This window comes from Drosophila sechellia, chromosome 2R (assembly GCF_004382195.2).
Source record: "Drosophila sechellia strain sech25 chromosome 2R, ASM438219v1, whole genome shotgun sequence".
NCBI lineage: Eukaryota > Metazoa > Arthropoda > Insecta > Diptera > Drosophilidae > Drosophila > Drosophila sechellia.
The window spans coordinates 16,235,856-16,359,646 of NC_045950.1; the positions used below are offsets into that span (position 1 = coordinate 16,235,856).

General features: G+C 44.9%; 24 protein-coding genes and 2 non-coding genes across 28 annotated transcripts; 13 read left to right on the forward strand and 13 right to left on the reverse strand.

Annotated features, from left to right (window-relative positions):
• Window positions 1-26,364: 26,364 nt before the first annotated feature.
• LOC6610028 (protein crossbronx-like) lies at window positions 26,365-27,387 on the reverse strand. Its single transcript, XM_002034610.2, has one exon. It carries the CDS (start codon window positions 27,232-27,234, stop codon window positions 26,434-26,436), a length of 801 nt encoding a protein of 266 aa, XP_002034646.2. The 5' UTR covers window positions 27,235-27,387; the 3' UTR covers window positions 26,365-26,433.
• A 21,013-nt stretch (window positions 27,388-48,400) lies between these two features.
• Trnag-gcc lies at window positions 48,401-48,471 on the forward strand. The gene has a single exon. It is a non-coding gene; the product is annotated as a tRNA-Gly (tRNA).
• A 4,084-nt stretch (window positions 48,472-52,555) lies between these two features.
• On the forward strand, window positions 52,556-55,204 carry LOC6621650 (F-box only protein 39). The gene is made up of 6 exons (XM_032716319.1): window positions 52,556-52,643; window positions 52,708-52,847; window positions 53,496-53,744; window positions 53,802-54,146; window positions 54,208-54,642; window positions 54,830-55,204. Exons 1-6 carry the CDS (start codon window positions 52,556-52,558, stop codon window positions 55,106-55,108), a joined length of 1,536 nt encoding a protein of 511 aa, XP_032572210.1. The 3' UTR covers window positions 55,109-55,204.
• Window positions 53,078-53,148, forward strand: Trnag-gcc. The gene has a single exon. It is a non-coding gene; the product is annotated as a tRNA-Gly (tRNA).
• A 143-nt stretch (window positions 55,205-55,347) lies between the features above and the next one.
• On the forward strand, window positions 55,348-55,545 carry LOC6621649. The gene has a single exon (XM_002045719.2). The coding sequence runs from the start codon at window positions 55,354-55,356 to the stop codon at window positions 55,543-55,545; it is 192 nt and encodes a 63-aa protein (XP_002045755.1). The 5' UTR covers window positions 55,348-55,353.
• Window positions 55,546-55,894: 349 nt separating this feature from the next.
• Window positions 55,895-56,384, forward strand: LOC6621648 (prisilkin-39). Its single transcript, XM_002045720.2, has one exon. It carries the CDS (start codon window positions 55,909-55,911, stop codon window positions 56,149-56,151), a length of 243 nt encoding a protein of 80 aa, XP_002045756.1. The 5' UTR covers window positions 55,895-55,908; the 3' UTR covers window positions 56,152-56,384.
• A 204-nt stretch (window positions 56,385-56,588) lies between these two features.
• On the forward strand, window positions 56,589-58,816 carry LOC6621698 (leucine-rich repeat-containing protein 18). The gene is made up of 5 exons (XM_032717206.1): window positions 56,589-57,326; window positions 57,385-57,567; window positions 57,647-57,794; window positions 58,054-58,365; window positions 58,626-58,816. Exons 1-5 carry the CDS (start codon window positions 56,996-56,998, stop codon window positions 58,786-58,788), a joined length of 1,137 nt encoding a protein of 378 aa, XP_032573097.1. The 5' UTR covers window positions 56,589-56,995; the 3' UTR covers window positions 58,789-58,816.
• LOC6610036 lies at window positions 58,800-59,922 on the reverse strand. Of its 2 annotated transcripts, XM_032717208.1 has the most exons (4): window positions 59,760-59,804; window positions 59,570-59,696; window positions 59,151-59,506; window positions 58,800-59,090 (listed from the first exon to the last, which is right to left on the reverse strand). In XM_032717208.1, exons 1-4 carry the CDS (start codon window positions 59,768-59,770, stop codon window positions 58,937-58,939), a joined length of 648 nt encoding a protein of 215 aa, XP_032573099.1. In that variant the 5' UTR covers window positions 59,771-59,804; the 3' UTR covers window positions 58,800-58,936. The 2 variants fall into 2 exon arrangements, with proteins under 2 accessions (XP_032573099.1, XP_032573098.1); XM_032717207.1 differs by having other exon boundaries at window positions 59,570-59,922.
• A 53-nt stretch (window positions 59,923-59,975) lies between these two features.
• LOC6610037 (EF-hand domain-containing family member C2) lies at window positions 59,976-63,191 on the forward strand. The gene is made up of 6 exons (XM_002034617.2): window positions 59,976-60,136; window positions 60,219-60,483; window positions 60,539-61,092; window positions 61,213-61,732; window positions 61,800-62,321; window positions 62,453-63,191. The coding sequence occupies exons 2-6, from the start codon at window positions 60,433-60,435 to the stop codon at window positions 63,101-63,103; spliced, it is 2,298 nt and encodes a 765-aa protein (XP_002034653.1). The 5' UTR covers window positions 59,976-60,136; window positions 60,219-60,432; the 3' UTR covers window positions 63,104-63,191.
• Window positions 63,119-65,693, reverse strand: LOC6610038 (2-hydroxyacyl-CoA lyase 1). Its single transcript, XM_002034618.2, has 4 exons — window positions 65,518-65,693; window positions 64,803-64,998; window positions 63,496-64,735; window positions 63,119-63,432 (listed from the first exon to the last, which is right to left on the reverse strand). Exons 1-4 carry the CDS (start codon window positions 65,566-65,568, stop codon window positions 63,213-63,215), a joined length of 1,707 nt encoding a protein of 568 aa, XP_002034654.1. The 5' UTR covers window positions 65,569-65,693; the 3' UTR covers window positions 63,119-63,212.
• Window positions 65,694-66,071: 378 nt separating this feature from the next.
• LOC6621008 (sodium channel protein Nach) lies at window positions 66,072-68,327 on the reverse strand. Its single transcript, XM_002045165.2, has 5 exons — window positions 67,448-68,327; window positions 66,654-67,390; window positions 66,459-66,576; window positions 66,295-66,404; window positions 66,072-66,240 (listed from the first exon to the last, which is right to left on the reverse strand). The coding sequence occupies exons 1-5, from the start codon at window positions 67,807-67,809 to the stop codon at window positions 66,101-66,103; spliced, it is 1,467 nt and encodes a 488-aa protein (XP_002045201.1). The 5' UTR covers window positions 67,810-68,327; the 3' UTR covers window positions 66,072-66,100.
• A 97-nt stretch (window positions 68,328-68,424) lies between these two features.
• LOC6621007 (sialin) lies at window positions 68,425-74,116 on the reverse strand. Its single transcript, XM_032717205.1, has 7 exons — window positions 74,022-74,116; window positions 70,510-70,574; window positions 70,045-70,199; window positions 69,413-69,955; window positions 69,073-69,352; window positions 68,767-69,008; window positions 68,425-68,699 (listed from the first exon to the last, which is right to left on the reverse strand). The coding sequence occupies exons 2-7, from the start codon at window positions 70,526-70,528 to the stop codon at window positions 68,541-68,543; spliced, it is 1,398 nt and encodes a 465-aa protein (XP_032573096.1). The 5' UTR covers window positions 70,529-70,574; window positions 74,022-74,116; the 3' UTR covers window positions 68,425-68,540.
• Window positions 74,117-75,039: 923 nt separating this feature from the next.
• On the reverse strand, window positions 75,040-77,666 carry LOC6610041 (arginyl-tRNA--protein transferase 1). Of its 2 annotated transcripts, none has more exons than XM_032717203.1 (8): window positions 77,476-77,666; window positions 76,968-77,402; window positions 76,512-76,684; window positions 76,159-76,311; window positions 75,705-75,886; window positions 75,485-75,648; window positions 75,279-75,430; window positions 75,040-75,221 (listed from the first exon to the last, which is right to left on the reverse strand). In XM_032717203.1, exons 1-8 carry the CDS (start codon window positions 77,558-77,560, stop codon window positions 75,129-75,131), a joined length of 1,437 nt encoding a protein of 478 aa, XP_032573094.1. In that variant the 5' UTR covers window positions 77,561-77,666; the 3' UTR covers window positions 75,040-75,128. The 2 variants fall into 2 exon arrangements, with proteins under 2 accessions (XP_032573094.1, XP_032573095.1); XM_032717204.1 differs by lacking the exon at window positions 76,159-76,311 and adding an exon at window positions 75,963-76,112 and having other exon boundaries at window positions 77,476-77,664.
• A 225-nt stretch (window positions 77,667-77,891) lies between these two features.
• Window positions 77,892-81,976, forward strand: LOC6610042 (hormone-sensitive lipase). Its single transcript, XM_002034622.2, has 4 exons — window positions 77,892-77,998; window positions 78,427-80,799; window positions 80,861-80,986; window positions 81,047-81,976. The coding sequence occupies exons 2-4, from the start codon at window positions 78,433-78,435 to the stop codon at window positions 81,200-81,202; spliced, it is 2,649 nt and encodes an 882-aa protein (XP_002034658.1). The 5' UTR covers window positions 77,892-77,998; window positions 78,427-78,432; the 3' UTR covers window positions 81,203-81,976.
• A 14-nt stretch (window positions 81,977-81,990) lies between these two features.
• On the reverse strand, window positions 81,991-83,104 carry LOC6610043 (proliferating cell nuclear antigen). Its single transcript, XM_002034623.2, has 2 exons — window positions 82,850-83,104; window positions 81,991-82,790 (listed from the first exon to the last, which is right to left on the reverse strand). Exons 1-2 carry the CDS (start codon window positions 82,955-82,957, stop codon window positions 82,116-82,118), a joined length of 783 nt encoding a protein of 260 aa, XP_002034659.1. The 5' UTR covers window positions 82,958-83,104; the 3' UTR covers window positions 81,991-82,115.
• Window positions 83,105-83,209: 105 nt separating this feature from the next.
• On the reverse strand, window positions 83,210-83,950 carry LOC6610044 (DNA replication inhibitor plutonium). Its single transcript, XM_002034624.2, has 3 exons — window positions 83,880-83,950; window positions 83,421-83,825; window positions 83,210-83,364 (listed from the first exon to the last, which is right to left on the reverse strand). Exons 1-3 carry the CDS (start codon window positions 83,893-83,895, stop codon window positions 83,261-83,263), a joined length of 525 nt encoding a protein of 174 aa, XP_002034660.1. The 5' UTR covers window positions 83,896-83,950; the 3' UTR covers window positions 83,210-83,260.
• A 62-nt stretch (window positions 83,951-84,012) lies between these two features.
• LOC6610045 (40S ribosomal protein S18) lies at window positions 84,013-85,119 on the forward strand. Its single transcript, XM_002034625.2, has 5 exons — window positions 84,013-84,066; window positions 84,179-84,239; window positions 84,308-84,342; window positions 84,479-84,664; window positions 84,725-85,119. The coding sequence occupies exons 1-5, from the start codon at window positions 84,013-84,015 to the stop codon at window positions 84,992-84,994; spliced, it is 606 nt and encodes a 201-aa protein (XP_002034661.2). The 3' UTR covers window positions 84,995-85,119.
• A 44-nt stretch (window positions 85,120-85,163) lies between these two features.
• LOC6610046 (phospholipid-transporting ATPase ABCA1) lies at window positions 85,164-91,170 on the forward strand. Its single transcript, XM_002034626.2, has 9 exons — window positions 85,164-85,390; window positions 85,451-85,952; window positions 86,005-87,147; window positions 87,197-87,749; window positions 87,814-88,770; window positions 88,827-89,055; window positions 89,116-89,301; window positions 89,355-90,245; window positions 90,749-91,170. The coding sequence occupies exons 1-9, from the start codon at window positions 85,164-85,166 to the stop codon at window positions 90,927-90,929; spliced, it is 4,869 nt and encodes a 1,622-aa protein (XP_002034662.2). The 3' UTR covers window positions 90,930-91,170.
• Window positions 91,171-91,797: 627 nt separating this feature from the next.
• On the reverse strand, window positions 91,798-94,607 carry LOC6621727 (putative sodium-dependent multivitamin transporter). Its single transcript, XM_032714938.1, has 2 exons — window positions 93,386-94,607; window positions 91,798-93,328 (listed from the first exon to the last, which is right to left on the reverse strand). The coding sequence occupies exons 1-2, from the start codon at window positions 94,365-94,367 to the stop codon at window positions 92,547-92,549; spliced, it is 1,764 nt and encodes a 587-aa protein (XP_032570829.1). The 5' UTR covers window positions 94,368-94,607; the 3' UTR covers window positions 91,798-92,546.
• A 211-nt stretch (window positions 94,608-94,818) lies between these two features.
• LOC6610049 (sister chromatid cohesion protein DCC1) lies at window positions 94,819-96,271 on the forward strand. Its single transcript, XM_002034629.2, has 3 exons — window positions 94,819-94,856; window positions 94,916-96,055; window positions 96,112-96,271. The coding sequence occupies exons 1-3, from the start codon at window positions 94,819-94,821 to the stop codon at window positions 96,209-96,211; spliced, it is 1,278 nt and encodes a 425-aa protein (XP_002034665.1). The 3' UTR covers window positions 96,212-96,271.
• LOC6621085 (ATP-dependent RNA helicase DDX24) lies at window positions 96,081-99,033 on the reverse strand. The gene is made up of 5 exons (XM_032715586.1): window positions 97,517-99,033; window positions 97,339-97,458; window positions 96,829-97,281; window positions 96,590-96,773; window positions 96,081-96,530 (listed from the first exon to the last, which is right to left on the reverse strand). Exons 1-5 carry the CDS (start codon window positions 98,943-98,945, stop codon window positions 96,272-96,274), a joined length of 2,445 nt encoding a protein of 814 aa, XP_032571477.1. The 5' UTR covers window positions 98,946-99,033; the 3' UTR covers window positions 96,081-96,271.
• Window positions 99,034-99,178: 145 nt separating this feature from the next.
• LOC6621089 (phosphate carrier protein, mitochondrial) lies at window positions 99,179-101,246 on the reverse strand. The gene is made up of 4 exons (XM_032714986.1): window positions 101,106-101,246; window positions 100,360-100,570; window positions 99,529-100,293; window positions 99,179-99,457 (listed from the first exon to the last, which is right to left on the reverse strand). Exons 2-4 carry the CDS (start codon window positions 100,550-100,552, stop codon window positions 99,291-99,293), a joined length of 1,125 nt encoding a protein of 374 aa, XP_032570877.1. The 5' UTR covers window positions 100,553-100,570; window positions 101,106-101,246; the 3' UTR covers window positions 99,179-99,290.
• Window positions 101,247-101,747: 501 nt separating this feature from the next.
• On the reverse strand, window positions 101,748-107,217 carry LOC6610052 (VWFA and cache domain-containing protein CG16868). The gene is made up of 6 exons (XM_032714985.1): window positions 106,981-107,217; window positions 106,595-106,923; window positions 105,775-106,534; window positions 105,045-105,719; window positions 104,407-104,988; window positions 101,748-104,340 (listed from the first exon to the last, which is right to left on the reverse strand). The coding sequence occupies exons 2-6, from the start codon at window positions 106,859-106,861 to the stop codon at window positions 102,278-102,280; spliced, it is 4,347 nt and encodes a 1,448-aa protein (XP_032570876.1). The 5' UTR covers window positions 106,862-106,923; window positions 106,981-107,217; the 3' UTR covers window positions 101,748-102,277.
• A 546-nt stretch (window positions 107,218-107,763) lies between these two features.
• Window positions 107,764-108,470, forward strand: LOC6610053. Its single transcript, XM_032716130.1, has 2 exons — window positions 107,764-107,787; window positions 107,846-108,470. Exons 1-2 carry the CDS (start codon window positions 107,776-107,778, stop codon window positions 108,404-108,406), a joined length of 573 nt encoding a protein of 190 aa, XP_032572021.1. The 5' UTR covers window positions 107,764-107,775; the 3' UTR covers window positions 108,407-108,470.
• Window positions 108,471-108,506: 36 nt separating this feature from the next.
• On the reverse strand, window positions 108,507-112,047 carry LOC6610054 (pro-resilin). The gene is made up of 2 exons (XM_032716129.1): window positions 111,942-112,047; window positions 108,507-109,649 (listed from the first exon to the last, which is right to left on the reverse strand). The coding sequence occupies exons 1-2, from the start codon at window positions 111,945-111,947 to the stop codon at window positions 109,008-109,010; spliced, it is 648 nt and encodes a 215-aa protein (XP_032572020.1). The 5' UTR covers window positions 111,948-112,047; the 3' UTR covers window positions 108,507-109,007.
• LOC6610055 (casein kinase II subunit beta') lies at window positions 109,704-110,635 on the forward strand. Its single transcript, XM_002034635.2, has 2 exons — window positions 109,704-110,367; window positions 110,441-110,635. The coding sequence occupies exons 1-2, from the start codon at window positions 109,817-109,819 to the stop codon at window positions 110,547-110,549; spliced, it is 660 nt and encodes a 219-aa protein (XP_002034671.1). The 5' UTR covers window positions 109,704-109,816; the 3' UTR covers window positions 110,550-110,635.
• Window positions 112,048-123,791: the final 11,744 nt, after the last annotated feature.

The following is a 123,791-nucleotide window of genomic DNA, read 5'->3' on the forward strand; positions in this document are numbered from 1 at the left end:
CTTGCCTGCCATACGTATTTTCATTAAAATATATATATATATAGCCCTTCGATCCCCCAAACCATTGGCGTTGTTTCCAGCTTGACATTTTGAACTCGACGACCGCTGCCCATGGAAAAGCTCCGAGCCACCCAACATCAATAAAAATTTGTTATCTCTCGTAAAAGCGAAAACATAATTTTGTAGTGGTCCGAAAACACATTGCAGCGTCACTCTATCGTAAATTTCCGGCGGAGAACTCTTTCGGGACTTGTTCTACATTTTTAGAGTGTAATTTGTAGGCCAAACCATCTAGTTGTTCCTATTCTTGCCGCCTTTTATTATCATTTGCCATTTGTTAGTGTCATTAATAGTCGAAATTCGCGGTGAAGGGGGAAAAATCGAGGGGTGTGTGGAAAAACGCATTTTCAGTTTTATTGATTTATATATGTTTTAAATGCCCAGCGATCTGATTGTGTTAAAAAATTTCACACCTCGTATAATTATTTTTGCGGTTTACAGAGTTGGTTTTGATTGAAAAACTTGAAGTGATGCATTCGCATTTGCGGTTGCCATAAGGAAATACTCTATAGTTTTGTGCCATGACATAAACGGATTACACTTTTCGAAACTTCTCCCAAAAAGTGCTTCAGATTTTAATTACAATAAATGTTCGGCAGCCGATTTCTTTCCATCGGGGTGGTCAGTTGAACAACTTTCATTTGGGAAAATAAGTATAACTATAAGTCCACAAAAGCACTACAATAAGTAAGCAAAAGCCAGCCTCCTTTACTAAAGTGGGTATTATGCAGCAATTGTACGTTATTAGTTCTTCTCAAACTGTACTTGAACTAATTATTATGAAGGATAACAAGCCAGAAGCGTACACATTCCCCTAATATGCCCATTTCCCACATACACGTGTAATGCCTGCTTGTTGAGATAAAACCAACTCTTCCAGCTCCCTGCCTTCCACATTCATGGCCACATCCCCGTCCATGTACATCCCATCCAGCCATCTGCACTTGTTGCCCAAGACAACAAGGCAAGACAGTGTCTCGACATTGAAATCTCCCCGAGAAGACACTGCCACCGCGGGGAAGAAGGAACCACTAAGCAGCTCGGAGACGAGACACAATAACCAATGCCTAAACAACACCCACTCGTCTCAGGCAAAAGTCACACCACAGAACACTGCGAGAAATACTTCGAGATGCAAATGCATTACACGCTCATAAATGTATTAGAATTCTGTGCAATTGACCGCAAACAAAAATGTAGTTCATTTGAAAATACCAAATTCATTGGCTACCTCAAATTAAAAAATTGCTCTGCAAAATCCATAGTTTTAGTTTAAACATAGTTCGGTTCAAACTTTTATGCAGCATTTTGTCAGCCACAAACATTTTAGGGTTAAAGTAGATTAATGCTTTTCCAACTATGCACGCTTAAATTTCGTTTTATTTTATGACAAAGAATTAGGTTTTTTGCACAGTGTGCAGAGTCATCTGTACGCCTTCTAGACGGCTCCTTGGGCAAATAAGCCTGCCACTGTTTGGCGCATTGTTTTGTGGCTCGTTTGTTTGTTTGCCGAGCTGCGTGTTGCAGTGAAAATTAGAAAGTACGCACTTGAAAAGTTTCTGTGCTCAAGTCTGGCAGCTGTTGCAAGTAAAAGCCGGCTCCAGGCCCACAGGCTGCTCCAATCCCTGGCCCGATCCCCGATCCGGATCCTCCTCCTGCCGAGAGCAACCGCATGAATAGTTTAATTAAAATTTTCCCTTTAAGCTCGAGCTGCTTGGAGCGGAAGAGACAAACAACACGAAAAAAAATTGTGAAATGCAACTTTGTGAGGCGGCTGAAAAACAAAGTGAAAAACTTGTTAAACTTTTGTGATTTCCAAGGCGACTGCAACCACGACGACTGCAAGATGACGACAAGTGTTCAGTTTTAGTTTCGTGGCCGAAAAAGAAAAGAAAACCCTTAAATTTGTTAACCTTTCATTTCGAGCATGGGTTGAAAGTGAGAAGGTAAAAGCAAAAACAGGCACAAAAGGACTGGAACGGACGACGGGCATTAGAAAGTTCAAAGAAAGTTATAGTCTTAGGATAATTCATTTTAAATGATACCAACAATACGTGCAAAGGCGCTTAGCAAAGGGTTGCAGATACTTTAAAAATCGAAAATATGATTGTGTAAATAATCTTTAGTTATTTTGAACATAAAACTAAGATTTCACCTGCTCAATAAATTCATTAAAAATATATAATTATAGCTGCAAATTAACTAGCTAGTCAGCGTTTATTTCTTTAGGCCCATCTTATCACCGAAGTTTTACAATCTCTGAAAACAATATTGTTATGCACGCTAAGTCCTGCTGAGTGGCAACACAATGTATAAGCCGCATCGCCGTCTACATATACATATTGTATCTGCTTCTACATATTCGCTATCAGCTCTATGCGATCGTCAAAACCTCCGGCGAATGAATGTCAGGCTTGGCTTCTTGCGAACTGACGCCAATGCGTCAGGGGGCGTGGCCCCGTCTGCCTCATAATACGTATACGCAGGGGGGGCTGAGGTTTTGGCGATGATGAGGATAGCTGCGGCTGATAATGAAGCTCGGGCCGGAACGTTCGCCGATTGGTATCAACGTCAGCAGCCGCGTCATCGCCATCGCCATCGCCACCGCCGCCAAGTGATTATTGTAATGATAATGAGACAAGTCGACTAACCCATGGTCACCTCCAAAGTTGTGTTGGCCCGTCCGCACTGCGCATTCTGGCGAAGTGTGCGCGGAAACATGTGTCGCGTGCATAATTACCAAGACGAAGCGAAGGAAACTCCTAAGAGATAGCTTTGATGCCTTGAAAGAAAAGCCCATAGAACACCGCTATGGTTCACGCCGATTTGACAAAACAATCTTTTGGCGATCTAACGCTGCAGTTTCTAATTAAGTCATAAAACTAATGCCGCGGCGGAAAGAGCAAATAAGCTGTTCAAGTTGGCGACCTGGAAAAATACTTGGTATCTTGCAACATACGTCGGTCTTCCATCAACAACAGCTCGTAACAATATTTTCCTCCTTTGGCTGTTAGCTGAATTTTTCTCTGTACTCCCTTTTTCTTTTTTTTTTCGCTATTGGGCGGGCGGTGGAATGTTTATGTCTGCTTTGTGACTTTTAATTGCTGCACATAACCGCACGTTAAACTAAACTTTGCAGTCTGCCATAAAAACCAGCCAGCAACAACTGAGCAGCGAGAAATGGCTATTTGGCCATTGTAAGAGCGAAAACAAAAACGACTCCCTTTTGGCCCAAACCCAAGCAGCAGACAATGTTCGAGAATCGCGTTTTTTGTTAGACTTAGCCATAAAAATTATTTGTCTGCGACTGTTAATTTTTTTTTCTTTTTGGCAATGCTCGCAGTGACCTGTTGCATATTTGGCCAACGGAGCAATGGAGTTAAATGAACTTTGGCAAAATAAATAGCTTGTAATTTACTCGGTTTTCATTGTTTTTCTAGCCAAGAACTGAATAATGTTACTGGGCTACTATTGATTACTTTAAGTTTTTGCAGCAGCAATGTTGCTAACTAATTTAACATTTAAAATACATATATATATATGCTATATTTTTTGCTTTAAGAGCGAGATGAAAACTTTAAAGAACATATTTAAAGGAAGCAATTGTTAAGTCTTTATTTGAGCTTCAGCTTTAAAGCATAAATAAATATTCTATAGAATGCAAGCATTTATTATGCACTTGTCAACTGTTCTTATTCAGTGCTAAAATATTAAAATTCATTTCGGCCTGCACGAGGCAAACAGGGAAAACAATTTGCCACGACCATCGGTAAATAACATAAAATATATAAAATAGTTATATGCATTGGCCAGACAAAACCGAAAACCAAGTCATAGCCGACTCACATGGATCAGACGGCTTAAAGAGGAATCCAAATGCAAGTGCATGTGTGTTGAAACATACGAGTATATGAATGGCAGCAGATAGCCCCCGGAACCATCTTCTCCAGCCACTTCCATCCAATCCATGCCCATCGCAATGCCAATGACTTCTTTTACAGAACTGAACAGAACAGCGCAGCAAAGTCGGTTGACTGGCAATAAAACTTTCATAACTCTGCAGCTAATGGAGTTCGAAATGCTGGCTCATAAAATATCTGCTGTTGACCGGTCCTGTTCTTTTTGCCATCGGTATAATTGCTCTCGGACTAGCTGGCTCAGACTGGATGTGGATGTGGTTGTGGATATGGATGAGGCTGTTGGCAACGGAAGCGCCAACCTGGCCAAGAGCCGAGAGAAATTGTCATAAAAAACACCACCGGTGCTTACAGAGAATAGACGCAGAAGACTAATCGTACATTGCCATTTGGATATTGGGCGGTTTTATGTAATTTCGGCCGAAAGGTGATCGCCAGGCGCGCTAGCCGGACATTTTAATTGAAATCACAAGCACAGGCCTTAGTCCGAGTGATAAATAACGTAAGGGGTGCAAAAAATGTATCCACTCGACTGCAATTATTTTCCAGGGAAAAAGTTATTGAACAGAAAGCCATACGATGGCCAACTTAATCACCGCCCGGAACTTCAACAAATGCCAAAAAGTAACAACTACTTAGGGTTACCCGAGGTAACCAAAACGGGATGAGACGGGTTTTACTTTTTTTTTTTGTGTTTGGAATTGGAATTGGGAATGGGAGCGACTTCTTCTGGCTCAATCCCCTTTGTTTTTGTAGGCGTCAACCTGCTCTTTAAGCCGCATTATTTATGCGGCTGTTCAGCGATAACGCGCTTGCAAAAACGCCACGACTTGCAGGCCTTCCTTCAACCTGCAACTTGGAACTTGCAACAGCCCAGCAGCAGCAGCAGCAAAGAAAAAAGCAAAAGCAGTCGCAACAGAAAAAGCAACAGCAGCAGCAGAAGCAGCAGGCTGCACTATTTTTTAGGGCTTACTTACTGCACTTAAGCGATGAAGAAGAAGGCCAGGCCACTCCACTCCACTCCACTTCACTTTAGTTGAGTTCAGTGCGGTCCAAAGGAACTGTAGGCAGTTGGCAGAAGTGAAACAAAAATATGAGATATTCCTTATCAGCTGGTATGCATCTGAGCACCTCGGGCGATTCTCCTCCTGCCTGCCGCCGCATTTGCTCCTCCCGGTTGCCTGGTGCTCCTCCAGCTCCTCCTGCTGTTTGCAGCATTCGCTTTCAAACATTTTCATTTGCCGCTGAAAAGAAGCTGCTGCAGATTTATTGTCTTTGCTTTTGTTGCTGCTGCCACGTTCTGGACTTGGCCGTAATAACAATCATAATATCAGTCGTAAGTGCATTTGTTGCTGCCGCTGCACTAAATACCGAGGAATTTCCCATTTGTGGCTGCCCTCCACTGGGAGCCTCTACGTAGAATATGAAGTCTATGCACTGCACTGCATCCATCGCCCGGAGGCTGCAAGGCGCACTGATTTCAGCCCCTCGCCGCATCCCCATGTGTTTTATTGTTGCCCGGTTTCGATTTCTTTACTTAGAAGTGGGCAATGAATGTCTGTGCCTGACTCGCTTTCCTCGGAACGTGGACAATGCCGTGGGTTGGAGTCCAGCAAATGTTACCATTGCTTCCATTCCACCGCGGACATTTCTCAGCGGAAGTATTTTCAGAGGAACAAGCTTACCAGACAATTTCGGTAATTCAATATCCACAAATTCTTGTAAAGCTTGCTGCTAAAAATTATTTTGTTGGTATAATTTACCATAAAGTAGAGTTTTATGAGGTAGAATTTTGAAAATATGAAAAAAAATTTAAAAAATATTATATATTTTTTGATATTCTGAATTATTGATAAATTAATTATTGAAATATTTTGATATTATCATTTACCAAAGGAGTAATGAAAGTATTCCTTAATATAACATCTAAAATAATATCATACCTTGTAGTTTAACTAATAGTTATCGATGTAATCCATTTTGCTTAGACTTCAGCCCACTGTACTTCGTGCCGAGAAGAAATTTTTGTTGGATGTTGCCAAGGTTGCATCCTAGTTACACAAATCCATAACTAAAGTAGTGCAATATTTGTATAATACGCACATCTATCTGTGTATACAAGATTCGTTAAGCGAATCTCCAGTTCAAGACCATAGACTATGGGCCAAAACAACGAGCCAGCAGAACCAGACCAAGAACAGAGCCTCATTTAAATGCTTATCAGTGAGATCTGGATGAACAAAAGCGGCTGCTGCTACCATTCGAGACTTCTGGCCAAAACTACTCACTCAAGTGCTGAGCAATGGGGAAAATATTCTGGGATGAGATGGAATGGAATGGCTGGGTGCGGATAGCACAAAAATGAGAAACCACCGAGATAAAGTGGCAGAGATTCGCAGCATTCAAAAGCTGATGCTGTTGGTGTTGCTGCTGCTGCTGTTGCTGCTGGAGATTTCAGCAATCCGCAGCTAGCTGGGTGTATTTGCAAATTTTGGATTATTCATCGAGGTGTTTGGTTTGGCTTGGCTTGGCTTGGTTTGGCTTGACTTGGCTTGGATACACCATCAACAGACATACTTGATGAGGAACAACAACGGCAGCAGCAGCTACTATTGCTATTTGCTCGGCATAAGTAGTGTGCAATGTGGCTGCTGCCGCATTTCTTACGCAGATTACCAGGGCCCTTATGTGAGCGAGTTTCCTTGAAAGTAGGCAAAACTAACTACGAAATGGTTTCTTATTCGCCTTATCAGCCATCTCCTGCGTTACAGTGTGCCCACGGTGCGCATACTTAACTCTCGCTGCGTGTGTCTAAGTCCCCCCAGTTGCCTCCAGTTGCTCCCTTCCTCCTGCACAGTGTGCACTGGATGTGATGCATCATTTTGGTCTAATCGCACCGCAAATCGTTGGCATTAAGCCCGGACCCCAAAGTTATGTTTATGTTATGTGCCTGCGACGGAGTCTCCGTCGTCCCCCGGAGATTCTGATTTGGACCAGGTTTTGTTCTTCTGCTGGTTTGCTGTTTGCTACTCGGCTGCCACTGCCTACTTCTGGCAATTTTGTGATATTTACTTGCATGTTTACATTGGTTTCTATTTGCTCTGCTGCCTTCGATGGGTCCACTGGTTAGATGCACAGATAAGGACTTGTGCAGGCACATAATGCAAGGCGTTTTAGTGACTAATTCCCCAAGTGCTGCAAGGGTTCAATTAATCTCCCCCATGCAGGAATCTCCCTCTTTAAAGGAAAATCAAACAAATCGAACTTTCTGAATTATTGAATTTTCACGAAATTTGTAGAGCTTCAATGGCAAAATTACCATTATTGTTATAAATCCACGTTCCAGCTTTTTAACAAAACACAAATACGTATGACAAAATTGTTTTGTTCAGTCCGAATTTCTATTGAAATTCAAGATTTATTAAAATTCCACAGCTCGTTGATATTGCACAGATTAATCTGTAAAATATCGAGGCCTGAGGTTCGAACCTCTTTTTCAGAGATGCATATCCATTTCTTTTCCATGTAGCGAACAAAGCGAAAGTCAGAAAAACATGGGATCAACAAATATATTTTCCGCCCGATTTCCACGCAACATGTTTCACTTGTCAACTGGGCTTATAAAAATAGACAACAAATATTGAATGGACTCGAAGCCAGCCAGCCAGCCAAATAGAAACGTAACAAATGCCCAGACACTCGCCGTTCGAGTTTACTTAGCGTCATATTAATACGCTTTCATTAAAAAACTGAATGCTCGATTAGTCAGGCCCGATTGGAAGTGGGAGGGGGAGTAGGTTTGGGTGGTATATGTGCCACCAGGGGCTCCGACAAATGGGAATCGCAGTGAACTGCCCACCTTTGACACGTGTGACCCCAAGCACCAGCGACGTGTGCCGTCAACTGGAGAAAATTCGCCTTTTGACAAATGCGGTTTCGGTTTCGAACAAGAAGAAATGTGTACGCGGAACGAAAAGAAAAGAAACTCACACATGCCATCATCATAATGCTCAAACAAATGTTTGTAAGTCTTCTGTTTACTCAGCGGACAATTCAATCAACGATGCGTAAAAAACGAGCCAAGAACACAATCGACTTTGGGTGGAAGGAAAAAAAAAACGCCAAAAAGAAAGTCAAACTGGAAAGCCTTTGAGCCAACTATCCGATTTTACAGACGATGGAGTGCAGTGTGCTAGAAATTTATAACCGCAAGCGTTGCGCTTTAATTACAAACGACACAGAATTCACTTCGAGTGTCTCAATTTTGACATTATTAATGTTTGCCATGCCACCCAATATGCGAGTGGATCGGAGTTGGGGGCTTGGGGATATATGGGATATAGTAGAGGGGGAAAGGGATCGGGCGAGCCGGTTTGCTGCACACGCTCGGGCCATACAAATCAGAACATGGCCATATGCGCAATAAGACCGCGCCTGATATACGATTTTGGCTTAATCTTTGTGGAGCATGTGCGTCTCCTCCGCTTCGGGATGTACGCAGCTTGAGGGGATTGAGGGAATTATGTGTACCGAGGCACGTTCGAGATTTGCAGTTATAGATACCAATGCAACGCACTGCACAAGTGCACCACCGCAAGGGAGAAGCCAACTGCCTGGCCTTCCAAAAATGCAAAAGCGAACGCAAAACGATAAGAAAAATCGAATCAAGTTTGGCCAGCCTAGGCAGTCGCAGTCTCAGTCGAAGTCTCAGTTCTATGTATACATCCCATACCCCGATAGAATACCGCCATCCCCTTCCTCAATTCCCCTCGTGCGTTGCTAAAAACCATAAACCGTTCCAAAATCGAGCCGAGCAGCGGGCCGCCAAAAGATACATCGCCCAGTCGCACAATCGAGGCAATCGCGAATGCATGGGGCCAAGTAACTGGAACACAGCAGGATGACATTTTCATTGAGCCCAGAGCACCGAGAGCTCTGAGGGACAAAGTCGCACTCGCAGTCGGATTTGGTCTTGGATTCGGATTCGGATTCAGAGTTGAAGCTGAAGCTGGAGCGGCAGCCTCGTCGTCTTGACTTTGGCTTCGACATTGAGTCAACGTCAGGAGATAAAACAAGTTGGAACTAGCTGGATGAGACACAGTTGTACGGACTTGGAAATACCCATTATGAAAGTTCGATTAAAGTTCCTAATTATCAAAAGATAGCTATAGTATATGGTACATAAAATTCCTACTTATAATTAAATGGTTTATCCACTAAGCAAGCAATATGTGACTATTAAGCATTTCGAGTAATAGCTGTTTCCTCTTTTATTAAACTGAAATGGTTTAGTGCATTTTGACGTACCTAGCTCGTATGCCACCGTTTCATGGACGCAGCCAACAGCACTCCGCTAATCCTAAAAAGCCAACCAGTGCACTGCAGTGGATAGATGCGGTGGTGGTGACTCCCCCTCCGTACCCAGTGCATATTTATGGGCCACAGTCGCAGTAAAATTTATGTCTTAGAAGTGCAAAATATATAACACAAAACACGAGGCTTAAAAAATGCACCGCCCCACAGCTCGAAGTTGGGGCACAGGAATGGTCGGTTGGTCGGAGATTGAGGGCCCTGAATGAATGGAGCATTTAGCCGAACGACTACGACAAATGGCCACGTTTACCCATAGGAAATTAAGACTTCCCCCCACCAAACATTGTGATGTGGACTCACCTTCGCACACACGAAAATTCATACGTTTGCGAGCCACATTTCCCATTTTCCGATATGCCGATGCGTTGTAGTTGTGGCACACAAAATGAAAAGCGTTTGATCGGCGCCGCCAAGAACACACACGCGTCTTTCAGTTCGGTACAGTTTGGATTTCCTGCAAGATGGACAAGTAATTTTTCTCAAGTAATTGATACTCTGCCGCGTCGCAGCATCACCTCCCATTCTCCGTTCTCCATTACCCATTCTCGATTCTCCGGGCAGAAGTACACCACCACATAGCTGTCCGGACAGCTGCTGTCCGGCTGTCTGACATTCCGTCCCTCAGTCCGTTACCGCCTGACAGTCTGGTGTTGCATATTAATGACTTTCTTTAATGTCTTTTCCTCATTTATTTTACACACGGACTCATTTCACGCAGTCGTTCGCCGAGGAACTTTAACTTTTCTAATGGCTATGGTTTTGTAAATACTTTAGCTATAGATCTTTAGCTCTGTTCAATTGAATACAACTTTAATTGGAGTAATTATACTATTAAGATAAAGATACAGAGTAAAGAGTCCTGTTTAATAGTATAATTAAACCTCATCTGATATGATATGAGCCAGCAAAAGCAAGAACATTACATTACATTTTAAGTCTCAAACTTTTTTATAGAGCATCTACAAGTCGACTGCTATCGATTTACGCTGTGCCTGCTTATTTTTAAGCAATGCCGTGTCGGCGATTCGCCTTTGGCTTTTGAAATACTCTCCGTGGGCCACCCAGATCCTCCCAGATCCACCCATCCTGGGCTCTTGCACTTAAACTGTGTGCTGCCACCGCACACGGCTACAGCAAATTGAGTTAGTATAATTAAATATGACATTGGCAAGCGTATATCCGGCAGAGTGTGGGTTGCCGCTTGACAATTGAAATTAAGTGTTGATGCTCTGTGTATCTGCTGTGTGGTGGTGCAAGGGAGCCAGCCAGTCAGTCAGTCAACCAGTCAAGTTGCCGGCGCAGCCAGGCGACAAATATCATATGCATATCATGTCAGGGCGGACGTGTAATGAGCGGGCAGAGCAGCCAACCAAACAGGCGGACAGATGCATTGCTGCATAAACGCCTCACAGGCGACGCGCGCAATTTTCAATTAATGCATCCACATTCATGGACTCCCTATCCCAATCCCAATCCCTAGCCCCATCCCAAAACCATCTTCAGCTGCTCGCTGGCAAAGTGTGTGCATCGCATTCCTCTCTACTCCAAAACTCACGCATTATGTCGCGTAACTAAATCAAAATTCAGCGACAACAACAGCAGCAGTCACTGCAAATGAAACTGCAATTGCAACTGCAAATGCAACTGCAACCAGCATCTGCAGTTGGTGTAGCGAATGCATCTGAAGCAGGCGATGCTCATGAAATTTGCGTGCAATTTATGTCCGTATGTGTGTGGCACATGCAAAGTGAATCAGGGGTACTCAAAGATCAAGGTTTAAATACGGATGATACTCAAAAATGTACTTTTCTTTATATATTACAAATCTTTGAGAAGAATTGTAGAACAAATATATTTTATATAAGACCTTATAATTTCAACTAATTGAGGTCTAAGGAGCTTCGGCTAGCATTGGCAATTTTCAGGAATGTCCTAATTAAGCGTCTGCCTCGAAAAGATGCCATTTCAGAGGTAAGCACCATCTATTGCCTGCACCCATGGCCACCATCTAATCCAATCCCAAGCGATTCCCGAGCGGAAAGAGCAGCAGCAACACCAATACCAGCGCCCATATAATCGTGGGCTTTTTACAGCGACAATTCCGCTGCAGCACTTGCCTCATTGCAACGGGGATGTCGAAGTGCCAGGGGCAGTGTCATCGGGATGGAAGCCTTCCCGCCGCATGGAGCTGGAGCATAGCACTCAGAATGGAGCGCCGAGAACGATGGACGACCCTATGATGGTGACGATGATGATGATGACGACGCCACCGGCGGCTGCGAAAAGTTTTGCTAGCCAAGCGACAGCTGTGAAATATGCCGTCAGGCATTTGAATTTCGCATAATGCAAGCCTGCCTGCCAAGTGGCCGCCGCACAGTGCGACAAATGATGATGATTTAGTGTACATCTATTCCCTGCACCCACTAAACTAAATAAAATATATATGCACAGGGAGATTACCTTATAGCTGCATAAGGGTATGGTATGAAAAAATATGTAGTCTTTAGTAGTATGAACAGTATTCCACATAATACTTGTTGGCAGCGTACTTTCTGCACTTTTGTAAGGAAGTTACATAATTTTGAATGGACAGTCTTTTTGATAAATTTACAAAAAATCAAGCTTATATCCTGTAAGCCACTGTGCAATGTCGTCTGATTTTTATGCAATCATATTTTCGGGAACCGTGCAAAACTTGTCTGGGGGTCGATCCGCTCTACTGTGTCGCGCTCGACTTGATGATACTGTTGGATTACATTTAGGATTGTTTATGTTGTCATCTCCTCCGCAATTGTTGCTGCCCGGCACGGCGAACATGCGACCAACAATTGTGCATGATATACGATGGCGACAACAGCAATGATGACGCCGAAATGGAGCTGGTTATGCGAATGGTTGTGCGGATGGAGATGGGCATGGAGAAGGGGATGGTTATGGAGCTGCGACTGCGGATAATCACGATGATGATGATTCTTAAAGGGGATTCTGGTGTTTCTGGGCATAATGTTAATGGCGATGATGATGCTCTGGCGACATCAAATGCGCGTACAACAACGCCATTTAGGCTGCCGCTGTTACTCGGCCCACATAAAGGCACAAGGAAGCGAATACATTTGGAAAATAGACCAATTTGCTGCCTACTGTGCATCGCTACCGTCTGTCGGTCCTACGAAACGGAAAAACGGAGTACTCCGCATCACGTGGGCGCAAGTTGCCAGTTGCCAGTTGCAAGTTGCCAGCTGCGAGTTGCAATTGCAATTGCTGCCGCTGCCTTCCCGTTGATCATCCGTTGCGTTTGCCGTTGCAATTGCAGTTGCCGGCAATTGTTATTCATAAATGCGAATTCAATTTGAAAATTGCTTTAATTTTACTAGGCTGTCGTCACCTCTGAATTGCAGAACAGACAAAGCTGCATCCCATCTCCATCTATACCCGGCAAATTAGAATTTCGTATAAGTTTCTAGCTACCCACAAAATGTCTGGCAAAAAGTCGAAGGGAAACTCGCTTGCAAGTCAGTTTTTTGCGCTCACTTTTTGACTTTGCCGAAAATAGTTTGGGTAAGATTTATAATATTTAAATTTATAAAAAATTTATTAGAAATACTTAAGTGAACTATTTAATTTATCTTAATTACATCAACATAATTATACAGAATGGGTTTGAAATATGATATTGATCATAGAAGGTACTAAAAATAGCATTTTTTCTAAATATTTGGGTAAGTTCTACGCATTTTTATGAAGATTTCTTCTTATTTTATGAGCTGAAAGTAATATCGATATTACCTACTTATTCGAAATGATAAATCATGTGAGTTTCATTTTCAAAAAAAAGGGTCGAATTTCCCGGGCATATTTATTTTTTAAAAGCTGCCGCCGAATCCGCAGTTGAAGCGTTAAAACAACAGTTGTCACATTGGTTTTAAATCAAATTTAATGCGTTAGTTGCGCTCAAATTAACGAAAACCGTTAGTCCGAGAAATGGCCAGTGGCATTTTTTACCTGCGAGCCACGGAACTTTTTTTACGGCTTGCATTTTGCGTATCTGACCGATTACAGATGAGTGCATTTAAAAAATCTGCATTAAGCGAGACTGGAGGATTCCGATTCGGAAGCACGATGGTGGGCTTTTTGGAATCTTTTCGCAGGGCACACGCTGTCGAAACAGACAAAACAAAATCATTTTTCAATTTCACGCTTCAAATAATTTACTAATTAGATTTGCATATAATTTTTTGGCAGCCCGCATGTCCCTTTTGCCACACAAAAAACCCGCCATGCTCGCTGACTTGGCAAGCTGGAGGGCAAAAGTGTATCCAGTGTATCCAGTATCCGGATGCAGAATCCTGCCGGGTGCAATAAAAGTCCTGCGAAAGTTTTGTTTGCTAAATAGTTGGTTACAAATTTTGTAAACTCCAGGCTTTTCACTGCTCCCAGCTGCTATTTTTTTTTTTGTAGCCAGCCAACATGTATCCAAACTAATTATTCCAAAAAAACACAGTGGGAGTTCAATTTCAGCAATTTAGCAGAGATCATCATAATTTGCATTTTGATTTGGCCAAACGGTAAGAGGAACGATAACAACAAGTTCAGGGATGGCAAAACACTTTAAGTGACTGTAATGGATAACAATATTAAGTTTTTTGTAAAAACTATAAGAAATATACCTAAACATATGATTTTATATGTTTTATTAAAGTTAAAGATCTTTGTGGTTTTAAATTATCTAGGACTTTAAAAGCAGCTCCATATCTTTGCATTACAAGTAATTCTAGTCCCATATTCTTGCATAGTAAAATCTTTAATTGAGAAACTGGAACTGCAATATACTATATCTTAAAGTCATTAGCTTTCCCATCCCTAGCAAAAGTAACCGACTAACAATTTTTAAGCCAATTTAATCAAAGCCAATGACAGACGACCCAATGAGCGCAATGAAAGAAAGGCGAACTCCATCTAAAGAGGGGCGTTTGGGGCAAAAAGAAGGCTGGGAGGCCGGGAAGCAACTGCAAAACATCCAGTCAAGTCACTTGGCTGCATTTTGCATTTGCATTTTGAGAATCTTGACAAGGCTTTTGCTCCATTTGGAGCCGACTGGCAAGACAATGATGCAGCAACTGGATGAAATCGGATCGCATGGGATGGGATGCGATGCGATGGGATGGGATGGAGGAAATTCATTTGGCTGCCTTTGTCTAACCGATCGATCTTTCAATCAATGACCGCCGGAACAACGGAGCGTGCAGATGCTGACTCAGAGGCATGCAAATCTTCTGCAGCCGCAGACCTAGCCAAATGCATCAAAATGCAATCAAAATTAAGCAAAAGCCTGCCATGAATCACGGGGGTCCTGCCGTTTCGTGTGTGGGTCCCTTCATTCCATTTTAATTAATATGACAGTCGTCGGATCATGCTGGCGAAAATGCAAATGAAAATACGAAAATGCAGCAGCTTTGACTCCATTAGGAGCATTAGCTGGCTGCATTGCTAATTTGGGCTGAAGTCGATCGGAAAAGCCAGCTGAAAGAAATGTCACCATTAGGCCGCTCAACGTAGCTGACATTTAAGCAATTCCAAACGTTTTGCTAACAAATTTTACTGCAGCCACTGCAGGAAATCCCAAAAATCAGCGATGACCTCTTGACATATGGCTCTTGCTCTGGCTCTGGCTCTGGCTTTGGCTCTGTGTGACTTCTTAACTTGGTCGGGACTTGGTGGGCAAAGTTGCTACAGTTGCAACTTGCAACAGTTGATGTCGCTGCTGCTGTCGTCGTCGTGCCTTAGCCACTCATATAGGGACAACTCTGAGCTCTAAACTCTGAGGTCTGGCCAGCACACAACAGCGAGACATTTTACAAATGTTTCCAATTGAATTGCTCTGATTTTGGCCAATTCCCCCCGTTTTGGCCCACTCGTTCAAGCCGTTAACGCTAACGCTGGCGGCTACAGCGGCAGCCGAAAATGTCGTGATGATGGCAAATTGTAAATAGCTTAAATGGTCTAAATGGTTTAAATGATTTCAATAGCTCTGCCTCCGACTCGGATTGCCGACGCTGGAGGAGGAGTTTCTTGGCCAAAAAAAAAAGCAGAAAAATCGAAAAGAAAAGAGAAACACAGACGACAACGAGGACGACTGTTGGCCAAGTTAGCTTCTCCGTTTTGGCTCGTTTTCAATGGTAACAGTTATCACACAAACTAATGACATGAAATTAGGTATTGCTCGACTCCAACTCCGACTTCAACTCCTACTCCTCTACTCCAAGACCCGAATGAAAATCCTACTTTGGCTGTGACTCCGGCTGACTTTGCTGACTGTGCGCCGCTTTTTCTGACTGCCAGTTGGAAAACAAAGCCGGGGAAAATCGGGCAACAAATGCGGCAAAATTAACCGCTTTGTCGTCGCTGTATTTTGCTTGCCATAGTTACCTTTGAATTTAAAGCTGAATGCTAGCAAATACACTTCAACTAAAAGGATTACACAAATATAAGTAAGATGATTATATGATTATTCAAAAATGTAGTTAAGGTTCTGTATACATTACTCTGGATCTAGAAATAAATTCATTTAAGTTTCCAATAACTACTGTTCAAAGCAAATATTTATGCTAATTGATTTTTTTAAACCCTGCATGCCACAAATTAATACATATTGAATGGAATCACCATGCTTTCACAGCTAATTAGCTCTTTAAATAAATCGATGTGCTTATACTTTTGTTTTAATTTAGGATTTTATATCTGACTAATGGCTACAGCTTATTGATTATGTCGTTCTATTTATTGGCTAATTATTTTTCCAACTGCACCACCCACTAGGCTATAAACCGTTATATTAGGAGCCTTAGGCCCAAAGTTCGCTACCAAAAAAAGAAACAAACAAACTCGATTTTGTGTCACAAATATTGCATTTGTTTGTTGCAGCACGTTATGACCGTTTAAAATCAAATTTTCCGGTATTGATTTGTGCTACCAAAGTGATCTGTAGACAAAGGCTTTTGGGAACGGAGAGCAAGTTCATGATCTCGGACAATCAAATAAAACAATAAAATCGCGCTGTCATTGTTTACCGACTTCCTGGTGAAATTATAAATCGAAGGTGGGGTGGGGGTGGGTTAAATGCAGACCTGAAGTGCACAAATTTCCCAACCAGAAGAATCGGCAGCCAGAAGAATCGGCAGAGGCATTCAAATTTGGGTCGTTTCAGGCATTGAATTATGGTAGCTCATTAGGCGGGCGCCTTGTCAACGGCGGGGGAAACATGCCCTTTTCCTTCAATCACGCCACCGCCACACAGATCCCGAAATCCGGGAAAACATTTACAATTGGCCATAAAAGGCAGAGCCAAGAACGGATCTACTGCTCTCTCGATTTATATACCAGCTTCTCACAGATCTGCAAATAATTTGGATCACGAATTTGTTGTCGTATGCAAATTAATCAAAAGTCGCCTGGTAATTCAATAATGTCAGAGCAGGCCAACGAAATCGATTACTTATCACCGATTTCTTGGGGCAGCCAAAACATTTTGAACTTTAGCTATTAATTACCGACCGCAAAAGCATCTTGATTTCCCTCTCCCCATTAAAATATAATATCAATATGCTATAGATAAACATTCTTCGCCGCCCAAAATGCAGTTTAGTTTCTTCGGCACATCACCTCTTCTCCCGGGGTGGTCGTCGCCTGTCCAGGAATTCGAGTCCAAGTCGGAACCGAAATGGTATGCCCATGTCTGGTTCGGGTAATCCAAGACGGCATTTAACCAATTTAATATTATTATCTATGATCTGGTGGTGCAACACACAGACATCTCCTCATTCTCATTCTTAGTCTCAGTCTCATTCCGCAGTTGGCCCCGGCCTGTAATCAGAGAACATTGGAACATGGACTTCGAGCACGGATGGGATGGTATGGTATACGATATAGGAAGGGGTAGTTAGGATGGAGTATCGGGAACCAGTCTCCTCGTTGCCCGTTTGTTGACAAACGAAAATGAGTGAAATATTTTTCCAGCTCTTTCTAATTGGCGCTTGTAGCCAGGCTTGTTCAAACGATCGCAGGCAGGAATCTAAAATCTACAGCGTTCTTATCTTACCAGAAATGAGCAGTCGGAGCATTCCAGGGCTGTCAGGCTGCCAGATTGCCAGAACAAACGGACAGACAGACGGGCATACGGACGGACAGACAAACGGACAGCGACATTGATGCATGTTTATGTAACCGCAAATTGATTATCCAGCTTCTAGTCTCCCAACTTCCAACTCCCAGCCTATAGTCTTCCAGTCGACAGCTTTCATCCACAATTAACCGAAAACGGGGCGATATAAATTTCACAATTGCAATGTGCTGTTGCAGTTCATAAATACTATTATTTCGAATTTAGATTAGATACTTGTAGCTTTAATTAATTACTTTGTTGTGGCTTATCTTCGATTCAAAACTCACCTCTGTTCTTCCGGTTAATTGATTTTATCCCGCCCGCTGAGACCGTGTTCTTGATTGAATCGGGGTCAGTGGTTATCGTCAGCATTAAATCACATTTTTGTCGTAACTTTCAACAAATGCAATGCCATTGTGTTTTATTGCGTTGCGGTTTTTGGAATGGATCTGAAACTGAAATTGATTTTAAAGGCAACCTCGTATGAGTGTTGTGTGTGTGGGTTGGATTTGAATTAGCCAGGCTGCATGAATAGAATGAATGATTTTGCGGCTGCTGGCAATCGCAATCAACTAGGCAGCCCTAGCAACAAGACTCATTCTGATTTATTCATTATAAATAGTTTATTTAAGTTATTTATAAAATTCTTGTGGAAAGTTTTACGTTCTCGGGTTGATTTAAAAACAATACAATGGTTGGAGATGAATTTAACAATATGACTTCATGAAAATTCAATCAATATATTTTTATTCGGCTATTAGAAAGGATTCGACAAAAGAAAATAACATGTGTTTGCTAAACAATTAGGAACTGTTTCATTGTAGTGCATAAGATAGTTGATTATATAGGTCAAAATGTATCTGAAAAATGTATCTTAAATTCAGTAGAGGAACACATAACACAATTAAAAGATAACTCTACTTAAAAATTGAAAGTGTTGCACTTTTTTTCTGAATTAATTGGACTCTTCTGAGCTGGTCAAGCGAACAAAGAACAAAGTCCTAAAACCCAGAGCAAACCCACAAAAGTTTTCCGACAAATGTCACATATATATACCCACATTTATACACACGCATGGAGCTGTTCCACTTAATTTTCAAAACTGTCCGCACACAATCACATGCCAATCTCAATTCTTGGCGAAATAAAAATCAGTTACGAGTACACGGAATTTAAATTGAAGCACAAATATTTGGACTGCCGGAGGAAAAGCCCCGTACGCTGGATCCGAAACGAAACGAAAGGAAAGTAAAGTTGGGATGGAATGGAAACCGAGTTGCATTCAATTAAAAGAATTTTCGATTATACAAAGTGCGTTTTGTCAGTCAAATGCAGGCGATGTCCGGACATCCAATGGCTCTGGGCAGGATTGGGGGGGCGTTTAGTGGTGGGAAAGTGAGGAAAGATGGCCGAGGCAAAGGTAAATAAGAGTGGACATGTTAAACATCCTGGACATGACAACTACCAAAGTTACAAAGACAGTCGCCTCGCATAGAGGCCTCCGCTTTTCGGGCCCGGAATATAAGTGCTCGAATTTTAAAACAGCAGAGAAAAACCACAGCAACACACAGAAAAATCAAACATGGAATAAGACACCGAATGGTTGTGAAAAAAGCGAAAACAAGACAACAATTGGGTCAGGAAAATAGAAATCTTGAATCGGAATTTCAGCCATTTCAAAAATAGATTAGAAGCCTTAGCAACATTCTGCTGAGCTGCAGCTCATGTGAAAAGCGATGGAGAGCGGAGGAAATCGGGAAAGGTAACCGACCGGATGGTCAAGACATCCCCTCAAGGATATGCGGGAATCAAGGGGAGATGGGGTAGGGATCTAGGGTGGATCCCGTCAGGACAACAAAACTCGGCATGTTGCACGTTGCGGACAGCCTGGCTCAAGTTGCAAGGATATTCCAGTGCTGTTTTGTCGATGGGCTTTTCTCTGTTTGTCACTGCCACTGCTTTGTTGCTGAATATCGAGGAGGGAGCCAGGGTCCTCGGGGAACGAAACTGGGTCAATTCTCTTAGCCCGAGCTGCGAACACAGCCAGGACACGTTGTGGCAACTATCTGAAAATGACGCCAAATTACCAATGCAAAGTATCCTGGCTCCGTTTACCCAGTGCAAATATTACCAAAAATGCACAAAAAAAAGAAAAAAAAAAACTAAGTAAAGAACCAAGAAAATGAAAATTCAAACATTGCCCCCGTTTACTTCGCAGTTACCTGTTACCTGGGCCAAATCGCTTCGTTTCGTTTCGACTTCCTTCTTGGCAGACAGCTGCTGGTTGGTTGGCCACGCTGCAGTGTTCTTTTGGAAGAATGAAATTTCCTTGACTAGAATTTGGCTCACATTGTCACAACACACTCACACACACACACACACATACAAAGTGGGACTTTTGGCCCCCTTCACAGGTAATGGTCTCCGAATGGTCTTTTGCACAGGTGCTGGCGGCTTTTGAGTATGATGAAGTGTATATGGAACGGATATAACGTAAACATTTGGCGGGATATTGAAAGACAATGTGTTTGTTTGCTTCCCTTGCAGCCTTTCATGATGGCAAATTGAATTCGGAGTGTGGACTTTATTACCTTATTACGAAGTGGCAGAAATAAGCAAGGAAGCAAATTTAAAGATGAGTACTGAATCAGCAGTGCAATTTGTGAGGTGTCTAAAATGAAACAAAGATGCTAATAAAGTTATTTTAAAGTAACATACTACTGAGTAAAAAGCAAGTAGCTTTTTCATAAAAACAAAAATCATTAGCTTTAATTTTGCAGATACTTCACTGAAATCATTTTCAGTTTGTTGAGAATGTAAATTTGACTGTTTTGTCGCTTAATCACTGATTTTTGTAATTTTCACTTCCTTACACATTCCCAGTTTAATTAGACCGAATTAAAAGCGCACAATGCTATGACTATATGAAGGGAATCCGGGAAAATGGGTAAAGTTGTGGATATGGTGGTAACCTGCAGTGCAAGCCAACCAAATGACTTAATCGCGTTGAAGCGACTTTGTTGTCGACCTGCTCCCTTGCTCTGCTTTCAGCTCCCCAGCTCCCCTGCTCCCTTTCTCCCAGACGTTTGCCATAAAAATGCAAATGAAAAACTCCGCTGGAAAAGGGGGGAAATTCGAGGGGGAAGGAGTGGCAGGAAAGAGCGGCGAAGAAGTGATGAAGTGCAAGAGTTACGCCATATCACGATGTTGTCTGTGTTTGGTTAATGCCACGGCTAATCCCCGTCCGTTACCTTAATCCCCTTCGAAACAATTTTGTTAACAAACGAACATCAAAGAAAATAAAATGTGCAATAAATTTAATTTGCACTGGCACTGCTTGCTTGGCAGCGAAATAAAAATCACACTCCCCCATGAAGGAGTGACTTCCTTCCTGCCTTCCCTATATCCCCCTATATCCCCCCTATATCTTTTCGAATAAGTAGAACAGGGACCGACTTCCCCCGACTTTGTCCGCTGTTATCGCCAGGTTTTATCGACAAACTTGGAGTTGCCGAATAAAAAAAAAAAAAAAAAATTAAGAACAGAATAGGGAAAAAAGTGTCAGTGGAACTTCGCAGCTTAAGCGGACTCGCAGCGAGCTCAACACTTGATCAAAATGCCACAAAGCGATTTGCATATTTTAATTAAATTCGCGCTTTGCTCTCCGGAATAAAAAAAACGAAATTAAAAAGAACCTCCGCCAGAGAAAAGCGCAACACGGTCGCCAAAGTGAACATATAAAGGGGGGAGTTACCCTGTGTTGAAAAAAGCCCGAGCGCAACACATGTGACCACAAGCGTATTAAATTTTGTGCGCTCCCCCCAAAAAGCAAAGCGAAATCCAAAATAAAAGCACAAATAACAGACATGGCCAGAACTTGGACGGTATGGCTTAAAATAAAAGCACATGGGTGGCGGCAAACGGGGGCAAAGGTAGCCAACTAACATAGTCACAAAGTGACTGCCAGTGGGAAAGGTCAGTGCGGAGCACTGAAAGAAAAAAGGTGCTAATATCTGCAGAAAAACCAATGCATTAGATACAATAAAATGTATTTTTAACACACAAAGCAACACAGTTGCTTTAAATATGTACAGCTTTTCCTGGACATAAAACTAAAAAGGGAAGATATTTAAATTATTTTAAAAATGATATCCCTTTTTTCTCGCTGTGCAAAGGGCCACAAGCATATCGCTGGTGATGTTACTTACCGCAACTTTGCCGTCTGCCACTGCTGCAGCAGCAACATGGCCAAAGCGCAGTGCAGCATAAAGTGTTAAATTGGATTAATCCAGAAGATTTACGCTGCGGGTGATATCAGCATGGCAACGTAGCAACAGCTACGGCGGCAACATGTTGATGTCGTTGGTGGTGTTGCTGCCGCTGCTGCTGCATCAGCCAGCAGCAACACTTGAGCGGAGTCAGCAATTTTATTAAAACCGGACGCTTACTTCAACACCACCGGAAATGCAACAACAACCGCGGCGGAAAGTGTGTCAATGTGTGTTGATAATGGTGTTGCATGTTGCCAATGCTGTTGTTGTTGTTGTTGCTGCTGCTGCTGTTGCTGTTGCTGTTCGTGGACGTCAGCGAGCATGCAAATTTTAATACAAAATTGGGATTACCGAGGCGGCTGCAAGCACTAGCAACAATCGAGACCCGACCCAAGTTGTTCTGAACTAGTTGCAACAGCAATAACAAGAGCTGCAACACGACGGCCTAATAATGCCTCGACAGCAGCAGCAGCGGCATCAAGCGGCAGAAGTGCATTTCTGCGAGCGCGTTGATTATCCCAATCAGCAACACTTTACCAGCGTAAATCTATTTAATTTGCCATTGGGCCCCCATGCAATCCGACCACAAATCAGCTGTTCGGCCGTCGCTCTTAAATGTAATTGAACCTGTTCTTTAAGTTTTGTTTCGTAATTTATTATTGGCGCATGAGAGAGTTGCAAGATGCTGGCCGAAAAGCAGAGAAAATAGCCCGAGTTGGGAGCTTATTGCTTATAGCTCCACGATCGTCATCAGCCGAGTGATCATCAGCGGCTGATGATAATGATGATGATGGTGATGATGATTGAGCGGCCAGGCATGCGAAGATCGCGCGCTCTTCTTAGCCAAGATCGTGCCTGACGCGTAATTGATTATTACGAGAGTGCAACAGCAACACCACCAGCAACATCACAACAGCAGCAACACTAGCAACATCAGGAACATACCAGCGTAATGATGTATTAGTTAAACTTGGCCAACCGGTTCGCATTTCGGCCATGAAAAACGGTTTAGAATTAGGAGCCGTGATTACAAACTTCTGGTGCCCCATGCCACGGACCCGAGTACGTTGAAATTGAAAAGAAGTGGGCTTTATGTTGGTTTGTGGCTGTTGCCATGGCTGCAGTGCCTCATGTTGCTGGTGGGGAACCAGATTGGAGTGGGCTTTAACAGCTCAACGAATGTTTCCGTAAATGTGGTGCTGTTTTATTGACTAATAAAAAGGAATTTAATTAAATATCAGAATAAAATTTGTACATAAAAAATAGACACATTGTTAATCTATGCTGAGTTAGCTTATTTCGTAGAATGAATTTAAAAAATGTTTTAAGGTGCCCAAAAGCATTTTCCGCAACAGTTTTCAATGCCAACACTCCAACAGCTGTGAGTGCAATACATATTGTAGTCTGCGAACTCGTATCTAATGGCACCGGCGAAATTGACAGCACAAAAAGCTATGCAGGGCCATGCCGACAACGAGGGCCATAACTCATAAACTTACAGCACATACCAAATACCAAGGGTCTACTGTGTGCCGCCGCGACACGAAAAACTCCAATTTTAATTGCTCGACATTAAACGATCGACGACAAGAGCAGCAGCAGCAGCAACTTGGGCTTTGGATATAGCCGATATTATAGCCCCATAGTCGAGCACTGCAGACCGCAGCAGTGCCATAAAATATGCACGTTTCGTTTGTTTGCCGTTGGTTTGCATATGTCCCCATGCCCGGACCCATCTATACCCAACCCAACGAGCCCGGCAATATGGTCCGCGCGAATCGAAAACTGAGACTGAGACCAAAACCGCGCCGAGGCAGACAGCATTTAGCGTACGATTTGGCGGCGCGAAAAAGATAAACTCATAAATTATGGCATTGAATGTCACTTCAGCCACCGCGAACGCCGACAATGGCAACAAACTCAAGACCGATTCCGATTCCGAATCCGAATCCGAGTCCGAATCCGCGGCCAGGATGCGGCGGGACTGGAAGTGGCGATAATGAAGCCCATTTTAAAGTCACTACCATTCAATGCGATTTGATTTACAATCCCATTTCGATTATAATCGATGATGATGTGTGTGCGCGCTTCGGCCGAGCCATGAACTTGCATATAAATACCAATCTGTGTCTTTGCCAGTCTCAGACGCAAGTTGGGGCAGTTGGGGAAGTTGGGGGGTGAGTTGGCCAGCGGGTAGGTGGATGGTGGGGCCGGGGAATGCTAAGCAGTGCGGATCGGGGGTCGGCGGTCTCTAGCGGTTTTCCAAGGAAATCGAAACGCTGCCGCAGATTCGAGCAGAAGTTCAATCTTGTCTGGCCGCAGGGTAGAGGCAACTGGCGCTGCACAGTGGGAAGTAGTTGGAAATAAAGATACATTTATTCATAGATACATATTTCCATACCGAAATTTTTAAAGGTATCTAAAATTCAAAATTCAATTTAAATCAAACAGATTACAGTTATATTTTTAAAAGTCACTCATTTTAACAGTTTAAAATAGTTTTTGCATAATTGTTTTGCTCGGAACCACTGTACAGTGCAGTCTGGCTACCTTGTCCGCCCGTCTTAACTGTTGGCGCAATTGAACTTGAATACGCTGCCGCAGCGGCGTTTCAGTTTAGTTAGCCCGCCAACTTGTCAGACAAACGAATGCGGAGCTAACGAACCCACAACCACCCCACAAACCACATCACATCCCTGGCTCCCTTGGCATACCAATCCACAAGAGCAGACCAGACCCGACCATGCCGATCCGATCCCATCCCATTCCAACCACTGCGACCCGGTGATCATTGTCGCATCCGCCACGATGGTGGCAATTGTTTTGATGGCCGCTGATAACTGCAGCGGCGGGGGGCAAGTCGATTGGATTCGACTCCACAGCGGACTGAGGTCCCAAAAACAACAAAACCCCGACAAAACGGAGTTCAATACAATGGAACCTTATATATATTTTGTCACCAGTCTGGAAACAGTTCTTTATGGCCTTTTAATTGAAGCCGAGACCATTAACATTGGCCCAAGCGGTTCCAGCCCACGCGATGAAGCTTAAATTTATTACAACTTAATTGTTAATGTTTGCGTTGTATCTGCCGTTCAGCTTACGAATATGTCTTCATTTTTGGCATAACGCCCACTCAATAAAGCCATCGAATGGGTTTCGGGCGGTTCCTCAAGTCGGACGTGACTTAATTTCTATACACAACTAAATGGCTGGAGAGGTTCTAGGTACTTGACAGTATGTTAGGATGGTGATAAAATCGGTGTAGATTTGTTAAAACAAATTAGTGACCAATAATGAGCAGCTGTTGTGCTATAAGTACCTTTAGTGCACTATAAACTAAGCCCATCTAGTTGGCATAGTTGTATGGTATTTTAGTTATTAGATGGTTTAAATGCGGCATTACAATTACTATTTTCTATATTTGTTAGTAGTTATGTGTATGCAATCTGTTTCTTCGAATTCTCCTATTGCAACGCCCACGAACTATCATTTCTCACTCTCCCTAGATGGCCAAATGGGATTTGCAGTGGATTTGCTTCCCAGGCAATTAGTTCAAATGCAGTGTGTGACGGTGATATAGATGCCCACTTAGTAGGCCCGCTAGCGAAATGGCCTAAAATATGGCTACCAACTAACGGCCATAATTTCATGAGCAATTTTGGGAGCCAGCCGAAGGAGAGAGAGCTGGCCATTCGGATGGGATGGAGGATACGGGGGGCAGGAAGACCGCTCGCATGGCCACGGACGATGTTGCTGGCAAAGTGCAGTGATAAATCAGATTGTCACTTTTGTATATTTGCGCCAACTGACGACGCCGTCTCCCTTGAAACTCAGTTGCACGCATGCGAAAGCAGGCTTTTGATGCGTTTATGCACAGCAGCGGGTATTCAAATAGAACATCCCTTAAATATTGTGTAAAAAACAGAACAATTGGCATAGAGTATATTTCAGATATGTGTGCTACACAAAAGGTAAACAGTACTTAAGAATTCTAATTTAAAATGCGGTCTTATTATCTTGAGCGCCACTGTATAGCATGCAGGCCTAAAAATGCACTTGCAAAAAGGGAAGGGAGCTAAAAGCAGGAGAACAGGAATGCATTTCACTTTGCCAACAGGCAACGCAACGAGTCATAATTATTATTATTTTGATTATTGCACCTAAAAGATGACATTATTAACATCGCTAATGTGGCGAAACATGGATGCCATATACTTATGCATGTTACCCACACACCGAAGGCCGTGACTCACTGGGAAAAACAAGTGACCACTTTATATAATAAAATTTTTAATTAAATAGAGAACATAACTGTTTAGAACACGTACTTTTTAACGACCATTCATGCAAATATCTATTGTTTAGATGCAACTCTTTAGAAAAGTGTGAATGACCATTCACAGCTCACTTCGGATAATGTGTTTGTAATAATATAACTGTTTAAATGTTATTAATATCTAACAATAGCATAAACTGGTACTGAAAGTGTTAATTGTTTAAAATTACTACAAAAACACTTTTACGAACAAAGTGCAAATTTAATTCAAAAATCCGATAAAATTGATATTGATACAAAATTAAATATTTTTATTTTATGAATACAGGGTAAACAAATGTGTTATGGTTCGTGTATGTTAGCCTCTCCATTTAGCTACAGGGAAACTTCTGCCTCTTCACGCTGAGGTTCCGGAATCCGCCCGCGATGTAGCTTCTCCAACTGATTGGTCTCTTCCTCGTCCATCTGTCTCGAGGAATCGATGTGTCCTAGGTACTCCGATGGCTGCGAGCAGTCCATGGAAGTGGCCTCCTTCCAACAGGGACTCTTCAGTTGGTCCATGAACTTCAGATGCCGTTCCGCACAATAGGGCTCCACGATGATATAGTGCGGATCTTCCGTTGGTGGTCGGTCGTAAATAAGATTTCTCGACAAGATTGCTTGCTCCTGGACTCGTTCGATGTATTCAGGCCGGCTTTTGACCAAAATATTCAAGGCATCCATGTTTCTAACCTCATCCATGACCACGAGATCCCCCGACGAGGATTGTCCGGTGCAAATACTGCCCTCTGGATCCGCGAAAATGGCCTGGATATAGCGAAGCACGTGCCAAATGTGGTGCTCATCCTTGCGCCACTCGTTCAGGAAATGCGCCAGATCGAGGGTCTTGTTCTGCGGACAGATGTGCGGATGTAGGACTGCCGAGGAGAAGACCACCGTGGGCAGGCTGATGTCCGCCGGAAAATTATCCGGCAGCAGAATGGAGAAGCGAAACACGCTGCCCGCATAGATTCCACTGTGCACAAAGATCACGCCAAACCAGTGCAATCCACATGCGTAACTGGGAATGGCATAGATGTTCTTCAGCTCCTCCTTCACCAGATTGTACTCGGCAAGGATATGGTAGCCCTGTTTGATGAGGGCAATACTTGGGTTCCGAACCGTAGTATACCACATGGTGATCGCACTGTTTGGCTATCGCACGAGATGGAGTCTTTGGCTCCACCAAATATTTAAGCTGTGACAACCTAAAACTTGTAAGAGCTCGTGGAATCCTGCGGCAGGTTTGGGTGAATGAAAATGAAAATTTTTGATAGAAAATTCCTAGTAAACTACACTACACCAACTATTTAAGATTCGCTTTATAAACAATGTTTTTAGCTGCGGTCAGTGTATTTTTAATCGAATTATGTGTGTACTTACATTTATGCGGCATGTCAACTTACTGCATAACATCGTTCGGCCTGAAAACGGGAATTTCCCGCAGAAACCTTAAAAAAGCTGTGTATGTCCAGTCACAACTACATACTGTGGTATAAACCACGATTTGCGAGGAGGTGGCGGGAGTCACCTGCAGATGGGACTGAAACTGGGGATCTGGAACTGGTACTCAGCGGCGTATTCAATCATGTCAAGTGTAATAATTTTGCGAATACCAGATACACGCAAAAACCAAGCCCGCAGCCTTGGGGAGTTGGGGATTTGGAGAACTGGGAGCCTGTAGGTCCAGGAGACGGGGCTTAGACCACATCGCATGCGGATATTTGATTTATTGTCGCCATGATGCTCTGATGTACGGTTCTTTCACGCACTGGCAACATAATGTGGCATTATAATGTCGCATGCACCGGCCATGTGGACTGCGGACTGCGGACTGCGGACTACGGACTGGTGGTGTTTGGCTCTGCGTCCGTGTGATTTGTTATGAATTTATTATGTGACGGAAGTGGCTGTGGCACGACTAAGCCAACTGGCAACTGGTCAAACAGGCGGAGTTGTTTGCATGTTGATGACGATGCCGATGGGCGCAGCTGCTAATTGGCCACGTTCACCTCCTTGAGAAATGTTTCTTTGGAAAAGGGAGAAGTTGCTTTTGATATTTTTGACACTTTTTAGGGGGGATGAGTTACCCTAGCAAAGGGTGTTTCTAATTTTGAATGCAGTATTTCGATTTAGCTTAAAGCACGATTTTCACTTATACAAACGTATAGCAAAAGAGTAAATACCACAGATAATATCCGAAAGCGTATTGCCAGCTTCGGCTTTGCGAACCAAAAACTTTATTTACGATTTTCTTAAAAAATGTATTTATTTTGGCAAACATATCCAAAACACTCCACTGACAGCGACAGACAGGCAATAACACTTCCTTGATAAGTTCAGCCCAGAAAAGGGAATGAAACGAATGAATAAACGTGCAAAAGATAAGGGAATTGCCAAAAGTAATGAACGGAAATCAAAGTTGCTGCTGCGGTGCTGGAACTCATTAAAAATTATACCGCGATATGCGGCGATATGATACGTTATGATTTGCGGACTCCGCAAAGGCGAGACTTTCTTTATTTCTTTCGACCCGAATGGGACTCGAACCGACCTGGTGGTTAACGCCAGTTGTCTGGGTGCACTGACATGGGTGCAACACCCAGGCGTGGAAAGGGATACGAGGCCAAGTCATTTTCACCTACAATGCCTCACGGAGGCACACAGAGAAAAAAAAAGCCTAATGTTTATAAATGGTTAATATTTGTATAAAACTCTACAAGTTGTAGTAGCGATGTATCTTTAAGAGCTGTTCTGCCCTTTATATTATCGTATCTTAAAGTTGTAAAATATTTGATAAAAATATATATAATAATACAAACAAACTTAATTTCTCCAGGTGTAGAAGAAACCCATGTCATATGCTTTGGCCCCAGGCAATTGCTAATATGTGCCCCGATTCCGTGGATTGCACCTGTGGGGGATGTGGACTGGGATTGGGATACCACTGCCTGTCACCTGGACCATTCGACCGGCCACGAGTCCAGCATTCAATTTGGGATTTCATCCCAGCTCAAGCTCTCATATGCGGGCAGCAATTTCTCCGCCTTGCTGGCTGTCCTTCTTATCAGCTTTCTTCATTTTATGCTGCGTTGCCTTTCGGGATCGAAAAACACCGGCTACCCAGGAAACCCAGCCATCCAGCAATCCAACCAATCCAGCCCGATTTTGAGGTCCGGCATTTGTAATACGGTGGCATATAACACTTAAGTGCCTGTTGTTGTTTTATAAGATAAACTCTTGCGGGGCCCACATGCGGCCACTTTTGGAGGAGTCGGCGGATAACGCGTTGCCAATTTCATTTACTGGCACTTTCATTAACCAACGCGAACAGCCCATACCCAAAGAACCAAAAACGAAGCAAAAAAAAAGCAAACGGCATCAAAGTCGAATAAAATAAACGAATTGGCGTGTTTTAAAGTTCTTGCTGAAAGTTGCGGGTTGGCCGCAAATATTTGGCCTTTCTGCCATGGAAGGGGATTTCCGCGAACTGAACTCAAATGAAATGGGCTCGTATTCCAGATTCGGTGATTGCTATCAATCAGTTGTATATGGGGGAAAGCAGCAGAGTGTGGTCAAAACGGCTGAGGCAGTGGAAAATTCGAAAAAATTGCATTTGTTTAACACCTTTAATACTCACTTGGGATAGTTTTTTGTATACAAACAGCTATCTCAAAATATCAGTTACCAGGAAAACGATCCATTTTAATTTCTCATACTTGAGTTCCTGAATCCTGAAAGGATTGAAAATATCGGTACACAATGAATTATGATGCATGCTACTAATCTTTATTGGTGGTTGTGGCATACTTTCAGGCAGTGTCATAAATAGTGGCAAACTTAAAGCCAACACATTGCAATGTGTGTGGAAATGCGAATCATTTTCAGCCAATATTGATTTATGCGAAAAGTATCGGGTGGGATGGAGTGGAGTAAGGTTATTGGTTAAACTCAATCCCAGACTCCGGAGTGCACTGTGTGTGGCTTATTCAAATTCAAATTAGATTATATGCAAACACCGGCCAACTCTTTCACTTGCCGTTCTTTATTATTATATAGGAATGCCGACCGAAAGGAGCAAAAAAAACGACGGTCTACTAATATTTGCATAATCGCAGGCAGCTCAAACGAAGCTGAGCCGTACTGGCCAACATGCGGCAAAGCAATTATTTCTTTAAAAATAAATTGCATGCACAATTGGTAGCAATAGCAATTGCAGCTAAAGCAGTAGCGGTGGCAGTGGCAGTAGCACAAGTTGGAACAACAAAATACCCACGGAGGACCACCAGAGAATGGTTTCCATCCAAACGAATCGCAGTCGGAAAATCTGGCCGACGAATTTGGTCAGAACTTCTTTTGCTTTTTTCTTATTTGTTTCCTTTTTTATCTCCTGGCCAAGGAAGAGGCGGCGGCTGGCCGAAGGGGGGGCGTGGCAAGTCAGCTCGATTCTGCGATTTGTGTGTACGCCTCATTCGTTTATTTGCATATCGATTTGGAGTTTTTAGTCCGCCAGAACCCACTGGCTTCGCTGAGAGTTTCCCCCAAATACTTGGGCATGATTTTATTTGCCCACAAACAATTGCATAATTGCCCCCCATCCATTGCAGTCTCTTGGCCAAGCATTTAGCTGGGGGACACTTCCGACCCAAATAAGTATGTACAAAGCCTGGAACTCAAGTGCAAATTCAATTTTTATAGCACACTTATGATATCTTTCTGGCAATCACTCTCGATGGGTGACATAATGCCAGCCGATCTGCTCGATAAGCACGTTCCATAAGCCCCATTCCATCTTAGTTGGTTGGAATGCCGATGGGTGCCAAAGTATTAATACTCCGAACGACCTGAATTCTTGGTAAAAGTTTTGGGGCAGTCACGTAGCCATAACGCGTTGCTAAGTCCATTGTTGTTGCCGGAAAATTGAAAAGTTTTCGTGGCCTCAAATTGAGACCATCAAACCTGGCATATGGGCCAGAAGTGCCTAGGCCGTTTAGAACTTTCAAATATCTCCAGTTGTAATCACTTTTAAACCACAAAGTGGGTAAGTCTTTAGTGGTTATGCACATGCTTTTATATAATTCAAAAAGTATATACATATTTTTAAAATTTTTAATTAATTAATTAAACAATTACCCTTAAACTCTTACAGGCTCACATGCCATTCTAGGGTGTCTAACAATTCATTAACCTAGCATTGCAGACTTGTTCAACTGCCTCGGGAAATAATTAAAATTTTCAGAAAACTCCCCACTGGCTTTTGGGTTTTATTTTTGCATTTCCGTTAGCCTTGTTAGCTGCACAGTCAGCCCTTTGACCAGCCAACTCTGAATGGGTGAAGCCCTCCAAGTCAGTCACTCTCATTATGTCCGCTCGCTTTATCATGTTCCTTGTTGACATTCGCGCGGACGCAAATGAAGCAATTTTCCTGACATGCAAAACTTGCAACAGTTGCGACTGTTGCAAATGCTTGACTTGGCTGGGGAATCGGAATTGCAATTGAAATTGGAGCAACTGTTGCTGTAGTTAATTTTCGTATATTTAATTCGCTTTAAATTATTGCAGAGCGACCATGACGTTGGTAGCTGGCCGCTCTTTGATGTGCGCCCCGTCACCCATCAACCCATCGCCCCATCACCCGTTAGCCATTTACCATTAACCATTAGCCGGGCCAAAAAGACGAAACGCCAAAGGTAAGGCCGGCAAAAAGGAGCAGTTTGTGCCGTTCAAGCTTCGAGCTCCAAGCTCCATGCGACTCAATGATCCATCTGTGCAATTTGCAAGGCAAATCAAAGGCCTAATGAATTCATTTCAATTAAACAAACAAAAAAGCGAATCAAACCACAACCGCATCAACGGCGATAGACAGTTTGCATTAATAAATCGTTTAGCTGGGAGCTCCATTCCGTATATCTCCGGGCCAATCCATTTGAACTTGGCATTTGTGGTCGGAGTGGAGCAAAAAGCAGTACAAAGAATCTTGTATTAATTGATTCTGATCTTTGAAGTTCGGCCCATGCAGCTGCCAACCGAAGAATGGAGCTTACCTAAAAGGTTAAGTTTTTTGTAATTTGTGTCCCCTTTTTAATGAGTTAGTTAAGCCAACATCAGAATTAGTACTAGTAATAAATCGATGAATTTTTTAATATTTGCAAATTTCACTGCAAAGGTTGGTTTGAACAGCTAAAAATCCGCATCGAATTAAAGTGAAATTTGTAAAGCGTTTCTTATTTATATATTTTACAACACGCCCATACATCGCTGATGTTTTTTGGTTTGTGAACATTTCAGACCTTATTTACAAACAGCTTAAGTTTATGCACGAGGTCAGTCACCCAAGTCTCTTCGATTGCTCCCCTTTTTTGGTTAGCGGCCGACAGCCGACTGGCTGATAAGCCTTAAGCTGCTTAATCGATGACCAGAGAGTTGTCAAAAATAATTCACAGGCAGCGGCAGCGACTGAAAGGTAAATACAAATACAGGAAGACAGCCCGGCGTATACGTAATGTTATCAGTTGTGCAGATCTACCCTTTGGTTGCTGCCTTAATGCTCGCTGGAGACGAAAGGGGGCATCCCATCGGATGGCCAAATCAGAGTCTCCTGGTCGGCGAGGCCCTTACATGAGAAATATTTTAGCGTACAATGCAAAAATGGTAGCAGCTTCGCAGCGCTTCCTTATCAGTTGCAACTCCGCTGACGGATGCACCCAAAAAAAATTCAAGCATATAAAAAATCGAAAAATACAACAGAAACGGGGGATTAAGGAGGAAACAAAGCCAGAGGAGGAGTCGAGATAATGCCACAATGAAGACAGCATAACGCGCCGCTGTTGAAAAATCGGTGCTCGAGCCTGACCAGCAGCAGCAGCATCAGCAGATGGATGGAGTGGATGCGTCCGCATCAAGATAAACGAGCGTGCGCCCGGGTCCTCAGCTCCTCAGGATTGGTTGGTTGGCATAATAGTACATATGTATGTATATTCAGATATATCTGCCCAGCCACCGTGAGCCGAAAATCAAAGCTATAATAATGCATAAGTAATTTGCAGCAGCCCAAACAGCGGCAATCGAAAAGAGCCATCAGCCACGAGAAGCTCGTGCCATGGTTCCTTCTCTGCCCTGACAACAGTTAATCAAAATCCGCGGAGACAGGGCAAAGATCTCAAGCAGACTGCCTGCCGGATTGTCTTCTCCACCTTGGGCAGTTATTTATTAACAGCGCAGCATTTATCGGCACTTCGTTGAGAAACCGCCCATACTCAAGGGAATCTTCATATCAGAGCAATTGAGCGGCTCATTATATGTCATTTAAAGTTATTTGTATTTATTATATTAAATTTAGGAAAATTTGTATAAAGTTTTGCTCTTTTAATCGCAAATCTGCATTTGGCATTTAATTAATAAGCTGGCTTAATTGATCGGAACCTGATCTGGGAACCAGCGACACAAAACGCTACATCGAATTCCTGGACCATGAACTCTGCTTTGTGGCTGCCACCTTATGCAGACCGTGGGCCAACTTCAACTCGCCTAACAAGTTCAAAAAAAGGCATCGCGCAGCACAATGGCCAAGGCCTGGGGTGCAGTCAAATCCAGTCGCAGCATAGGGCCAAAACCAAACAATGCCACTCTGGGCTTGTAAAAACACACACAGTGGCCAAAGCTGCGGACAGTGAACTAGATTTTCATGGCACACAGTAGAGAAGTAGGAATTAAGTCAAGAATGAGATTGAAAAACAAAAACAACAACAAACGATGAAATCAGGAAGTGTATTATATAATTTTATAGATACTAAACTCAACTTTGACACAAATCGGCTGAGTGCGGTCTGTAAACATGACATTTGCTGTACACGAATCCCAGCCAGGAGTTGCAGCAACAACTTGGCCAAGATGCTGCTGCCTCGTTTAAACCGCTTCTTTAGCTGAAGTTGCTGCTGGGTGATGCTTATCGCAAAACGTTCAATTATTTTATTTGGTGCAGATGTGGCTGGCGATAAAAGTGCCTGATAGCAACGGCATCGACATCGACATCGCCAATGGACCGCGCTGCTCCTCCGGGTTCAGTAGCATCGACAACGGGCCAAGTTAAGGCCGCACTTGGGATCTGCAGTTGGCCCTGCTTTGTATATGAGGTTCAATTAAAATCAGTTGGGGCCAGCGGAAAAAGCAGCTAAATAATTGACACAAGAAAGCAAAGCCGCAAATTTGCCGATCTGCTGCGGCAGCAGGGGAAAAGGCAGGAGCGGCAGCAAAAAATGTGTCATTCGATAAATGTCCGTGTTGATGGTCAGCCTCATAAAATGGTCTAAGCTAAAGGCCACAATTGTGAAAAGGGGAACGGCACATAACCATGGGAATAGCAAGTAGAGAAATTGTCTTAAATATGTCCAGATAGAAGGATACTACAAACTTAAAAGAAATGGTAACCTATTGAAACATGCTTAAGTTATAATAAATATTTACTGGATTTTACTGGTTAACTGGTTACATAGCAAATGAAAACTCACCTCATTTATCACCTTTTAGCGTTAAAACTAAGAAAAATATTTGCTGAAAGCTCTTTCAGAGAAAACACCATCTGAGGCTGTTTACTACCCGTTTGCTGCAGTTGGCAGCAAAAGTTACAATTAAAATTGTTGAAGCGCAGCGAAGTGCTGACCAGAAGAGCCAACTGGCCCCGTCGAAAAGCCAATGCCAAAGCGGATGTTGTGGGCAGCGCTGGCAATTCGTTAGCTCTTGTTGGCAATGGCAAGAACAATTAAAATTATTCCATTTGAGGCATTGATGATGAAGGCTCGGGACAAAGTTGTTGGCATCGCACAATGCGGAAACGGAATGTGTGCCATTATGCGACAGCTCGATTTAGTTATCTAACAGGGCCAGAACTAAACTGAACCAAACCGACCGTTTGTGGCCAAAAGTTCGCAGAGTGCGCTATATCAAGTGGAAGTCTTTCGGTTGCGGTGACAGCAACTGGACCAAAAAACTCCATGTAGATGCCGCATGGCTAGTGGAACAGCCACAACAAGTTGGAGTGCCAATGGTTTTTTAATTCCCGCTGAACTGAAACTTTGCACGCGGAACGGACCAAATCAAATCTAATTCGCAATAAAATGCAAATTGCCATTAGATTAGTTTATTTGTGGCAGCCACCAAGATACGCGGAATCCATCCTGTCATCTGTCGCGGAGTCGCAGTGACAGGTTTTTCCCGCAGCTCCCTCAGTTTTTTTCCATTTTTTTTTTTTCCATGAGTTCGGGGGGTGAAATGCAAGGAATGAAAGAAATAAAAGGGCATCGCAGTTAATAACAAAGTGACGGAATAAGCGACAGCAGCTGTCGCACTGGCAAACAGCTTTCAAATGCCAAAAGGTATGCCATGTCACTGCCAAGGAGTCACTACCCCAGGCACTCCTGGATTGAGTCTGATCAAATTAGAGTCTGTGAGGGTGTGTTTGACTGACGCTACTCCTCCACCCGGGATGTGGGCGTGGATGGGGGCGTGGCTGCCACTGTGGGCGGTGGGCGGACAGAAGGGGCGTGCCTGTGGGTGTCCAACAAGTTAAGTGAGTTCCAGCGTTACTACCTACCGCTTCGGTGGAAGAGCTAAATAAAATGGAAATGTTTCACATTTGGGAATCTAAAAGCAGTATATAAAAACTCGCTATTCTAACGCCGAAAGCGTTGGCAACTGAAAATAAATTATTAAAGTTGATTTATATATAATTTTTGTATTTACATTTTGGCTAGGAAAGTGACTATAAGAGTTATATTAAATACTTTTGCTTCTGGTGCCGCTTTAGCCACCCACTTTGACAGTTTTCAATTGTTTGCATTACATTTTAGCCACATTTATGCAGGGATTCCGAACGGGAGGAGCCTAGAAGCACTTGGATTTGGATCTGGGAGACACCCAGAGCTGCCAGTTGCCATGTGCATGGAGCTTGGAGCTCGTATTTTCTGGCTGGTGCCCGCCTGTGTGTTATGCTTTACTTTTACTTCGATGCACACAAAAGGCCAGGGAAAACTGTCATTGGCAAAATCTAAACAATAAGTTTGTTATTTTTGAGCAGAGCCAACGAACCGAACGAGTTCCTCTGCCCTTTTGCGATAATGCCGCACCGCAGCACCCTTGGAGGTTAGGCAATTTTCCTAGACTTCGGTTGACACAATTTTCACTTGGCCCGATGCTATGCCAATGCCTTTATGAGTTCCCCTGACGCAGACCTAATTGATTTCTATTTTCCATTTTGAGACAAACTTCCAGGCGAGCAGTTAATGGGGCTAATATTTGCAATTGTTTGGCCAACATGCAGTATTGGTTGCAGAAACTGCCAAAGCACGACATAATCAATTTGTCCATCAATTTTCCATTTTTCCACACTCGACGCCACAAAAACCAGGATCCCAAAATGCTAACCAGTTTCAGAATGCTGGGTAAATTTACATATTTGACTGCCGTGTCATGGCCAGAATTGGAATAGTTTTCATTTTTTCCTGCTTGTGACACTTTGGCCAACACTTTTTGTACAAATATTTTGACAATTTGACTGGCAGTTGATTTGGTCGGCATTTAAAATTATGGTCAAAAATTTCACACTGCACATGTCGAGCAATTAAATGCAAATTGTCTTTCATTTGCTTTATTAGATAATAGAAATAGTTTATTAAAGAGCCATGACGATGGCAAAGTGTTTAGTGGAGTGTTTGTGATTTTACAGGTGAGCTGTCCAAAATATAGTTTGATTACTTTGTGCCTCGCTACATAATAATTATAATAGTAAATAAATAATAGAGAACGGCAAATGAATTTGGATTAAAGGTGTGAGAAATGTATGATAATTTATTGATGCCTTTAATTTAGTCATGAAATAGCAAGCCCAACCTGACGATAGATATTTTACTATGATATTTATTACGGGCATGGAATTTAATACTGGTCAGCTATTGCGGCCATAAAGAAAACAATTACCAGAACATATTTGGAGCTCCTTGTCCATTTGCCCACACTCCCCCATTGACTTCTGGCTTCACCCGCATCGAAAAATTCCGAACTCCCACTTTGTGTTTGACATTCACAATGGTTTTATTGGGACACCGTACTAAATTTATGCAACTCAATGTGTGGTTCCACATTATGTACACTTCATTTCGTGTACAATAACGAAGCAAGCACACGCCATATATTTCGCACTTTCGCCGTGAAGAAGAAAACTCGGGGAAAGCCCAGGGAAACTCGGGAAACACACATCAGGTGCAGACGTTAGATGAACGTTGACCTGAACTTGGGGGTCAGTTTATTGTTCACCCAGTTCAAACAGCAGCTAGAATGGCGAAAGCTGTGGACGTGCCAATAGCTACAAGGGGATATCGTTGGATATTCCATGTTCGGTCTTATGTGAATACATAAACACCTGCGAACTCGACAAATTCGACACAAATGTGAAAATGCGACAAGATTTATGCCAAAGTAATAAATATAAATGCGGTTTTGAGTAGAAAATAGAAACATAGGATCATTTGGCGCACACAAAGGTGCGTATACATTGTATACTTAGTATACTTATACGAGTATATATGTATACACATGCACATTTGGACGAACTGGGGCAGTAAATCATTGCGGTTGGGCTGGCAATTTATCGCACCGCCCCCGCCCCACCATTCCATCCATTTGGCCATATGTTACACGAGTGTAAATATTGAAATAACTTAAGGAAGTCGGCTAGGAATTCCTTGACTGGCCGACTGGTCGTGTGGACATCGAGGCGCCCCAATAAATCACACGAAAAAGAGCATTGAACGCAGTACGTACGTACCACCGGGCGCATACGTAATCTATTTGAAAATGGCATTGGCAAACAAAAATGCCACTCCAGCTGCCCTGTTTGTGTGTGGGGGGTAAAGAACTCAATTTTTATACACATTTTTTGTTTCCTTTTGCTTACCAATCAGGGCAAGGGCGTGGGTATCTGGCAAAAATATGCAAAATTTGCAGCTTTCCCGAATTTATGGTTATTTGTGTTGCACCCTTAATGCTATTGAACTTGCACTTAACAAATGGCATGGAGCCCAGCTCGATTCAGATTCGCCCAGTTGCACTCCATTTAGACGATGAAATAGCCGTTGCCCCCACTTCCTTTGCCTTCCACTCACTTCCTTTTTGTGTTTTTGGCTGTCTTTCAAAACATTTTAGTTACATTTTGTATATTGCATTTCAATATGCGTTTCTGATATGTGTCTGCAAATTGGAAAGCAAAGGCAAAAGAATATTCGGCTTTAGGGAGCCAATCAGAAGTTAGTATTTAAAGCTAAAGCGAATTACAGACTGTTGTGATTAGAGAGGAATTTGCCAAAATTTCTTTGACTTTCAATTCAATTTTAGTGGTTTTGCACAGTTTTTGATTTTATTACAATTGTGCACATGAATAAGTTATTTCACCTTTTTCTTTAAATATATATATATAAAGTTATAAATTAATTTGAACCTTAGTTAACCTACAGTTTTATTACCACCTTTGGCCAAACTAGCTTTATTAACTGTATTTATTAACAAAATCATTGCTAACATTAGCACAACATTGAGTCCCGCCTCCACGGAGGTAGGTAACCTACAATCACCCACTAATTAAAATCCATATGCGCCAGCTAACTGACAATAATTAGCACACAAACGCGTGCAAACAAACACACAATTAAAAGTGCATAAATATGCAAGAATTGTGCATGTTGGCAAAGGTCTTGCCATATTGCAATCCAAAACGAACCCGTTGCCATTGCCCCGCACTGGGTATAAAAACTAAAGGCGGCTGGCTTTTATGCACACGTCAGGCTAATCGCTAGCAAAAGCACACCTCTTCCCATGGCAGGGATCTGTCCCATGCCCATGCCCATACCCTGGCTACATAATACCCCCATCTAACCAACTAAAACCGCCTGCTTGTGCGGGGCAAATAGAGCGAAACCATAATTGTTGTACTTGGCAACTAGAGTTCTCTCCTCGCTTTTTGTGTCGTAGTCAGCAGCCGGCGTTGGGGCCATGAAATATGAATAATGTCAGTCCCAGGACCGGTTCACAGTTGGCCAAATGTGAAGGAGGTGGATGGATGGATGGATAGATGGGTGGATGGAGTTCCTGCTGCATGTGCTCAGCAGTGTGATGTGCGTAATATTTGCTAAACCCATTTAATGAGCCCCCTTTCCTAATTTCGCTTAATTCGCTGCCAGCGGGCGCTGCGCTCGTTGGATGGGGATGATAGTTTGACTTGGAGAAGGTTTCGTTATTATTCCTAATGAAATGGGGCTGGAGTCACTTTCACGGGCTCGTAACTGCAAATTGGCCGTACTTTACAGCCAACATCTCCGGTGACACGAGCCGCGGATGATGAAAACGATGAGGTATTTGCATTTTAGCCCTCGCAGTATAATATTTGTTAAGCCACGTGGCGGTAATTAAAATGAGTGGCCAAGTAAGGATGGCTTAGGTGGTGTGCGTGGCAACCTGCTTTGAGTTGATAAAAAGATTTCCAGTGTCTAGAATAATCATTGCTAAGTCTATTAGCAACAATTACAACTGAGCACCATTAACTTGCATAAGTAATTTAACTTAAAAAGAAGAAAATATCACAATAAGGAAGTAAACAAGAACGCCACAAGGATCATTTATCCATCAGAAACTAAAATTGGATATTTCCTCTAGTGGGGAAAAAAAGGGAGCCAAAGAATTGAATATTTGCTTATCCGAGTATGCAATTAAATGTCGCATGTCCTATTGGGGCCGCCCACAGGATGTCCAAGGACCAACATCCTGTCACGAAATGTCAGTCGTGACCTGCTGCACCATTGGGAACCACATGTCAACGCTGATGCGAAAATTGTCAAGGGCGATACTTTCGTTAATCCAGTGGATGGTGTATACACAATATATTATGCAAATTGCATATTAAGCTGAAAACAGCATTTTAATTATATTTATAGGCCGGCACCCCGAATTTTTGCAAGCTTAATATTTCTTAATTAACTTAATATTTTGGGTTAACAGGTCAGTGGCAAACAAACAGCAATTTTCTCAATAAATTTACAGCAAATTTATTAAAGAAATAAATTCATTTCGATCCGAATTTAATTTATAATATTTAAGATTCGATTGATTTTCGAAAGGCGCACTCATAGCCTCGATCGGCTTCCTGGTTAAAAGATGAAGGACATCAATCATCAAGGAATAAGCTACGATACAAAATTCATTTATAATTTACTTGCTGTTTGGGTGAATAATTATATGTAACATACAGGAAAGCTTCTAGCAGTAACCATGCTTTTTGTCCATGTTTCTAACAATAAACTCATAAAAAAGATTGTCATTTAATGCAAAAATAACTATTTTATAGTGCTGAAATGTATTATTAATTTTGAAAAGATTAAACTTCTCGAAGTTTAACTGTACACACACACACATTTCAAATCGAAGAATTTCAACATGTCAAGGGAGTTCCTGATGCTTGCATGTGTGTGGGCGATGTAATGAAATCCATTTAAATGTTTATGAAAAATTCATGACGCGTGCAAATGGCGCGAAAACAAGTTGGCCCGCGAGTGTGTGGGCCAAATTGAAAGCGGGTAAGAGGGAAGGGTGAGTGGACGTGGCCCCTAAAGGGGGAGGCTGGACCCGGACGACCTGGAGCAGCCATTGCATGGGTGAAAATGATGGCGCCAAGCTCGGCCGGACACGCAGCGTTGCATGCAAAATATGTTATGAAAGGAATTCGGACGTTGTATTGTGTATTGCCAACGTGGTTTTTGTTGGCCTCAATGGTCTGGTGGCCAGTTGGACACGTACATCAGCCCGAGCGCCCAATAAGTGAGCAAGTGCACGGACATGAACGCCTCGGAGTGCACGTGATCACAGAAATGAATCCATTTGTTTGTTAACTCATTTTATCTCAATTATGCGCAAACAATGGAATTAAAGGATAGAACAGGAACAGAAGTAAATGCATGTGCAATAATGGAAAGCTTGTAAAGTCGAAAACATTACCAATTACGTTTACCAAAGCTGTCGCAATATCGCATAAGCTGCTTACTTTGATTAAAGACTTAAAAAAATATGTATTTTAATATATTAGCTGTGTAAAAACCATATTACTAAAAAATAAGGAAACAAAAAAATTTTGAAAAATCTAGTTAATTAAATTACAAATTAACTGAAGACGAGATCTTTCACAATCCTATATATTTCATAAGCTTTCAAATGCATTATCTTTTTCCCATCACTAACGAAATTTTCATAGCTTACTTATGTGGGTACGCGTCAGTGCGCGAACAGGACGGCAATATTCGAGAGTGAGAAGGGGAGAGCGCTCGAACAACTTTGACCGTTTCAATACTAATGAGGCTGTCAAGTGTTTTGCATAAAAAACCGACCAAAATGAGTTGGTGGTGTAGGGGGGAGAGGAGTTTCAGTTGGGTCGCTCTTTTTTATGTTAATGGTTAACAGCTTAGCATTTCGACCGCCGAAGTGTGAAGACGTTTTTACCGAGCTCCGCACAAAATCGGTTGTTTTGAGTGAAGTGAACGCCAAAAAAAGTAAACTAAATAAAAAATCCGAAAGCGAAAGAGACGCTCTATGCGATGCAAGATCGCTTAATTATTTAGTGATTTGTTATCTTAAATTATAAAACTATGAGTCAGAACGACACTCGCGCTCAGCGACAGCGCGAGCAAGACGAACGTCGGCTCTCAATTCAACGCAACAACGCGTACTTCTCCTACGTCTCACCGACAATCCCAAACGCAGACATCGAGCGGTCAATAACCCATAGCCCAAAAAACCTTATTCTACCAACAAATCAAGAAAGAGCGCGCTCCTGCTCCCCCGCTCTCCTAGCTCCGACAGAAGCCCCGCTACCTCCGCTACCTCCAACAACAACAGCTGGAGACAGACCGACAGCCCGCTCTACCTCGTTATCGGCTGCACCCGCTCACGCTCTGACTGAGTCAGCGAAAGCAAAAACGCAAGCAATAAACGGTACTGCTGCACTACCAACAAAACTAAACGAAAACGTAAACAAAAAAGCTGGGTCGACCTGGCAAACTGGAATGGACCGCTACATTACAATAAAGCGAAAGCTCAGCCCGGAAAAATCAGATCTGGAAAACAAGCCGAAAAATACACGCGACAATTCTACCTTGATCAAAAATGTAGCCCCTGCAAATAACAACAGATTTGCCTTGCTGGTAGATACCGCTGAGGACGTGCCGCTGGGATCCGTTGATATCGAACCGAAGAAAACAAAACCTCCGCCAATATACATCCGCGAGAAGAGCACAAGCGGTTTTGTAAATACTTTGATTGGCCTTATTGGAAAAGATAGCTTTCATATAATTCCCCTCGTAAGAGGTACTATCAATGAAATCAAACTTCAGACGAAAACGGAGGACAACTACAGAAAAGTCACAAACTATTTTACCGCACAAAAAATAGGCTTCTACACCTACCAGCTTAAAAGCAGCAAGGGTCTGCAAGTAGTCCTGAAGGGCATTGAGTCTGATGTTACGCCCGAAGAGATAACTGAGGCGCTAAAGGAAAAGGGATTTTACGCCAAAAGCGTGTTCAATATCAAAAACAGAAACAGGCAACCCCAACCACTCTTCAAGATTGAGCTTGAACCAGAAAACAAGCCTCTTAGAAAAAACGAGGTTCACCCAATTTACAAACTCCAGCTCCTTCTGCACCGTAGGATCACGGTAGAAGAGCCGCACAAACGTATCGCTCCTGTACAATGTACAAACTGCCAAGAGTACGGCCACACAAGGTCGTATTGTACACTTCGCCCGGTGTGCGTAGTCTGTGGAGATCTCCACGACTCCAAACAGTGTCAAACTAACAAAAAAAATGCATGTGAGAAAAAATGCAATAACTGTGGGGGCAATCACACAGCAAACTACAGAGGCTGTCCAATCTACAAAGAGCTGAAAACCCGTCTTCACAAAAGAATGAACACGGCGCGGGCACACCAAGGAACAGCTACGCTGATACCATCAGAGACAAATCCTGAAGTAATTTTCTCGAAAGCAGCAAGTTTCGCTCCCTGGCCTACATCCAACACTAACAAGACAACATTTGCAAACGTTTTAAAATCAGGTATGACGCCTCCAACCCAAAATTCCCGAACTCCACATGAAGTGTACACAAAATTAGACACACAACAAAACTATAGCCCAGCTGCGCAGCAGGAAACAAAAACTGAAGCTATGATCCAAGCCTTACAACAGAGCATGATGGAATTTATGACATTCATGAAGACCACCATCCAAGACATGATGCGTAATCAAAACCTTTTAATACAAATGCTTGTAGCCCAACAAAACAAATAAACAATGGCTACCTTACGCATAGCTACGTGGAACGCCAATGGCGTCTCACAGCGCAAACTTGAGCTAGCTCAATTCCTACATGAGAAGCATATCGACGTTATGCTTCTTTCGGAAACTCATCTCACAAGCAAATACAATTTCCAAATAAGAGACTACCATTTCTACGGTACAAATCATCCCGACGGAAAAGCACACGGTGGCACCGCCATACTCATAAGGAACCGTATGAAGCACCACTTTTACAAAGAATTTGCGGAAAACCATCTTCAGGCCACATCCATCAACATTCAGCTGGAAGACAACACTCTCCTTACACTAGCGGCCGTATACTGCCCCCCCCGTTTCACAGTATTAGAAGATCAATTCCTGGATTTCTTCCAAGCACTAGGGCCACACTTCATTGCAGCAGGCGACTACAACGCTAAACACACTCACTGGGGATCGCGACTTGTGAACCCAAAAGGAAAACAGCTTTATAAGACTATAATTAAAGCCACTAATAAACTCGACCATGTTTCCCCCGGGAGTCCTACATACTGGCCATCAGACCTCAATAAGCTGCCTGACCTGATAGACTTCGCAGTTACGAAAAATATTTCCCGCAGTGTGGTTAAAGCTGAATGTCTGCCGGATCTGTCATCTGACCACTCGCCTGTACTAATTCACCTCCGCCGGCACGCAGAAAACGTTAAACCACCATCCAGACTGACTTCCCACAAAACAAACTGGCTCAGGTATAAAAAATATATAAGTTCACATATTGAGCTAAACCCAAAACTCAATACTGAATCTGATATAGAGAGCTGCACGTGTGCATTGCAATCCATCCTTACTGCAGCAGCTCTTACTGCAACGCCCAAAATAACAAATAATACAATTAATTCAAAAAAGACCAACGTACAAATCGAGCAACTCGTCCACGTAAAACGACGCTTACGCAGAGAATGGCAATCCTCCAGATCCCCAACTGCAAAACAAAAGCTAAAAGTAGCCACACGGAAACTGGCCAACGCTCTGAAACAAGAAGAGGACGACGATCAGCGCCGATACATAGAGCAACTCACACCAACAGGCACAAAACAAAAGTCACTGTGGCGAGCCCTCTCAACTCTTCGCCCACCGACTGAAACCGTTTTGCCGATAAGGAATTCCTCAGGTGGCTGGGCCCGTAGTGATGAAGACAGAGCCACCACATTTGCCGCTCACCTACAAAATGTGTTCACGCCAAACCAGGCTACTAGCACATTCGCGCTACCGTCCTATCCCGTAAACTGCCACCAGCAACACACCCCAATTGTGTTTCGCCCTAAAGAAGTAACTAAAATAATCAAAGACAATCTCAGCCCGAAAAAATCCCCCGGCTGCGACCTTATAACACCGGAAATGATCATCCAGCTGCCACATTCTGCAGTTCGCTACATAACCAAGCTCTTTAATGCCATCACCAAACTTGGTTACTTTCCACAACGATGGAAGAGGTCGATTATCATAATGATTCCAAAGCCTGGTAAGAACCACACAGTCGCTTCATCTTACAGACCAATAAGTCTACTCTCATGTATTTCGAAACTATTTGAAAAATGCCTGCTGATCCGACTTAATCAACATCTGATATACCACAATATAATCCCAGCCCACCAATTTGGATTTCGCGAAAGCCATGGAACCATTGAACAGGTGAATCGTATTACAACGGAAATAAGAACTGCATTTGAATATCGCGAATACTGTACAGCAGTATTTTTAGACGTATCCCAAGCATTCGACAGAGTCTGGCTCGACGGCCTAATGTTTAAAATTAAAACATCCCTACCCGAAAGCACACACAAACTTCTAAAGTCTTACCTCTATAACAGAAAGTTTGCAGTGCGGTGCAACACTGCCACTTCCACTGATCATACAATTGAGGCTGGAGTCCCCCAAGGCAGCGTTCTTGGGCCAACATTATACCTCATATATACAGCCGACATCCCTACAAATAGTCGCTTAACGGTATCCACATTTGCCGACGACACAGCTATCCTTAGCCGTTCAAGGTCCCCTATCCAAGCCACAGCACAGTTGGCACTGTACCTCATCGACATTGAGAAGTGGCTCTCTGACTGGCGAATAAAAGTAAACGAGCAAAAATGCAAGCACGTGACGTTTACGCTAAACAGACAAGACTGTCCTCCGCTCTTGTTGAACAACATACCACTCCCGAAAGCAGATGAGGTAGCATACCTAGGAGTACACCTTGACAGAAGACTCACATGGCGCAGGCACATTGAAGCCAAAAAAACCCAACTTAAACTCAAAGCCAACAACTTACACTGGCTCATCAACTCTGGTTCTCCGCTCAGCCTAGACCACAAGGTCTTGCTCTACAATTCTGTATTGAAACCTATCTGGACCTATGGCTCACAGTTATGGGGCAATGCCAGCAACAGCAATATTGACATCATACAGCGAGCACAATCAAAGATCCTGAGAACCATCACTGGGGCACCGTGGTACGTTCGGAGTGAAAACATCCAAAGAGACTTAAATATCCCATCAGTTACCAACGCAATCACGGAACTTAAGGAAAAATACCATAGCAAGCTTTACACGCACCCCAACCACCTAGCGCGAGGTCTAATCCAGCTCAGCAGCCGTTCCCGACTCCGGCGAAAGGACCTACCAACCCAGCGAATAAATTATTAGGGCCGCTTAATCATAGAACAGTTGGAAAAATAATACAACTGTTCAAAAAATACTTGTTATAGTTAAGATTTTTAAACTTATTGTTAGTTCTTATACAAGAAGATTCAATAAATAAAAGAAAAGCAAAAAAAAAAAAAAAAAAATGGTTAACACACACGCACTGCTGACTGTGTGTGAGTGGGGCACGCACACACAAGTAAATTAAACTAGGCAGGACGCCGTTTGTAGTGCAAGTCAATTTTTCGATAATTTGAAAAGTTTATTTAATACAAAACGTGATTCAATTACAAAAACTGACCGAAAAATACACACGCACTCTGTACATGTTACTCTGTTAAAGGGAAAGACTGTGTGTGTAAGTGTGCGGCAGGATGTGTTTCGTCCACTCCTTGCAAAACAAAAAAAATATATCCTAGTTTTCGCTTGTAAAGCGCCGAATGTGCGCCATTTTCGCAGCTGTCCCCTGACTTGGCCATTATTGTTGCTGCCGTTCGTGCCACACAATGGCGCTTTGTTAATGTAACGGAAATGTTGCGGGGAAGTTGGTGGCACATGTTTTGATCCTGGTCATTATGCGTTTCACAGGTTTCGACGAGGCTGTGTAGTGCATTTTCGCACCAGAAACCTGCTCTCTTATATAACGAACTTATTTTTGATGCTAAGTTTAAATTTAAATACCAATATATCTTCCCTCCTCAATCCCTCAATATTTCCTCCCTCCTTAATAGGTTTTCAGATATTTTAGATGAACCTTTTAAAGAACAATTCTTTTCTTTTCCATCAAAAATAAATGGGGTACCAGATACAATTTGTATCGCGAATACCACAGACACTGAAAATACAAGTCAGTTAATAAATATGCAAGTTATCAAGACGACAAGAGCGGCCAACCCATAAATATAAGAACTTTTCCAATTAATTCCAAGTGCCTAATTCACTAAAATATTCTTCGAAGAGTATTAACATTTTGTTATCGCAAGGATAATTCTTTTAGCGTTCTGCGTTCCTACCTTTTTTGTCAACTTGCCGCCAAACCAATGAATTTTTATGCAAATTGCAGTCTTCTTGCAGTTGACAACGCCAACGAAGCTGGCGACGCACTCCCAAAACTTTCTCCCATCCCCGCCAGAAACACTTGAGGCATCGCCATAAATCTTTGAGCAGTTTTCGCCACCACCCAACCGAGTTTCAACTTGAGGGTTTTGGGTGAAAAAGTCTGGAGCTTGTTTACCTTGTTAGCATGGAAGGATGTGGTTGGGGTGGGGTCCTGTTGAAAAATACTCGAGGCAATCAGACGGAATTTGCATAATTTGACAATTGTTTTCAAATTGCAATAACCATTTTAGCTTAATTGTTTTCCACACGCCAGCGAGAATATTCTTTCCGGGTGGCACTGCCTTAATTCCTATTCATTTGATTAGTGGGCCAAAGTTGCTCCTTCTATACATTTTTGGGGGGAAACTGCCACAGGCAGAAACTTTTTCAATTCAATTGCAAAATAAATATTTTACAAATAATTGCTTCGCCACACTCCCGGCCGGCTAAAAATAAAAGAATATTTCGAAAAAGTTTCTATTTTATACGCCACTTTTTTAATGGCCACACAATTTGCTGCGTTTAGCAGTCGCCATTTCGAGGGCGGACAATTCCTTCCGATGAACCGCAGCTGCTGCACAATTAAAATGCATGACTATTGTCAGGGCAAATTGCTTGCTGTGACAATGGCAGAACAATTGAGTCGGGATGAAAATGGGACTGGGACGGAAGTCGAAAGGGCCATGGAAATTGCTGATGTGATTGAGCCCTATATGTTTATGCAAACTTTTTGGGCTTTAAGTTATCCACTCGCCACAAAAACTTTGCATAAGCAGCAGCTGCGCTTTCGGATTTCATTGTTATTTTAGGCAGTTTGTGCTGTCACAAAGTTTGCCGGAAAATGGACAAAACGAACTTCCCAAATAACCAGTGTGCAATCGGATCAAATAAATGTAACCTCGACACAGTAAAAGGTAAGCAAACTTTTTACGAAATCCTTTGGAAATTTGTAATTGAGTTTGATTCAACATACATATAGACTAAACTGATTGTTTGAATTGATTAAAGTTCCTCTCCCAAAATTTTATAAATTTTTCTATTTTTGTATATCTCTAAATTATATGGAATACTGATTGGAAATATTTATACTATATAGTTTAGATAAGCACCAAAATAAACTGCAAATGTTTTGGCACCTTGACTTACAAGAAGCATCGGTGGTTCAGTGGTAGAATGCTCGCCTGCCACGCGGGCGGCCCGGGTTCGATTCCCGGCCGATGCAAACAACTTCTTTTTCCATTTAAATGAATTGAATATTATATATTATTTTTAAGCAAAAAGGAAAAATCAGAGCTTTCCCCATTTCCTTTTACAACAAAGCACTATGGGGCATTTGGCCTGTTTTTTTTACAAAAATGTGTTTTTCACAAGTATGCAAAATTGCAGTATTTTAGTATTTATACATTGGAAATACTTTAAACTATTATGTTATGGCGCGCAAAAGTAATTTGAACAGTGTACTGTTATAATAACAGCTGTTAAAGTCGGCTGTTGCGAGCATATACCAGGTGGCTGCAATACGCGCAAAATTTAGCTTAACTTTCAAAGTGTTAAAATTTTAAAAGAAGATCGCAAATGAGTAAAATTTAAATTGGATAATCAATATTGAGGTTTGTATTATGTATATATATTAATATATTGTTTATTGTGTGCGTCTATTTCTAACAATTTGTACATTTAGCAAGTGGTGTCAACATGTAGCTGTTAGAAATAAATTTCAACTTTGAATAGAGCTACAAAAATTTGTTCAAATTTGTTCAGTAAGTGCTTATATTCATGTTGTAGTGTGTTCAATTCCTAACTCATATCAGGTAGTCTCTATGTGCGTTTTTTGCGGGTTTTCGAGACATTTGATTTTTTAAGGAACAACATCTCGATTGCCAATGCTGGATTTGCTGGAAGTGTGGCGCAAGCAAAAGGGTGTTCGTCAAAAGGAAAATTCTTTTTGCGCTTTTATTAGTGGGCATTTTTCTGATAGCAAGCTAGACTTTAATGAACGATTAACGAATAGTAATAATGACGAATGTTTTCAGTCAATCTTTTGCGAAATTGGAGAAAATGCAATCGAAAAATATATGAATTTTCGAAAGTTTTTTCAAAGTGGTTAGAAGAACACCTAGTCCTGAAGGTAAAAGAGAAAAATAAAAAGGAAAGGAAATAAGCTGGATGCCCGAAAACGATATATTATTTAAAAAGTTTAAGTGGCCGAAGACAGCAAGCAGATGAACTCGTATGGGCGCAGAATCACAACGAACGTCTTTTGGGTCAAGCTGAAGCTAGCTGCACGGAAGCGCGGCCTGCTGGATCTTGCAGCCATACTTAAAATTCTTTTGTTGAACCCAGCCAAGGCAAATATAAACAATATAAATAATATCCCATAATATCATCAATAAATTTAAAGGAGCGCGTTCGAAAACATAAGCGACTATCTCTTCCACCAGAAGTCATTCAATTGTTATCTTGCGAATTTGAACCTGATAACGATTCTTCAGACTCTGCTGATTGTGAATAGGAAGACGACTATGAACTTTTATAAAATATTAAAATTAAAAATTAACTTTAAAAATTATTTAAAAAAACAAAAAAAAAAAAAAAATGGGGCGTTGTTGGGGCACGCCCACTTTTCCAAAATATTTCTGGGGGCATATCTAACACATAAAAAAAAAATCATCCAAATATCTCCAGTAGTTTAGAAGTTATTAATTTTTGAAAAAAAAAACAGGCCAAATGCCCCATAGTGCAAAGTACTCAAGAAAGATCAGTAATGCATTTACAGCCAAAGGAAGTGCCCTCCAAGTAGCCATTGAAATGCAATTCACAAATGCACAGTCAGGCCATACATCAAGCGTCTTGGTGATGTCCCCCAAGCAGAAGTCAACAATTTACATAACCACATGGCAGAGTGGCATTGTGGCATAATGGGTCACACCGGGTCGGGGCAGTGGTTAAAATGCTACAAAATTATACATTAAATTCCGAAACTTGGCAACATCCGATGGCCAAACAATGGCCCCAAACAGCTGCCAGTGCGATGCACCTGAGCAAGGCCAGCACAACAAAACGCCAGAACCAACAATAACAGGACTTGTTGGCCGGCCGGCTCCTGCCGGCTTGGTTAGCCAAGCCAACCAGCCACTTCCTGTTTCCCAGTTTAAGCCGCCGCCGACCCACCGGCACGCAGAGAGGAATATCCATATGCATATTTCCACCGGCTAGTCTGACCCATGATTTTCGCAAACGCGTTCTAGTGGTGCGAAAACAATAGGGGAAATTAGAAAATACCATATTTTGTAAAATATATTCCAGTGAAAATGGATAGCATGAAAAAATCAAGAGATTAATCTTCATCTGAATGATCTCATAAAAATTTCTGAAGTAAATACAAATTTAAATTTTTCCCTCCGAAATGTTATAAAAATGTTAAAGCAGGATATCTGATGATATTTAATCAGATAAAAGTGTTTGGATGGATGCATTTAATTTCAAATTAAAGGAAGATTAACATACTAATTATTAATATAATAAATAATTTATTTTTTGCTTTTTTAATCGTTTTTAAAATACCTAGCTCCACATACTCATCTCTAATAGCCGCACACCCATTCCATTTAATCGAGTTTACAAACAATTTCGCAGCCCTGGAAAACGCCACGAGATGATGGCCGGTTGCCCGGCAGACACAAATAAGGTTTTTGGGTTAAACTGCAAGTTTTTGTTGACATTTAAATTTGCATGGCAACATTTTGGTCGCAGGCCCAGCCCGGCACGACCCGGCCCGTCATATTTGATGTGTTCGCAAACCAAAGGCGGAAGGGCGCTTTTCCAACTGTCAAGCGTGGTGCATATGTGTGTGTGCATATTTTGGCGAGCGGCGAGTGTGTTTTAACTGGTTTTAAAATTGTTTTAATTAAGCCCGTATTGCTGCGCATTGTTGCAGCACTGCCCCCTCCAGCCAGGCGACTCCAAAATCCCATACCCATTCCGCCACTCAGCTGGGTTCATTCAATATTCAACATATTTTTAAGTGCTTGGGCGCGGAAAAATTGCGTTATCCTAAAAGTATGCAAGGCAAAGAGGAAATTGCAATACGGAAAAGTTGCCGCTGTCGTTTTCGCTGAATGAAAAAGTAGAATGGTAGGTCCAAACAGGAGCCAGGAAAATGGCCAAATGCCTTGCTGCAGTTTCCTTGGCGGTGGCCCATCAACATAAACAGCTGTTTCCGCTAAGTGTACCTGGACACTCGACCAACTTGGCCATATTACGTATACGTAAGCAGGTGAATGTGTGTGCGAGAAAATGACAATGCACAAGTGGACAGCGGAAAATCGGAAAACGGGATAACAGCTGGCTCAGTTGGTGGCATCGTCAAGGAAACGACGATGGCATCGTTTGGTGGCCGATGGAATTTTCTTCCGCCATCCACTGGAACGGCAAAGTGGGGTCAAGTGTCAAAGGCGTAGAATAAGATAACGTCCGAATTGGTAAGTAGCTTACAGTAGTTTTTCTTCTACGCTACTAAGTGGCGAGGATTGTACTTTTGAGCCACTGCTTAGAAAAATAATATTACATATGTAATAGAAGCAAGGTGATTTTGTTTAATTTATAGTGCTGAAATACTACACACTTCTCTCTGTGCACTAATGTTATTACAGCACGTGCGTAAACGCACACTTAGGTGCACATGCAACAAAATACGGATCGATCAGATCACCACAGTTCCAAACAACTCAAGTGTTTATTTATAATTTACACCTCAACAGCCAGCGGTGGCATCAACAAGTTGCTCCAGTTTCGTGCCACACAACGGAGGCCCTAAGACCTTGCCCAAAGTGCCGGTGTCTAATTTTAAAATCGGAAAACGAAAACAACGTGGAATCGGAATCACAACAGTTGCCATATCATCTCGAGCGCAGTTCCAAGCATCAACAGAAATCAACAAAGAAATAATAACCAAAATAAATCGGAAGCGCTGCGAAGAGAAGACGAGTACCCAACAATTTCGAGCGCGAGAACTGAAAACAGTTTTTCAGTTTATCGAAAATAGCCAACAGTGCGATTTGAACATATGAAAGAATCCCAATCTATTCGGGAGACAGTCGCTGGCCAAACGCGACGCAAATGCGAGTGCAGCGGACAGTCGGTCGGTCCAACTATATAAAAATAAACCGACAGCAAGAAGAAGCTGTCAGCGCAGGCTGTGCCAAAAAAATTTCAAAATTAGAGTACATATAGTTCTGTGCCGTCGCAAGCGTTGTAAATATTTCGAAAATACGTAAAATAATAATAACAATAGCCCCACCACAAACATGAGTGAATTGGGCCTGAGGCGGAAGAGCAGCGCCCAGCTGGAGGTTATGCAAAAGGCTGGCTGGAAGATCGATGGAGACGAGAAGGGTAGGCCACAGACTTCCATGTCAGTCACCGGAATAATCAGAGTTTTCCCCACACAATCAACCAGCCTGCTACATAGATGTGGACGAGGATGAGGACCAGGACACCGAAAACATGATAGAGTCCAACTGGCGGTACCTGCCTGATCTGGTACTCGAGCAGATCTTTACCTACCTCACCCCCAAGGAGCGCTATTATGCCGGACTGGTGTGTATGCTTAAATATCAATATATTAATCACATATTAAACACTATAATGGATATAACATATCTCTAGTATCGCACAAAATAGAGGTCATAATTAGAGATCGTTCTTTTAATAAATTCCCTAATAAGTGAACGCAAATATAGAACAAGTCATATTAATAAAGGTTAAATTAACTTTAAAGCCTGATTCCTCATAATTAGAGTTATTTTGCAAAGCAACCCCTACACCAAGCATCGGTGGTTCAGTGGTAGAATGCTCGCCTGCCACGCGGGCGGCCCGGGTTCGATTCCCGGCCGATGCATATCAACTTTTTTGTCAAACTATCTAGACTTGTAAAACTAAATTATTTGAAAAATAGTTTTTTTGCAATTTAAAAAAATTATTTTATATTTCAATCTAGCCAGATATATTTTTTAACCAAATATTTAACAACATGTTTGGTATGTTTACATTACATTGGCCCGACGTGACCTTTGAAAGCAAAACAAAAGATGATCGTATTATTAGCAGGAGCTGTTCGGTATTTTGGCTTGCTTGGTTTATAATGGGGTTTAGTTCCATATGTATTTAAAATCTAAGAAATCTACATCCACATTCCTACAAGTTCCATAACTTAAGTATGAAACTTCACTTTGTGATCTTTTCCAGGTTTGTCGGCAGTGGTATAGGGCCTTCTATTTGCCAACTGTTTGGAATAACTTCTTGGTGGATGATCGCACTTTGACCAAACCGAAGTTCAACTACTATTCCGGCTGGCAGTTTTGTCTGGATCACATGCGCACCCAGTTCTGCCTTTCGAGGATCGGAAGATATGTGCGGGGAATCGAGTTTCGACCGTGGCACAGTTTCAATAATATCTTTCAGTTCATGACCATGTTAACGTGGAACATTGACAAGGTATAGGATTAATCACCTTATTAAAGAGTTAAACTTATAATTGGAAACTTTTTTTAGGGCAGAGAGGTGAATCCAGATACACAGTTCATTGGCATCGGTAGTCGTATACGAACTCTGGTCTACCACTTTCCTTGCAATATGTCGCAGCCGAATGATCCTGAAGGAATAAAGCTCTTCGGCACTGGAGGACAACTGCTGAGGGTTCTGAAGGAGCTGCTCCTGCGATTGACAGATCTTCACACTCTCAAGCTGGTGGACTTCGTATTGGAACGATACGAGGCGAATCACTTGCTGGACGAGGTCGTCTGCAGCTGCTGCACCAAAATGAGGGTGCTCAATCTGGTGAATGTGACCACAATGCATTGCCCCATCATGCATGTGGGTCTGTTTCTCAATCTGCAGGTGACAGCTATTCAATTTCATTTGTACTTGCTACAGCACTAATCCAAATATCTTGATCCAGGTGCTCACCATATCCCCCCAGAACATAGACGATGACGTTTTGTCCCTGCTGGCGGACACCAAGTTGCGCCACCTGCACCTGCTACAAAACTGCTACACCCCCAGCCACCTGACAATAAGTGCTTGCGGCGCGAAGGCCTGGCGAAATGTGAAGAAGACCAATCCGCGCATGCGCGTTCACCTGCGATTAGAGAATCTGACGGACGGCGAGGTGGTGTTGCAGCCGGAGGCGCCTGTCCACAGCATCACGTACTGTGCACCCCAGACCCGGATACGGGCCGAGCTGCTTGTCCGCATGGTGGACCACTATAGGAGCACCCTGGCCGTCTATGGCCACGAGCTACTGCCGCGCTTTTCCAGCCCCAAGCCTTTTCACAGCCGCATCGACAGTTTGATGTTGCTGATGTGCCGGCAGTGCTTCAATGTTGACACTCTGGTGAGTTCTGTCATAGTCATACCAAATCTCAGTGGACAGCTATTGCAAATTTTGGAAATCCCCGAAGTGGCATAATAGAGGCTATGTATTGGTGTACCCATATAATATCCAATTGAGATAAAAACTCTTCGATGACTAATGGGGATATTACTTAACTCACTTAACACCTTGTCATCCTATCCCACAGATCATACGCGAGAAAGTTTCCACCTCGACGCTTTTACTCATTGCACAAACGGCCAAGAATCTGCAGCATCTTCACGTGCGACGATTTGCTGTGATTCTGCGATGCGATTGGCCAAGGCATCCGGAGTGGAGCAATGAGTTCTATGCCTGGCTTAAGCGAAATTCCCGATCCTATGAAGCCGTCGAGCGGGAGATCTCACAAATCTTGGGCTACAAGTGGCGCCTGCTTAGCGATCGGGACTTCAAGCAGCTGACTGTGAATGTCAAATCAGGAGCCTAGATGCCAAGGATGCGACGAATTTTTGTATGCCTATAGAGACTTGTGATATGGTGTAGAGCTTTAATAAATAATCCAAATATTGAGATCAATTAACAACTTGCAACGGGGTTAATGATATTTACTTTACTTGTGACTCTGTTTATCCATCATGGTGGGAGATTTCCAAAAAGCAGTTGGCCGAATGATATAAGAGCTAGTGCATCCGAGGTGAGTGCATCAGTTAGTCGAATCGCCCAACCAGAATCATGAATGCATCACTTGCTCTCATCGTGCTTTTGTTAATCATTGCTGCCACTTTTGCAACACCACACTTAGAAGTCGATCTCAACTACGATTCCCATCGCGATCCCCATCAAAATCGTCATTACTATCGGCACCACGATCCTCATGCTGATCCTCACTACGATCCGTACTACCACGACGATTATCATTATTAAAAAGTAAAACATTTCAAAGTGACGCAAAAAAATTTGCATATATATTCAACAATATTAAAATACAATAAAAGCTATCAAAACGAAAACCAACTTTTAATGTTCAATAAGTGCTAGGTAAAAAGTTATGTACTAAACTTTTTAAAACTCATGTGCAAAATAAAGCCAACAATTCGGTGAATAACTTTGCGGGGGAAATACAACTCATGGAGCAATTCGCACCTTTCGGCAGGTGAAATTCAATTCATTTTGTTTGTCCACGCTGCGATTGAAATTCCCAAAATCTTAACGCCACCATCATAATGCTTAAAAGCCGATAGCCTCTCCGCTGATTTGTCAGTCGTTTGCGAAATCTTACCAAGAAACATGAAGGCTATAATCGCTCTTATCGGAATTGTGCTGCTCGCCTTTGCTGGAGCGATGGGTACACCTGTTGTTGTTGGACTGCCTCTTCCGCTGCCAATTGGCGTGGGATTCGGAATACCACCGCCTCCACCTCCGTCATACGGATACTATTCGTACCCACATCACCACCACCATCATCATAATCATGGATACGGCTATGACTACGGTTATGGAAACTATGGATATGGAAACTATGGATATTGAGGAACCACTGACTGAAATTTAGAATTTTATAAAATTTTATTTATTTAACTATTTATACAAATAAAGAAAAAGTTAAGCTAAATAGCACCTTTCCTTTAGATGTAGAAACATTTCATATTTAAGTACTATGATTATATGTATTTCCTATGGTTAAGAACAATGCTTTTTCAAAAAAAATGTGTAAAGCTCAGCTTGATTTTTGCAACCAAATAAACTTTCCCTAAGAAATTTTATGGTAACTTGCCATAACCTCTTTCCTTTGCCACAAAGCTCTTGCAACATGGGAGCTTCGAAAGTTTGCCCTTTGCATTTGGCTTGCAGCAACGACCTTGAATGCACAGCCACAACCCGAAAAGGGGAGGGCGAATCAATGCACCAGGAAAATTCAATGTCAGTGCCAAAGCTCGGAAGGCATTTAACCGCCTACAAAACTGAACGGTATACTTTCGGGCATTCATCGCATTACGTATACGCCGCGCTGGTCAGTGAAAGGTGCTATGATGGGCGATTCGTTATTGCAACAATAAATAAGTAAGAAGAAAATAAAATTCGAAGGCGGTGCTCGCGAGAAATTGCGACAGGCGGACAGTGAGACAAATTTAGCCGAGATAGATAGAGATTCTTGGTGGAGAGCAAACTGTTGCTGCTGATTCTAGTGGTGCTGCCACTGGGCCTGAGCCACTGGGTGGCTGTGGTGGCGCTGGTGGCGGTGGCAGTTTTTGTTTGGCGGGCGGCGGTGCCAAATGATGATCATGACCGCGTAGAGACGCAAATAAATATAATTGAAACACGATCAAACTATAAGCAAATACGGCAATTGTGTAACTGCAACGGCATCGTCAACATGAACAAAACGATTCTGCACTGGAGCTATCTGAATTTCAAGGATGTGCCGATGGATCTGTTCCTCTACGAGGACCTCGAGGAGGTCTACCTCAAGGAGAACTTCATCTCGGTGATACCCAAATGGCTGCTGAACATCACCACACTGAAGTTTATTCATTTGGCTGGCAACAATCTGAGTGAGCTGCCGGTGGACATCTATATGCTGGAGAATCTAGAGTTCCTGGACGTATCCAACAATGAGCTCAAGGATCTGCCCCCCACATTGGGTCTCCTGTTGAATCTCCAGCAGCTGAATGTGTCGGGCAATCAGCTCACCGAACTTCCAGTGGGTGAGTAGGATGCTTTACAGTCCCCACCATGGAATCCATTCACTTGTACCGCTTGCAGAGCTCAATGGTTTGCGCAATCTGGAGCACCTGAACATCGGCAAGAATCAATTTCGCCGCCTGCCGGTGCAGCTGAGCGAGTGCGTCCGCCTCAACGAGCTGAATGTGAGCGACAACGAGGCGCTGGTCCACATCCCCGAGCGCATCTCCAACCTGCCCATGCTGCAGTCCCTCGCCGCCGATCGTAAGTACACCCGGGTATCGGTATCCGGATCGTGAGATCGGGGATAGTAGAGCACACTAATGACTGCTCTCGTTGGCAGGTTGTGCGCTCGTCTACTTGCCGGCTGCCCTCTCCAAGTTCATGAACCATGTGCGCATCTTCCACAACACCGCTATCAACTACATACCCATGGTCTATGAGAGGTTCTATCAAAACTTTTACGACAACCGCCAGAGGAATACTCCCGTGTAAGTTACTAACTAGCGAAGAAATTGGCGCTGCTATGATGATTGATTGATTTGATTGATTTATTTGGCAGCCCAATGTCTTTTAGTTTCGTAAACAAAATTGGGTCTTAATAAATACGAACTGTTTGTCGGTGATGTGCATTTCCTGGCAGATTGCCTTTAATCATGACTAAGGGATTTCAGCTAAATATTAGAAAGCAAAGGGAAAAAATATAAAAAATAAGAAATTAAGTAATTTGCAACCATGTCCTCTTTCTAGCGCCGTTCATCGCAAGGGTTTGTTTTGGGTCCGCGAGCTGGAGACCAGCACCAGGTTGCTGCTTCCGGTGGGCACCCGCACAGTATTTCCGGTTCCGTCGGCGGAGAACCGGGTGTCGCTCTACGACGACTGTCTGCACGCTCTGCAGACGCTGAACCGCTTCACGCCCGTTTATGAGAATGTAGCCATGCACCGTCTGCTCCCAGAACCGTACATCAGTTCCCACATCAACAATGGACCCATCGCCCGCTGCACGAACTCCACCTGCTCCAGATGTCTGTATACCTCGTACTACTTCATTATTGTGAAAAGGTGGGTTGGGGTTACGCTAATGTTTGCTCGGCGTTAGTCATGTGGTCATTGTTTTGATACCGCCCAAACCGGTCCGCTTTCTAATTGGGAGAAATGGACCTATCACAATCGCAAGAAGTACAGTGAAGACTGCTTGCGAAGGAAATGCTTTCTCAAGATTATACTTCAATCGTAATCCTTTCTTTAAATTGCGGTTTTATCTCTAACAGTGCCATATTATAGTTTGTCTTGAATGATTAATAACCTATTACCCTTTATAGGCGTGGCAGTACGTCCAAGCAACTCTTCACCTGCAACTTCTGCACCAACCGATGTGGTCTCCTTTGGTTGACCAGCAATGATAAGAAGTACTACCAATTGGCTTGGCGAGTGTCAGATGATGACGACGATGATGAGGAAGAACACATGGCCAGCAGCAAATAGAGCTGCAGTAATTGAGATGAAGTCGCTGTATATAATTATTCAGTTATTACATTTAATTATCATTAATTAGTTTTGTACATGTCATGTAAATGTTATCGAACTACTGACAGCCAGCGCCATGTGTCCAAAGAGAAATCGAATTCTACGGCTAAAGAAAACTCTGTTTCGGTCCTCGCTCATGGAGGTGTATGTAGTCATCCAAAACGCAATGATGGGCCTCTGGAAACGTATTTCGGCAGTCAACGCCATGGCGACCCATCCTGTAGGCATCCAAATACCTCACGTCCAGCGTGCGATGAGGTCTAAAGGATACATAGAGTTGTCTTCAGCTTGAGCTTGTGCTTAAGTGAAAGTCAACTTACCTTAACAACCTGTGGAGCAGTTGGGCGTAAAGTCCACTATGCTCATCCACCTGACCATTCTCGCAGATCAGACGTTCCAGACAGGCACTACCATTTTGACCCAACTGGTTCATATAGGCCTCGGCGAACTTGAAAAGCAGCAGTTGAGGCTCATCCACCAAAAGGCGAGCTGGAACCGATGGAGGAGCTGGGTGGGTCAAGGGTCCCTTAAGATTTCGGGAGCCATCCCACAGTTTCCACCAGTAGATTGGAGTTTGTGGCTCGTTGAACTGATAGTGAAAGTTCATCAGCCAAACCAACTGGCGCCACGCCTTTTTCTCCATAAACGGAACCGGAAATGCACATCCCGAAACAAACTGTAGTGACACACATGTATTATTGTATATCGATTAATACTCAATAAATATTTGATGTCCAACCTTGACTACCCCGCCATTCTGATAAATCAGGAACCGTTTTTGCCTTCTGTGATGTCGCCACGATGTGAGATTGGCCTCTAAAGCACTTACAGCCTCCAGAGTGAAAAGGAACAGTATGGTTTTCGCCCTATATTTGAGGATCATGTGCCAGTGGAAACTAAAAATAACACCTCATGGCTTATTAACTCACAACAGGTTCATGTTGTCCGCTCGAGCTCTTGGCAACGTATACCGCCGCGATTCTTACAGCTCCGCAGTCATGGCATCGTTCTCCGACAGTTTGTAAGCCGGCGAGATAGGTGTGTGTATGGTGTTAAAGAGAGGTGAGAAAAAGCACGTGATCCAATGGGTTCTCTACTTTTGCCTGTCCGACTAATTAGCAAACACTGCGTCTGAGCCACCAGACCACTGTAAACGGTGGCCATGACTTTGGAAAGTCATTGGAGCGATTGCAGTGATGGAAATGTTTTCGGGTTCAATGGAAACGTCGCAGCGACGTGAGTCAACTACAGGTCTGGCACTTGACGGTTGTATTTGCCTCTTAACTACAAACTGGAGCATGTTAAGGTAAGAACATTTACATATTTATATATATTATAAACATAAGTGGAAGGAGCTGACCCATACTTTCCTTGGAAACCGCTACCAGTGGCATTACCATAGTTCCGTTTGTTCCATTTATCGAACAGCAGCGTAAATGTCGGAACACTCAAGCAGTCCAGTCCAGAAATAAATTGCGTGGCGTTAACTGCCATATAACTGCTTTTGGCTTCGAGGCAAATGTAACCACAACGATTTGGCCAAGGAAGTGCAGCAAAATTTGATTTTGGTTTAGACAAAAGAGTACGAAATTATCTGTGAAAATGATGCGACTACCGGGAATGCCCATGCTGCCAGGTGCGCAGTTCTACGATGTAAGTAATTTGCGATGGGATATCCTCCTATTATTAACCTGCGATTTCCCGACAGCGTGGAAAGCGTCGCCATCCGCGACAGCAAACGCTGATGCACTACCAGGGCATTCAGATGCTTTCGGACCGCCGGGAGCCGGAACTGGTGGAGCCCAATGGCATTGTGGCCGATCCCAAGTGTCCGCCCGTGCCTGCCCAGCTCAACAGCCTGTGGGCTCCGAAGGCCACCACCAAGTTGCCGCCCTGGTTGGCCTACGACAAGCAGGTGCTGTGCTTCAACGCCTACTTCAAGGAGAACCTGACGGAGATCTACCACGCTCCCTACCAGGTGCGCAAGGTGAAGATCTTTTTCTACCTCGAGGATGGCACCATGCAGGTCACCGAGCCGAAGGTGGAGAACTCAGGCATACCGCAGGGCTGTCTAGTTCACCGCCAGCGCATCCCAAAAGCTCCACCCACCGACCGCGAGTTCATCTCCATCTTCGACCTGAACGTGGACACGGATGTGCAGATCTTCGATCGGGTGTATCACATCAGCGGATGTGACATCTTCACGCGGCAGTTCCTCAATCGAGCTGGCATCTTCGTGCCTGAGGCCAAGCAGGAGCCATGGTAAGTCAGGGATTCCTCTCTCCACATTTAAGTATTTTAATTTCAAAAAAACACTTTAAATGAATATTGCTATAGTAATGATGAATTAAATAAATCAGCCAACTTGGATTTCTTACTTAGTGATCCCACAACAGAAATTCGAAAGCGTTCAGGCTTGAAGCAAACGGGTAATACCTGCACTTCGGCTGTGCCCAAAAAACATGCGTTTGCCCAGTTCCTGGAGTTCGACAGGCGAGTCCTTAAGTTTCAGGGATATTGGAATGATCGTAGTGAGTTTGGTGATGTGCGAAAGCTGGAAATCTGCTACTATCTGGCCGATGACACCATTGACATCAAGGAGAAATTTCCACGAAATTCTGGGCGCGAAGGACCCACAACTTTTCTGAAACGAGGCAAGTTGCCAAAGGAGTTCTCTGGTCTTCCTTTGCCTGGGCAACAAACGGCCATGACGTTGCTCAATGTGCTGGGAAACAGTATGCGCGATGTGCGTTACGTAGCCGACCCGCTGAACACTGGTCAAAAAGAGGTGCAACATTACACCGATCAGGATCTGCAGATAGGCGCAGTGCTAAATGTTTTTGGGAGGACTGTCGTACTTACAGGCTGCGATCAGTTCACACAAAGCTACTACAGAGAAAAAGTAAAGTAAAACTAATCTTATAGTTCATATATCATAAATTAAGTTGACCTGTTATTCTGTTTTTAAGTACGGCATCCAGGAGTTTTGCCCTCAGCCGATTCCAGAACGAAGTGATATTCGACCGTACACTCAAGGTGGCATGTCATCCCGTCGATTGCCACCCTACAATGGCTGGGGTAGCCACGAGGATTCCGAAGGCAACTGCATCACCGTGGAACCCAAACCACCACAGGCCGACTTCAAGAAGCTCTTCAAATACGACGGATGCATTCTGCGCTTCGGAGCCAAGCTGATCTCGGCCATTCGGGACAATGGAGAGCGCGACTTTGTCATCAGCTACTTCCTGGCCGATGACACGTTGCAAATCTATGAGACGTCACGTCGAAACTCGGGCTTTCTGGGCGGCGAGTTCCTTAAAAGGGCACGTGTACCACTGCCTGGCCAGGATATGTTCAGCTCCTCAAGGCCTGAATACTACAGGGCCAATGACTTCTATATAGGACGCACAATGACTCTTAAGGATCACATTTTCCACATCGTTTCCGCTGATGAGTTTACGCTGATGTACATGGAGCAACATCCCAGCGAGGTAAGTATATTTTATCGAGAGTGTTCTGAACCAATTAAATTACTTCCCATGTCTATTTAATCAAGTATCATCCATATACCGTTATAGTAACAATTCTGTAATACCGCTTTACATATATATTATATTTTCAGTTCCCCGTGGCAGACATTCGACAAATCATGCAGAAGATACGGGAGGCAGTGCGTCCGGATTACAAGCAGTTCGTGCTGCGCTGCAAACCGGATGGCGACCTCGGGGACTACACCACCGTTAGCTTTGAAACGCTGCGCTCGACTCTCCTGTCCTATCTGTCCAAGGATTGCCTGCTCAACCATGAGATCGTGACCGTGTGTCGCTTCTTCTCGGCTGAGCAGGCAATGCCTCCCAGCTGCGACAGGAATCGAGTCCGCGCTGCAGCCCAACTGGAGCTGAAGCGAGCTTTGTGGAACGGCGTGGATCAGCTAAACGATCATCTGAGCCACATCAATCCGGCGTGCAAGCCGTACATCAGCGAGGGTCAGGTGAGGTCCACTTTGCGAGGCTGCCGGCTGCCCTTCAGCTTGGAGCTGGTGGAGGACATACTGATGGTGCTGCAGCGCAACGGACAAAATGAAATCGAGGTGCGCGACTTTCTAGCCTTCTTCAACATGCGCAACGACCAAGTGCCCGACATTGCTCCTATCAACATTGCCTTTGAGCTGTGCCCCAAATTGCCCTTCCTGCACAAAGGGCGCTTGGTGGACTTCACCTGGTTCCTAGACTACCTTGGAATAGAGGAAGAACTAAAGCGAGCCAACAATTAATGAGTAGCGAGGGCGTATCAAAAATTGCATGTATATACAGAAAAATTCGTGGCAATATAACTTTCGGAATGGTGAACATCGTGCTTAAGACCTAAACCCTAATGGTATTCTACAGTTTTGACTCTGTGAGCCAGTTGAAGGACTGCGGCTTGCGATCGGATGACGGGCTGATGGCCACGTTAATGATGGTCGGCCTGTCGGTGAGCTGATTGGCCGCCTTGACAGCCGCCTGCAGCTGTTCGATCTCTGTGCAGAAGTAGCCCTTCATGCCGAACATTTTCATCATCTCCTCGTAGCGCACCTGAACTCCCAATGCCGATGGTGGCGTGCTGCAAGATAAGATTAGCCGTAAGTAGTTGTACCAGATAAACCGATAAGCTGCTCGCACTCACATTTGAGTAAGATCGCCCTCACTGCGAATGGCCTCAAAAGTGTCCTTGTCGAAGCCGCCATAGATGCCATTGTTGTTCACAATCACAATGGTGACGGGTAGCTTATAGCGCACCATGGTCTCAATTTCCATGCCCGAGAATCCGAAGGCGCTGTCGCCCTCCACGCACAGGACTCGCTTGCCGGGCGCAAAGTCGCGGCAGAAAAGCGCGGCGGCCACGGCGAATCCAGGTCCCACGCCCATGGTGCCAAAGGTACCGGCATCCAGGCGATGACGGGGCTGCTCGTTCAGCAGCATGGAGCGACCAATGTCCATGGTGTTGGCCCCCTCACTAACAATGATCGTGTCCTTGGGCAGCAGCTCCCGGAGATGGTGGAACACCGCGTAGTAGTTGAGCGGCGTCTCCGTGTTCAAGGACATCTTTTGCACGGTGTCGCGGTTCTGCTTGCACTTGACGGCCAACTGCTTCCACCAATCCTGCTCGTAGCCGAAGCGGAAGTTAACAGCGTTCATTTGCTCGAACAATTGCTCGGCGAACGGGCGGATGTCCGCCTGGATGGCCACCGAAGCCACAACCGAGTTATGCAGCTCCTCAGGATTGATGTCCACCTGGATAAACTTCACGTCCTTGTCGTAGCGTGGAGCCTTTCCGAAATGGAGAATCCAGTTGAGGCGAGCGCCTAGGAGCAGCACTACATCGGCCTTTTGCAAGGCCAGGGTGCGAGCCGAGGAAACGCACTGCGGAGCCGTGTCGGATACAACGCCCTTGCCCATTGGGGTGGGGAGGAAGGGCAGGTTGGTGTTCTCGATGAAGTGGCGCAGTGTGTTCTCGGCATGGGCGTAGGCGGAACCCTTGCCCACGATCACCAGGGGTCGCTTGGACTGTCGGAGCAGCTTGGCGGCCCTGATCACATCATCGTGTGGGGGATAGGCTAGTGGGGGAGCCGGATGGGCCAAAGCCTTGTAGATGCGGGCCTCCTGGGCCTTCGACTGCAAGATGTTGCCAGGGAAGTCCAGGTAGGCAACTCCAGGGCGTCCATAGGTGGCATAGCGTACCGCTTTTTCCACGTGCAATGGAATTAGAGCAGCAGTGGCCGGACGGGCAGCGTACTTGCAGTACGGACGGGACAATTCGACCTGCGGGCACTCCTGGAAGCCTCCGATACCCTCGTGATCCTGGTTGGTGGCACCGCCAATGACGATCAGTGGCCAGCAGTTCACCTGGGCGTTGGCCATGCCACCTGGTTGGTAAATTGAAAGGGATTAGTAAGGATTAGCCCATCTGGGATAACCTATTCGAATTCTTACCCGTAACATGGAGCAGTCCCGGTCCGGACACAACCAGGCAGACTCCTGGCTTTCCAGTCAGGTAGCCAATGGCCTGGGCAGCATAGCAGGCGGCCTGCTCGTTGCGCATTCCGATGTACTTAAGTCCGGCGGCCTGGAAGGCCATGGACAGCTCGATGACCGGGATGCCGATGATACCAAAGACATATTCCACGCCCTTAGGAATAAAGTGTACATATTAAGATTATCTATTCAGCCATCAATCAATAAATCAAGTCAATAACTATGAAAATTTATAGAGCACATCACTATCCAATGTGCAAACACGTTCTTAAGTGATTTGCCCGGAATCCGGTTAAAGTTTTATTGATTTTAATCTGCCCCCCGGCGATAATCGCCGCTGCAAGCACCAAGGTGTTTGGGTCGTGGTCCCAAACCTTTGGAACATGGTCTTTATCAAATCCGCTCCGTCTTTTATTAACCGGAGTAATCGGGGGCCATTCCCACCAGCGAAACAACAACAGCAACAACAACCACACTTAACCAAGTGTTTTTGAACTTTGCACAACAAACAGGTACCTCAAGATAAGAGACCACTCCATTGTTCTTGCCAGCGCCACAGATTCCGCGACCGTTCACAAATGGCATATATAGTAGTTGGGCAATATCCCAAGTGCAGAAAAGTGCACTGCCAAAATGTCGGACAAATGGCTGGACGACCAGGTGATCCTCTTACCTGTTGCTTCAATGACTCGGCAATTATCTGCACGGCTTCAACCTCGGCCATTTTGCGCGGTTTTCAGTGAGAATTTTACTAAAAATGTATTATACGCCGCCGCTTTTACTTGCGTACTGGCCCAAGAATTTGTTAAACAAATTAAAATGTAGAGTCCAACAGAAGCGGTGACCGCTATCGATGCATCGGTATCGATGATTTCCTACCCCCAGCAAATCGATTGTTGTGGCTATCGATGCCCACAGTCAGTGTGTACTTATGCGATCGTCGTTGAAAGGAAACATGAATTTTTATTTATGCGCGTAAATTCAGTAAGGTAACTGCATAGCTTAGATCATTTCGTCAGAAAAATAAAATGTCAGTGGTTTTATTAACATTGTTAGTATTTGAAACACTCTCAGCCCTAGTGACCACATATCGTAAAAAATACCAAACGTGTGTCAAAATCAGTTGTGTAAAAATACCAACAGTGACATACCATATAGTTATCGGTGCGACAGCCCTTTTATCGATAAGTTCTAATTTCCCGCCTATATTCGAACTTTTTTCTAAGATACTAAAATTTATTTATTTTTTATTTGTTTTATTGCCACGCCTTCCTGGGTTGCTGAGCCTTCTGCAGTTGGTAGTTTATGTACAAGCGATATGTGCAATAGTAAAAGAACTCAACCACTGAAATCATACTTAGTCCCAGGCAGAGGTTAAAGATGCCACCCAAATCCGCTGAAATTAATAAAATTTAAAATATTTCATCTTTGAGACGGTATATCCACTCACATAGTAAGCCAATCCAAGACATAACAGTCACTTTCCGGATAACTGGAACCACTTGTTTGGCCAAATAAACCCGGAGCACAAAACTGTCGTTGTTAAGCAGTTCCGGAGAGCTGTGGATTAAAAACTAGTCTAGAACCCATTAAGTAATCCATATTATTACTCACTAGAAGCGGCTGACTGAGTACTGATGCTGGTTGAGATCGGTTTTGTAGGACAGCGTGGAATAGGTGACATCATAGCAATTGGGCAGGCACTGATCACATCGCACACTTTTGAAGTTATCTACCGAGATGAAAAGGAAAACCCTTTTTGTTAAAGGAACCCCTTTTTAAATCCCTTAAAGCCAAAACCCCACCCACCATAGTTGGCAGAATAGCAGAAGGTGTCGTTTAGATTGCACTCCTTGAACTTGTTGCCCACGATGGGCAGCAGATACGGATGGCAGCCGCACTTCTGGACGATGGCCTCCGTCTGGCAGGCGAGGAGACAGGCGGCCTGGCGATAGTTGCTCAGCTGCAGGTCACCCGAGATGAGGCAGTCCCTCTTACGTTCCGAAAGTTCTAGCACCTCCACCGAGGAGCTCTGCACCGTCGGCGATACCTCCACAAAGCTTTCGGATTGAGCAGTAATTGTTACCGAAGTAGCCGCCTCAGTCACATAGTCCATGGGATGGTGGACCAGTACTATCAGGCCGGTGTTTAAGTTCCGCTCGCTGCCCTCCGCACCCACGAAGGTCAGTCCTCCGTCCATGCCAAAAATGTTAGCCGAGAAGGGCACGAAGCTGGCGTTTCTGGGATTATAGTTGAAGGAACAACAGGGTCCCAGGTACGCAGTGGTGGGTATGAACGATAGGTACTCGTGGCTCTGGTTGCACTGAAACTCCGTGTGGCCCCAGAAGCAGCGTTTCACGTAATCGAAGCAACCCGGACTAACGGCCATGGCCGCCTCCCAGATGGACACGTTGTTCAGCCGCAGAACGGCGTCGGTGGCTCGATAGCTATCGTGTCCCGGCGGCTCAAAACTCTGATCCGTGAAGGCGTTTAGGAAATCGAATCCGGCGATCACCTCTGCCATGTCGTACTCCTTGGGAATTTTACTAAAAGGGAAGCAAAACTGTAAGTAGATATCCTAAACCCACTTCTCTGCTCCTTACAGCGTCTTGACATAGCGATCGACCCGCTCCGAGTTGACCACCTTCGGACTGCAGATGGTAACGCCCGGAAAGGCGACGTCCGTAATGGAAAGATCATTGGAGATGGTGTTCAGGATGGGATAGGAGTAGAACTTCAGCCACAGCAGCAGGGTGAGGTAGATGCTCAGCAGGAGTAACTGCAGCAGTACCGAGGACCAGATGAACCGAGACAGACCGTAGGTACGATTCCGCCGCATAAGCCACATGCCGCTCACCTTAGTCCGCTCCGTGTACTCCCAGAAAGTTGCCAGTATGGCTGTCCTAATCGAACTTGGATCCTTTCGACGCTTTCTGCTGGTTGGCCACTTTCCCGATTCCATCATTTTGTACTGTCTGCACCTGGTGCTCAACTTCCTGGCTTTTATAGGCCACGCTAGTGTCCTTAATGCCTGAAATAATGGGTGCTAATTATAGGTTAATTAAGTGACTAACTTGTGACCAATAGCCGTAAGTTTACTATTCTAAAAGTTTATTGGTCGAATTAATTAACTTGTACACTAGAAGCCGTAATTATAATACACTAGTGTGGATATAGTAAATATTTTGAGTAACTTGTGATTCCCCCAATTTCTATGACTAAATCTTTTAATTTTGATTTTAAACCGAATTTTCACACCTTATAAATTGCTTTTTTGACTTAGTCGCTAACCTACTAACAACTTGTTGGCTTCGAAGTTAATACGCAATTAAAAGCGTCAATTTGTTGGCTAAAAGTGTCCTCAAAATCGATTAGCATTTGACTAATTACGGGTGTCAATTCCGTTTCTTCAACCATGAGTTCCTAATCAGCAAACAAACTCAGCAAAGAGACCCAACCAGTTCGAGAGAGTATATTCCCCGACCAGGCTAAGGTCGTTGTGCCAATCTAGGAGGAACTGGTTTCGATCTCAACTGACTCGTGAGTCAGAATTCACGTGCGCGGAATGAAAGCATTATGATTAATAATAAATACACGGCTAAGGTTTTAATAGAACTCTCCATAAAGAAGTACACAAGAAGTCGTTATGGCATAATACTTAAAGTACATAATCACAGGTGATTGCCAGGGCACAAACTACAACTTTGTGTTGACAACATCCTCTCGCGACTCGGTGGTCTTAACCTCGTTCCACTTCCGGATCTTGCCCGATCCGAAGACCCAGAAGAACAGCGCGGGCAATATGTAGGCAGCGGCTCCAATGATGAACACCCAGTGCCACTGATCGATTGTGTTCTATGGAGTATGAAAAATTCATGAATGATACGGATACTCGGAACTTCTAATAATAATCAACACAAACCTCGTTCTTTGTAAAGGCGGCCACAATCAGGGGCGAGAAGATTCCGGGCGTGGTGCCAACACAGTTGATGATGCCATACAGCGTGCCCGCATAGTTGGGCGCCAGATCCTGTGAGTTGGCCAAATTGGAGGCGGTGGCAGCTCCATTGAAGCCCAGCGAAATGGTCATGATGGCAACGCACACATAAGGATCGCGACCAAAGTAGGCCAGGATGATCAGCATGATGCCGGGCAAGATGTGAGCTAATCAAAGTAAAATCAGAAAGTTATAGTATAATAATAAGGTGAATAATATAGCCACACTTACAGGGCAGGCAGAAGGCCTTGCGCATGCGAGTCACTGACAACCAGCCACGTCGACGAATCCAATCCGCCACGGCGCCAAAACCGAAGGCGCAGAGCAGACGTGCCACATGCGGCAGGCTGGACAAGAAGCCGGCGGACGAGAGATTGAAGCCCAGGACCTCGCTCAAGAACTTGGGCGTGGCGGTAATCAGGAAGAACAGACCCCACATGCTGCCGTAGTGGAGCATCATGAGCGACCAGAAGGGCAGCGACAGGATGAGTTCCTTGTATGGTGGCCACTTCTACAAAGGTAGCAACAAATGTGTAAGTAAGTACTTCTTGCTTTTTATGGACCAACATACCTTCTTGTTGCTTAGAGTGTCACCCAAGCTGCTCTCGATATATTCACGCTCCTTCAGACTGATCGTATTGTGCTGGGCAGGGGTGTCCGCCACCAGGTAGAACCATATGGCGACCACCACCAGCACGAATATGCCCACAATGTAGAAGGCCCAGTCCCAGCCCAGATTCTCGATGATCACACCGCTAATGGGCCATGTAATGACGGTGCCAAAGGTGCCACCCATCAGCGAGGCCACAAACTTGCCCTTCTCATCCGGAGGCGACCACTTGGACACCAGGCTGTGGCAACACGGATACACGACACCGTTGAGGAAGCCGATCAGGAAACGCACGGCAAACACCGCATATTTGTCCCAGGCAGCTGCCGCCGGAGTCAAAGCTGTTAGGATTCCAGCCACGAGGCAACTGTAACCTGCCACATTTCTGGCTCCCAGCATCTCGGCCAGAGTGCCGGCGGGGAGTGAGGTGATCATATAGCCATAGAAATAGGCACCCAGCAGCAGAGCCTGGTCAGATTGCGTCCAGTTGTAGCGTGGTCCATACTAAGTGGGATATGGCAAATATAAAATGGATTAGATAGGATTGATAGAGGATAGTCCTTAGTATCCTGATTCCCATTGATCGAACTCACATCGGGCAGTACCTCCACCTCCGTTCCATTCTCGTGGCTGCTCGTGTCCTCCACCATGGCGATGATGTTGATCGAGAGATTCACCCGCATCATGTAGCTGAGGAGGCAGGCCATGAAGAGCATGATCGCCACGTTAATCCGCTTGGGCACATAGACTGCAAACGACAGCAAATATTGATTATTGACCAACGGATCGTTATTAAATTCATAAACAGAGGTACAGGCAGGCCTCTCGCAGCACATTAGATCAATTAGCGAATCGGAAAGATCTCCCCATTCCCGTTTTTTGGGGGACGGGTCACAGATCTCTAATGGGCTGCGCGTGCGCAAATCTCAATATTTGTGGTGGATAACATGTCGGGGATTTCGGGGATGTCGGTGCTCCGCTCCGATCGAAGATCATCACGTGAGGCCTTATTGACGACAATTCCGAGCGTGTGGCCATAATATATTTTGGGTACTTACAGCACGGCATGAAGGCCATTTCGGCGGCTTTTGTTATGACTTCGTTGCCTCGCGTCGCTTGTCAGCTAAAAAACGAAGAAAAAAACAGGAAAATGTCATGCAGATCTTCGGATGCAGATCACTTTACATACGAGAGCGGGTAAATCCCCAGGCAATCGCCAAAAAAACAAAATATTTGCGAATTTATTGAATTAAATTATGGAGGCTAAAAATGCCGAATCATTCAGGGCTATTTTCGGAAACGCTAGATAAATTTCAATAAATTTACATACCCGTTGTCCAACTCATTATTGATTTGCTTTTAATTTGTTTTTGCTCTATTAGTTTAAGGAAATGAATAATGGTCTTTTAAAAAGCAATTCATCACTATTATTAAGTAAGTACTATAATTGAAGCTCTAAAATTTTATTAATTATTAATGCACCGAGTAAACTGAACTGAAAACTTGAAAAGTTGCTTTTTTGGCTGACAAACTTATTTCAGCTAAAAAAAAACTGAAAACTTAATCGGTGCTTAGTTAGAACTGTCGTCTAAATGACAATAAAAATACAATTTAATATTAGTTCAAATGCCCATTTCCGTTCACTAAATGCAACACACAGATAACTTCAACAATCTGTAATTATTGTTATATAGTAACTAACAAACTCAAATTGTTAACTTGCACGTGTAACGGTCTATTTGGTCTTAGCCTTGAATTTTTTGCGTTATTTTTTTTCATATCGGTCGAGAGTGCTTTTTGGCATTATCTGCGTGCAGTGCACTTGTCAAATTTTATAAGCACGTACTCGAAAACCGGCACGTGAGTGCCCCGTTTAGTCAAATCGAGTTGCGCTCGAAATGACAAAATGCATAACTAAATCGAATTTAAACAATTTCGTCGCCGATTTAATTTCGTGTCACCAAAGTGTCGAATGGCATTGGCAACGTCAGAGGAAGCAACATGATAATTGACCCGTGGCATGCTATGTCCATTTTCCAATCTAGCCATTCTAACTCTATCTATGGGATATGATCTGGCGATAATATGGCTTAGATGGCAGATGGGAACTAATGTTCTGCTAGTTGGATCATTTAAACAGCTGTCCTCGCTGCATTTCGCACAAACAAAAAAAAGATATGCTATTCAAGTTTGCGCCATAAAGGCACTTAATACATACTGGCGTTTACCATAATTAAGAATTATATTGAAATCGAAAATGCAAGTGCCTAAATTGGATCGACTTCCCGTACTAAACACACACCACAATCCAGACGATTGTCCCCTTAAATGATGAAATCCGATTAAAGGTCCGGCTGAGAAGGTGGCCATAAATATATACCCACTTTATGCACGCTGTGATAAGCAATCTCAACACAGGCAAAGTGTTACCTGAATGGAGCCAAGGAATGTCCAAGAGCAGTAAAAATAGCTCCCTTTCTATCCATTTCTAGACGGGTTTTTCGTACCACATCCTGTGCACTAGACCACAAGCTGGATTATGGCAAAAAAAGAAGGCAAAACCAAAGGCCATCTAAACCTTTGGGGCATATGGGTTTATGGCTTTATGGTTGCATATGGTTTTAATTACGTGAGTTGACTGCGAATAGTGGGAACTAGTTTTGGGAACTATTGATGTGCACTAAGTGTATTGAAATCTTTTAATTATACCCCTGCGCAGAGATCAAAGAACGCGACTAATGACCTTGGCATTCATTTTGTGCGCACTTCTGACTAATTGCAGGGAATGATGTTACAGCGATCTGGGTTCCCGATAAAATGCTGAAAGCCCAAACAAATCATTAGGTTTTGTCTCTCCCATATTTTCACTATATATAGATGGGCCATTAAGTTAGCGCCAGCTTCTCGTTCTAATCTACGGTGTTACGCCCTTATCAACATCCTCGCCATTGAGTTTATAAAATCAGCTCGGAAATTTATGGGCCATAAAGAGGTGTTTTATAGCGCATGGGCATGGTCGTGATAAGTTTTAGTTGGCTATATCAACTGGCGAACGACCATCATTAGAGTCAGGTTAATCGGCAATTAGCCGCAATCGCAGTGGACCCCGTTAATAGCGAACTGTGTGTTTACCACGTTAAATGATTTGATTTATGATCGATTCGAAGGATCCCATATGAGCCATATATTCGTATCACTATATACCATATTCAGGTCAGCCACGACTCCCAAGATGAAGCAACCGAGTATTCACGGGTATTCACAACACGCGTTCCATTTACATAAGACTCGCTGCTGGCTGACTGGCTATCCAGTTGGCACCATTTAAGGTTGGTCTCGTCTCTCTTCGCCCTTTTCTCGGGATCCTCCAGTTCCAGCATGCCCACATCAAAGTGGAGTTCGATTCTGGCATAGTACTCTGCTGGTTGTTTCACCGGCAATCAGGCGTAACTGGCTAAAACAAATCAAGACCGGTAATGAACCCACTTCGCTTGTCAGTTATTGTTGTGGAACATTGTATTTGCTCAAATTGGTTTCTCATAGCCTCACTGGTTGGAACTGAACTGCCATTTTGCACCAATTCCCATTGAAATCATATAATTTGTGCTGTTTTTTCTTTTGTTTTTAGTTTTGCATTTTTGCACGTTATAATTAAATTTCGGAGAATTACGTGGCGCATGAAACTCTAGCAATGATTGTAGTAAATGCCTGTCCAAATCAATGCGACAATTGTGAATATTATTGCACGCACATGCTAATAGAAAATCACGAGTGTGAAGTGAATATTTTTTATTCACAAAACTAAGAAAGTTCGCCGAGCGAACGCTTCGAATGCCCCATGAATCCAAACCTGTACCTGCACAAGCTGGAGTCTTCTTTCGATCAACCTGTCCAGCCTGGGTCCAATGTCTCTAATCCTGAGCTGCAACCACCACTCGGGATGACAGTGGACCAACTTGTTGCCAAGGCGTGGTGGAACTAGCGCTATTAAATTGAAATTGCTGGGAATGGTGGACGGTGGGGTCGTTGGTCGCGGTTCAATGAATCAAAATGACGAAACCTGTTATTATTTGGGATGCAAATTTTCGGGTAACTGAAAATAAAACGGTCAAAGCCTAATTAAGCTGGCATTCCAATACGATTCGAATCGATTTTGATTTCGATTTCTCTCTTCCGAAACTCTGAATGTTCCTATTTGATTTGAATACGTACAGCGAAACATTCAAACATAATATGAAAAGGGGGCCTGTCTCGGCCGATTTCTTCGCATCGATTTGTTATGGAAAATTTTCAATAGACCATGGATGTAGACCCTAGACCCCACACACAACAATCCATCCACTCGCGATCACAAAACACTCCAAGTCATCTTCGCTTATCTGCGCGCTCGCACTTCTTCGTGGCACCAATTTTGCAAGGAATTTTACCATTTTTACCCACAAAAATAACATCTCATCTGCACGCAGCTGCAGTAATTTTTTCTGTTTTTTTCAGTTTTTTTTAACTGCTCGAAGAAAACTGGACTTTCTCGTCGAAATGCGTGGAAATGGCTTTGCTGCACCGAACTCACTTTATGTGGCTGCCACTTGTTGTCTAGGAGGAGCTGCTCAGCGGGCGAAACGGACTGCTGAGAACGTCGCGCGGCGAATGAAGCTAAATCGGCGGTTGCCAATGGCATATATACATATACTTGGGGCGACGATTTAAGCAAAACTTCCACCTGCCGCAGTCGCAGTCTCGTTTTCAGCGGCGGCAGCAGCACCGGTTAAAACGGTTAAAAATGGTTTAAATTGCTGCCGTCGGTTGAAGCTCACCGTCGGCGACTGCTTTTTTAACGCTTTCTGATAGCGTGCCAAAAATCGCATGCGATTGTGCCGCGAAATTTGTTAACAACAAATCTCACAAAATTGTGCTAAAATGTAAGCCAATAAACACGGTGACTAATAATTCAAAAATATTACTAATTTTTTGGGCACATCCCAGTCCAAACTGGCGAATGATAGTAGTATTCATAAATTTGGAAAAAATATCACCATAAAATACACGTGCTGTAAAAACTCACTTGACCGTTGTTTTATAACTTAAATTTTTGTTTAATTAGCGCACTTGGCGAATGCCGGTGAAAAGCCAGAGCAGAACAAATACTATTGACACAAGTTTATTTATAATTAAGCACTCGTCTTCAGACGCAAATAACTTCTCACACTCCTCACCTTGGGTAAGAACGCTATTTCCAGCGTAGACAGTTGGTAATCCGAACCCTTTGGACACATCCGACTTGTTCCACCGCTGTAAACGACTTGATTTCACGGCAACAATTGGCTTCCTGGCCAACTATCTCACCCTGGAGTGGCTTATAAAGTGCTTTATCTCCAGCGGTTATCCGACTTGTACCAACACAGAATGTACATGTTGCCAGCCCATAAAGCTTAATTGATGCATTTAGCTGCTTGTTTCTGATAAGACGCGATTATGAGTGGAAAATGTCAGCTTTTCAGTAAAATATGTACGAGTGACGAGCATATTATTCTTTACATTCCAGTGAAGGCGCCTACCTGGTGTAGGCAACGAACAAGGGTGCTAGACCATTTAATAACGAAATTATTAAATCATTTTATATTTTCAACATATTGCTATTGCGAAGGGCATATAATTCAAAATTCAATTAATGGCAACATTACTTCACGTATAGCATGCGACGAGCACACGCTTTTCCCACGAGCTTTCCGTACTCAATAATGGTATCGACATCGCAGACAGCCCCGCGCAGCTGTAAATAAAACGTATATTAATTATGAACCACTGATTTTATGGTTAATAAACATGCCTGCCTGTAGTGCCTGTAGTTCGTGCAGGTTTTCGCATCCAAGAGCATCATAACTTCGTCTAAATGCTCCTTCAAGAACTCATTCACATCCCTAGCTGCAGGATCTTCGTTTAAGCGCTGGTATTTATGTTCGTCTAGCTTAGCACGAATGACTGGATATACGCGTGATTGTTATTAGTACAGCATATTGGCAATCGCAAACTTACCATCGGTGAGCAGTAGCCATTCATAGGTCTCCGGGCACAGCAAGTAAGAGGGGGACAACTTGCCCTTGTAGCGCATTTTGGGGCAGGAGTGTATGTAGAAACCCATATAGTAATACTTTAGAGAAGGCACATTCTCGGCAAGCGACTGCACGAATTCAATTTCCCTGTAAGAATTTCTTCTATGCAGTTTTATCTTTCTTTGCACGGAATCTTGCTATACCTGAGTGAACCATATGTGCCAAGCGATAAAAAGCTATAGTCCGGATCGTAGAAAAAGTACACCGAGCTTACACAACCCGGCAGAATGTCAATCACGCCCACGGCAATCAGCTTGTCGTCCAGCCAGTACTGTTGATGAAACGAACCGTAGCCCATTGCGGGACCATCCCTGGGTTTCTCATTCTGCAAGCAAAAACGTCCCGGAAATATGAGGTTAAAAGTAAAACTTTTAAGTGTTTGCAGTATTATAGAGGAAAACCTTCAGGGGAGTCGCCTGCAGATGGTCCTTGTACGCGTCCTGATTCTTTGGCGGATCATTATGTATTGATATCTGGTACTTCTTATAGAGCGCAAAACTCTGGGGCAGGGTCCGCCGGAACTCGTCGTCGTAGACGTGAATTAAGCGCAGCTGCGAATATATTTTTGAGGCAAGATGAATACTCGTTCATAATTACCTTAAGAGGCGATTTGACCAAGAACCGCTGCATACTAGCTAGGGTGAGGCGTGCTGGGTTATCATTATGAACGGTTATTTGGTATTTGCGATACAACGCGATTACTGCATCGGCACAAGTGCGCTCTGTGTCTGAGGAAGCGACCAAAACGATCTGCAAGAACACAAACAGCACAAAGACAGATGTGTCTACATGTAGCGGGAGACTCATACTCGGGGGACGGACACAGGAAACACATAGGCGCAACATACAGTATAAACCCTTATAAACATATGTACATAGGTTCACGCAATCCAGCTTAGCTTTGCAAACGGTCAAACTAATTATTCTATCGACATTTATTCGCAACGCACCTTTAGCCGATGTTTGTTTGCCTCGCTGTCTGTGTTCAAGAAGTCGCGAAGAGTCTTCTCCTGGGAAACGGATTTCGTTGAGATGGAGGCCGAGTCACCCAGCTTGGCACGCCGTCGATCCAAACGCATCTGCTTGGCCTTCTTGCACGGCTTGTTTGAGATCGGTGCTGCGGCTGATAAACAAAAGAGGGAATGATATATATTTACATAAAGATAATGCTTTGATGACTAACATACGCTAAGTTGAACATTTTGTTCCAAATTGTACATAAAATTTTGTTTAAAGAATCTTAGATAAGATAATCATTAATTACACGAGTTGATACTATTGCTCAGTTTGCTTATAGATTATTTTTTTACTTATTACGATGCTAAAGACTTGACAAAGCATTATAATCGAATCAAACCCCTTTTGCAGGGGTTCGCTACCAAGCACAATTAAAGGAGCATACGCACATTTGTTGGACCCCAGCGTAGGAGCTTCGCCCGCGGGAGCAGTTGCCTGCATCGTCGGCTTCTTCTGAGCCGTTGCCAGTGATGCAACATGATCGACATTGATAACAGTGGGACTCTTATCGGGCAGCTGGGGTTGCGGTTCGCTGGCCGTGACCTCGGGAGCCCCTATGGCGTCATCGGCTTCGGCTTCCCCGTCACCGTCGCCGGCTTCCGGTTTGGAATCTCGCTTGCCGTCGCGCAAAAAGCGATTTATGCGTCGAAGAATGCGCTTGTTCGACTTGGACAGCTTGAACTCCAGGCCATTACACTTGATTGTGTAGCAGGGGCAGCAGGTCTCCTGGTTGCGCAGCTTGTAGCAGTAGTGGCCGCACCGCCGCCAGCCACGATCAATGAGGTCCTGGTAGTCCTTGCAGTCCAGCCGATACGCGTGCATACCTGTCATTCATGACGAATCCGCAATAATTGGTACATTGCACCTGGTTTTTGGACTGGTTTTGCATGTTCTCACCGTGCGACAGGCTGCAGTTCGCTCCCGCGCAGTAGCCGCACTTGCTGTGCTGGCTGCCATAGTACTGAACAATGCTGCCGCTCATTATAAAGCTCTTCCAACACCGATTAGAGTACAAGCATAATGCATTTAATTACGACTAAAATATTTAAGCTGCAAGCCGCTCTGTTGCGAAATTTTATATGCAAGCAGTGTGACCAGTGCACTACGATTAAAAAACACCTGCGCAATAAATGGTAATAGGCCATGTACACTGCAATTAGAAATTACTTACTTATCTCATCTAAGAGATAATATATATTTGGATTTATAAAGTTCTATTTATTAAATTTTATATTGAATCATTGTATGACTAAATTTAAACTTAAAATATTATGGGAATGCCCCTATTCTGTATCAACACGGCCACACTGGCCAAATCGGTTAAATCGGTGCGAAGTCTTATAATAATAGTAATGTTTGGAGCCGCAATAGGTGCACCAATTAAAAATGCATTAAGCTAAAAGCAACGAGTTAAGAATCTGTAAGTAAATTTGTCGATAAAAGCCACAGTGCAGAAACACGTCGCATTGACAGTTGGAAACTTCAGACAAATTCGTTTAGTGCGTAGTTGTTAAGTGAAAGTTTTTAGTGGCTTACATTGTAATTGCAATGCAAATACACTGCAAGAAAATTCTAATTCACTAAGTTTCAACAAAATTCAGAGTGGCATTTATTTGCATGTAGGTAGAAAGCTAACAATATACTCATCCAAGTATAAAGTTCCCTGTTTTGAGAGCACCAATAAACTGGTTTCAGTCTCAGAGCGACCTTCATACCCACAAAGTTAGTCACTCTAATCCGGGAAAGCAGTGCATCGAACATGGTTATCACCTGTCGTTGCAGCTGTGCTAGTGCGATTGTCTTTGTTTGCTTGCAATAAATGCATAACCAAATTGGTTTTCTCTGCAGTACACTATGATTGACGCGGCTTCCGCCGAGCGGGGAAGCCCCCAGTTTATTGCCCTCTTGAATGACAATCTGAAACTGGGCCACGACGACGACGGCCCACAGGCAGTCAATGGAAAGGACACCCACCAGTACGTACCCGCCGACCTGGAGGCGGCCTATGGAACCTTGTACGCCGCCTGCCAGGATCACGCCGCCTTCTTTGCCAGGGACCACACCGAACTCGGCCAGCGCCTGCATGCCGCCCACATTGCCTGGCAGGACTTCATTGTCCTGGCCAACCGACTGGTCCAGCAGATCGCCGCCTTCGCCCACGAGTACGATTTCGACGAGCAGACTCCGGGCAATGGATACAGGAGCTTCATCTACGTGACCAACGCCTGCATCGCGCATGGCATTAGCATCTGCCAGCAGCTGACGGCCACCCGTTCCACCATATTCTTCCGCAAGAAGTTTTACATGAAGGAGGTGGAGGCCTGTTCCCAGCTGTTGTCGTCGCTGTGCACATGTCTGCAATACCTGCTGATCCTACGCCAGTGGTCGGCCAGCACGGGTGATCTGTTCGCATGCGGAAACCACACTGCCGAGCAGCTCTTCGAGCTGGGCGACACCATCAACCAGTATTGCTTTTACGGACGCTGCCTGGGCTTTCAGTATGGCGACTCGATACGCGGAGTTCTCCGATTCCTTGGCATCAGCATGGCCAGCTACTCGGAGTCGTACTATTCGCAGGAGGACGACGGCCCCATCGTTAAGACCACACGCAGCCTGTGGACCAGCGGCAAGTATCTTATGAATCCTGAACTGCGCGCCCGTCGCATCGTTAACATCTCGCAGAATGCTAAGATAGACTTTTGCAAATCCTTTTGGTTTCTGGCCGAGTCCGAGATGATGCACAAGCTGCCCAGCATTGTGGGCAGCTCCATTAAGGTAAACCGCCTCATCGAACTGCCAGCCGAGCCGCTAAAGCTGCCTCGCCGTAAGGATTTCAAGGCATCGGAGAATCTCAGCAGTGACGTTAACCAAAACCAAGGCGATGGTGATTTTGTGGAGATTCCCGTGCCCACGGCACATTTGGGACCTGGTCTACCGGTCTCTGTCCGCTTGCTGAGCGCGAAGCGACGTGCGGGAATGCTGGGTGAGGGTCGCTATCGCGGCTGGCGCAAGCCCATTCCGCCAAGTCCTTCGATTCTGTTTCACTGCCATGGCGGTGGCTTCGTGGCCCAATCGTCCAAGTCGCATGAACTGTATTTGCGCGACTGGGCCGTGGCACTGGACTGTCCTATTCTCTCGGTGGATTACAGCCTAGCTCCTGAGGCACCATTTCCACGCGCCCTGCAGGAAGTTTACTACGCCTACTGCTGGCTTCTGAACAATACCGAACTCCTGGGCACAACGGCTGAGCGAATTGTGTGCGCAGGTGACTCGGCTGGAGCAAATCTGTCTATTGGAGTGGCCCTCAAGTGCATTGAGCAGGGAGTCCGAGTGCCAGATGGTCTGTTTCTGGCCTACTGCCCAACACTCGTCAGCTTTGTGCCCAGTCCCGCCCGCCTTCTCTGCCTGATGGATCCCCTGCTGCCCTTCGGCTTCATGATGCGCTGCCTTCGTGCCTATGCCGCTCCCGCCCAGGAGACACTGCAGCAGAATGCCAAGCAAGTCGAGGATGCCGCCCAGATACGCAATGCCCCCAAGTCGAATGTGGGAAGCTTGAACTCCAGTCGCCGCACCTCGATGGCCAGAAGTCCGCTTTCGCCGCTGGAAGCCAGCATGGAACCAGATGACGAAAGCAGCGACACCTTTGCCAGTGCCTCAGCCTCTTACCACAGCCAGACGGTGGAGCGTACCGATCTCCCCCACACCGAAGGCGACAACAGCTCGTGCGTCTCGTTCGAGGACGACTCACAGCCCATTGTGCACTACCCAATCGAAATATCAGCCGACCCACCTAAGGATACCGCCTCTGCAGCCTATATTGACAACTTTTTGGACAAGTATCTCATTGACACGGCCACAATGGAGGTAACCGAAGAGACAGCTCCCGAAGCAGCGCAAGCGCAGGCAAATGGTCATGCGAAGATCAGCTCCGATGACGATATTCTTGTGGAGACGGGCCGGGATCTCGTTGCAATAGATACGCTGCAGGGTCGTCTGCAGGAAGCCGTCAACAATATAACCAACACCTTGACGCGCTGCACGCAGTCCTATGAGATTCATGGGAGCAACGTGATGGGTCAACAGGACGTGCGCAACATGGACGCACTGATAGCGCGGAGTCCCAGCGAGGAGTTTGCCTTCGATGTGCCTAAGGATCCATTCTTGTCGCCATACTGGGCCAGTGATGAGTGGCTTTCCAAACTGCCGGAGACCAAAATACTTGTGAGTTCATATAGTTAAAAGAAGTATTGGTATTAAATATTTTTATTTATTTTCCGTACAGACACTTAACATGGATCCCTGTCTGGATGACTGCGTTATGTTTGCCAAGAAACTGAAGCGGCTGGGGCGACAAGTTGACTTGGAAATACTTGAGGGGCTGCCGCACGGATTCCTAAATTTCACAATGGTATGAAATGCGCTGGCGACAGAAGCTTAGGAAAAGTAATAACATTGTTTTAACGTTCAGTTATCCAACGAAGCCATGGAGGGCTCAAAGAAGTGCATAAAATCTCTTCAGACGTTGCTTCAAACCGATTCGAAGCTCAAGAACATTGACAAAGGCAACTCGATGGATGACGAGGAGGAGTCCTCCAGTCCCAGTGCAAGTCTAGCGGCTTCATAGGATGAGTTTCCATCGGTGTATATGCCTATTGGACTGGAGAACTAAGCCCCAGACAATGAACAATATTAACCGATGGCAGATTGTAAGTGGCAATGGGATTTCACCATCACTGTAAAATATTGTCACCTGCATTTATACCCATTGGATTTCTCCACTCACATAGGCGTGTATATCGAATTTTGTTATGCGCAGGAACAATTTAAATTGTTCATTGTTAAACGCACTTTCTTGCTTTTTATTACGTATGTGTAATCTCAAAGGTTTTTTTATACAATTTTATATGACACAGCTTTCTATGTTTTATATACTCACAAACTAAGTAGGATGGATAGGATACGTATGTATGTAGCTTCTAGCATAAGCAAGCCAAGTATGCAAGTATTGGAAGCGTGTAAACACGCATTATTTATTACATGTATTTACATACGATTAATGCTCTTGAATGCAGGCACACACTCGCTTAGAGCTCTTTGTTGCAAAACTCCCGACTATGTGCCTCATACGGAACGAGTACTTATATACACAGTGAATAGAATAATCGCCCATAATTACCCTTGATTTCAAACTCCCCCAATAGTTCGAACAGATTTTTTGCAGCTGCGGAGGCTAACAAACGTCAATGTTGGAGATATGCCAATGTTTTTTTGTCTATCCCACGCCAAGGTGTTTGATGAACCACTACTCTTAATATACGTTTGCAATCTCTCCTTAAACGATACCCAGTGTTATATATGGAATGCGAATAAATGGTTATTACGCCTAAAATCAATTGTACAACTCAACAGCAGTTAACATTACACAGTATAGCTTTTATTGATCAAAAAATGCGGATTTACTTAAAAGTTAGGAATGAAGTGAACGTGGGAGGATGAGTGGTGACGATGCGGGAACATAAATGAGGAGCACAGTTGACTTATGTCTCGTTGTCCTCGATCTTGGGTGCCAGGTAGTAGCGAATGTGACCCAGATCCTTAATCGCATATTCTACTACCAGCGGAACATTTGCGCACATCGACAGCTGCACTTGGGTGGACAATGGCGTCGCCTTTGTGAAGGCGTTCAGGTAGCGACAGGCAAAGGTCAGCGTCACCGGCTCCTGCATCTCGATGATCACCGCCTCCTCCTCCTTGTCGACAGAGCCGGTTTGGGCTAGCTTAATGTTGGCGGTGCCCACATCGCCGCTGGCCGAGAACTTGACGCCCTCCTTGGTGCAGCAGATCACAACGGATTCGCTGAATTGCGCCAGATCGCGGCAGATGCGAGCGAACTCCATGGCCGGCATGCGGACCACGCACGAGAAGTCCGTCTCCGGTATGCCCAGGTGCTCCTGGTCGAGGTTCATGAGCTTCATCTCGTAGTCGGATACCTTCTCCTGGTTAGCCGATTCGAACATGATGGTGACGGTGTCGGCGTTATCCTGCGCCTTCATCGTCACATTGTCCTCGTTGTTGGCGCACTTCAGAATCTTGGCCATGCTGCCCAGATTCATGCCCATGGAGAGATTGCGGTCGCAGCGGAACTTGTCGAAGCCATCGGAACGCAGGGTCAGCGAGACAAGCGACACATGGGAGTTGTCCATGGCCTGGAGCTGTGGGTTGAACAAGGTGTTAGGATATGCATTTAAGATCTTTTTGGTGCAGTTTGTACCTGAATGCCGGAGTCGCTGCAATCGAAGGTTGCCTCATTTAGCAGATCTTTGATGGCATCCAAGATCTTCTTCAGGATGGTGGCTTGACCCAGGCGTGCCTCAAACATATTGAATGTGTTTTATTATTTAAATACTGGTGACGGGCTTAAGAATTCAACAGCAGTAATGTTGCCGCGGCTGTGACTTTCGTATGAATGATGAACGTGGGCTGTTTTTTTTACTTTCAGGCGGGCTAAATGAGCGGGATAGGGATGTGAAAAGCCACGGGCGATATCGACTGAATCTATCGATGGCAGCCAGCGAGCGACCTGCCAACTGGTTTGATTAACAGAACAGCTATACGTTCACACTGGTTAAAGAATATTAATATATTAAAAAAAATGAATAAATTATTACAATATGACAATACATTAACGCAGACGATTGGTAATAAAAGTGGGAGGGGAGCGCGCATTGCGCTTATCTAAGCGGCCTGCAGCTTTAATCATTCCACGCAGCTCTGCAACTCCCAGACCTAAAATAAATTTCTTTTACTTAGTTGCTTTATAAATACACTTCATTTTTACTAACCATGCACTGTTTGAGTTTCTTGCACGCCCCTCGGATCCAATTGGGTAAAATAGGCCACCAATGCGGAGTGTTTTTGCAGTGTAGCCACACAAAGAGCCGGTATCATCGAGGACAGATTAAAATCCTTGTAGGATCTTCGTCGCAACAGCTCCTTTACTAAATTCAAATGCCCAGCATAAGTGGCCAGTGTCAGGGCATTTTGTCCGAAGTAGTTCATAGCAAAGATGTTTGCCCCAAATTCCAGCAGCGTACAAGCGCACTCAAATCTCCCCAAATAGCAGGCCTTCAATAGGGCGGTGTTCCCATACATGTCCACATCCTCGAGGTTGTGTTGCCTGCCGTCGCGAGCCATGGTGCACACGATGCGCAGGGAAACGACATCGTCCTGTCCAACGCAACTGAGCGCTTAAATGCAAATTTGTATCATTATTAGGAATTCGCATTGCTAATTTAATTTACCATTTATTTCACCCATTCTGCAAAGCTTTCATATAACGGTGCTCTAGGGATGCAGTACGCTATAACTTATTACGAAATGTGGGGGATAAAATTAAAAATATAAACTAACAAAATATATTTTTTAAATTTTCAAATGTGCACAAAGAGCATAGCTAAATGGCACTTTAAGCATTTTCATGAAACAAAAGTTCGGCGCCTTTTGAATTTTTAAATTTGCATTAGTGATGGACCAGAGTGCGCCTAACAGCACACGGCGAACTATTAACAGCACGCGGACTGAACGTGGCAGGCAACTTTAGGTCTTTTACTTCGCCTCAGGCAGCCACATTAATTCGGCCTTCTTTTCTTTTCCCGTTTCCGGTGAGTGGTGTGCTGCCCATTTGATTTTGGCAAAATTTTAAACCAAAATACCTCTTAATTCTTTACAGTGAGGAGTAAATACGAGAATACAAACGGCAAAATGGTGAGTTACCCTAAAATATGTGCGATTCTGAGCGCCAAGCGACAAATAGAATGTAAATTGCAAAGCCGTTAGCTGTTGGCAAAAATGGCGTGGTTTATATGCATTATACTAATGTTTTTTTGTTGCATTCTTGCAGTCGCTCGTCATCCCAGAGAAGTTCCAGCACATCCTGCGTATCATGAATACGAACATCGACGGCAAGCGCAAGGTGGGCATTGCCATGACCGCCATCAAGGGAGTGGGTCGCCGCTACTCCAACATTGTGCTGAAGAAGGCCGATGTCGATCTTACCAAGCGCGCCGGTGAGTGCACCGAGGAGGAGGTAAGTTGAGCACGCCCAATCCGTTCCAGACACACACCAACCCAAATTCCATGTTTGCAGGTCGACAAGGTGGTGACCATCATCTCGAACCCTCTGCAGTACAAGGTGCCCAACTGGTTCCTCAACAGGCAGAAGGACATCATCGATGGCAAATACTGGCAGCTGACCTCCTCCAACTTGGACTCGAAGCTGCGTGACGATCTGGAGCGTCTGAAGAAGATCCGCTCCCACCGTGGTCTGCGTCACTACTGGGGCCTCCGTGTGCGTGGCCAGCACACCAAGACCACCGGTCGCCGTGGTCGCACCGTGGGTGTGTCCAAGAAGAAGTAAGCTTAGCAGCGTTCCCTGCCGGAACGGATTTCCGATTCGACTTTAATTTTCACATCAACCACAAAATAAAAGAAAACACGGAAGCCGGAACGTTTTAGTGCGGAGTATACGTGAAGTTTGTTATATTTCTAATCTGTTTACGTGTTGGCGTCATCTAAATTGTACGAATATGTCCAGTGGCGAATCGCCGGTGAATCCGCAGAGCAGCATATGCCTGCTGTGGCTGGTCATATGCAAGACGGCCCGCTTCCAGTTCTCCAATACGCTAACCAGCGTGATCATCATTGTGGGGCCCATCGTCGTCTTCCTCGTTTATGCGGCGACAGCTTTGTTCCAAGAGCCGCAAGAGGAGACGTCGGTGAAGTACCCGCCCGTCAACATCACAACCAAAGTGCCGTATGTATAAGCCGATTGCCACAATAGTCCAGGCCACCCTGACAACACCCTATGAACCAGGTACATATTCTACTCACCTGAGAACCTAGTCTTGGCTGCTGTCATCGAGGATGTCGTTCACGATCTGAAGGCCGTGGGCAGCCAGGCCTTTGCCAGCGCCTCTGAACTGAATAATGCGCTGATAGGAAAGGATACATATGGCTACGTGGGCATTGAGTTTGACGACAGCTTCAGCGACATAAATGAGCTTCCGATTAATGTCACGGTGGGCTTGCGTTTTCCGCTTCACCTGCGCAAGAATCCCAAGATGGTTTGGGACAACACTTCGATCTTGAAGCACTCCAAAATGGACATTGATTACTATCAGGTGGAGGGATTTTTGGTTGTGCAAGCCAAGCTCAGCGAGTCGTTGATTAGGGCCAAAAACGAAGCCGTCGACCTGCCGGAAGTAATCCTGCAACACTATCCCGATGTAGCGGAAGTGGACAACTTGGATAATAGGGTAGCTTTGTGCGGAGTTCTTTTCCTGCCTGTCACCATATCCGCCGCATATCTGGCCCAAGTATGCACTATGTTATTTACTTCCATATATGCTAGCTTAATGGTATTTTTAGATGATTGTGATGGAAAGGCGCGATCATTTGAGGGACATGCTGGAACTCATGGGCGTGAGGGCATGGATATACTGGTTGTCCTGGTTTCTGGTGGCCTTCCTGCTCCTGTCCATTCCCACTGTATTCATGGTTCTCTTGCTGAGGTGGCGCTACTTTTCGCTGAGTGATTCGACGCTGGTGCTGTTCTTTCTGCTGGTCTACAACTTGGAGGTCCTCACGTCGGCCTTCATGATTTCATCCTTTTTCTCGGACACGGTCGGCGTGCAGGTGGCCATAGTGATCGTGCACCTGGTTGGCTGCCTGCCATGGCGCCTATTGCTCATGGGCTATAATCCTACTTTACCGCGCACCATATTCGTCTGCTTGTTCCTGAACAGCTCGTTGTCCATGGGACTACAGCAGTTCATTAAGAGCGAGAACCTCCGCTTGGGCATGCACTGGAGTTGTCTCTTTAAGCGCACCGATTGGGATGAATTTGTGCACCTGGGCCCCATCCTCCTCTTCATGCTGTTTGGCTGCGTGTTGCGCATACTGGTGCTGGCTTACATGGAACAGCTGAGGAGTTATCGAAATAGAAAGTGGTATTTTCCGGTCCAGCGTTCATTTTGGTGTCGATGGAATAGGCGACCTCGATCCGATGACTTCGATGTCGAAGGGCAGGAGACGGGCATCAGAGGCCATCCTCTGATCGTGCGGGCCACGAACATTGAAAAGGTCTTCAACGAATCGGTTGCAGTTAAAGAGCTCAATCTGAACTTTTACCAAGACGAGATCACCGTGTTTCTGGGCCACAACGATTCGGGCAAGTCGACAATCTTTATGCTGCTGGCGGGGTTCTTAAGCCCCAGCGCCGGCGAAATCACCATCAACGGCTACGACCTGGCCACCAATCAGAGGAAAGCACGGCAATTCATGTGCATTTGCCCGCAGCACAATGTGCTGTTCGAGAAGGTTGACGCACGATGGCACCTCCAGTTCTACTGTCGCCTCAAGGGACTGAGCCGGCGGGAGGGTTCTGCCGAGACGGACAAGTATCTGGAGATCGGCCGCTTGCAGGACTTTGCCAACACCAAGGTGAAGAATCTGCCGAGCGGTATTAAGCGTATGCTCATGCTGTGCTGCAATCTGTGCGGAAACTCCAAGGTACTACGCCTACCCTTGTGACCTTTAGTGTAGGTTTCCTGCATTGCAGATACTCCTGTTGGACGAGCCCGGCACCAGCATGGATCCTGCAATGCGCAGCAACATGTGGGACCTGCTGCGGCGGGAACGCAAAGGTCGCTGCATCATCATGGCCACGCACAACATGCATGAGGCCGAGGTGGTTGCGGATCAGATTGTGGTTCTGTGCGATGGCCAGGTGATCGGATACGGCACCATGGGCTTTCTCACACAGATCGCGGGCACGGACTCATCTTACCTGCTGATCTGCACCAAGATGGACACGTGCTATGTGGCGGAGGTGACGAACTTTCTGCAGATCCGTTTTCCGGACATCAAGCTGCACAACGAGTTCAGCATTTATGTGACTTACGAGCTGCCCACGAAGCATGTGGCGCAATATGCGGGCTTGTTTCTGGAGCTGGAGGAGGCATTAGGCGAACTGAATCTGGCAGAGATCAGCGTGTGTGCCCCCACGCTGGGAAGTGTCTTTCTGCGGATGGGTGAGGATATGAGGCAGTCCTGGAACCGAATTAGCTCCTTTGACTTGCTGTCCAGTCCGTCGCCCATGTCGTCCCTGCTCAGTAAGTGGAATATGTGCATACATATGTTTGCGCATCTTTATAAGCACTAAAATCCAATATCCAGATCTCCTGCCCACCTTCGAAGTGCGCGAGGACGATGGTAGCGTGAAGTGTTGCAACCAGTGGCGGGCGATCGTGGGGAAGAAGAGTCTCTTCACTTGGCGCCACCGCAAGTTCTACTGCACGATCATTGCGACGCCAATCATCATCTGCCTGCTCATCATCTCGTTTGCCATCTTCATCTTCCTGGTCGATCATCACCTGTGCGAGCTGCTGGTCACGGATTTGAGCATCTACCCCAAGGCGGTCTTTGTGATCGATTCACCAGCGGAGGGGAATAGGTTTGAACGACGCTACAAGGCGAATGTCATCGGGCTGGGAGGCACAGTTCGGAGTACGGCTGGTACTCCTATCGATGACTATCTCCTGGTGGAGATGAAGTCGGATCAAGTGAAGGTGCAGCATACGTTTTTGGCCGGCGCCACCTTCGACAGCGACGCCAACTCGATCGTCGCCTGGTCGAACAACAAGCTCAAGCACGGATCTCCACTCTCATTGGGCCTGGTGTACGCGGCCATTGGGCAGGAGCTGGCCCAACTGCATATACGGATCGTGAACAAACCGTACCAGGATACGGTGCAGCAGGCAGTGCGGGGACTGATCTACGCCAGCACCATTGAGTTCGCCGTGCTTGTGTTCCATTACCTTGTCCTGAGCACCACCATCTTTGCAGTTTTGCCGATCCTTGAGCGGCGGTCCAAAGTGCAGCACCAGCAATTCAGCAGCGGGGTGAGCAGGAGCACCTACTGGCTGTCGCACCTGTCCTGGGACTATTGCTTTTACATCACAATGATCTTGCCTCTGATCGTGGTCGCCGGAATCACAATAGGTTCCGTGTTGCCCGTAATAGTTCAGTTGCTTGCCTTCGGGTTCTCCGCCATTTCATTCACCTATATGTTGTGCCTGATGTCCAATGATTTCGGCAAGATGTTCAGCATTATATTGTACATCAATATGATAGGTAATTATGGCTTTATTGTATGCCTTTTGGATACTGTAAGGTAACTTTATTTCCAGGTGTTTTGGCCCTCTTCATCCACCCAAAGAGTCCGCAAGCTCGGTACGCTGTTATTGAGTCCGTGCTTTTGGTCCATCCACATTATTCCTTGTGTTGCGGAATGTATGAGGCGATACGTACGAGTACCTACAGCTTGAAGGCGCTACTTTACCTGATATTCGGCGGAGCGGTGTATCTTATCATTGTTGTGTTCGCATGGGTTCCGCGCCGACTAAACTATGTCTTCAAGTTATGTTGAGATCAATTGTGCTCTAACTTCATGCTAACCGATTACCAATTGTTGTTTAGGTCCATTCGCAACGAAAAGATATACCCACGCTACGAGGATGAGGATAAAGAAGTTGACAAAATCCGGCGGAGATTAGCCTACCTGACCACCGCGCATTACGCATTCTTTCCTCTGATCCTGAAGAACCTATCGAAGCGCTATGGCAGCTTTGTGGCAGTACGGTCCCTAACATTGGATCTCAATCCGTGAGTATCACTTAAGTATGAAGGTGAAGCTAAGTCACAACATCTTTTTCCAGTTTCGAGTGCGTTGGCTTGCTGGGCAGGAATGGGTCTGGAAAGACCAGCACCTTCCGCATGATCGCGGGCATGGAGTCGATCACGGCGGGCAGCATTCACATCAAAGGCTACAGCCTGAAGACGCGTCCCAATGACGCCTCGCGACACGTGGGCTTCTGTCCGCGGGAACCGATGCTCTCGTCGTTCATGACTGGCAAGGATGCGCTGCGCTTCTGTTGCATGATCAACGGCATTCGCAAGGAATATATCAAGAGCTTGGTGGCGTCATTGGCCGAGTGCTTTGAACTCGTACCCCACATGAACAAGCGCATCAGCACATACAGCAATGGAACGAAGCGGAAGCTAATGATTGCCATGGGCACCCTGGCGCCCTCGCTCATGTGCCTGGACGAGCCCACCGCCGGCGTGGACATGCATGCCAAGTACGAGATATGGAGGATTTTGGACGGCATCCGCCAGGGTGGTCGCAGCATTCTGCTGACCACGCACAACTTGGAGGAGTGCGAGTTTCTGTGCACCAATGTGGGCATCATGGACCACGGCTCGCTGCTCTGCTACGGATCCTTGTCGCGTCTGAAGCACCGCTTCAACATGGGTATTTTCGTCAAGGTGAAGATGGGCACCAACGATGACCGGGACAATTGGATGCGGCTCACTATGATGCCCCCAAACGATAATGAAATGGGAAGCATAGTGGGCGCTCGCCGCATGATGTTGGCGCACTTGCTTAGACATCACAATCCTCCAGTGGAACCAGTCAAGAAGTCGGGGACCAGTCGAGCCCAGCCGGACACCACAAATTCGGAATTGAACATGCGCAAGGACTACGAGGCGTTGCTGCAGGAATTGGAGGAGGTCTTCAAAAGGGACCATCCATACAGTACTGTCAGGTATATTAGTATATATAATATATATATGTTGCTCACAAGCTTTTTGCTCAGATTACATTTGGCATACGTTTCGTATGAGTAATTTTCTATGCATATTTTCAAATCAATACTTATCTGAAAAAATTCAACAAACTGAAACCGTATCCATATGAATTGAAAAAGTAGGTTTTTCTATTTTCGTTTTTTTTTTTTTGGGTCACGATCACTAATTATCACTAATTAACGATATTGACCACTTGCAACAGCAGATTGAAATTTTCAATAACTTTGTGCACACACAAAGATTTATATGTAGTCTGGGCAATAGCGGATACTGACACAGAAATGAAAATAATCTTGTTTATGTTTTGTTTAAAGAAGTCAAGCTTGATTAAAGGAAAGTTATTATGAACTCACATATGAAAGTAGCTACAAATCATAGTTATATCTTGTAATTTATTTAAGCTAAGATTTATTTTGAGCTAAGAGTTAACTAATTAATTATAATTAATTGTTCCCCCCAGCGAGAAGTACTCCTACCGCGGCATGATCACCTTCTGCATTCCCAAGGGGCAGATCAAGTGGTCCGCGATCTTCGACTACATGGAGAACTTGAAGGATGAGCTGCAGATACTGTACTACTCGGTCAGTCATACGACTTTCCAGGATGTGTTCATGAAGTTTGTGAGGAAGCACAATCAATAGAACCATAAATCCCACAATGAATCACCCAAATGAATGCGGTATCCAAACGAACACCTTATCGTATCAGCGAAACTATCTGTGAAAGCTTTGCTTCCAAATGCTAACAAATGGCCCAAATCATCAGTTGGCATTGCAAAAAGCGGCTAAACAATCATCAGTCGGCCAATTGATACTCTTATATGTAAATCTGTATGGTTATATTTTATGACGTTGCTAATGAATACAAACAAATGCCTTGAGATTCTCGTTGGTTAACGTAAATATGGTTAAAAATAGGAAATCGCACACTAAGTTAGAGTAAACAAGAATCGGTTATGGCGTAACTATTGTCCATCCAACGCTTTTTGTCTCCTCTTTCGCCAGAACATTAGCCAAAAATGTGTGTCATGGTACTTTGAACTCCAAATCCGTTCTGAAAACTTTCCACGCGCAAGACGAGCGTGGTCTGGGCTTATTAATGATGTTTCGACAAATCTATCAATTGGCGTTTGTTTACAGGAGAACCCATTCACATGGCTGACCCCGATGGCTTCTCCAATTTTAAGCAATTTGCTGTCTCCGACCCTCAATTAGACTTTGTTCCCGCATGGCGCAATAGGGAATTGGCAAAGGTAAACGCTTGAAAGTTATGGCATTCGTTCCGAAATAGATTCCTCATCGAGTGAGCAATGTTGGGAGAGCCTCGCATAACCTTGGTAGCTGATAGCGTACGAATTTGCTTATCGCAGGAAGTATTCCACAAATCGTGATTTCTGAAAACACTCATGAGCTGTGAGCTAACCGAGTAATTATTTCAATCCAAGCTGCAGCTGGGGATTGCAAGTATCATGTTTCCCCAGCAGTAGCAAAAAAATGCAATCACATTTTGTAGAACAGATTTCTTTAATGATCAGCAGTTTGGCTTTACAAATACACATAACTTTCACTGCTGCGAGTTATTGTTCAATGGTTGATTGCGACACGACAAGAGTATATATACGAGTATATATACATATAGTAGAGGTATATAAGTAAACAGAACTCACACTGTGGCGCAATGTAATGCTTTAAGAGCCATGTAGTAACTATTTATAGGCGGTGCTCACTGTAGTGTATATCTAAAATCCCGACTTCGAGCTGAATGATTATTATAGTACTATGTATGACAATATCGAGTAACTAGAAGGTTTAAATATAAATATCCCATTAAAATTAGATCCACTACTAAATCAATCATTTATGTGGCGCATTGTGGCTGCCAATGCTCAACATGGGAAAGTAGTCGGCCAACACGCTTTTAGGCTCCAAATTGATTATTGTCGCTCTGTAAAAGTTCATTGAGGTAGAATCCTACTTTTTATACGTTATTGTAAAAAACATTTGACTATTCTTAATGATGCGCTTGTGAACATTTGCAACACGACTACTAAATACTAATTATCGTTGTTTACATGTATATGGAAGACTCTGTTTTGGTCGCTCTGTATGCCAGTTTCGTTCACACAGGTATACAAAAAGGTCACATAGTTATGCACTTTTAGGTACGACATCCGTAACAAGACTACGCAAATAGCCGACGCCTTCTGGAAATTCTTTTATATGTATATATATTCTACACTAAATCTAAGCCGGACGGAACTACTGCTCAGTTAGTTTGGTGAGCGTTTCGTCCTGGGCAGTTTGGTCTTGTTCTTCTTCGTGGCGTCGCCAGCGGCGAGACAGCATGGGTGCGAAGAGATCGTAGTCCAGCTGCTTCCGAGACTTGTCCAAATAGATTTCCGCGTTTTCTGCCTTTCCAAAGTGAGCCAGCACAATGCTGCTGCCATAGCCGACGACCACGGCGATAAGAAAGCCGATCACGCTCAGCCACAAGTAGGAAATTCGATATAACCAGAAGTAGTCCGGTTCGATGACCACTCCACTGCTCTTTGAGCTTAGCTCGATGGCACGCGCCATTACAGCTGTGGCATTCTCACACCCCGCTGTGCTAAACTCCAAGGTAACTGGCTTTGGTTTGGGCCCGCCGAATCCCATCCAGAAGGAAACTATTAGGGAAACGAGGAAGCCAAGCAGCACGCCTCTTTGGTTGCTGCGTGTAGTGAAGACTCCAAGTGTGAAAATGGCCAGCAAAGGACCGCCCACCACGCCGAAAATGGTAAGCGAGGCCTGGAGAACTCCGCCCATGGAGCCAGCCACAAAAGCCAGTCCGATGCACAGCAGGCCAAAGATGCATGCCACAATCTTGGTGGGCATCGTGGACTTGGAGTCAATTAGCGTCCGTTTAAATATCGCCTTGTACAAGGGCTTCAAGTAATCCTCCAGTGTTACAGCCGACAGCGAGGTAACTGCTGACGAAATTGTGGAAAGACTGGCGGAGAATATTCCGGACACGAACAGGCCGCAAAGTCCAGGGTATTGACCTGTCGGGAAAAGAAATCAAATAATGGAAATCCTTATTGTATGTCTTTCCAACTCACCCATAGTCTCCAGTGCGAAGAGGGGCATGATTTGATCCCGCTTGTCGATGCGTCCCTTTAGCACTGGGTCACAATCTCGATAATAGTAGAATATGGACAGTCCACTGAAAATGGTGCTAAAACTAAGCATTCCTAGGATGGGCAGGTTCCACCAAAGCGCCGACTGAGCGCTCTTCAAATTGTGGACACTCAGGAGTCGCTGCACTTGCGTTTGATTAACTCCATACAAGGAGAGGTAAGTGACCATGCCGCCAATGATCAGAGACCACCACGTATGCCTCACAGTGGGATCCAATGAAAACTCAATGAAGTTGACGCGTCCTCGCTCCACAGCCACCTCCCAAATGGCCGCGAATCCGCCGGCCTTAATGGCCGTCACGGCAATCACGGCGTAGATGGCGGCAAACATGAGGAAGGACTGAAACACATCCGTGATGAGCACCGCCTTCAGGCCGCCAAGTGTAGAATAAAAGGTGCACACCAGTCCAATGACGACGATGGCCATTGATCGATGAATGCCGGTTACAGCTTCCAAAGCGAGCGCTGGTGCATACAGTGCAATGCCCATGTAAAGCACCATTTGCACGGTGAAGGCCAGGGAGGCGGACAGGCGGGTGGCCTGGCCGAAGCGCCGCTCCAGATACTCGTACACACTGGTCGTCCGCATCCTGTAGAAAACAGGAAGGAAGAAGTACGCGGCAATGGGCGTACTCAGAACGTAGGCAATGTTGATCACACAGAAGATGGTACCGAATTCGTAGGACTCGTTGGAGACGCCCATCAGTGAGATGGCGGACATGAAGCTGGCCATCAGGCTGAAGGAGACCGGAAAAGTGGTCATGCTCTGGTCCGCCATCAGGTACTCCTGTGTGGTCCTTTGCTTGCCGCCCGTATACCGGTAGTAGATGCCAATCAGAGCCGATATGACCAGGATGGTGATCAGCACGGCCGCATCCCAGGAGTCGAACGTTCCCACGGGCATGTTGTTGTTGACTGGATTCCGCTTGTCACAAAACTGGAAGTTCGACGTCCGTCACTGGCCCTAATTGATTTTTCCACAAGCGTCACCACCAGCGGCGATTGGACGCTCCTCTTGCCCAGCAGTGACCTTTGGCGCAGTCAACGTTTTCTAAAGTACGTCAAAGTGCACGGCGAACGGCGGAAAACAAGACGCGTGCTCGCGAAATCTCCGCGCAAAAAAAGAAACGTTCTTGCCGAGGCTACGACCGTTAAATAACTGATCAGCTGAGCGGTGAGTGTGACCTTTGAAGGTGTGCGGTTTAATGCTGTAGTGTTTTCCAAGCACATTAAGCTTACATATTAACAGGCCGTTGAATACCCTCAACGAAAGCAACATTGCTGTGATTTGGTCCCACTACTTTTTCCCGCTTATTGTTTTGGTTAATTTTTTGTTTTGTTTACATGCAGCGAACATGGAGTCCATGGAGGTTGATGAGTCTGCTGCCCAGCTGTGAGTGCCTTTGGTATGCCTGCGTAGGAGTTATAATGATACCCAACCACCCGCCATAGCTACGTTCGCACGCCGGAGGATGTGAAGGCCATAGTGAAGCATGCGAAACTGGACGAGCGCCAGTTGACGCAACTCACCCAGGCTCTGTACTTTCCCTCGGCGGACGTGGATTCGGACAATCTGCGCCTGCTGGAGCTCGATGGGCACATGCTGGGACAAATCCGGGACGGACAGACACTGTATTTCAAGGGTGGCCAGAACGAGAAGCTGGTGCTGTGCACCGATGAGCGAACGTACGACGTGAAGGGTGCGGAAATCTCCAACAGCCTGTTGCTGGTACCGGACCTCAAGTTTGCCGCCGCCACCAGTACCTCGCCGCTGAAGAGTCCGCGCACTGGCAACGCCAACGCCTCCCTGGAGCGCAGCCTTAATGACAGCACGGAGGATGAACTGGAGGTGCCGCGAACTCTGGAGCAGCGGCCGGTGCTCAAGGTGTTCCACGAGTACTTCGAATGCCGCGAGATCAGGCCACGCTTTCGCAAGCTGGGCGAGCTACTGCAGCTTACTCGATATTCGGGGCCGGAAAACGAGTTCTGCGTGGAGCAGAAGCTACTCTTCACCTTTTCGCAGCTCCTGGACACGGTGCAGTGCAGCCGCGGTCAGTTCATGGAGGGAATGAACCAATATCGAGCCATAGAACTGGACGGGCGAATGCGCGTGATGGAGTACGAATACGAGTATCGCATTATTAACATGATGCTGGGTTTGATAAGCGAAAACTCGTGGGCCTTGGACGAAGTGGAACGGGAGGAGACCATCAATGCACTGAAGGGCATAGCTCCAGAGGATGTTGTGGCTGGGCTGTTTGATATCTACACCACTCCCAGCGAACGTTGCCCGGGCAAGTTTGAGTACCAGGTGTCGATGGTCTCCCGCATTGTGGCACAGAACATTCTTCAGCCGGGTTTGCGATTCCGCAACGAGGAGTTCATGCGCACCTGGCAGGAGGCACTGCCCGAGGGCATGTCCTGCGACTTAAAGTACCTACGTGGTCTGGGCATTTGCCACAAGGAGGGAGCGCAGCCTTGCATACGCTCCCTGGCAGAGGAGTTACTGCCCACCAATATAAGCGATCGCATGCGGGCGCTATTTAAGACTAAGCAGAGATGGACGATGGAGGAAATGGAACCGTACATAGAGTAAGTAATGATGAACACATATCTATATTGTTTTTGATTTTCGGTTTTATAACTAGGTGCTTTACCACCCCAAACTTGTCCGTTTCCACACTGCTGGCCAAGCACGCTCGCTCATTGACCGATGGAGGTGTGCGATACTTCGTTTCAAAGCATTGATGGAAACATCCAAGGCGTTAACTTTGTATCTCTTATTCAATAAAACAGCTTTAAGTTAGATTAGGCATTCCTTTTTCGCTTGTTGCGATCTTTTTTGGCCTGCTTCTGGTCTTCTATGGCCGCCTTCATGGTCTCCACGGCGCTTTGAGTATGACTTGTGGCTAATTGGGTCGCCTCGCTGTTGGGATACTTGAAGCTGAAGCCTCTGGGGAAGATGGGCTGAGCCAGCAGGGCATTAAGCTGGGCTCTGACCGTCTCCACGCGCAGCCGATTGCGACGTCGCTCAATCACAAAGGGGTCCTCATCCTGGTCACTGCCACTGCAAAAGTAAGTTAGTTATAGACTTCATTTAAAGGAGGTCTGGTTTAGAGAACTTACGATTCGTCATTGTAGCCATCAATGATCATGTCCATTTCCTCAGCGTGCTTCTTCATCCAGCCGCGCTCACTCTGCACGCGCTTCAGCTTCAGCTCCTCCTTGTCCAGATCTCGCGCCAGATTCACACGCTCGCGGACCGCTCCCAGAAAACGCTCCGAGATGGGGAAAAGCGGCAGATCCTCAGCTAAAAAGTATACGGATATGTAGAACCTCCTCCAGTTAGAAAGTCTTTCACTCACTTCTCTCCAATGTTTTGTACAGCTTCACATAGCTCTTGACCTCTCCCGGCTCCATGAACATGACTGTTATGCCATGCTTATTCGCTCGTGCTGTGCGTCCCGATCGGTGTACGTAGTTCTCACTGGTGCGCGGCACTTGGTAGTGGATCACATGCTCCACATTCGGTATGTCCAGGCCACGAGCAGCCACGTCAGTGGCTATCAGCAAACCTGTCGGACTGTCACGGAATCGCTCCAGGTTCTTCAGACGCTGCTTCTGGATCATGTTGGCATGCAGGGGTAGAGGATTGCAGTCCAGCAGGCCGAAGAGCGTGGCCAGTCGTTTTACGCAGTCTATGGAATTGCAGAAAACAATAGTGCGTCCTGGATGGCGCTGAATGAAATAGTAAAGATGGTAATCCTTGTGATCAATGGGGCACAGCAGACGGCTCTCGGTCAATGTTTGTGCGGTCTCTGCAATTGATCCTTATAAATCTGCTGTTTAGTCCATGATTAACTATGAATACTTACGCTGCGAGCTGGTTATATCCACAATCTTCGGCTGGGAAATGCCCAACTCCTCAATGAGACTTTCAATCTTCTGATCCACCGTCTGTTTCACAAACTTGGGCCGCTTACCCACATTTCGCTCTGAAAGTGAAAGAGTTCTGGTTACTTTATGGAATCTCGAAAGATCCGAGTAACTTACTCTGCATGTGATCGGGCAGATCATGGACCAACGTCAGAGTGGCCGAGTAAACAAAATTTTGGCGCTGATGCTTCTTCTGTTCGTCCGAATTGAGAACCTTGAGTAGACTGCGCAGCTCTTCGAAGTGTCCCTTCTCTACCATGCGATCCGTTTCGTCGATGACCAGGAAACTGACATCCTCGATCTTGCCCAAATGTCGATTACCCTGGGCGTAGAGTTCCCAGAGGCGACCAGGTGTGGCCACCACGATGTCCGGGCACTGGCGAAGCACTCGTTCTTGTTTCGCAACTGCTAGACCTCCGAAGATGGCTGCCACTCGAATGCCTGTATACTTTGCAGCGGCCACCAGGTGATTCTTGACCTGCACGGCCAACTCCCTGGTGGGTGTGAGAACCAGACCGTACAGGGGAGTCTGCACACGCTGGGTATGCTCCTCCGCATCGCTCTCCTCATCACTGGCACCGGAAACATGATCCAGTTCCTCCGGCGGGGGCGTCAGCTCGTGCTCATCTGCCGCTGGCTCCGGCTGCTGTCCCTTCACCTTGGGCGCTTTGCGTATGCCAGAGCGAATATTCCTTTGCTTCAGCTCCATGATTCCGGCGAGCATGGGTATGCCAAAGGCCAGGGTTTTTCCGCTGCCCGTCTCAGCTGCTCCAAGAATGTCCTTTTTGCCGTGGATGGCAGCCGGCAGAGTAAGTGCCTGGATTTGTGTGGGCGTCTTGAAGCCTTGCTCGCCGAGGGCACGCAGAATGGAAGCGGGAACACCCAGGCCGTTCCAGGCGGACACATCTTCGGCTTCGTCCGTGGGGATGGACACTAATTCGGGTGCCTCTTCGTCGCTCGACTCCTGCTGGTCTGCCGAATCTTCCGCCTTGGCCACTTCTTCTGCTTCGTCGTCTGATGGTGGTGGTCTGAGCAATGCGAAACGATCTGCCGCGTGTTCATCACTGGATTCCTCGCTGTTGTCGTTTTCCTTTCCCTTCGATTTCTTCTGTTTCCGCAGCTCCTTTCGCTTCTCACGCTTCTCCCGTAGTTTTTGCATTTTTTGCGCATGTCGCTCGGCCAGGCGGGCTTTCTTACTGGTCCTGGCAGCGACCGCTACTTCATCCTCGCTTTCAGATTCGGTGGAACTCTCGCTGGATTCCTGCTCGTCGCCCTTCGACACCTTCCTCTTTTTCTTCTTCAGCGTGCGCTCTCTGTCTGGATTCCGAGATGTGGTCCTCTTCTGCGAGGACTTCACCAGCGATGCATCGTAGTCCTTGAGGACCTCCAGACCAATTAATCCCTCGTAGCCGCCACAATCATCGGATATCACGTGGCCCTTGATTTTCACCTTCTGCCAGTTTTCCGCCTTCGAAAGTGCAGGCTCCTTTGCTGCGCCTTTTAGCAGCTTTGGTGGCTTTGCTGTTTTCTGCTTATTCTGAACCATAATTATATATTTTTAAACTAACAAAAGTTTAATAAACATGCAGTTAAAAAAACCGCGTGTTGAATGCTGCTTCTTCTTGCCGCTGTTTGTTGACATTGGACAGGGCTGTTATGCTCAGCTGTTTGGTATGGAACTAAAAGTGCTAAAATAGTGTTGGAAAATGGCGAGATGTGCACTCGAGCTTGGCGGTTATTTTGAATTTAAATTTTGTTTTGCCACTTGATACAAGAGCGTTTAATTTTTGTGTTGTTTTTATTTACTGTGTGGTTTATCTATACAAATCAAGTTTAATTCGATTAACATTCTGCTCGCTCTAAATTTAAAAACAGTTAGCTTATATTTGGTTTACTGCTCGCCAGTCACGCCCAGCTTCTTCTTCAGGGACTCGGGCATTTCTGGTGGTGGTGGGCGTGGCATGCGCAGGAACACCTTGACGGCATCGTAGATGAACCACTGGGCGGCGGTCAATGTGCCGATCATCACGATCCTGGGCACCAAACCGCCCCACAATCCTGAAATAAAAACAAAGCGAAAGTTTTAATTGAGATTGACACAGGAAATCCCTCCAAGTGTCAGCACTTACCAGACCAACCCAGCTGCTTGGCCACGTCCAGGGCGGAGGCACCCTTGGCCTGGTTCAGCTTGGACACCACTGTGTCCGCCGGATGCGAGACGATGGCGCAGAACACGCCGGCAATGTAACCGGCGGCGAAGGTCACCACCAACTGCTCACCCTTGGTGCAATCGGCACGTGGCTTGGGCACCACATACTTGTACAGCAGCTCCAGCGTCCGCTCGAAGCAGGCGAACTTCATCATGGTGTACGGGATCTGGCGCATCCACAATGGCACCAGGCCCTTGTAGAAGGCGGTCACGCCCTCCTGGGCCGTCATCTTGGGCAGAGCCTCGCGCAGTGTCTTGGCGAATCCGGGCGTAGTCTGGATCTTGACCTTGGCCGCCTCCATGGGCGCCAGGGCGATGTCGGCGAAGAACTCAGCGGAGGCCGATGCAGCCAAATAGAGTCCGGTTCTGTAGAGGAATGCGTTCTCCTCGCCGATAGCATCGCCGTACACCTTCTTGAAGACCTCGTACAGGCCGAACTTGCACAGACCCTGCATCGAGTAGCCGATGAAGGTGGGTGCCCATCCCTTGGCCAATCCGCGGACGCCCTCCTCAGCCAAGCTGATGCGGAAACCGGTGAACACGCTCTTGTACTTGGCCGGGTCCACCTGCAGGCGGCACTTGACCAAATCCAGGGGCACCACCATGGTGTGTGTGGAGCCGCACGAGATGATGCCGCCCAGACCGCACAGCAGGAAGTAGTGGTTCGAGCCGAATTCGCAGGAGTCTGCAGAGGATTAACAATAATTATATCCAACTCATTGGAGATTCCAGGAGGTGTCATCCCACTTACCACCCTCGGCAACGGCAGCGGCTGCGATGTTGTGGTTTGGAGTCAGCTGGCGTGGAGCAACATCCCTGAGGGTGGGGGTCACCACCGCGGAGGATGTGGGGGCGGAAGTGGGCGTGGCTGACTGGCAGTTGACGCTGGTGAATGGCGACTTGAACGTTGAGTTCTGCGCGGCATCGAACAGGGACTTAAACATGATGCCTTAGAAAAAAGCCTTTGAAAATGGAGATCAAGGGTTTCGAAAGGTTTAAGGTTAAGGTCATGATGTAACAAATTAAATTCCAAGTAGTACCGCCTACACAAAATACATGATCTATTTTAATTGTTTTTAAATCTATAAATTAATATTTTGTACTTTCTTTTGGCAAAAAAATTTTAGTTCATAGAAGTTATGTTCTTAAATCCAGAAAGATTATACAATTATTTAAAAACTGTTTTTCTGGTATCATTATCATTTAACTATTAATTAGCAATAGTAAATTATGAGTATTGGCAATAATATATTCAATCCAAAACCACTTCGGCAAAACACCATAATTTTCGTAAACTTTCTTTTTCTTTATATTCAAATCGAGAATGTATAGTTGCATTTTTTTTTACATAACTATTTTTTTTTCTCATTCGCCAAACACTTTTTATGCATTACGTAATGTTCTCCCCTGAGTACGTATTGTATCACTTTGCATATATTTCGAAATTGTTCGAAAACAGAACGGTTTTCAAAACACTGAGCAAACTTAAACACTCACTTCAAAGTGCGGGGTATCGGAGGAGGTGAAGTGCAGATACGGTTGAGATATAGTTGAAGTATAGAGTCGTTGTTGGGCTGAAGTGTGGGGACCCAAAACAACGTTCGTCGTGCGCCAGACCAGAAAACCAAATGCAGTGGCTGCAATGGAATAGTGAGAGCTAGCAGCTTCGGTTCAGGGTTGCCAGCCGAGTGCAAAGCCAACCGGTTGATAACGGTTTCGAAACGGTTGCGCATCGGGTAAGAACTTACGCCACAAATTCATAGGCAAACGGTATAAAGAGACTTTCTTTTGCAAGATATTGAATATGTTTGCTATCTCAGCCTTATGACATCGGTTAATAAGGGTTATGAAACGGTTGGGTATCGCGTAAAAACTTACACCAAAGATTCATAGCTTAGCTCTGAATAGTTTTGCTCTATAAGCCACCTGACAACCCCCGAATAGAGATTGTTATTTATGCACAGGCAATTCTTGGCCACCACAGCAAAAAAAGCCCATTGAGCAGCGTCTGGTTTGCTTATAAAATGTATAGGTGTAAAAATAATTTCATTAACGTACGGCCAGCTGATCGGAGGACGAGCAATTGGCAGACCAATCGATTCATCCGATCGCTCTGGATCAAAGTTAAGATCTTGTGGGTTTTTTGCAAAATTTAAACATTTTATTTGAAACGTACAATGCTATTATAGATGTGTATTACTAAAATCAGTAGTTAGTAACTCTGTGGTCTTAGGGTCTATTACAAAAAACGGTATACGACATGGTATCTTACAATCAGACGACAAGTAAGTACATTTCTGTTGTTGGTGCTTATCAAATAAATGCTAAAAATATCGGAAGTATATAGCTGCACATAATATAGTAATACTTTTCGCAATAAATTACAGTAAAATACAATACAATACAAATACAATACATCGATCAAAAATGGCAGAAACAATGTCATCACTTAATAGTTGGTGTTCGTCTCGTCCTCGGAGGCTCTAATAGATACAGATGGGCCAACAATGGAGTCCACCGCGAGCTCACAAAACACATTGAGGGTTTGGAATGCGGGCCCAGCATTCTGGACTGGCGGCAGTTGAACTGCCCATTTTGGAAACTTACACAACTAAATTGGCAAACAAGCGGACATCTTACGCTCTAAAACTTAACAACGCTATTGTGGACTACGATTCGGCAGTTTCCATGTGCCGGTGCACCGTCACTGGTGCCAGGATGTAGTGCGGCCGGGTCTCATCCCCCTCGAGGGGCAACGTCGTCTGCCCGTAGACACCACCTGCTGGCGGACCGCGACATGGTGAGGGCGTGGCCTGCACCTGCTTGTAACGCTCCGTCTTTGAGGTCGGCTGATTGCTCAAGTAGGGATGCGTGTTTGGCTGCGAGGAGGACTGCTGGCGATTCGTGGGACTCGATATGGATGTGGATATGGACATGGTGTCCGATTTGCTGTGCCGCTTGTCGTGCAGCAGCAAAGGTTCCGCCAGCGTGAAGCACTGCTGGTCGGAACTGTCCTCGTGCGGCGTCATTGTGCTGTAGCCGTGATCCGACTCACCGTTGGGCGGCCGACGATAGCTACTGCCGCTGGAAACGTGGTAGGGCGAAATATCCGCCGCGTGCATCAACTGCCGCTGTGCAGATGCGTGGTCATAGCCGCCACCAAGAGGCGGCTCGTCATGCGCTTTGCAATCGTCAAAGTTGAACCTGGACAGCGGCAAGCCGTAATTCTCTTCCTGCACCGAATCCACATAGAAGTGCTCCTGCGTCTGCGCATCCAGATTGTGCCTGTAGCAGTAGATGGCAAAGCCAATCACCATGACAAGCACCACAATGGCTCCTCCCAGCGGACCGAATGCAGAGTAAGCGTGCTGCTCTCTCTGCGGATTGTGGGCGGCCAGCAGTTCCATCTCGTCCAGCTCACCGTAGGGTGTCAGCGAGGCAAGTACTCCGTTGAAGCAGCTCGCCTGGGACGAACAGAAGGCGGTCGAAAAACTATTGCCGTCCACATCCAACTGGCACCATTCGCAGCCCATCACTCCGAGGCATTCCCTTTGAGTGGAATACGTTTCGCATATGCCAGCAGAACCGGGACAATTCGGTAGAGCACTCAGTAGCTGCGTGGTCGGCGGAAGTGCAATGAAATGTTCACTTGGCGGTGGACAGTACGGAAATTGTCGCGTGTAGTTGGCAAAGTACATGAGGGACGATGGCGAGCTGCTGTCTCCCACCATTGGACACTCGCAGGGACACTCACAGTCTGTTTGGTCCATCCGCTTGCAGTTGAGACACTCTCTGTCGATTGTGCTGCACGGGCAAAAGGCGCCGCCATCGCAGCTGGAGTTTAGTACGGCAGCGAAGAGATTGCTGCCGCGGATCAGGGCAATCGCGTACTTGGTCCTCTCGCCGTGCACTACGTTGCCCAGGATGCTGGACAGAGATGTGTTGAAGGCGTAGTAGCGCTGCAACGTGCGGTTTTGGTAGCTGGCACAGCCGAGTTTCCGTACCAACTGGCCGTGGTTCAACATATCGTTGGCCAAATACGATTCCTTGTGTGTGAGGTGCTCATGTGGACGTCGCTGGTTTTTCGTGAGTGTGGCGGGCTGCAACATGCTGGGGTGGGCCAACAAATATCCCTCGTGCTCGAACAGCAGACACTTTATGTGCGGCAGCTGGCAGATCGGTGTGCCCTCCAGGATCAGGCGATAGTAGAAGGCATAAGGAACGTCCAGGGCTACCACTGCTACTGGTCTGTCCTGCTGGGCAGAGTGCAGTGCATGTGCCTTGCCTTCGAAGATGGTGTGTGCAATGGTGATTATGTATCCAGCTCCTCCGGCATCCAGATATGGAGCTGTGCTAACAATCTTTCCAGGCTGCGCTATTGCCTGTCGGAACCATGGCCTCCGCGTTGGATCATAGCTGCTGCTGAGCAAGCAACCTGGGTACAATTGCAGCACTCCGCTCACACTGGCGATGTAGCGTCGAATGACATGGCTGCGCAGTGATCCCCTTGCGTCCTGGTGCCGTCGTCTCAACTGCTGCATTGCCTGGTACAGGACACCCACTTCGTGACGAATACTGGGACGCAGCCCCATATTGGCCAGCAGGCCACTTGAGTCGCGAAGATAGGCCATTATAGACTCCACATGACGCAGCTGGGTGCGAGGCCTATTGTTGTGAAGGAATCCGAACGGAGACTCGAATGCGGCAGCACTCAGGAACAGGGTTGGAGCATCTGGAAGAATTTTAAATAAAATGATGTTGTAACATTTAGACCGGTTGGCGCATCACTAAAACTCACCCATTGTAGCTACTTGTCTGAAGTAGCGACAGGTTTTGGGCGGTGCACTGCCGCCTTGGTTTATATCCAGGCGATGGTAGAGCAGGTCCATGCTCTCTCCATAGTAGCCCGGTTCGTAGTTGGACACGGTGTCCTTCAGGTTATATCGTTGCGTGGAGGAAACATTGCGCAGTGGATCGCCTCCACTGCTTACCAGGCATAGTACATAGAAACCCAGCACGGATTGCCAGTAGTAGGTACGCTGGAGCCGCTGTCTGCCCACATAGACATCCGTGGTGACATTACCGCTCTCCTCGCGCAGAAGGCGATCCCGTATATGGCTGGAAAAATCCGTGGCGTTTTCAAGGTAAGCGATGTTTACGGGATACGAGGTCTCTCGCTGAATGAGCGGTCGCGGAAAAGCCGGATGAGCTAGCGTGTTTCCCGTCGAGCGATCGAGCAGAAAGGCATAACCTAAGCCCTGCTTGGCACTGGTTGTAGTACTGGGGTAGTTAAGTAGATCCTCAAGCAGATCCGACAGGTACAGGTTTACTCCTACAACACCGTAGGGAGGAACGGCATGCGTGATGGAGACAAGAACATCTGCAAGAAGGCAAAATAATGATTGGGAAATCAAGATTAATCGTTCTGTAACTCACCTCCGCTGTCTGCGTCCACAACTGGAGGGTGAACTTCCAGCGTATCACTCAAATATCGCTCTTGAAAGAGCGGTCCAAATATCCGCGAACTCGTTTGGGGTAACGATGTCTCCGCGTGCATTTTGCTGAGCACATAGAAGCGTCCAACCAAGTCAGACGGTTCCTGTCCACTGGGCCACCAACTTGAAACATCAATCTCGTACTTGGTGTAGTTCTGACTGGCCACATCGTTAAGGAATTGCTTTTCGTACATTATCCGCTTCTCGTCGAGCACCACCGCGCATGTGTTAATGATCACTGGAGCCCTGAGTCGTCTTTGACCATCGGCCACTACTCGCAGTACTGCCATTGCATCAGACAAATTGGTCAGCAGACCACGAGTAATGTAAACGAATTCCACTGGTTGCTCTGCCGTATTTATCATACCCGACTGTTGCAGTCGATGGAGTAGCTCAAAGGAGTACTCAAATCCCAAGGAGTGGTTTGTAAAAGCTTGTGCCCGGCTCAAGTTGTTAATGAAGCTAATAATTTCCTCCTTGTGCGCACGAGTCGCACAGTAGATGCCGTGGCCAGCCTCGGCGGGAAATGCTTCTAGGGACATGAAGTTCGCTTCACTCGCAACCGTAACCAGTGAAACTTTATCCGTATCTTCCAGCAGCTGAAGCATTTCGTGTACTGAAAATAAACCCAAATTATTTTGTTTGCCTTTCAATAAGAATCAATAACTTACCAAAGCTTTTTGAGAGGTCGAATAACTCCGCGCTTAGAGCTGATCCCACGTCGATGAGGAAGAGCACAAATTTCTGCTTAATAGCTGACACGAAGAGCTGACGAAAGTGAAGGCTAGCAGAAGCTCCATCTGAATTGGACAGGAAATATATGTGTTTAAAGTGATTGTCGCTAATTGGCTTGATATTCGAGTTTTCCGCATCGCTTCGACTGAGCCTGCGCTTGAGTAGTACTAGTTGATTCGATATGTAGCCATTGACAGCCAAGGAACGGGCATTATTCTCGTTCAGGAAGGTAGCGCGTGCATCATCCGACTTGAGATAGTTTAGGATTTGGATCTGCTGCCTGTTGTAGTGAATTGATTGGGTCGACGAGGAGCCGAACTCCAAGTCCGCATCGTAGTCAGGCTGGCAGCTCTCTATTTGGGTGTTCAAGTAGAGTTGGACATGCTCATCAGTTGGTGAGGCAGTGTTCCTGGCATGCAGATCTTCCAGCTCCATCTCCAAATCCATTTCGCTCTCCGACTCCTCATCCTCGTCGTCGTAGCTGTACTGCCAGACCTTGGTGAGGTTGTAACGAAGCAGTTCGCGCAGTTCCAACGCCACGTAAGTGGCTTTCTGGATTTTTTTGCTCAGACGCTCGCTGAACAACTGCAAATCCCGCTGCAACTGGGGATTGACCAGACTGCTATCGTTGCTCGTAGCTTGACGAGTGTTTGACGCTCCTTTGGCGCTGCTGAAGTGCATGGAGTCAAAGATTTCCTGAAACGATTAGGGGCATTAAGTCCGAGTCTAAATGCTTGTGCAGTATAGATAGCCCACCTGTATCTTGGCCACCCTCAGCTCCGTATTGCGAATGTTCCGCAGTTTGCCCTCCATGCTGTGTCGCAGCTGCATGGCATTCTGCTGGTTGTGGTGCACGAAAAAGACGCTTCCCGGCGACTGCTGCAGCGGCATGAAGCCAGGATCCATAGGCACTTGGTTGCTAGTTGAGTTGGCTATGGCCAGAGGAACATGTTGACTGCTAGTTGTGCACGCCAGCACTGCCAGAATGAGCAGCACGGCGTTTAGGTGGCTGTTGGGCCACATGGTTTTGGTGGTTCCGGAGGGCTCCGTGGCCACTGGGGCATACTATTGAGCTTACCGCATATCTGCAACACAATGATATGTTAGTTTGAGTGGTTTCCTCTTAAGGAATTCTGTATTACCAGGTTCTTCTCGAGCTGCACGCTGATTTGTTTACGGAATTTCGTCACATAAATCTCGCTGATTCCTCGGTGTTAGGCATAGTAAGCACATCTACATTGCCCACTGGCTCGGGGACAACAACTAATTAACATAAATACACCCGTATTCCTCCGATTAAGCTATTAAATTAAATAATTTTGTCAATGTTTTGCAGATTTTCTTAAAATTCCACATGCGCAGTGTGACCGTATGTCGTAAATTATAGGGCAGCATGCGGAAGATACAAAAATGCGACACAGCAGTGTGGCTGCATATTATTTGTGGTTACCCTAGAAATAACGTATTTTCGAAAATTTCAAATTTGCTGAGCATTTTATAAATTGCATTTACTCAATATTCTTGAAATGTATGCGCACTTTAATAAATAATAATTGCATTGAAATATTTTCTTAGTTGTGTTTTCTCTAGATTCTTTTGCAAATCAATGCTACTTATTACACTTTCCCTTTCACTTTTTATGTGCATCTACAAGCTAGCGACTATTAACCAACGTCTGTGCTCGAAACCCAAGTTGAGCCTTTGCCAATTATTCGTTCATCCGTTGTCAAGGTTGTGTGCATTTGATTCTTTTTTATTTTTGTCGGCTGGATACGTGACTATGTAGTCCGAAGATGGAACAGATGCAGTCCAATTGGTGTCAGACGAACAAGGTGCGTGTCCGGCATGATAAATATTGCAATGGTTCCAATTGTTCAATATAAAAATGAGCAAATCCCAAATATTGCACCGCAGTTTCAATCGAAACGTTCATCAAAATGGTGAAAAAGGTATGATGTGGAGTTATTAAATAAACATTTATACGTAAATCTTTTGGCATTCCTAAAGTTGCTTCTACTGCTGCCATTTGTGGCCATTGTAAGAGCAGAAGTGGATTTCACTGGTGGACGTATAGGACCTTATGCACCAGCTGGGTGGCATCCGCAGATTCCATTCAACTTACCCAACGAGTATGTGCCTCCTATCCGATCAGCTCAAGGAGTAGAAATTACAAAGGCACGAGTGGACCAGTTCGATCCAGTGGAAAAGCCCCAGCCAAATTATTTGCCTCCAAAACAACTGGTAATACCCGAGGAAGAGATTTTGAACACCTCCCGACCGTCTAATCAGTACGGTCCTCCAGATCCGAAATTTAAAATCATTTATCCCGACGATGAGGAGCCAGTTACTGCAAAAGATATCGTAGACAATCAGCAGCCCAAAATCAGAGAGGGACGTTACTTCGTCATTTCGCAGGACAATAAACTACAGAGATTTACTTTCAGCTCCCAGCAAAACGAGAATGCAGAGGATTTTACGGCTCAGTTGACTTACTCCACTGTGGGGCAACTGAAGGATCCAGTGTATCGATACAACAGCCAGGGACAACTGGAGAGGGTCCTGAAGTAGGCAGTTTGGATATAGCTATTTAAAAATGTTAAATACAGTTTTCAAATGTATTCTATTCTCAGAATTATTTGAGTTGTTAATTATAAAGTCGGTTTGGTTTTTCTTTTTGACTTTGTTTTATACAAAAATGCTTCTTTATTCATTTAATAATTATTAAATATACACAAAAATCTCATAAGTTCGTTTCACTTTCGAATTTCCATTTTCGTTTAAAAACTAAATACAATCCTTATGCATGTATGTATGAATGCGTAATGGTCATGTTGTGGGTGAGTGGTGTGTTGGTGTGTGTGCGTAGTCTAACACAAAATGAAGGCGCTTAAACAAAACGAAACGGCAAGGAGTTCCAGGCGTAGAGACGGAAAACAGGATAACGAACAGCAGTGAAACGGAAACGGAAAGGAACGCGCCTGTCTATGGCAAAATGGCGGGCGTCCCACTAAGGGGATACACAGAGATGGGGATAGGGATATATGGATAGACTGACTGCGATCGCTGGCCCACTGGCTGGATGTGCGTTTAATACTCGGCCAGCGATCCCATGAAGTAGACGAGTATAGTTGCGGGGTCGACCTAAATCGGGTATCCTCACTACCCCATCTTAGTAGCCGTTGAACTTGCCCTGCTGCGCGTTGCTATCATAACCGCCACCGTTGCGACCATTGCCATTGCCGTTTCCGTTGCCATTGCCGACCTGCTCGTACCGAATGGTTGGGCGGTATCCATTCTGGTCGGCCTCGTACTCAACAATCTGTTTGCGACCATCGGGCAGCAGGACGTAGTAGCGGCCCACGGCAAGATCGCCATCGCGGGACTCCATGTGTCCGAAGTCATTGCCCGACTCGTAGTCCTGTACGTCGTACTTGAACTCGTACTTGGCGGGTCCGTACTGCTCCTCATCCCGTTGTCCGTAGCCGTTGCCGTTGCCATTACCGCCGCCATAGCCGCCGTTTCCGTTTCCGCCCTTGAAGATGGCACCAGTCAGCGCTGGAGCACCGTATTGACCCTGAGGAGGAGCGATGGGGGCGCCATAGCTGTTGCTGGGCGCTCCTCCATTGCCGCCGGTCCGCTGGGGTGGCAAGTAGTTGTTCGACGGCGACTGGTAGCCCTGCGTGGGCGGCAGATAGTTGTTGGACGGCGCCTGGGGCGACTGGTTCGGTGGCAGGTACTGGTTCTGGGGAACTGGTGGTTCCGCATGGGTCCAGGCAGCCAGGCACACGAGCAGGGCAATAGATGTAAAAGCCTGGGAATGAAAATTCAGGGTTGCATTTAGATTACAGTTATCGTTTTGAGTTGGCAACCTTTTATTGAACACTCCGTCCCTGACAGCTGTCATTCGAAATTAAATAAGTCCCATTGTTAAGCTCGCGAGGTTTTTACTGAATAAATTAAAACGAAAGTGAAGCAACTATGACTGATTCGGACGAGTCTTCCTGGATTCATTGGTTTTGCAAGCAGCGTGGCAACGAGTTCTTTTGCGAAGTGGATGAGGAATACATCCAGGACAAGTTCAACCTAAACTTTCTTGACTCGAACGTGAAGAACTACAAATGTGCCTTGGAGGTGATCCTGGATCTCAATCCGGGTTCAGCCTCGGAAGACCCCGCTGAACCAGAACTGGAGGCTAGTGCAGAGAAACTGTATGGCTTGATCCACGCTCGCTTTATCCTAACCAACCGGGGCATCGAACTGATGTTGGAGAAGTACAATAAGGGCGAGTTCGGGACGTGTCCACGAATATTTTGCCATCAGCAGCCGGTGCTGCCCATTGGCTTGAGCGATAATCCCGGCGAGGAAATGGTCGCCATCTATTGCCCGAAGTGCAATGATGTGTACATTCCCAAGGCATCGAGACACTCGAATCTGGATGGAGCCTTCTTTGGCACTGGATTTCCTCATATGCTGTTCATGGAGAAACCGGATGCTAGGCCCAAGCGGGGAAAGCAGAAGTTTGTGCCCAGGTTAGATATTCTGTCTTCAGTGTCTTCTATTACTTACTAAAATTGTATAACTAATGTATCTATGTTTTCCCAGGCTTTTTGGCTTTAAGATCCACCACACGGCCTACCGAACAGCCGCTGAGAACCAAAAAGATGCGACAGTGTCGCCAGTGGGAGAAATCGATAGCCCATCCCACATCTGATCATAAGCAACTGTCGCGTACTTCACGAATAAATGGGCACTGTTCCCCCGGCTGGCTTCCAGCTCATTAAACTCTCATAACAATAACTGCTCAGGCTGTGACCCGCTTGACAATCTTTTGTTTGGATTTGATTGCCTGCGAGCAGGCCCAGAATCGGCTTTGTCTCTCCCATCTTTACAGCATTTAGCTGGGGCATATGCAAATCTGCGGTAATTGGGTCCCAGATGAAGCTCCCATCGGATTGGATTGGATTTAGCTGGGCTGCAAGTGAAGGGCTGATCTCGTGATCTTGCGCAATGCGTCTGAATCTTAAGTATTCGCCGTGTGGCGCGGACAACCTGTGGGAGAACCTCTTCGGCTCACTCTTACACAACTTATTTCCGAATCTTGTGCAAAAGATCTGGCCGAATGTTTAGGCACAGGGCCGTCAATGACTTTCATGCTTCATTGGCGTTAAAATGCTATGCTTTTTGGCTGCGCTTTTGTCTGTATTTTTTTTTATCGCCGCCTGGCCATCTCCAGACTGCCTTACTTGGGCATGTCCAGTAGTTCTTCTTCCGCCACTTAAAGTTTCTCTAATTTATTCATTGCAAAATGACCCCAAGCAGCGGCAGCTGTTGTTGCATCTGTTTGTTACCCACACCCTAGAAATGAACTGGGATCGCTGGCTGCAATTGTTTCCCAGGCGGATGATATCGGTGTTCTAATTCCGCAACCTACCATAAAAAACAGTAGCTATCCTAAACAAATTGATGGTAATCTTAACCGTGATGATGATGGCAGCTTATGAAATTTATTATGCGGATCTCCGCTTGATTAATCACCCAGCTGAACTTGACTTTTAATATGGCTCAAATATTAATATTTCATGTCTTCTCCTTCCGATTAGCTGATTAAGTGCTATGCGAGACAATGAAAGCTTCATTAGTTTGATGAGCTGTTTAATTGATTGATCGATCTAGTGCCAAAAACGATTTTAAATGAGGGCTATTGATTGGATACAGAAATATACAGAAAACAAAATTCGAACATGTTTTAGCACCTTTGCAATGTAGAAAATGAGATGGGCGAATTTGTTTATTTGATCATTCTAAGATTTTGTAACCCAACGTTGTTTGTATGTTAGCTAGAGCAAACTTCAATATCCTTTGACAAATTAATAAAAAGATGAAACTGTATCTTATAAAGGACCTATATTGAATGATTTTTATAGCTATTCAAGTTTTATATCCTTTAGTCCTATCGTGTCCCGAATGCCGCATGAGGCATTGTATTTAAACCTATTGACTTTGACATCCTTCGTTTTGGCTGCCCATATCCTTTTGTGAGGACTTCATTTTCACACAGCACACCACTTGGCACTTGACTCGAAAGTTCTATTCGGCTATATACCTTCATATTGTGTTGTCACTTGTTTGGGATTTTGGCACACATGAAAACGGTTTTTGTTAACTTTGCTCCGTTGGCTGTGTTCTTCTTGTGAAGATGGTTGACTTGATTGTGATACTGAAACAATTTCGTAGGCCAGTATTTATATTTGAAATGAGCAGCAGCTAACGCGGCGTCGTCGACGTCGGCTTCAAAAAATTGCGCGCCAAAATGTGTGTGTTTTTTGTTCAGTTTAGTTCGTTATTTCAATTTTCGGTTAGTCGAGAAAAAAATGAGTGCCACAGTGCCGAACGAACGAGCACTTGAAAAACATTACAAAATAATGCAAAGCACACGGAGCGGAGGAAGAGCAAATCGCTCTCGGTGGTGCTGCCGAGAAAATAGGGAAAACGCTTGAGGTGGATTTGTTATAGTAAACTAGTTGCTTTGAAAATTAAAGCGCCAAACATTTTGACGATGCTGACTTCGTATCTGCGGTCGGGCTCGGCAAATGAGCGAAGATGAGTGCCAAACATCCAAACAAATGAGACGAGGGAGTACCGCGCTCCTGCGGCTGCAGGCCATAAACATTTGTTGCCGCTCGTGTAATAGCAGAAACACTTATTTGTAATGGAATTAGTCATGCAGCAGGCAGCGGGCAGCGACGTCGACGGTAGCGTCCAAAAGCCAAGTGAGCGGAGGCAGCTGCTCCACGCATCTTCATCTCGCATCGGAGGCTTCAGCTTCAGTCGCGCGGCAGCTTCAGCGGCGGCCGCCTCGAAAGGCGAAGCAGAAACAAAAGACTCAGGCAACGAACTTGCTGCAGGCAATGCTGCTGCAAATTGTTTCCCCTTAGTGCGTGGGAGTTTTCGCTGGGTTTTGCTCGGTTTTGTTTTTCGGCACAACTAATGAGCTGGATTATGCCCCCGACTTCACAAATGTGTCCGTTTGGATTGGCGTTGACATGGATTCAAGTCGGATAAGCTGCAATTGAGATGTGAGCACAGTGAGGGAAAAAGCGTTTTTAGATACGTTATCTTTCTGTTGGGAAAGATACGCTCTGGTGTCGAAAATGTTGATTGTTATTAATCTGAGCATTAGTAACTACTTGTAGCTGGTATGCGAAACAAAATTACCTAAGGATCTCCACAATGGGAACATTCATTTATGCGTAAAACATGCTTCAATTTAAATGAGCTATAAAGTAATTGATACATTTACTTTTTAAACAACTAATTTTTAGAAAGAAAATAAACATATATATTAAAGAAATATGGTAACATGGTTTTTTCCCATTTATCCATTTCCTGCTAGTCGTATTGAAATGTGTTTGCTCAATAGTTTTGGATACTTATTTATCCCATTAAAAAGTCGATTGCATAACACAAAGGAAACTTGAACTCTTAAAAAATACTCGAACACAATACTTGACAACAGGGAAAAGTAACTCAATATTTTTATTGCCATATTCCAAGTTTATTTAAACAGTGGGCGTAGCATCCATCACGATCTGCAAATATTTCTTTGGTCAATTGTCTTTTGGCTCATTGGTCGAATGCGTAGCAAATTTAAATTTTTAACATTTTGTTATAACGGACCCTGCTTATTTTGCGATTTGGCACGAGCTGACTTTCACATTCGATAATGCCAAGTTTATGAGTTGTAAATTAAAGGCCGTGCGAAGCCACGCCCCAAATGAGCTGGAAATTAATGAGGTATTGAGGGACTGAAGGGATGGGGTGGGATGGAATTGCTTCCTCGCTGCGTATTCCGCAAAGTGATTTTCTGCAAGTAATACTCGACCTTGACACAGACCACAATAAAAATAAATTAGAGAATATACTGCCAAGCTTTGTAATTACCAAGATCATTTGGAGTTATGTGTGCAAATATGCGAATGCGAAAAATTCAAATAAACAAACAGAAATTATAGCAGATCAGGTAATACTTGACTTCATAATGGCTAATATGAATCTTGAAATGTAAGCAAAACAATTAAATAAACCTTCGTATGCCGAATTCCTAGTCTCGGAAACCAAAACTGAAATTCATATTCAATAGCACTCCATGAACGACTTGAAATCTGTTTTCGGTTTTCAGTTTTCAGCTTCAGTCTTCTGCTTGTTTTTTTTACGTTTGTAATCATTTTTCCAGCACATTAAAAAATCATTTAATTTCCTGCATCGTCTAATTTACATTGAACGTGGCAGACAGAGAGGCCATTTAGACTTGGAGTTGTATATGGAGTTCGAGAGGGAAGCTAATGGCACCCAGCCAGGTGATGATGCGCCAAGTCGAAGACAATGACGATTTGTAATTTCTGATGCCTGCTCTAGAGCTTCGAGAGGGGCGGACCTTGAAATACATATGTATCCGTATCTGTATCTGCAGATCCGAATCTATGTTTGCTTTGTAACCTAGAATGCTGACGAGTGGAGCGCCGCCAACGTGTAATTTAAATTAAACTACGATAATTTCTGATGCAATGCCCCCCAAGACGGACAGAATCAATTAAGGCGTCTTTTGATGTAAATTGCGCCTCACTTTGAATATGCCGTGCCACTCTAGATGATGATATTTCGAGAGCGATTTTGGATTCGAGATCTCCGTGGCACCGAGTTCTTCGCACACCGACTGCATTTTTCGCCCGACGCGAAGGTCGCTGCCTTTTGCCAGAATCCGGAGTAAAAGTCGATTGACTCACACACAAAATTGCCAAACTTTGACATTTGGGAACCGCTCTAAAGTGAACTGAAGTGGATGTGAGTAAGCTGGGTGGGGATGAATTATGATAGGGATGACTATAAGGAAATTAGGGGTTTCAACAACTGATTCTTCCGAGAACCTATTTATAAAGAAAGCTTTTAATGTTGAGCTATAAGTTACCTTTTTTATTTAACAAATTGAGGGAGCAAATATCTTAAAAAGGCCATGAAATAAATCTATAATATTGTCGCTTAAACACCTATTTTCGTTTAACGTCTTAATTAACAATTCCAAAATCATGCCGGCAGTTATTGATAACATTCCGTCAAGAGACGAAGGCACGCGAAGGTCGCACCTGGGAATCGTTGGCGCTCATCCTCCGTGGCTCCACTCACCTATGGCATTTGAGCGATGGACCCGCGATCTCGATCGCTCTGCAACTCAATGGCTGTCATAAAAGACGCATTCACAGTGCACTCCATACTCCATAACGTAATTGCACTCACACACAGGCCGCCTTGTGCAGTTGGCCAAATTGCCAAATTAGTTGCTGCTAGTGCAGCATCATTCAGTAGAGCCCAACTCTCGCAGCTCTGGGCATTTGGATCTCACTACTACACGGCATAATTAAAACGTATGCGAAGCAATTAAACTTGAAACAGAACGGTGGGGCAGAAGGAGCTGGCCTGCGAGCTGTGGCACGGGCATTCATATGCGGCTAAATTCGGGCGCAGGCAGGGGCATAATGATTGATGTCGGCCAATACACTCAGAAAAACATCGATGTTCTCAAAGAACACGGCTTTTTAATTCTGTTACTTAACTGGATATTATTTATAGATTATGAGCCAATGAAATTAGTGTCTTCCTAAGAATGGAACACTGAATTCATTAATAATTACGGTCAATACATTTTGCAAATGAACGTCGGTTTTTTATATATTTTCATGTGTACGCACACGTAACCAAAGCAAATAAAAGCTTGTGACTAAACATTGCATTTTGTGGGCGATGGGAGCATGGGTCCTGTGATTTATTTACGGCCCCAGCGGTCATAAAGATGGTTCCCACTGCCAGTCAAGGCAACAATGATGATGGTGTGGCAGCTACCGAAAAATTTGCCTTTTGTTTGGGACTGGTGCGCGGTGCACTTTAGTCATTGTTATACAATTCCGGATTTGGTTTGAGCCACATTAGATGGCCGAAATCAATTGAAGAACCCTCGATGAATGCGTGCCACGTTTGTGGTTTGCCCCACAGGTCATCGGATGAATGGTCCATTGTCTCTGGCCCTGGAATGCCGCAGATTGCACAGCGATAATGTGCCGGAGTTCGCGGCTAATCCGCTGGCCAAGTGTGGAGCTACGTGTGGATCAACTCGACGCCACTTGTAAGAACTTGAGCTCCGACTACATCCTCTTGCGTGGGGGTCAACCTGTTTCTGTTTGCTGTTCGTCGGGGGTGGGGGAGGGGGCCATTTGATTGGCACTTTCTGCGGGCCTACCCACATCCACATCAGCACATCAGCACCTCGATGATGAGCATGTGCTCACGGATTCGGATTCCGAAACTGAATCAGCACACCTTTTAATAGACAATGGACAAACATGCTCACTATTCTCTCACGTTGCCATATCGATAAGCACTTTGATCCAACTTCCGCCTTCCCAGCGAACTCTGTGAGATCCGCGAAGATAAGGTTGGGCCAACTATCTGTATCTCTACACCATCTACATCGGAGTATCTACATCTATCCATGACACTGAACCTCGGCGGCCTCATCCTTAGCTCGCAGCATTGACATTGAAACTCTGACACGCTGGAACGAGCCGGCAAATTTGATCTCGGGTGTAATTCATCTCAATTGAACCCTATGTTTGGGTAGCACAGTGGTGTTAACCATCGAAAGCAATAGGATTGGCTAGTAAGAGCAGTATAGGAAAATAATTATCGCTTTTGCCCCACTGTGGCTGTTGGCTATTAAACAATTAAAAACCAACAGCGAAAACAATAACAAGCCCAACTACAAGACACCGAAAACTTTAATAAAGAGCATCTTAAGTTGTGGAATTTTTCAAAGCTACAAGCAGGCGAAGCCGACAAAGTCTTAGGGCCGAATACCATAGTAATGTTATGTAGTTTCGAAAAACACTTTCGATTTCAGCTGATGATTGTGCAAGATGGTGATGGTTCAGTGGGTCGGTAGTCCAGGTCGGGTCAGCTCCCCACCAAGTAGCAGCTGGCCCACCTGAATTCGGACTTTTACCAGCGTAGAACACGTCTCGTTATGGCCATTATACGAGCAACTGGGTGCTGGGAAATTGTGGGAGCCTCCAACTCGGCTCATAATTCCTGTCATTTGGATTGGAACTGGAACGTCTGGCCACAGCCAGAGACGACTCTCAATTGGCATGTGAATGAATGAATGACGAGGCTGTCATTATCACGAATGCAATTCGCCGAAAGCGGAGATCCGTCTCTGAGTGGGGGAGTCGATCGATCATTATCACCATTATCCGAACGCTTCTCGGTTGTCGATCTTCATCTGCTCGCAGCCAAATGTCAAGGCACATCCTTTCTTCTTTTGCATGTCGCCTCGCAGAATGCTGAACAATCTAACCCCTAACAATTAATAATAATAAGTTGCCCCATAATAAGTGCTTTGCCTCGGAAAAACCGAGCGAATGCCGCAAGGTTTGTTATTTGTAATATGAAGAGCGGTTTACACAGGTGGTAGGAAAGTAATTTCAATGACAAAATATACTTTTTTTGGAAAAATCAAAAGCCCAATTGGTACTTATATTACATTCAGTTTGTTTAAAAATATGATATTTCATGATCATGATATTTCCGATCCCATAAACACTGCAAGTCGCTTTGCACTTGCTTCTTGTAGAGCAAAAAGCAATTTCGAATCAATTTGAAGTCGAATTGAGCGCCTTTGGAGTTCACCCTCATCATTGGAGCAATTGTCTTGCCGAAAATTAATTGCTTGGCCCCAAAAGACGAAAGGCATCCGACGGACTCTCTAGGCCGCGATTAGTTGTGGTCCTAATTTTCGGACATTATTGCGTTGGCAAATTGCAAAAGGTGGCAGAAAATCAGCGATAAGAGCCGTCAACCTTGAGGGATTCAGGCTAAAATGAAAACGAAGCGCTGGCAGGGAAAAAGATACTAGATACGAGACACTTGAGCAACCAAAATTGGGTTTTCAATTCCACTTGCAATGGACAAGCATAGGTTTCCTTTTGAGAGCTTATCTGTGCAATTGATTCGCCATCTAATTCAATAAACTCTGACAAAATGATGCCACATTTTGTGGCATAAATCAAACGCATTGTTCCAGCAGCCGCAAATTCGCTTCCTTGATTCCGTGCCATACCTACGTATCTATACATATATCTGTGCCTTTGAGTGTGGGTGACGAGGATGATCCACGGACGGACGAACTAGATGTTTTGCAAGGCATCTGCTGCAGCTCCGCTCACGAATTTCGGAATTTATGATTTTCTACTGATGTAATAATAATCATGCACAGCCCCAGACGACAGGTGAAAAATTGTTACAATTTGATGGCTCTGCCAGTCGCAACAACGTGATGCGGCACCGCAGCAAGCTGCTGCAGTTGCAAGTTGCAAGTTGCAAGTTGCTAGTCCAGCCCCCTTCCACCTTGTGGGCTTGTGAGTTGCTGTGGGCCCCACCATCGCAACATGGATCGCTTTTTTATGGGCCTCCAAATCGCTTCTTTAATGCTGAGACCGCCGCTGTCGCTGCTACAGATTTCGAATTTTTAGAATGTGAAGTTCGCTGGGCTAATTAGATATGCACGTATTGGCTGGCACATTATTTATTGCACATTGCATGTATTTTCAGTGGATCTCAGTGCGCCTGGGGACTGGGAAACCTACCAAGCCAAGAGTGAAAAAACGAAATTATCTCGGAAATATAACAATAATATAAAGTGGACATTTATAGTTGTGGCATTATAAATATTTGTATCGAAGTGATTAAGTAAATGATTTTTATAGCGCTTGTATTTTATATTTTAAGTTCGTTTAAGACTCAAAATGACTTCTGGGTAATTAAACTGCTTTCAATAATGCCAATGCTGTCAACGCCAATTTCAGTGATGGCAATTCTTATAAAATTTCAACGAGATATTGTCGGTTTGAAATGTAATAGCTACAAATTTAATGGGTTGGATAAGTGTTATGTGGCACCCCTGGCTATTGGCAGTTGGGAACTTCCAAGGCAAGTTCGAGATACAAAATGTGAAGGTCAGACTGCAAAATGCTCCCCTTTTTTTTGGTCTTTAGCAGGTACTAGAAGAGCGCTAAGAAACATTCAATCATTCTTTCGACCTTGTCGCCTTGACGTTGAAACCCTAAACTTGTTGGCTTCTGTGTGAAAATGGCAGTTGAACAAATAGCGATCAGTGTTTGGTGTTGAGTCAGTCAATCAGTCAGTTTGTGCTCGCAAATGAGATAGATTACAATGGGTTCTCGGCTGAAATTGTTCTATGGATCTTAGGCCTCTGAGCTGGGAGCTGCTCCCCCCTCCCCCTCCACCATCGAGCGACCCAGACAAACAGACAATGAGTACGAGTATATTGTAAGAATGCCAAATGTAAACCGAATTGCTGACGGCTGTTGTCTGGGTCGCCGCTTCTGCTCAAGTGGCATGCCACCAGAAATACTGAAGATTAAAGACAAAAACCCAAAATCATAGACTGACTTGAAAGCACCCATCTATCTATGTATCTACCTATCTATCTATCTATCTATCTATTAAAGCTAGCGCCAATGCAATTTCGGGCTTCATCTTCGACTAGTAATCAAAAGTCGGGGACTCTCCACTTTACATTGCTGCAACACGCAAAACCAAAATAGTAAAAAAATCGAGAAAAAATCACAAAAATGAGACGCCAAAGCAGATTAATTATGAAGCCCAGAGTCTCAGCCAGAGTTTTGAGACTGAGCTGGGCCGACAGCCAGAAGGAAGCTTAGGAAGCAATCTTGGCTCAGTTATGAGGCAGGTGAATGTGCTGAATGCCACCAGGCACATGGCAGCGTCTATTTTTGTTGAGTGTTTGACATATGATTTTTGCTAAATGAAAAATCTTTCGAGTCTTCGACTTGCAGTTGGCAGAATTTTCGTAATGGTTTTTGGGGCTATTGCGGAAAAACTTTTATTTGCCGGTTAGTCAGTCGGTTCTTTCACAACCCATTCGACTTGGCTGAGCTCTCCAGCCTCATATCCAATACCCATGCCAATCCCCCCACCTGCCCGATCAGATCTCTTTGCTTGGCAATAAAAGGCTGACAAGAAATCAATGAGCATAAATAAGTTTAGAGCGGAACCGAGCGGCCTCCTAATACTGGGCACTAAATAGCAGTTTAATTGGCACCCACGGCGGCAACAATGGCTCGGATTAGGCGGCCCAATTGCCGCCTGGTGCTGCACCAGGAGTCATCCGGCTGAGCAGGCTGGCCCACCATTGGCACATCGCATAATTGTGGCCATGATGCTGCAAAATCCAACCACCTGAACAAGAGGAACGAATTGGGAAATAGTCAAAGCATCTGCTTTTAGCACATTTTTGAACCCTTTAAGAGTTTTTAGAAAATTCTAATCATAGCTTATATTCTATTATATCGAAAGAGTATTTGTTCATTTTTACATCGAATTGATCGAATTGTTTTTCTTCGCAGAAACAATAACAAGATAACAATTACAACAGTGGATTCAATTAGGTGAGCGTTGCATAAGTGCCAGCTTACTTAATTAAAGTATTCAAATAAGTTCGAACGATTGCGTCTGGTGGGAGCCGCTGAAAAGGGTCTTTGCTCACTTTCTAACTCGCATTTTGCTCTCAATACTCGAGTACGGGTATTTTCGAAGCTGCGTAATCGCGGCCCCAAACAGCAACCAGACCCCATCCCACCCCAAAAACCCAAACCAAAATCCCAAAAAAAAAGAGACGAAACCGAAAACCAATCCAATTCAATTCCAATCCGAAATCCACTCGCGCTGATGTGTCTTCATTGTTGTTGGCTGTTGGAAATTTCTATGGCTGTGTTGCCACAAGAGTTCGACATGTGAAGTATCATAAACATTCACTTTTATCTACGAAATGCAGCGACGAATGGAGCGTCGTCGTCACCCAATTTCCTGCTGCTACTTGATACAGTTTTTTAACGTGGACAAGGTCGTTGGAGAGCCGCCTGTCATTCAGTCCTAACACACACATTTTTTTTCGGCCCATTTGTTTGTTGCGGTTTATGCAATAGGCAAACATCACAACAATGGGTAAGGGTAATTGATGCCAGGCTGGTAAGTCAGTCAGTGAGTTAGTAGTGGCTCCTTAATTCCTGTCAATGTGTCATCGCTACACAAACTCACATTTTCCGCCAAGGAAACGGATGCCTGCCTCCACATCCCAAAATCCGATATACCACAAGCGGTGTAAGTACTTAGGATTAATTGCACTTGAGCCCAGTAATCCATTGGTTCGATGGCAAATTTCTTTGCTGCTGAGAGTCTTTGGCCTTTATGGCCCATACAATGCCATAATAATGGAGCGTTAAATGGGTTAGCAACGCCACCATCATTATAGGGCATAAACCACATCAAAGTGGCGCCAAAGGGCATCGAAAATAATGCGAATATCCGTATGTACTTATTGTTTCTTTCTCACAAGCCGCCTTTTTTGGCCAAATTATTCGAGTGCTTCCAAAAATAATTCGAAAAGTTTGTACCGTTTTAAACGCGACGAGGGGCGGGAGAAGGTGTCAATATGCAAATTGGCAAGGGTCGAATTGATTGATCGCCTCTCAAAGTAATTATGCATAATAATCTATCGAAATAAGCGAAAATAATATGGTAGCCGGCCACGGGGCGTATACGTGATGGGAAAACAAAGCAGTGGTAAGTGCTTGACAATACAAGAAGGCTGATATCTATAAACGCCAATTACTATATATGAATTATTAGGCTGTAACTATTGTGTATTATTGTTATGCTGTATCTATTTACAGCATAATAATAATTCAAATGAAGGAATTTACTTCTACTATAGTTACACCATGCTTTGTTTTCCCATTACGTATACGACCCGTGGACGGCTACCATATTATATTATAGGCTATTATATTTTTAATATTATATGCAATTTAAAATGCATATAATATGCTTGTTATAACAAGCTTCCCGATAATGTTCCTATTTATTTTACATATGTTTAAGGAAGATACATTCTAAAAACGGTTTATTAATGCAACATTTATAGATTTTTACTATAAAACGAAACTTGCAAAATACCTTATATAGCCCTTTGGTTTAGGATCTCTTTGCCATTATCAGATGCAAAGCCCATAAAAACACCGAGTATCTTGAAAGCAATTAAAGATCGTAAAGTTAAACCGTGCTTTGGCCAGATCTTTATTATTCACTTTTCAGTCACTTTGGGCCACGTTGAGTGCGCTCATATAATTATCTCAGTCATATCCATCATCCTAGTAAGCCACATTCGTATGCACAGCTGGAGTTCTCGGACGCGGTAACATTCCCCAGCGGATCTTCAGATGGATGCCATGGATCTCTAGCCATTAATTGTGCGAAGAGTTTCCTAATATCGCACTGGTCATCTGCTTGACCAACCCTAAGTCGCTCTCTCACTTAATGTGGTTTTTATTTAAATGTGCTTGCTGAACAAAAGAAGCAGCAACAGCAATTTGGTTGCACTCAACTGGCGGCGAATTCTTAGCAACAATTTGCTGCTCCAATTAAATTCCCAACTACGAACTCGGAGGCTTCTTCTGGTTGCGGCCAAGTGTCAGTACATTAATCATGAGGTGATTTATGGCGCCCACGCCATCGACGCATGTGCTCACGTTTTTCTCGCCGCCAGCAGCAAGATCAGCGCGTGTGGGCAGCCCGCCGCCACCCACCCATTCCCACTGCCACTGCCTCCGATTCCCCCGGAAAACACCTGCCCCCACCGCATGCATTGTTATGCTCCGTTAGCCGTTTTAGAAGCGTGTGGCAACTAGACGATGTGGCAAGAGTCGACCAAATTGCTGCCGTGGGCGTAGGAGCTGCAACATCAGTAACAGCAGCCACGGCAGCAGCATCAGTAGCATCCCCTTCCGAAAACTTCCTCGACCAGGTGTCAAAAGCCAGCCATAACCAAGATGAGGAATACAACATCCACAATCCGCAGTCCAAATGCCCATTGGTGCCAGGCGATCCGATGAGTTTATTAAGCTGGCACTTCACAAAAAAAATTGATCGTTAATACATGAATTCACTTTTTAATTGACCCACGATCAGAATAATGGTCAATACTTAGGAATTATAATAAACATAACTAAACTGATTTATATCAATCTGTTACAAAAATGAATTATCCAAATTATTCCCACAAGCTAAGCATTGGATTTATGATCAACCAAATTAATATTTTCTTTCGGTGCAGCAGCTGCCGGCGGATCGTTTGAGCTTGTCAGGTGAGGCACGTTGAGTGTTTTAATTACCGCCGTTGCACTGCGGACTGCGAGATCGGTTGCATCCGCATAAACCGGCAACTGTGGCCAGGTTTATTTGATTTACGCGTGGTCATTAGCCATTGCCAAGTGGCTAAGAAGTCTTGGTCTTGGCGCTGCCTGCCTGTCGAGAAATGTCAAAAGGTTAATTGGATTGTGGCAGCCGTAGCCGGAGATGCCACCGAAATTGAATTGAAAACTAAATCTGAAGCCGGACCCAGCCAAGAATCTTGTTGAAAGGGGAATGCCAGAATGGCTGGCCATACTCGCCATCATTGACCAGCCAACCAGAAATGGTCAATGGGTGCTCGAGTAAGTGGAATAAAGTCAAAGAGTATGGCAAATAAATTTAACAAAAATCTGTCTGATTAAAATGGGATTCCTTAATCTGTGAAAATAATTCAAAATTTAATTACAATTTTAATTAGAGAACATCTAATTTTTCAAAAGAAATCGTTGGTCTTAAATTAAGGAAATTTCATATATCTGCAATTTGCATATCCTTACTCCTAAAATCCAATCATGCGGCTAATACTCGCGTAGCATGCAACCGATGAAAGAAGCCGCAGAAGATGAGTTCATCCAATCCAACCCGCATCGAAGACAGCCTGGGAATCTGGGCCGTC

What these genes read in the sequence shown, in the direction of transcription:
- LOC6610045 (XM_002034625.2), top strand. Translation starts at nt 84,013, where the DNA reads ATGTGCACAAAGAGCATAGCTAAATGGCACTTTAAGCATTTTCATGAA. An exon ending in AGCATTTTCATGAAACAAAA is followed by an intron (nt 84,067 to 84,178) that starts GTTCGGCGCCTT and finishes AGGCAACTTTAG; the next exon opens with GTCTTTTACTTCGCCTCAGG. An exon ending in AGAATACAAACGGCAAAATG is followed by an intron (nt 84,343 to 84,478) that starts GTGAGTTACCCT and finishes GCATTCTTGCAG; the next exon opens with TCGCTCGTCATCCCAGAGAA.
- LOC6610042 (XM_002034622.2), top strand. Translation starts at nt 78,433, where the DNA reads ATGATTGACGCGGCTTCCGCCGAGCGGGGAAGCCCCCAGTTTATTGCC. An exon ending in TGCCGGAGACCAAAATACTT is followed by an intron (nt 80,800 to 80,860) that starts GTGAGTTCATAT and finishes TTTTCCGTACAG; the next exon opens with ACACTTAACATGGATCCCTG. An exon ending in GATTCCTAAATTTCACAATG is followed by an intron (nt 80,987 to 81,046) that starts GTATGAAATGCG and finishes TTTAACGTTCAG; the next exon opens with TTATCCAACGAAGCCATGGA.
- LOC6610037 (XM_002034617.2), top strand. Translation starts at nt 60,433, where the DNA reads ATGATGCGACTACCGGGAATGCCCATGCTGCCAGGTGCGCAGTTCTAC. An exon ending in GAGGCCAAGCAGGAGCCATG is followed by an intron (nt 61,093 to 61,212) that starts GTAAGTCAGGGA and finishes TTTCTTACTTAG; the next exon opens with TGATCCCACAACAGAAATTC. An exon ending in TGGAGCAACATCCCAGCGAG is followed by an intron (nt 62,322 to 62,452) that starts GTAAGTATATTT and finishes TTATATTTTCAG; the next exon opens with TTCCCCGTGGCAGACATTCG.
- LOC6621648 (XM_002045720.2), top strand. Translation starts at nt 55,909, where the DNA reads ATGAAGGCTATAATCGCTCTTATCGGAATTGTGCTGCTCGCCTTTGCT.
- LOC6610049 (XM_002034629.2), top strand. Translation starts at nt 94,819, where the DNA reads ATGGAGTCCATGGAGGTTGATGAGTCTGCTGCCCAGCT. An exon ending in GATGAGTCTGCTGCCCAGCT is followed by an intron (nt 94,857 to 94,915) that starts GTGAGTGCCTTT and finishes CACCCGCCATAG; the next exon opens with CTACGTTCGCACGCCGGAGG. An exon ending in GAAATGGAACCGTACATAGA is followed by an intron (nt 96,056 to 96,111) that starts GTAAGTAATGAT and finishes TTTTATAACTAG; the next exon opens with GTGCTTTACCACCCCAAACT.
- LOC6610044 (XM_002034624.2), bottom strand. An exon ending in AGAAACTCAAACAGTGCATG is followed by an intron (nt 83,365 to 83,420) that starts GTTAGTAAAAAT and finishes AATTTATTTTAG; the next exon opens with GTCTGGGAGTTGCAGAGCTG.
- LOC6610052 (XM_032714985.1), bottom strand. Translation starts at nt 106,861, where the DNA reads ATGTGGCCCAACAGCCACCTAAACGCCGTGCTGCTCATTCTGGCAGTG. An exon ending in TGAGGGTGGCCAAGATACAG is followed by an intron (nt 106,535 to 106,594) that starts GTGGGCTATCTA and finishes TAATCGTTTCAG; the next exon opens with GAAATCTTTGACTCCATGCA. An exon ending in CGACCTCTCAAAAAGCTTTG is followed by an intron (nt 105,720 to 105,774) that starts GTAAGTTATTGA and finishes GTTTATTTTCAG; the next exon opens with TACACGAAATGCTTCAGCTG.
- LOC6621085 (XM_032715586.1), bottom strand. Translation starts at nt 98,945, where the DNA reads ATGGTTCAGAATAAGCAGAAAACAGCAAAGCCACCAAAGCTGCTAAAA. An exon ending in GGATATAACCAGCTCGCAGC is followed by an intron (nt 97,282 to 97,338) that starts GTAAGTATTCAT and finishes GATCAATTGCAG; the next exon opens with AGACCGCACAAACATTGACC. An exon ending in GTACAAAACATTGGAGAGAA is followed by an intron (nt 96,774 to 96,828) that starts GTGAGTGAAAGA and finishes TATACTTTTTAG; the next exon opens with CTGAGGATCTGCCGCTTTTC.
- LOC6610028 (XM_002034610.2), bottom strand. Translation starts at nt 27,234, where the DNA reads ATGTGGTATACTACGGTTCGGAACCCAAGTATTGCCCTCATCAAACAG.
- LOC6610046 (XM_002034626.2), top strand. Translation starts at nt 85,164, where the DNA reads ATGTCCAGTGGCGAATCGCCGGTGAATCCGCAGAGCAGCATATGCCTG. An exon ending in ATTGTACATCAATATGATAG is followed by an intron (nt 88,771 to 88,826) that starts GTAATTATGGCT and finishes CTTTATTTCCAG; the next exon opens with GTGTTTTGGCCCTCTTCATC. An exon ending in CTAACATTGGATCTCAATCC is followed by an intron (nt 89,302 to 89,354) that starts GTGAGTATCACT and finishes ATCTTTTTCCAG; the next exon opens with TTTCGAGTGCGTTGGCTTGC.
- LOC6610038 (XM_002034618.2), bottom strand. Translation starts at nt 65,568, where the DNA reads ATGGCCGAGGTTGAAGCCGTGCAGATAATTGCCGAGTCATTGAAGCAA. An exon ending in CCGAGTCATTGAAGCAACAG is followed by an intron (nt 64,999 to 65,517) that starts GTAAGAGGATCA and finishes TTTATTCCTAAG; the next exon opens with GGCGTGGAATATGTCTTTGG. An exon ending in GAGGGCGATCTTACTCAAAT is followed by an intron (nt 63,433 to 63,495) that starts GTGAGTGCGAGC and finishes CTTATCTTGCAG; the next exon opens with CACGCCACCATCGGCATTGG.
- LOC6621089 (XM_032714986.1), bottom strand. Translation starts at nt 100,552, where the DNA reads ATGTTTAAGTCCCTGTTCGATGCCGCGCAGAACTCAACGTTCAAGTCG. An exon ending in CGCTGCCGTTGCCGAGGGTG is followed by an intron (nt 100,294 to 100,359) that starts GTAAGTGGGATG and finishes AATCCTCTGCAG; the next exon opens with ACTCCTGCGAATTCGGCTCG. An exon ending in CAAGCAGCTGGGTTGGTCTG is followed by an intron (nt 99,458 to 99,528) that starts GTAAGTGCTGAC and finishes TTTTTATTTCAG; the next exon opens with GATTGTGGGGCGGTTTGGTG.
- LOC6621007 (XM_032717205.1), bottom strand. An exon ending in CAAGGCCTTCTGCCTGCCCT is followed by an intron (nt 69,009 to 69,072) that starts GTAAGTGTGGCT and finishes TACTTTGATTAG; the next exon opens with CTCACATCTTGCCCGGCATC. An exon ending in CCGCCTTTACAAAGAACGAG is followed by an intron (nt 68,700 to 68,766) that starts GTTTGTGTTGAT and finishes CATACTCCATAG; the next exon opens with AACACAATCGATCAGTGGCA.
- LOC6610041 (XM_032717203.1), bottom strand. Translation starts at nt 77,560, where the DNA reads ATGAGCGGCAGCATTGTTCAGTACTATGGCAGCCAGCACAGCAAGTGC. An exon ending in TACGCTGGGGTCCAACAAAT is followed by an intron (nt 76,685 to 76,967) that starts GTGCGTATGCTC and finishes TTTGTTTATCAG; the next exon opens with CCGCAGCACCGATCTCAAAC. An exon ending in ACTACAGGCACTACAGGCAG is followed by an intron (nt 75,222 to 75,278) that starts GCATGTTTATTA and finishes TTTTATTTACAG; the next exon opens with CTGCGCGGGGCTGTCTGCGA.
- LOC6621698 (XM_032717206.1), top strand. Translation starts at nt 56,996, where the DNA reads ATGAACAAAACGATTCTGCACTGGAGCTATCTGAATTTCAAGGATGTG. An exon ending in GCAGTCCCTCGCCGCCGATC is followed by an intron (nt 57,568 to 57,646) that starts GTAAGTACACCC and finishes TCTCGTTGGCAG; the next exon opens with GTTGTGCGCTCGTCTACTTG. An exon ending in CGCCAGAGGAATACTCCCGT is followed by an intron (nt 57,795 to 58,053) that starts GTAAGTTACTAA and finishes TCCTCTTTCTAG; the next exon opens with CGCCGTTCATCGCAAGGGTT.
- LOC6610043 (XM_002034623.2), bottom strand. Translation starts at nt 82,957, where the DNA reads ATGTTTGAGGCACGCCTGGGTCAAGCCACCATCCTGAAGAAGATCTTG. An exon ending in GCAGCGACTCCGGCATTCAG is followed by an intron (nt 82,791 to 82,849) that starts GTACAAACTGCA and finishes TTCAACCCACAG; the next exon opens with CTCCAGGCCATGGACAACTC.
- LOC6621650 (XM_032716319.1), top strand. Translation starts at nt 52,556, where the DNA reads ATGAGTGAATTGGGCCTGAGGCGGAAGAGCAGCGCCCAGCTGGAGGTT. An exon ending in TAACGTGGAACATTGACAAG is followed by an intron (nt 53,745 to 53,801) that starts GTATAGGATTAA and finishes AACTTTTTTTAG; the next exon opens with GGCAGAGAGGTGAATCCAGA. An exon ending in GTCTGTTTCTCAATCTGCAG is followed by an intron (nt 54,147 to 54,207) that starts GTGACAGCTATT and finishes ATCTTGATCCAG; the next exon opens with GTGCTCACCATATCCCCCCA.
- LOC6610036 (XM_032717207.1), bottom strand. Translation starts at nt 59,713, where the DNA reads ATGATCCTCAAATATAGGGCGAAAACCATACTGTTCCTTTTCACTCTG. An exon ending in AGAATGGCGGGGTAGTCAAG is followed by an intron (nt 59,507 to 59,569) that starts GTTGGACATCAA and finishes GTGTCACTACAG; the next exon opens with TTTGTTTCGGGATGTGCATT. An exon ending in CTGCTCCACAGGTTGTTAAG is followed by an intron (nt 59,091 to 59,150) that starts GTAAGTTGACTT and finishes TGTATCCTTTAG; the next exon opens with ACCTCATCGCACGCTGGACG.
- LOC6621008 (XM_002045165.2), bottom strand. Translation starts at nt 67,809, where the DNA reads ATGATGGAATCGGGAAAGTGGCCAACCAGCAGAAAGCGTCGAAAGGAT. An exon ending in TACTCAGTCAGCCGCTTCTA is followed by an intron (nt 66,405 to 66,458) that starts GTGAGTAATAAT and finishes TTTAATCCACAG; the next exon opens with CTCTCCGGAACTGCTTAACA. An exon ending in GTCTTGGATTGGCTTACTAT is followed by an intron (nt 66,241 to 66,294) that starts GTGAGTGGATAT and finishes TATTAATTTCAG; the next exon opens with CGGATTTGGGTGGCATCTTT.
- LOC6610055 (XM_002034635.2), top strand. Translation starts at nt 109,817, where the DNA reads ATGACTGATTCGGACGAGTCTTCCTGGATTCATTGGTTTTGCAAGCAG. An exon ending in AAGCAGAAGTTTGTGCCCAG is followed by an intron (nt 110,368 to 110,440) that starts GTTAGATATTCT and finishes ATGTTTTCCCAG; the next exon opens with GCTTTTTGGCTTTAAGATCC.
- LOC6621649 (XM_002045719.2), top strand. Translation starts at nt 55,354, where the DNA reads ATGAATGCATCACTTGCTCTCATCGTGCTTTTGTTAATCATTGCTGCC.
- LOC6621727 (XM_032714938.1), bottom strand. Translation starts at nt 94,367, where the DNA reads ATGCCCGTGGGAACGTTCGACTCCTGGGATGCGGCCGTGCTGATCACC. An exon ending in CTTCGCACTGGAGACTATGG is followed by an intron (nt 93,329 to 93,385) that starts GTGAGTTGGAAA and finishes TTTTCCCGACAG; the next exon opens with GTCAATACCCTGGACTTTGC.